This window comes from Tasmannia lanceolata, unplaced genomic scaffold (assembly GCF_043159265.1).
Source record: "Tasmannia lanceolata isolate RefF3 unplaced genomic scaffold, GAP_Taslan_0.1 ptg000044l, whole genome shotgun sequence".
Classification (NCBI taxonomy): domain Eukaryota; kingdom Viridiplantae; phylum Streptophyta; class Magnoliopsida; order Canellales; family Winteraceae; genus Tasmannia; species Tasmannia lanceolata.
The window spans coordinates 25,297,765-25,410,402 of record NW_027518721.1 but is presented as its reverse complement, the minus strand read 5'-3'; the positions used below and the strand labels follow the sequence as shown (position 1 = coordinate 25,410,402).

The window sequence follows — 112,638 nt, the reverse complement described above, 5'->3', positions numbered from 1 at the left end:
TCAATAGCTTCAAAACATCTTAATGTACATCTTTCTTCATTAACCGTGTTCACGAGACTAGGATCATCCAGTCGTGGTGGACCATTCTTATTGCTTTGTAGAGAAAAGCTCCTGGCTTTTTTAGGGTTCCATGTTTGTAAATAAAAGCTCTGTTTCTCCTAACATTCACACTCCTCCCTCTTTTTCCTTTCATATTACTCTTTAGCATCTGATTCCTCTGTGAGCTTTTAGGCATTTCTTGTTTTCCTTTGTCCTTTATCACTTGTCCTTGATTTGCAACATATTCTCCTCTCTTGGAAAAACCCTTGTGTTTTAGGGGATATAGAGAAGGTGCTGTGATGGTATTCTCGTTAATCCAACCCCTTTCATGGTTATATGAGGACACTCAAATCCATTCATATGAGACTGAGCATCTTCTTTCCCCCCATTTTTTTTCACATTTTTCACTTTTTTAACTTTTTTCCCAATTTTATTTTATAGCCCATATATTTTTGTATGGTACATATATGTAAATTCATACCTTTGTATGTATGCTTTTTTTTAAGAGGAAAGTTTTTCTAGTCGGCCGACTAGAGAAGCTTCTCTAGTCCGCCGACCAAAAACACAGTGGGCACATGTTGTTTGGATGATCCAAAGCATTCATTTGATGGGCCCTATCATAGATAGGGTGTGCCCAAAAAATCAGCTTTATAGGATAATCATCCTAGCCCTTCGATTTGTGGAGGTTAAAAACATAGTGACCCCACGTTGTTTTGATGATCCAAAGCATTCATTTGATGGGCTCTGACATAGATAGGATGTGCCTAAAAAATCATCTCCAATGGATCATCCTAAGCCTTCGATTTATGGAGGTTAAAATGGACGCGTATAAACTCCACAAATCTGTCCATTTTTAACCTCCACAAATCCAAGGTTTAGGATGATCCTATGTAGCTGATTTTTTGGGCACACCCGATCTATGCCAGGGCCTATCAAATGAATATTTTGGATTATCCAAATAATGTGGGCACACTATGTTTTTTGGTCGGCGGACTAGAGAAGCTTCTCTAGTCGGCCGACTAGAAAAACTTTCCTTATACTGTTATTGGTTTTCTTGAGTATTATTAAAGAATTGAGGGGTTTGCACGCTCTGTTTGGTTTCGAGTAAAATTTTTATCGGAGTCTTTAATCCAAACAGTAAAGTCAACGGGATTTGCTAGGTTTTTTTTCCTACAATTCCGAAAATTCCCGCCAAAATTTAGGGGTGTCATTACCAAATATGGGAAGGGAGGAGAGAGGGAAGAGAGAAAGATAAAGGATCATTCCCTATGAAACAAAAAGAGGGACGAGGAGTCAATGTCACCACAGAAGCAATCATTACAAGAGTGGGATTAAAAAATTTCTAGTGCTAAAAGGCAGCCAAACATAGGATGGGACAAGAATTTTACTGAAAACTTCCTAGGACAAAAATTTTACTGGCAACTAAACAGAGCGAAATCTCTTGTTTGGTTGCCAATGTAGTACCCAAATTCCCGTAGACTATCAGGAAAATTGCCTAGCTATTTAATATCTTATGCCTGTAGATTTCTTTATAGGTATTAAATATTTTATAAATGTAAATTTCTTTGGGTGACTGATACCGTGCTATTATAATTTCCAAATAGTCTGGTAAAGACATATGACATATGAGACAGATTCAAGCTGTCTTGTTATCAAACATTCTAGCACCCATGCCCTTGGCCTTTCTTTATAGCTATAAAAAAAACTTGCATTTTGAAGCTCAGTGACTGCTTTCATCTCATAGATATTTAGGCATAAAATCTATTTTTGGCATAATTAATGCATAAAAGTTGGTCTGCAATACATCAACTATTAAGAAAAATGATTAACAACCCACATTCAAGTTCTATGATCAAATAGTTTGACTATCATTCCCTCTAATTTCAATGAAGAAAATACTGTGGATTTAAATTGGTTAACTATCATTCCCACTTTTTTCAATCAAGAAATTACTGTGGATTTGTTACACACTAGTAATGCGATTAAAGTTGAGAGAACTACCTTGCTCAATTCCACCCAAAAAAGTGAATTGATTGAATGATTACCTTGAACCGAAAGCAATGAAAGTTTTGGAAAGTTGGAAACCATCTTGCAAACTCTCTTCTATCTTTCTGTGTGTATGTATGTCCTCTACCTTTTCTTGGGTCCAATCAGGAGCCAGATACAGAGAAAGAAAAGGGGAGTAACAAAGAAAAAGAAAAAGATGACCCATCTGTTTTCTTCTTTTAGATGTACCAATCTTCCTTACTTTCCACATCACATTGTTATGCAAAAAACAACGAGAGAGAGAGAGAGAGAGAGAGAGAGGAGCTAATCAATTAAATAGTGCCATCATCATGGGACATCACCATAAACCTGAAGCTCAGGAACCCATTAAAAATGCTCAATAACAATTGGAGAAAGCCTTGAATATGGGGCAAAGATCCGGACAGGCTTGATTTGTGATTAGGACTTCTTTCCTTAGGCTCTACAATTGCCAACAAATTATAAAAAAACAAATTAAAGAGAGGAGTGTCGATATCAAAATGATGGATTGTGGATAAAATCACCTTTCGAACCCATCCCCAAAAGCTATTAAAATCACCTATGAATAACAAGACAGAGCAATCTCTCTACCAGAGAGAGAGAGAGAGAGAGAGAGAGATGGCTGAATCTTCAAATCCCACTTTGACAGTCGATGCAGATGAATTCTACTTGGAATCTTCAAATCCCCCTTTGACAGTCGATGCGGATGAATTCTACTTGGAATCTTCAAATCCCACTTTGACAGTCGATGCAGATGAATTCTACTTGGCTCTATTTGGTGAAGAGGAGCCCTTCCAAATTTCAGATGAGAAATATGCAGAAGAACTACAGCTCCAAGAAGTCATCATGGCATCACTTATATCTTCTCTGCTCCAACCTCATGATGAAACTACAACAATTGTATCCTCAAAGAATGTTGTGATTCCGACAGATGCAGCGACATCGCTTACAACCGAAACGGGTGAGTCCTCTGAGACCTTCTGCCAGATTTGCACCGAAGGAAAATCACAGGAAGAAATGTTCAGAAATGAAAACTGCTCTCATGTTTTCTGTAACGACTGTATAAGCAAACACATAGCCGCAAAGATTCAACAAAACAAAACGATGGTGGAATGTCCTGATGTGGGGTGTCAAGGCTTGTTGGATCTCCAATTCTGCCAACCTATTGTTTCAGCGCAAGTGTTCGAGAGATGGGAAAATGCGGTTTGCGAGTCCATGGTTCTTGCTTCACAGAGATTTTACTGTCCTTTCAAGGACTGTTCGGCACTTTTGATTGATGATGGAGGTGAAGTTGTAACACAATCGGAGTGCCCGAATTGCCACAGATTGTTCTGTGCTCTTTGCATGGTTCCGTGGCATTCGGGTGCTGACTGTGAGGAATTTCAGAGTCTGAATGAAGGTGACAGAGGAAGAGATGATCTAATGGTGATGGAGCTTGCTAAGAGCCGCAAATGGAAGAGATGTCCGAGTTGCAACTTCTATGTGGAAAAGAAGGAAGGTTGTCAACATATTACATGCAGGTTAGTCTTTGCTCGTTATTTTTAAAAATTAATTGTCACAATTGCTTTCTTGTATTCAAATGTCTCTTAATTATTTCTAGAAGAAATGCTTTCATGTCTTTTCATTTTCATGAAAGGATGATTAGGGTCTCATTTGCATGAAGTTTCGAAACTGTGCAGAGCTGATCCTCTACCTTTGGATTGTCAGAATCAGGAGTCGGAATCAGCATCCTACTTGGATTTCCCCTCTAAATGGAATGGAAAAAAAAAATTAAAATAAATTGTAATAAATTTCATTCAGACCCTGGAGAAATGAGAATACCATCTTGGGGAAGAAAATAAATTCCGGAATTTTTCTAATAATAAAGAATTAATTCTACGCTGGAGTCATTTGACATTTCTGTCGCTCCTGATTCCACTAACCTTTTGAACCAATCGTTGGAATCGGGTGGAATCGGAATAGGATGCTGATTCCAGCAATCTAAATTCATCTAAGTCATGGACATGTGGTTTGATATTGGTTTTGAGGTGCAGTGTTTAAATGGCAGAAGGTGAATGGGCATTGCATCTTGTGGGCATTATCTCCATTTTTTTTTTATGACATAAGGTATCCCCACCCCAATTTTTGATAACATAATCTCCATGTTAGCCACGTTTAATATCAGGAAATAATGTTCCTTAAGACAGAGCCTTAAGTGGATTATCTTGCCCCAATTACTTGATTTATTGTCTGAGTTGTGGTTTTCATTTTATATGCACTCCATCCAATTTCCAATTACTTCACTTTGTGTTTGCTACTTCGATCATCTTTATTTTTGTCTTTTATTAACCACCATTCTAATTCTCCCCAACAGCTGTTTACCCCTGTCTCTCTCCATGTGTGTGTATAAGCTGTTAATTGAAGGTGCATTTGATGATTATTTGTGACATTTCTAAGGCAATTCAATCAGTTATTGCATTCATGCAACTATTTCAAGTGTTTATTTTGTACATTGGCTTTCAGGTGTGGATTTCAGTTTTGCTATGATTGCGGATCACTGTGGAATGACCATCGTAATTGTGCTTCAACATAGAGCGAGAAAAGGAAACGTGGAGATAGACGCTAATTGTTGCAGTCAATCAAAATGTTGGCTAATTTGGTTAGGGGATGGTGATGATATCAAATCAGTAAAGAGACATAACATAGTGAGTGTTCACGCGTTTAATCATTTGCTGATGGTGACCAATGGTCATCATCTCAAATCAATACAATATATTATATTACCGTTTTTGAACTCAGTCATCTGAGAGGGAACAATGGGTGAATGTCTTCAAATATCAGTCAAAACGAAAGATTTTAGTGGTGTTGATTAATTCAAGTGTTTGCTGTTGAAATTGTAGGAGGGTTGATGTATTTAGTCCCTGGATAATGGGACAATATGGAGGATTGATGTTTTCCAGAATATTTGAAAAGGGTTTTAATTTGTTGTGTGTAAATGTAACTCCAAATGCATTAAAAGTTAACAATTGGAGCTCACTTCCTTGTCTTCTTGTGCATGTGTCGCATTCCCTATTTCCTTTACAAAATGGATTTCCGTTTTATACCAGCAGTTCTCTTTTTCAAAATAAAAACAAACACCTTGTCCCACATTGAATCAGACCAAAAGAGAGAGAGAGAGAGAGAGAGAGAGAGAGAGAGATAGAGAGAGAGAGGAAATGTAAAATGTTTAGTCCAGTGGCGGAACTACGTATTGCATTGGGGGGCCACGGGCCCCCCCAAAGATTTGCAAAAAAATTAAATATCTATTATTTTATAGTTTCTCAAGGGGTGAAAATATCAATTCCAAGGGGTGAAAATATCAATTCCCCCATCTAAGCGATCTCCTTATCCTTATGTTACAAAAAGTAAAAAACTACCGTATAAACTTCCATCTTAGCCTTTTAGGAGAGTTCTCTGCTGAAACTTGGAAAGGGAAGTGAATAAGTGATCAAGTGAATATTCACCCCATTATTTTAAGGGGACCTCCATCCATATACTCTCTATTTCTAAACCCCCTTCAGCAAAAATGGTAAATCGAATCGATCTCTAAATCTTTCATTTCAATTGCTTTCTTTATTTTAGGTTTTAGGGTTTTGTCTTTGCCTCATATGGTTTTCCTTTTCTACATTTGCATTTTCTAATCTAGAGTCTTAGTTCTTCTAAGTTTTTTGGGTTTCTATGAATGTCATCTCTTCATGGATTCCTCATGTTCTGTTAGAATGTCAAAAGCTTGTGATGAAATTAAGTTACTTTTCATATGAAGAAATCAGAGTGCAGCATGTATTTGTTGAGCCAACTCATCACAAAGTGGGACTAGGGTGGAAATCATGTTGCAGTATGTAAAAACCTGATTCAATCAGAAAAACCATCTGGGGTAGCACTGGGTTTATAAGTCTATCCGGTTTTCCCATGAAAAATCTTGACTCATCCGACCCAAGTTACAACAGAAATGGTAAGATTGGGAATAAAGCGGTCGCCCACCGTATATCAGTTCTAATCAAAGTGTAGGAATTCCAATCCCAATTACATGACCAAGCACCAGTAGTGAGGGAAATATTAATAAGAGTAACTTATGGTTTAACTTTTTTATTCTATGAAAGTGTGTGTGTGTATCATGCATTTTTTTTACAACTAGTCCGGCCCCCCAGGTGTAAATTCCTGGTTCCGCCCCTGGTTTAGTCCCACATTGAAAAAGCCATAGAAAAAGTGGAGAGAAGGAAGGGAGGAGGAAATGTGACAAACACCTTGGGATGTTTAGTGGATGAATAGGTGGTCCTGCCTTCTGACATTATGTCTCCTTTTTTTCTTCTTATTTTCAATATGGGCGTTTAACCTACTGGGTCATATATTATCGTCCCAGCAGCCAGTAGAATAGATGCAAAAAAAGAAATAAATCTCGTGCAGTTATTATTTTTTGGTCATCGTGTAGATATCAATTCCCAGATTGGGAATCCGTGTGCGTTGTACCCCATGCATGGGAAATAACTAATAAACATAAATCTAATAACCCATTTCATCTGGAAAAGTCCAGATACTAAAAATGACCCTTCAGATTCCCTCATCGATCAGAACAGATAGAATCTCTTATAAATATGAACTCAGAGAAACATTTTTTAAAGAGATAGAGAGAGAGAGAGAGAGAGAGAGAGAGAGAGAGAGATGGCTGAGGAGAATGTTGTGATTCCGACACATGCAGCGATATCGCTTACAACCGAAACGGGTGAGGCCTCTGAGACCTTCTGCCAGATTTGCACCGAAGGAAAATCACAGGAAGAAATGTTCAGAAATGAAAACTGCTCTCATGTTTTCTGTAACGACTGTATAAGCAAACACATAGCCGCAAAGATTCAACAAAACATAACGATGGTGGAATGTCCTGATGTGGGGTGTCAAGGCTTGTTGGATCTTCAATTCTGCCAACCTATTGTTTCAGCGCAAGTGTTCGAGAGATGGGAAAATGCGGTTTGCGAGTCCATGGTTCTTGCTTCACAGAGATTTTACTGTCCTTTCAAGGACTGTTCGGCACTTTTGATTGATGATGGAGGTGAAGTTGTAACACAATCGGAGTGTCCGAATTGCCACAGATTGTTCTGTGCTCTTTGCATGGTTCCATGGCATTCGGGTGCTGACTGTGAGGAATTTCAGAGCCTGAATGAAGGTGACAGAGGAAGAGATGATCTAATGGTGATGGAGCTTGCTAAGAGCCGCAAATGGAAGAGATGTCCCAGTTGCAACTTCTATGTGGAAAAGAAGGAAGGTTGTCAACATATTACATGCAGGTTAGTCTTTGCTCGGTATTTTTTAAAATTAATTATCACAATTGCTTTCTTGTATTCAAATGTCACTTAATTATTTCTAGAAGAAATGCTTTCATGTCTTTTCATTTTCATGAAAGGATGATTAGGGTCTCATTTGCATCAAGTTTCGAAACTGTGCAGAGCTGATCCTCTACCTCTGGATTGTCAGAATCAGGAGTCGGAATCAGCATCCTACTTGGATTTCCCCTCTAAATGGAATGGGAAAAAAAATTAAAATAAATTCTAATAAAAATTTCATTCAGACCCTGGAGAAATGAGAATACCATATCTTGGGGAAGAAAATAAATTCCGGAATTTTTCTAATAATAAAGATTTAATTCTACGCTGGAGTCATTTGACATTTCTGTCCCTCCTGATTCCACTAATCTTTTGAACCAGTCGTTGGAATCGGGTGGAATCGGAATAGGATGCTGATTCCAGCAATCTAAATTCATCTAAGTCTTGGACATGTGGTTTGATATTGGTTTTGAGGTGCAGTGTTTAAATGGCAGAAGGTGAACGAGCATTGCATCTTGTGGGCATTATCTCCATTTTTTTGGTAACATAATCTCCTTGTTAGCCACGTTTAATATCAGGAAATAATGTTCCTTAAGACAGAGCCTCAAGTGGATTATCTTGCCCCAATTACTTGATTTATTGTTTGAGTTGTGGTTTTCATTTTATATGCACTCAATAACCCAATTTCCAATTACTTCACTTTGTGTTTGCTTCTTCGATCATCGTTATTTTTGTCTTTTATTAACCACCATTCTAATTCTCCCCAACAATTGTTTACCCCTGTCTCTCTCCATGTGTGTGTGTATGAGCTGTTAATTGAAGGTGCATTTGATGATTATTTGTGACATTTCTAGGGCAATTCAATCACTTATTGCATTCAAAATGAGAGACTCTGATTTTATTTCTGCAAGTTTCCTCTTTTCTCTGTAATATGCCCCTCAATACGATTTTCTGAGAGGAAATCATCATGGATTGAGAAGAACAAGCCATTGAAGATCACTACAAAAGATGGGTTTTAGGGGGTTAGGGAGTGGTGATAGGAGGGTGCTTAAAAAGGGGTGGAAATATCAATTTCAGTTCTCATTTTGTTCTGTTGAGTGATTTAGAAGGGAAGTGTGTCGGGGTTTCTGGGGAGATGCTCCTTCTCGATGCTCCATGGAGTGAAGATTAGAGTTCCTGGTTAATGAAATGGTAGCTTCTATCTGCATTTTGTGGTCTTCTCACCTTTGTTTCAAGTATTTTCTTATTGTAGTTTAGCTGTTAGGTTTAGTCAGAGTTTTAAATGCCACTCACTTTCACAGCATCTACTTCCTAGCATTTACCCCCTACTCCCATTCCATGAATCCACCGGCGCCTTCAATCAAGGATAATAGTAAATCTCCTGATTCTGGGCTTCTTGCGTCTGAGCAGTATGAGGATCTTTTCAACAAGGAAAAATCCTCCTTAAACTCTCAGAAAAAGGCCCATAAGCCTTTGCCTCGTTCTTCAGGGAGCCAAAAAAGTACAAAAAATGCTTCCACAAACAAGAAAGACCAGGGTTTGTCAACTGACCAGAGACCAAATCTCCCCCCCAAAGCCCCAACGTTGTGCGACTTCATCTCCTCTGCGTTTTCCCATGTTGGAAACGATGAGAGGTTGAAGACGATCCAATCTTCGAGAGAGCCCAATCCTAGAGTAAATGCATTGTACAAAAATAGTCAATCTAGATTACTAGACTCTAGCCATATGTATGAACTTTACCCAGGAAAAGGAAAAGTCAGCATTAGCTTGAAGAATCCCCTCAAAGCGATGGTTCAATCCTCGCTTGGTGCAAGCTGGAAAAGACGAATTTGTTAATGGTAAAATAGCGGGTCAATCCAGAAGTCCCCTACTTCCAGCCATTGATAGCTCCAATGAAAGATAGCTCACAATTAGCAGATAGCATATTAAATGCACTCTCAGAAAGTACAGGTAGCACATCGAATGCAAGCAGTACTTCGAAAGCAGATTCTTTGACCCTACTGACTCGTACCAAAGGAGGAATAGCCATAAACGAGACAGATCTTGGAAAAAACCTTCATATTTCAAGAGGGATATTTGCTGCTTAGTCCTTATATGGCAAAATAATTACTCATTAGTCCTTGAGAAAAGCAGCGTTTTTCCCTTCCATTATTTTTGAGAAAAAAACTAGGAACTAAGCCACAATAATATCTCTTCCAATATTGACTTTTCCTTTGACATTCCCCTTCTTCTTCTCCTAATATTAGAAGCCAAAACCTAAATTCCTACTCCCAAAACAAAAGTTCGGAAAGGAAAAAAATCTAAAATTTCTTATTTTATTTAAGGTAAACCAACCCTATCCAATTTTTTAGTCAGAGACCTTCGGTTTATGATGTTATCCCTCTAAATTAATCAGACATAATTCCTCAAAGAAAAAAAAAACTATAGAAATAATTTTCTATCAAAGATATTTTCTTGCAATCCAACCAAGATAGGAATTTCTTAGAAAAGTTAGCAACGCAAAATACTCCTAAAATTTCTTAATTTATTTATCTATAAAGAAAAGATAACTCAAACCAACCCTATTTAATTTATTTTAGAGGGATTTTTAATTTATTTAATTCCTAAAATAATTTTTTGTTGAAGGTTTTTTGACGAGATTATTTATCTATTGATTGGGCATTCCATCTTGTGGGCATTATCTCCAAAAATAAAATAAAATTTTCATGACTTCATGTATCCCCACCCTAATTTTTGATAACATAATCTCCATCTTAGTCACGTTTAATAGCAGGAAATAATGTTCCTTAAGACAGAGCCTTAAGTGGATTATCTTGCCCCAATTACTTGATTTATTGTTTGAATTGTGGTTTTCATTTTATATGCACTCCATAACCCAATTTCCAATTACTTCACTTTGTGTTTGCTACTTCGATCATCTTTATTTTTGTCTTTTATTAATTACCACCATTCTAATTCTCCCCAACAGTTGTTTACCCATCTCTCTCCATGTGTGTGTATAAGCTGTTAATTGAAGGTGCATTTGATGATTATTTGTGACATTTCTAGGGCAATTCAATCAGTTATTGCATTCATGCAACTATTTCAAGTGTTTATTTTGTACATTGGCTTTCAGGTGTGGATCTCAGTTTTGCTATAAATGCGGATCACTGTGGAATGACCATCGTAATTGTGCTTCAACATAGAGCGAGAAAAGGAAACGTGGAGATAGACGCTAATTGTTGCAGTCAATCAAAATGTTGGCTAATTTGGTTAGGGGATGGTGATGATATCAGATCAGTAAAGAGACATAACATAGTGAGTGTTCACGCGTTTAATCATTTGCTGATGGTGACCAATGGTCATCATCTCAAATCAATACAATATATTATATTACCGTTTTTGAACTCAGTCATCTGAGAGGGAACAATGGGTGAATGTCTTCAAATATCAGTCAAAACGAAAGATTTTAGTGGTGTTGATTAATTCAAGTGTTTGCTGTTGAAATTGTAGTAGGGTTGATGTATTTAGTCCCTGGATAATGGGACAATATGGAGGATTGATGTTTTCCAGAATATTTGAAAAGGGTTTTAATTTGTTGTGTGTAAATGTAACTCCAAATGCATTAAAAGTTAACAATTGGAGCTCACTTCCTTGTCTTCTTGTGCATGTGTCGCATTCCCTATTTCCTTTACAAAATGGATTTCCGTTTTATACCAGCAGTTCTCTTTTTCAAAATAAAATAAAATAAAAATAAAAACAAACACCTTGTCCCACATTGAATCAGACCAAAAAAAAAGAAAAAAAGAGGAAATGTAAAATGTTTAGTCCCACATTGAAAAAGCCATAGAAAAATTGGAGAGAAGGAAGGGAGGAGGAAATGTGACGAACACCTTGGGATGTTTAGTGGATGAATAGGTGGTTCTGCCTCTTCTAAATATGATGAGTTGAGGTTTTTCAGTAGTCGTCCTGCCTTCTGACATTATGTCTACTTTTTTCTTCTTATTTTCAATATGGGCGTTTAACCTACTGGGTCATATATTATCGTCCCAGCAGCCAGTAGAATAGATGCAAAAAAAGAAATAAATCTCGTGCAGTTATTATTTTTTGGTCATCGTGTAGGTATCAATTCCCAAGTTGGGAATCCGTGTGCGTTGTACCCCATGCATGGGAAATAACTTATAAACATAAATCTAATAACCCATTTCATCTGGAAAAGTCCAGATACTAAAAATGACCCTTCAGATCCCCTCATCAGAACAGATAGAATCTCTTAAAAATATGAACTCAGAGAAACATTTTTTAAAGAGAGAGAGAGATGGAAGGGTCATCGAATTCAAATTTTTTACAGTATGTAGATGATTTTTATTTCTCAGCTCTGTCAAATGAAGAAGATATTCCCAGTTTCGGATGATAAGTATGCTGACGAATTACAGCTACAAGAAGTTATCATGTCATCCGTTATGTCTTCCCTTCCAGTCCAACCTCACATCACAATCCGATCGTCAAAGAGTGCGATCAATCCCAAAAGAAACATTCAGCCAGTTTTAAATGCAACAGGTGAATCTTCTAAGAGCTTCTGTAAGATCTTTATTGAAGGAAAAGAATTTGGAGAAATGTTTAGAAATGTTAAGATATGTGGATCTAACCGTTGGATTGCGTAGTGGCAGATTAGGTAGTTGGTTTAGATTAGGATGATTAGATCAGGGAAGTTGATTTAAATTAGGAAGATCTTCATCTCTTGTTCTTATCTTTATCTCTTTTCTTATGTTTATCTTTATCTGTAATTGCTTATTTAAGCAATCTCTATTATTAATGAAAATACATCAGAGAATATAGTGAAGATCTAAATTTAACAAGAAACGATAACTGTGTAAGCAAACGTCGCAGCTAAGATTCAAGAGAACATAACCATGGTCAGATGTCCTGATGTCAATTGTAAGGGGTTGTTAGAACCGGAATCGTGCCAACAAATCCTTCCAGCTGAAGTGTTTGACAGATGGGGAGATGCTCCCTGTGAATCGATGATTCTTGGGTCACAGACAGTTTACTGTCCATATAAGGACTGTATAGCTTTTTTGGTAGGGGATGAAGAGGAATTTGTAACACAAACTGAATGCCCTAGTTGTAGAAGATTGTTCTGTGCCCGATGCAAGGTTCCTTTGCATTCGGGGGTTGGGTGTGAAGAATTTCAGAGGTTGAATAAAGAAGAGATTGGTAAATATGATCTGATGGTGATGGATCTTGCAAAGAGAAGCAAATGGAAGAGATGCCCGAGGTGCAAGTTCTATGTGGAGAAAATACAAGGTTGTCTACATATTACTTGCAGGTTAGATCCTCTCTCTCTCTCTCTCTCTCTCTCTCTCTCTCTCTCTCTCTCTCAGCCACAGTAAGCTGTTTGGCATAGGGATGGTTGCTGACATTTCATGACTATTTGTTTCTTTTGTAATAGAATATTATATCGTGGATTTTCCTCTTTAAGTACTTCAATAATTGATTTGGGTTTGTGGGTTTCAGGTGTGGGTTTCAGTTTTGCTATGGATGTGGATCAACATGGTCTGTGACTCATGCTTCTTGTCCGTCGATGTAGAAAATGGAGGATAGTGATGTATGGTGATCATCGTCTTCTGTATTGAAAGGGGGTTTTGCTATGGTCCCCTTCTTTTCTATCAGTATCATGGCTCTATACATGGACTTGGGTAGAGGGCGGTGCTCTCATTTTTTGGGAGTGACAAAGGGAAATGTATTAAGATTTCGTAGTTGTTGATGCCTTTGAAGTTTGTTTATCTAATGGACTTAAAAGTATATAAAAGTAGTTTATTTAATTTGTTGATGCGTTTAGTAGTTTATCAAATGGAAGAATTGAAATAGCATAGTAATTTTTTGGGGCTTGCTTACCATGCTCGATTGGCCTTGATGCTTTTATATTTGAAAAAGCCATGAACTATTATGAATTAGTTAACAGGAATGATAAAATGAAGGGCGTCCGTGCAAAAACAAGCTACAAGGGCGCCCCTATTGATGTGTTTCTACATTGTGCATTTATGATAGAGCAGAAAAATATGCAAACGGAACAAAATTAAAGGAATCATAAATGTACATTGCTGAAAGGCACCAACAGGGGCTCCCTTTGAGCTTGTTTTTGAAAGGGCACCCTTCATTCTATCATTCCTCATTAATTAAATTCGAAAGTGGAACGGTATTCTAGTTGTTTTAGACATGCCAGAAAATGTGCTATGCGATGCTAGGCTATGCCAAAAAAAAAAAAAAAAAATTTTGTGATTTCCTGATTTTACTTTTTATGAGGTATGGAAAGTAGGGGTGGCCAGAACCGAACCAGAACCGAAGAACCGAACCGGAACCGAAGAACCGAACCGGAACCGAACTGTAAAAAAATATTTTTGGTCCGGTTCGGTTTCACTGATGAAGAACCGGGTCTAATGTTCTCGGTTCGGTTCCGGAACCGAAGAACCGAACTTTGAATATATATATATATATATATATATATATATATATATATATATATATATATATATATATATATATAGTGATATAGGGCTTGAGGTTTCTGAGGTATCGCGCAGGGTGAGCAAGCCTCCATATAACACTACCTACATGTTGTTTGACTCATCCTACTTATTCATTCTATAGGACGTCACATAGATAGGGTGTCCCTAAGAAACCACCTCCATACCATAATCCTAACCATTCAATTTATAAGAGTTTAATTTGTAGCCATCCATTTGAAAACCTCCACTAATCATAACCATAACCATAACCCATAACCCTAACCCTAAGCATAACCATAATCCTCCCTATAACCTACAGAACCAATGGGTTGGATGACTCAACCAACTATGGGAGATGGGGTATTTAGAGGGCTGCTCAGGGTGAGCGATACCTCAGAAACCTTTTTTTGATATATATATATATATATATATATATATATATATATATATATATATATATATAATATTTTTATATTTCTATTATACATATACTTAATAATATAAATTACTTATAATATTAATAAGTAATAGCTAATACTATTCTTATAATAAGAAAGTAACTTATATTATAACTTTAATTAAAAGTTTTATAAATTATAATTAATAATTAATAATTAGCCATTAGAACCGAAGAACCGGACCGGACCGAACCGATTATGTTCGGTCCGGTTCGGTTCGGTCCTACTGTGTACTACGGTTCGGTTCGGTTCGGTTCTTACGGTTCATAGAACCGAGAACCGAGAACTGAAAAAAAAGGAACCGAGAACCGAACCGGTTGGCCACCCCTAATGGAAAGTGATGTGATTAAGCCTTTTTTCTCTTTTTGTAGACTTGTGATTTTGTTTTCAAAATGGTACCAATTTTATTACAAAAAAAGGATTTCAAGTGCACTTTGGCAGTAAAGATTGCTCGTATAAAATGAGACTCTAGAGGCTCTTCATTTAGCAAGGCGACCAGGCAAATTGCTGGCAATTATAAGAATGAGAGAGAATGTGAAAACACCCTACAAACACAAATTCGACTATATATGTGTAAAGTGGCTGAAAAATTAGGAAAACAAAATCTTATTTTTGAGTAGAGTTTTTCTTTTCCCTAATTTTCTGCTACTCGAGTGACAACCAATTGCTCCAAAAACTTACGGAGTTGGTGTTAGTTCATCGTTTGTAATTCAATACTCACCCTCACAAGTCACAAGTAGCCCCTCTTTTGGGTTGTCCATACACATGGATTTTTGAATATTAAGGAGTTGGGAAGTGAGACAACGAATTACTCCAAAAGTTTAAGAATATAGAGAAAGAAGTTGAATGTTGTTCAAGTACTGGTACCTTCGAAAAGGCGGATTGCATAAGTTTGACACCTTTCTTTTTTTTTTTGATGGGTAAGCTGGGATTTGGCGGGGACCCCTACCGGTTTATTAGTATATGAAAGATAATACATTCAGCAAACAAGAAAGTTTGACACCTTCAAAGTCCATATGTCAGCCTAAGAGAGCAAAAATGGGTGGGGATTCCTTTCCAAGGACCGGATGCATCGCGTTCATAATTTTTTGGTGGCATGGGCTGCTTTATAAGCTTGGCAAGCAAGGTGGCAAAGCATAGCCGTTTGAAGGTATAGACCCTCCCCTATTGTATTAGAGTGGCACAAGGGAAGGGTGGTGGATCCCAGGATCAAAATCTGGCTTTGATACCATGTGAAACAATCAATTGCTCCAAAAGCTTAAGCCATTAGAGTTGGTGTGATATTTAATCATTTATAATCCAATATCTCACCCGTTCCTCACTCATGCCCTCTCAACTCCCTCGCTGTCCTACTCTCATTTTCCCTCTCCCCCTACTTGATAAACTAATATTCCCTGGAAAATCTTTCATGACTACCAAACACGGCCTCACAGTTGGGACCACGAATTATTTTTTTATAGTTGCCAAACATGTCCTGATGGTCCTAAAATAAAAATAAATGCGTCTTTGGTCAATGAATGTGTGAAAGATTAAAAACAAAGAAGTGGTAACAATCCAAGTTCAAAAGAAGACACACATTTTTTTTCGAGTGTTGATGTATTTAGATTTCAGGATCTGATAATTTGAATAATTTCAGAAGTTATTTTATAAGTGAGGCTTCCAAATTTAGCTAAATTTTGTTTCTTATATGGTTGGATCTCGTTGTAATTAGCTAAATCTTATAAAAAATTTCCTTATTAAATTTAGGAGAATATTTTAAGATTTATGGTTTAATTATTAAAAAGCATTTTCCATCCGGTCCTCTTAATAATCTTATTCCTCTTAATAAATCTTATTGATCAGATATTCAGATGCAACATTTTTTAGAAGAAGAGGACCTTTGATTTCCCATTTTGAAACCTATTTAATCCTATCTTTACGTATGTATCTCTATGTGATGGAGTCATTTAATACGTAGGTATCTTAACTGAAAACTCTAAGAGTTATCTATTTGATGGAGTCACTATCTTTTCCTTATCTCCCTGTAAAATTAGGAGAAGATTTCACTAATTCTTGGATGATTTACAATAAAGCTCAAGGTGTGCTTATATTGAGCACATAAATGATAAACATAGAAAGAGATCAAGCAGACTATGGAAAGAGATAATGATGGAATATTCTAATCTAATCTACTTACTAATTAAATCTAGCTGCCTATTCTAGTGGGTTGCCTCATTAACCAACTTGCCTAATCTCCCACAAGAAGATCTAACAGTGAGATCTACACCTAATCCAACGGTGGATCTCACATATTCTAACACTCCCTTATGATTCAGGGGCCTGAATATCAAGAGGTTGTCAAAAAAATCATTTCTAGGGAGAGAGAGAGAGAGAGAGAGAGAGAGAGAGAGAGAGAGACTTTTGGAAGAAAGGGGAAGAATTCGATACTTGATAAAGTTTTGTGATTTATCTTCTTGGTAATTCTTCCTGTTTCGTTGCATAAGAGAGTGGATGGCAAGCCTAGCAAAAAATAGAGCGCTGTCTAACCATGAGGAGAAACGAACCATCAAATCTGCTGCCACCGTCTGCAAGATTTGCATGGAAAGAAAACAGGTGGGAAGAATGTTCAGGATTAAGAGTTGTTCTCATATTTTCTGCTCTGACTGTGTAAGCAAACATGTTGCCTCCAAAATTAAAGAGAAAGTGAGCCTGGTTATATGTCCTGATGACAAATGTAAAGAGGCATTAGAACCTGAATTCTGTAAAGCGATTCTCCAGGTGGAAGTGTTTGAGAGATGGGGAGAAGCTGTTTGTGAGTCGATGGTACCTGTATCGAAACGATTTTATTGTCCCTACAAGGAATGTTCGGCATTATTGGAGGACCTAGGGGTGCAGATTATTAGAGAATCGGAATGTCCAAATTGTCATAGATTGTTTTGTGCTCAGTGCAAAGTTCCTTGGCATTCGGAAATAAAGTGTGAGGATTTTCAGAAATTGAAGAAAGATGAGAGAGGTAACGATGATCATCGTTTGGTTGTGGAGATTGCTAACAGAGAGAAATGGAAGAGATGCCCGATGTGCAAGTTCTATGTCGAACGAATATCAGGTTGTACGCATATTGTTTGCAGGTTAGTTGTTTATTCTTTGACCTGCCAATCTCTCTCTAGCCCCCTTTGTAATTTTTTTTTTTCTCTGTCCATGAAGTCTCTTTTGTTCTCTCTCTCTCTCTCTCTCTCTCTCTCTCTCTCTCTCTCTCTCTCTCTCTCTCTCTCTCTATGCTCATATTTGTAGATTATTATTAACATTTTCTCATGAAATTCGTAATTTGATTCTCAGGTTTTGATTTGCATGTTCATCTAAGTACCTTACAGAAGGTTTTAATTGTTTGGTTCAGGTGCAAATTTTCGTTTTGCTATGGATGCGGATTGTCATGGGAGACTTGTCGTGGACAATGTTAATCAAAGTTTAGAGAGGGAGATGGTCAACACTAATGATCTCAATCAGTCGAAAGAGAAAATTTTAGGCCTGTAGTACATTCATCTGAGAATGTAGACCATCGAAGAGATTTTATAATAATCACAGCCAAAAATATTAGTTTTAGACATGTTCTTGAGATGAGTCAGTCAAGAAGGGTGAATGTTTAGATTTTTTTTTTTGAAATGGCAATAATTATATATAGCAAATTTAGGAGGCCGAGATGGACCACCCATATCTACAATAGGAAGCAAGAAAGAAACAGGAACGAAGAAAAAACAAAATACAGAGAAAACCCCTTATCAGGGAGGAAGGTGGTCGAACCACTTGAATGTTTAGATTTTAGGGGTCCATAAATTCAAGAAGGCTATAGGAGAATAGGTTTTTAGAGTGTTGATGTATTAAGATGGGAGGATCTGATAGTCTCAGTAATTTCAAAGTTTGTTTTTTTATGTGACTCTTCCAAGTGCAGGTTCAGTTTTCCCTACGGATGTGGAATCGCTTGGAGTGCTACCACGTTTCTAAAGATATGTTGATGGATGCTGTTGGGTACTCTCTTTTTGGTTTCTGATTTCCATTCCATTCCATAGTTGTATCCATGCTCTGTTTATTTCCTCCCCCAAAATACGTTGATTTTTTTAGGAAAAATCTCGGTGATTCCATTGTAGAAGCTAAAAAAAATCTTCTATTGCAATTTCCTGTGGATATCTGCCCCTTAATTGTTAACTTCATTAAGTCAATGGAATGTCCTTGTATTATTACTCTTTGTTCTGTTCCATTGTTCGTCTCTCGTAATGGAAACTGGAGGCACGAGCTTGCACCCTAGAGTGGTCAAAACCTAGGAAATATGGCTTCCTGGGCTGTAGCCTTGCATCCCAAGTACGGGTGAAATTTGGGTCGGGTAGTGGGTTGAGCTTTTGCTAAAAATGATTTTGGAATCAGCCCAAACCTGACCCAATTTAATGGTAAAAGCTCAACCAAATTTTCCCCAATTCAAACATGGCAGCATGCTTGTCTTTCTTAGAATGAACGGATGTAGGCAAGCATTTGATAAAACTAAAAAAGTAGGTTACAAAGTCCCATAGTTTCCAATTCAAATATAATCCATTTGATTTTTTTTATTTTGAGAAAGATAACAATTATTATTAATAACAAAAAATATTACAAGTGCACATATGGGGTAAAGAAGACCCACATAAAATTGAACACAAGAAGCCCCTAATTCGGCTAAACACTCAGCCATATCATTGGCACTTCTAGGAACAAGCGAAAAGGATTTAACTCTATCCATACTCAAATCTTTAATAGAGGGTGAGCCTTGGCGCAGCGGTAGGGTTTCTCCATTGTGTCCTAGTGGTCACGGCTTCAAGTTACGGAAATAGCCTCTCTGCAAATCAAGGGTAAGGCTGCATACATCTATCCCTCCCCAGACCCCGCACGTGCATTGGGCCGCCCATACTCAAATCTTTATTCTCATCAATAATCTTAGCTAATCTCCATGGACCGTCTCGAATCCCTTTTGCCCTTCTTAAGATTTGGAAGTCCTTCTCTACTTCTACATCTCCATAACGAAAAAACAGAAGCGGTGATGAAGAGCACATCCCTCAGCTTCAGATGAATCAATATAACCAATCCGTCCAGCAAAATCATAGATGATATCGCCGACAAAGTTCCTATAGAACACTTCTAATACCTGTAATATCAGGGTTGCTCGGTAACACTGGTATAACCAATTGGTCCAGCAACATTGAGTTTATAGATGTTCCTAGGAGGGGGTTTCCTCCTAGCTACAACTTTTGCTTTAGGGACGAAGTCAGTCAAAAAATGAATCCCAATTTCTAATGATGCCGTCCACCGAATAACCCATGATTATAGATGTTCCTAGGAGGGGGTTTCCTCCTAGCTACAACTTTTGCTTTAGGGACGAAGTCAGTCAAAAAATGAATCCCAATTTCTAATGATGCCGTCCACCGAATAACCCATGAAAAGCCGATGTTGAAAAGACCAAGATTCTAGTGCATGTGAATAAAATTTTATCTACCATCCATCTCAAGGTTGAAATTTTATTCGAAAAAATCCGAGAATTTCTCTCCATCTAAATGATCCATAAAAGTGCAGAAGATGTGAGTTGACAGAGTATCAAACTAAGGAAGCCCAAACTTAGCACTCAAGCTTCAAATCATATCTTGTATTGAGTTACGGAAAACCCAGTTGATCACAAACTATTTGAGCATCTAAATCCAAATATAAAAGTCACTTTGCAATGAATGAAGAGATTAGAAATGAAGAGATTAAAAAAAAAGAAATGGTTAATTTCTTCCTCCACTGTGCAAAGGTTACACCTATTTGCGAAATAAAATTTCTGTTCTTTGAGCCTGTAATGAGTATTAAGTTTGCTGAGAGTCGTCGTCCAATAGAAAGCATGAGCTCTAGGAGGAATTAGGGGTCTCCAAATTTTCTGCCAAGGAAATGGAGTAGCCATGGGGTGGCCTAAGAATCTGAAAAGTGATTTGACAGAGAAGATGACTGACAAACAAGGTTTCTATACAACTCTACCCCCTGATCACTCTATCCCCCCACGCATTGAAAGCACTCTAAAACTATTACATTTTTACTCTTTGCTATCCTTAATAAGCTCGGGAATTCGTGGGATAATGAGACAATAACTAACCATCTATTTCTCAAAACCCCAGTCCCTTCCCATCTCTTACCTGAAATCTAATTCCATGCTTAAAACTGTAATGAAGAATGAAAATGGACTTCCACACTCCCAAGCATTGATTCCTACCTTACTTGCCTACCTTCTGCGCATCCCTTGCTTCCCAGTACTGATCAGATTTTGGATTCCCAAACCACCTTCTTTCTATGCAACACACTTGTTCCCATTTTACCAAGTGCCTCAGCTTCTCGCATTCGTCCTTACCTTCCCATAGGAAGTTTCTTTGGATTTTCTCCAGCTTTCTAGTAACCGACGCTGGAATCCTGAATAGACATTTTTTTTTATAAAATCTTAAATAAAGACAAAAAGCTTTTTTATTTGCAATTGGTCTAAGCAGATCAGGGAAGATGTTCTGAGCATCATTTGTCACGCTAGAACTTGATTATGTCCCCATTATAGACCCTGGATCTACTACCTTCAAAGAAATTATGTTTCTGTCTCAAGATGTCCCTCCATACCGTCAAGGTTTGAAGTTTATGTTTATCATCTTAGATCCAGTTGTTTAGACAAGTACCATACTTCCTTCCAATTACCTTGGCCCATAAATGGGACATTCCTCATCTTACCTCCATAGTCATTTTTCAAGCACCGCTTTGTTGACATTTATCAATCTACGAATCCCTAGCACTCCAGCTTTTGATAGGTTTGCAAGACTCCTACCAATTGACTAAGGCCACGTTTGGATACTCACGAGATTTAGATTTGGATTTCTCACATTTTCAGTTAAGATTTGGAAGTGGATCAGATCCTTAGATTTCCAATCAGTGAAAAAAATCCGATTTACAAATCTGTTCTGCAAGACATTATTAAGAGCCTAAGGGCCTTAATAATGATCAGATCAATGAGGTTGGACACGCCAAGCCCAGAGTGCCTCTTAGAAACGAGCCTAAGGGCCTCCACCTTTTGCCATTAAGATTTTCTAAGAAATCATGAACGACTACTCGGAATGAAACTTTCATGATAAATTGTAAAAGGCAATTTTTGAATCACGCAGAGAGAGGGTTGGGGGGCATATATGTAGAATCAATAGCTTTGATCATGTAGTATATCATGAGGGAAACTACATGGTAATGGTCCCATCCGGAACAGACATCCCATGTGGTGTAGGACTTAACGGTTGCCAGTCAGTTGAAGAGAGGCCCAGTAAGTGTCTTTTAGGAAGGAGTGTAACAGTCATTTTGGCACTCCTAAAATAAGGCATCTGTCAATCTATTCCATGTGTGGAAAAGGTGAAAACATATCGATGAGATAAATGAGAAAAGAAGCAAATCAAAAACCCCTTTGTCCAAGTAGACCAAGATCACAGGCCTAAGTAACCCCAAGACTCCAACCAAAGCAAGAGCCTTTCTTATCAAAATGTTTGGGACCTCTTTGGGTACCCCTAAAGAAATAGCTGCATGCAAAGAATATTTATAATACTGGTATGTCTATCTTAATTAATGACTTCCAAAGTGGCCTTAATGTCTCATAGGCAAATAAGATTAATCTAAAGCAAAGGAAAAGCAATGAGGCCTTGATTCTGTAAAGACATCACACATAAAACCAACAGAAAATGACATCACGTAAAACCAACAGAAAATGACAGGTGATCCGTCCAGCCTTAAGAACGTCCGGTCCCATCTGTTAGTCTGATGGGAAAGTCAACAATTCTTAATGGGAAACCTAAGATGACCCAAACATCACTGAATTTGGTAAAAACAAGTTTGATAGCAACGGTTTAAGAATTTAAATGGTTTGAATTTTATCATATCATTCAAAGGAGACCACACTGAAAATAAAGAATAGCAGCAATACGGATGCGGCGGAAGCATGCGGGAAAAAACAGGAGATCACCCGTCTTCGGCCCGGTAGAAGAAGAACACTGTCTCCTTCAATAAAACCCTTGAATCCACAGGAAGAAGATAAGAATCCTTAAATCCACAAGAAAAAGAAAAAAGGAAACCGTAATTGAGTTAATTCCATTGAGAGATCTCCTTTTTACATACACATGTCCATATTTATAGAACATCTTATTTCCTAATTTCTCTCAACTAAAAATACTAACTAATACTAATCCATCAAGACTTCTAGAATTAGAAATTCTAATTAGAAAGAAACCAACAAAAAATTAGAAAGTGTCCTACATCAACCTTTCACTTTAGCTGTAATTAACGCTTACAATTACGACAGTAATGGTCCTTCAACTGAGCCCCACAATGGTAACAGAAAGAAAACCCACACCTGGAGAAAAAAGAAAATAAAATTAATCTTCATATTCACAAGAGAATATTGATGGACATGTAGTATATGCATGGCAGATGTTCAAAGTGACTGCAGCAAGCGTATCCTATCCCACCTATCGAAAAAAAAAAGAAGAGTATCCTATCCATGAGCTGCAGAATACTACAAAAGTATAACAATTCAGCTTCCCAAAAAGAGAACAGATAAAGAGCCATGAAGTACCTCTAGTTTGCAAGTCCAAATGTAATGATATGATAGGAAAAAAAAAAAAGGCATGATATTCTGAGTAAAAAATAGGAAGGGAGGATGTGAATAACAATAGAACAAAAGATTGTAGCTTTCCCTTAATGCCCAATACAGAAAAAACTTTCCAGTAAAAAAGACATACATGAAACTACCAACTCTAAGCAATTTTCACAAAAGATAACTACAACATAAAATAAAGGTATAAAATCAATAATATTAATAATAAATAACAATAATAATAATAATAAATAACAATAATATTGCACATCTTTTGATTTAGGTAGTGCTCCTTTTATTTCAAATGTCTCCCTAGCCCTTGACTATTGGTTGAGAAGTATGACAGCCAATTAGAAGTTTAAAATAAAGAAGCAGCAATAATGAAAAAAGGATACAAATATCAGCTCCCTAGAACCTCTCCTTTCCTCCTATCATACCAAAAAAAAAAAAAAACAATGTGCCCCATATCAATCAAGAACTCCAGTCCCCATAAACTAACGATAGAAAAAATGAAACCAAAGAAGTCTCCCGGCGATTGGTTTTAAACGAAGGAGGTTAGTTTTAGTTGAGAAAATTTACCTTGATTAGCTTGACCATCCCTAAGCTATATAAACGTAAGCTAAAAAAGGAGAAATTGGTGTGAATAAACACTGTAAAATTGGTCATCGACCAGGTCTGAAAGAACGGTATGATTGAAATAGATAAAGAAACCTTATTCGAAAAGATAGGTCCTAATCTAAGAATAATACACTAGGCACACACACACACACACACACACACACACACACACACATATATATATATATATATATATATATATATATATATATATATATACACCCTAACCAAGGGCACCAGCCCTAATCTAATCTAGCGAAGTCAAGAAAGTCTTGACTCAAGACTGTCGAGTGAGTGTACTAGAATCGCGTTGCAGCCACATAAGGTGAGCCACCCTAGTCTATAAATGGGACAAGGCTCCTAACTCTAGCCTCCACATGTGTAAGTAACACATGTTCGCCCTTATGAGAATGCAACATATATATATATATATATATGAGGAAACTGTTGGTGAGCCAAACTTATGGTGAGCTAGCTTGCCCAATCACATGGGGGCCCACTTTGTTAGGATGATCCAAACCATTCATTTGAAAGTCCCTTACATAGATGGCGGGTGTACCAAAAATCAGCTCCATAGGATCATCCTAACCCCTAATTTTCACAAAAGATAACTACAACATAAAATAAAGGTATAAAATCAATAATATTAATAATAAATAACAATAATAATAATAATAAATAACAATAATATTGCACATCTTTTGATTTAGGTAGTGCTCCTTTTATTTCAAATGTCTCCCTAGCCCTTGACTATTGGTTGAGAAGTATGACAGCCAATTAGAAGTTTAAAATAAAGAAGCAGCAATAATGAAAAAAGGATACACATATCAGCTCCCTAGAACCTCTCCTTTCCTCCTATCATACCAAAAAAAAAAAAAAAAACAATGTGCCCCATATCAATCAAGAACTCCAGTCCCCATAAACTAACGATAGAAAAAATGAAACCAAAGAAGTCTCCCAGCGATTGGTTTTAAACGAAGGAAGTTAGTTTTAGTTGAGAAAATTTACCTTGATTAGCTTGACCATCCCTAAGCTATATAAACGTAAGCTAAAAAAGGAGAAATTGGTGTGAATAAACACTGTAAAATTGGTCATCGACCAGGTCTGAAAGAACGGTATGATTGAAATAGATAAAGAAACCTTATTCGAAAAGATAGGTCATAATCTAAGAATAATACACTAGGCACACACACACACACACACACACACATATATATATATATATATACACCATAACCAGGGGCACACACACACACACACACATATATATATATATATATATATATACACCATAACCAGGGGCACCAGCCCTAATCTAATCTAGCGAAGTCAAGAAAGTCTTGACTCAAGACTGTCTAGTGAGTGTACTAGAATCGCGTTGCAGCCATATAAGGTGAGCCAGCCTAGTCTATAAATGGGACAAGGCTCATAACTCTAGGCTCCACATGTGTAAGTAACACATGTTCACCCTTATGAGAATGCAATATATATATATATATATATATATATATATGAGGAAACTGTTGGTGAGCTAGCTTGCCCAATCACATGGGGCCCACTTTGTTAGGATGATCCAAACCATTCATTTGAAAGTCCCTTACATAGATGGCGGGTGTACCAAAAAACAGCTCCATAGGATCATCCTAACCCCTCCATTTGTGGAGGACAAAAATGGACAGACACAAATCTGCCCCATTTTTGTCCTCCACAAATGGAGGGGTTAGGATGATCCTATGGAGCTGATTTTTGGTACACCCCATATCTATGATAAGGCCTTGCAAATGAATGGTTTGGATCACTCCCCAAAATGCGGGACCCATGTGATTGGGCAAGCTAGCTCACCAACAGTTTCCTCTATATATATATATATATATATATATATATATATATAGAGGAAAATGATTGTGAGCTTGAAGCTCATATAGCTTATATGAGCTTGAGGGCCCAAACACATGGGTCCCACATTGTTTGTGGTGATCTAAACCATTCATTTGCAAGGCCCCATCATAGATAGGGTGTGTACAAAAAATCAGCTCCATTAGATCATCCTAACCCCTCCAAAAGCGGAGGGCAAAAATGGGCAGATTTGTGGCAAACGGTGTCTGTCCATTTTGCCCTCCACTTTTGAATAGGTTAGGATGATCCTATGGAGCTGATTTTTTGTACACGCCCTATCTATGTAAGGGCCTTTCAAATGAATGCTTTGGATCATCTTAACAATGTGGGCCCACATGTGTTTGGGCCCTCAAGCTCATATAAGCTATATGAGCTTCAAGCTCACAATCATATTCCTCATATATATATATATATATATATATATATATATATATATATATATATATTGGGTTTCACTAAGTCAGCAAATATATTTATATACATAATATATTAAATAAAGTAGGGCTCCGGACTCAATCTATCAGGCACTATGCATATGATCCATATTTTAAATGTATAACACAAGTGCACCGAGTGTTATACATAGTATGCTTCATTGCTCATCGGCTGCTGTAAACACAAGTGCACCGAGTGTTTACGAGTGCAGCACCGGCGCATAGTTTGAAATAGATTCAACAGCACCATCAGGGTAATGACATCCCATCTGGCACGCATTGTATCTATCCCGTGGAGCCAATAATAATATTAAAAAAAAAGAATGAAAGAGAAAGAATATGATAATGCATGTTGTGCAGTGTGTGATTCCCTCGTTTTATTTACGCGCCTATCTGGTGCCCCTGGATTCTAAGCGAAAGAGTTCCCATTTAACTTGATCTTGGCCTAAATTTCTTCAAAATTAGTAAAAATGGCATACTTACAGGTCAAAACTTCTTTCTCTAGCATCTCTTGGACACTAAGAGGTCGTTACATGGTCAAAACTTGAACAATCAAGCTAGGGGTTCCAATACATCTTTACTTCATTCAAGCCAACCAAATTTCTATCAAATTTATATAACACTAATTTGCCTATACCGGTCCCCATCTTTATCACCCTTAGCTCCATACCCTACAACAAACATCTATTAAACATACAAAACACAACCCCTACCTTTCTTGGCATAGATAAGTATTTCACAATGAATTTGTGATTTCTTCGACAGGATAAAATACCTACATATGTCCAAGACAGCTAAGGGGTTGTGAATTGACTGTGTGGATGTATGGAGAGTAAGGGACTGAGTGTGATGAAGATGGGGCTGGTAAAAGCAAATAAGTGTAGAAACTATCAAATACGAAAGTAGGTTACAGGATATTCCATCCAGCCCATAGATTACCTAAGAGTCTGAGTTCCAAGCAAGGCATATAGGTCGTTACTAGATATTTTATCAAGCCCATCAATTACCTGAGGATCTGAATTGTTAGTGAGGCTTACAGGTAGTAATGAAATATTTTACCTAGCCCATGGATCACATTGAGAATATGCGTTATAACGAAGCTCAATAGGTCGTTACGTGATATTTCACTCATCTCGTCGATTACTTGAGGATCGTAATTCTTAGTAAGCTGATCAAAGACATGAAGATCGTTGTGAATGATTTAGACCGATTCATCTGATTTGATTGATATGAGTCGAGAAAGTCTCCCGGCGACTGGTTTCAAACGAAGGATATTAGTTTTAGTTGAGAAAATGTACCTTGATTAGCTTGACCATCCTTAAGCAATAAACGAGTAAGCTAAAAAAGGTGAAATTGGAGTGAATAAACACTCTAAAACTACTTTAAAATGTTGGAATTCCCCCCATTGTAAAAGGCCAGGCTTAGGTATCGTGGCGACTACTCAGTGTGTTGGGTCCACGTGCTCAGCCCAAACAAGTTTGATGGGCAATCAATTACCTAAGGATTTGAGTCACGAGCATAGCCGATAGGTCGTTACGGGATATTTCACCGAACCCATCGATTACCTAAGTATCTGAATTTTAGGGCAAATAAGTCGTTACGGGAAATTTCACCTAACCCATCGATTGGCTGAGTATCTAAGCTATGAGTAAGTCTGACGGGTCATTAAAAAATATTTCACCAGCCCATCGATTACGGGAGGATCAAAAATTATGAGTAAGGGCGATAGGTCCCTATGAAATAATTAGTCGAAAACCTTCTGAAATAATCTAGACCGATCGATCTTATTACATAGATAAGATAATAGAACATTTTCGAATGATCGGCCTACCACTGCCCTATCTCTAGCACCAAGTTTCCCAACGCTGGATCTTACAACCGCCTCATTTCTCTCCACCGTTTCTCATCTCAATCATCTCCTCATATTTGTTTCAATCGGTGCTACAATAACTTCTCACCTCCTTTCCCAATTTCCTCTACCAGATCCCTGGCTGAGAAGCTTGTTGTTCTCACGATTGTCACAGCAGTCCTTCGCCCCATTTTATTATCCTCTTACGCATCGAATTGCAGCCTCCACTTCTCCTCAATATTTCCCTTCGTCGCATAATCTTTTCCCTTAATTTCCTCACCTGAACTCTCTTGTGGCTGGAACAGTCTCTTTGCCAATCAGTGCTGCATTTCTTTCTCTAGCATCTCTTGGACACTCCTCGACCAAGAGGTCGTTACATGGTCAAAACTTGCAAGATCAAGCTAGGGGTTCCGATACATCTTTACTTCATTCAAGCCAACCCAATTTCTATCAAATTTATATTACACTAATTTGCCTATACCGGTCCCCATCTTTATCACCCTTAGCTCCATACCCTACAACAAACATCTATTAAACATACAAAACACAACCCCTACCTTTCTTGGCATAGATAAGTATTTCACAATGAATTTGTGATTTCTTCGACAGGATAAAATACCTACATATGTCCAAGAAAGCTAAAGGGTTGGGAATTGACTGTGTGGATGTATGGAGAGTAAGGGACTGAGTGTGATGAAAATGAGGCTAGCAAAAGCAAATAAGTGTAGAAACTATCAAATATGAAAATAGGTTTCCAAGAACGAAACAAAGATGAAAGGGAAACCCGTCCTTGATCGTGCAAGGCTTCGACCCTGGTCTTCTTCGTGAAGGAGTTTCAAAGAAATGTTAAAGAAATAGCTACACCAACGATTGGAAAAGGGACACTTCGACAACAAGAGAAAATTTTCAGATAGGGAAATTAGAGTGAGATTAGGGGAAAGATAAGCATTAAAGACAAGGAGACAAGGAAAATATTGGGCTAATGATCAAAGTTCTGAGCAAGGTCATTAGGTAGTTACGGGATATTCGATCCAGCCCATAGATTACCTAAGAGTCTGAGTTCCAAGCAAGGCATATAGGTCGTTACTAGATATTTTATCAAGCCCATCAATTACCTGAGGATCTAAATTGTCAGTGAGGCTTACAGGTAGTAATGAAATATTTTACCTAGCCCATGGATCACGTTGAGAATATGAGTTATAACGAAGCTCAATAGGTCGTTACGTGATATTTCACTCATCTCATCGATTACTTGAGGATCGTAATTCTTAGTAAGCTGATCAAAGACATGAAGATCGTTGTGAATGAATTAGACAGATTCATCTGATTTGATTGATAAGAGTCGAGAAAGCCTCCCGGCGATTGGTTTCAAACGAAGGATGTTAGTTTTAGTTGAGAAAATTTACCTTGATTAGCTTGACCATCCTTAAGCAATAAAAGAGTAAGCTAAAAAAGGAGAAATTGGTGTGAATAAACACTCTAAAACTACTTTAAAAGGTTGGAATTCCCCCCAATGTAAAAGGCCAGGCTTAGGAATCGTGGCGACTACTCAGTATGTTGGGTCCACGTGCTCAGCCCAAAGAAGTTGGATGGGCAATCGATTACCTAAGGATTTGAGTCACGAGCATAGCCGATAGGTCGTTACGGGATATTTCACCCAGCCCATCGATTACCTAAGTATCTGAATTCTAGGGCCAATAAGTCGTGACGGGATATTTCACCTAACCTATCGATTGGCTGAGTATCTGAGCTATGAGTAAGTATGACGGGTCATTAAAAAATATTTCACCAAGCCCATCGATTACGAGAGAATTGAAAATTATGAGCAAGGGCGATAGGTTCCTATGAGATAATTAGTCGAAAATCTTCTGAAATAATCTAGACCGATCGATCTTATTACATAGATAAGATAATAGAACATTTTCGAATGATCGGCCTACCACTGCCCTATCTCTAGCTCCAAGTTTCCCAACGCTGGATCTTACAACCGCCTCATTTCTCTCCACCGTTTCTCATCTCAATCATCTCCTCATATTTGTTTCAATCGGTGCTACAATAACTTCTCACCTCCTTTCCCAATTTCCTCTACCAGATCCCTGGCTGAGAAGCTTGTTGTTCTCACGATTGTCACAGCAGTCCTTCGCCCCATTTTATTATCCTCTTACGCATCGAATTGCAGCCTCCACTTCTCCTCAATATTTCCCTTTGTCGCATAATCTTTTCCCTTAATTTCCTCACTTGAACTCTCTCTTGTGGCTGGAACAGTCTCTTTGCCAATCAGTGCTGCATTTCTTTCTCTACCATCTCCTGAACACTCCTCGACCAAGAGGTCGTTACATGGTCAAAACTTGCACGATCAAGTTAGGGGTTCCAATACATCTTTACTTCATTCAAGCCAACCCAATTTCTATCAAATTTATATAACACTAATTTGCCTATACCGGTCCCCATCTTTATCACCCTTAGCTCCATACCCTACAACAAACATCTATTAAACATACAAAACACAACCCCTACCTTTCTTGGCATAGATAAGTATTTCAAAATGAATTTGTGATTTCTTCGACAGGATAAAATACCTACATGTGTCCAAGAAAGCTAAGGGGTTGTGAATTGACTGTGTGGATGTATGGAGAGTAAGGGACTGAGTGTGATGAAGATGGGGCTGGTAAAAGCAAATAAGTGTAGAAACTATCAAATATGAAAGTAGGTTTCCAAGAATGAAACAAATATGAAAGGGAAACCCATACCTTGATCTGGTCTTCTTCGTGAAGGAGTTTCAAAGAGATGTTAAAGAAATAGCTACAACAACGATTAGAAAAGGGACACTTCGACAACAAGAGAAAATTTTAAGATAGGGAAATTAGAGTGAGATTAGGGGAAAAGATGAGCATTAAAGACAAAGAGACAGAGGAAAAATATTGGGCTAATGATCAAAGTTCTGAGCAAGGTCATTAGGTAGTTACGGGATATTCCATCCAGCCCATAGATTACCTAAGAATCTGAGTTCCAAGCAAGGCATATTTTATCATGAGCAAGGTCATTAGGTCGTTACTAGATATTTTATCAAGCCCATCAATTACCTGAGGATCTGAATTGTTAGTGAGGCTTACAGGTAGTAATGAAATATTTTACCTAGCCCATGGATCACGTTGAGAATATGAGTTATAACTAAGCTCAATAGGTCGTTACGTGATATTTCACTCATCTCGTCGATTACTTGAGGATCGTAATTCTTAGTAAGCTGATCAAAGACATGACGATCGTTGTGAATGATTTAGACCGATTCATTTGATTTGATTGATATGAATAGAGGAAGTCTCCCAGCGATTGGTTTTAAACGAAGGAGCTTAGTTTTAGTTGAGAAAATTTACCTTGATTAGCTTGACCATCCTTAAGCTATAAACGAGTAAGGTAAAAAAGGAGAAATTTGTGTGAATAAACACTCTAAAACTACTTAAAAAGGTTGGAATTCCCCCCATGGTAAAAGTCCAGGCTTAGGTATCGTGGCGACTCCTCAGCATGTTGGGTTCACGTGCTCAGCCCAAAGAAGTTGGATAGGCAATCGATTATCTAAGGATTTGAGTCACGAGCATAGCCGATAGGTCGTTACGGGATATTTCACCCAGCCCATCGATTACCTAAGTATCTGAATTCTAAGGCCAATAAGTCGTTATGAGATATTTCACCTAACCCATCGATTGGCTGAGTATCTGAGCTATGAGTAAGTCTGACGGGTCATTAAAAAATATTTCACCAAGCCCATCGATTACAGGAGGATCGAAAATTATGAGTAAGGGCGATAGGTCCCTATGAGATAATTAGTCGAAAACCTTCTGAAATAATCTAGACCGATCGATCTTATTACATAGATAAGATAATAGAACATTTTCGAATGATCCACCTACCACTGCCCTATCTCTAGCTCCAAGTTTCCCAACGCTGGATCTTACAACCGCCTCATTTTTCTCCACCGTTCCTCATCTCAATCATCTCCTCATATTTGTTTCAATCGGTGCTACAATAACTTCTCACCTCCTTTCCCAATTTTCTCCACCAGATCCCTGGCTGAGAAGCTTGTTGTTCTCACTGTTGTCACAGCAGTCCTTCGCCCCATTTTATTATCCTCTTACACATCAAATCGCAGCCTCCACTTCTTCTCAATCTTTCCCTTCGTCGCATAATCTTTTCCCTTAATTTCCTCACCTGAACTCTCTCTTGTGGCTGGAATAGTCTCGTTGCCAATCAGTGCTGCATTTCTGTCTCTACCATCTCTTGAACACTCCTCGACCAAGAGGTCGTTACATGGTCAAAACTTGCACGATCAAGCTAGGGGTTCCAATACATCTTTACTTCATTCAAGCCAACCCAATTTCTTTCAAATTTATATAACACTAATTTTCCTATACCGGTCCCCATCTTTATCACCCTTAGCTCCATACCCTACAACAAGTATCTATTAAACATACAAAACACAACCCCTACCTTTCTTGGCATAGAGAAGTATTTCACAATGAATTTGTGATTTCTTCGACAGGATAAAATACCTACATATGTCCAAGAAAGCTAAGGGGTTGTGAATTGACTGTGTGGATGTATGGAGAGTAAGGGACTGAGTGTGATGAAGATGGGGCTGGTAAAAGCAAATAAGTGTAGAAACTATCAAATATGAAAGTAGGTTTCCAAGAATGAAACAAAGATGAAAGGGAAACCCTTACCTTGATCGTGCAAGGCTTCGACCCTGGTCTTCTTCGTGAAGGAGTTTCAAAGAGATGCTAAAGAAATAGGTACAACAACGATTGGAAAAGGGACACTTCGGCAACAAGAGAAAATTTTCAGATAGGGAAATTAGAGTGAGATTAGGGGAAATGATAAGCATTAAAGACAAGGAGAAAGAGGGAAAATATTGGGCTAATGATCAAAGTTCTGAGCAAGGTCATTAGGTAGTTACGGGATATTCCATCCAGCCCATAGATTACCTAAGAGTCTGAGTTCCAAGCAAGGCATATAGGTCGTTACTAGATATTTTATCAAGCCCATCAATTACCTGAGAATCTGAATTGTTAGTGAGGCTTACAGGTAGTAATGAAATATTTTACCTAGCCCATGGATCACATTGAGAATATGAGTTATAACAAAGCTCAATAGGTCGTTACGTGATATTTCACTCATCTCGTCGATTACTTGAGGATCATAATTCTTAATAAGCTGATCAAAGACATGAAGATCGTTGTGAATGATTTAGACCGATTCATCTGATTTGATTGATATGAGTCGAGGAAGTCTCCCGGCGATTGGTTTTAAACGAAAGAGGCTAGTTTTAGTTGAGAAAATTTACCTTGATTAGCTTGACCATCTTTAAGCTATAAACGAGTAAGCTAAAAAAGGAAAAATTTGTGTGAATGAACACTCTAAAACTACTCAAAAAGGTTGGAATTCCCCCCATGGTAAAAGGCCAGGCTTAAGTATCGTGGCGACTCCTCAGTGTGTTGGGTCCACGTGCTCAGCCCAAAGAAGTTGGATGGGCAATCGATTACGTAAGGATTTGAGTCACGAGCATAGCCGATAGGTCGTTATGGGATATTTCACCCAGCCTATCGATTACCTAAGTATCTGAATTCTAGGGCTAATAAGTCGTTACGGGATATTTCACCTTACTCATCGATTGGCTGGAGTATCTGAGCTATGAGTAAGTCTGACGGGAAATTCCCATACCCCCGTATCCGTGTCGTGCCGTACCCGCACGCCGTACCCGTACCCATGCTTTATAGGTTTATACCAATTATTACGTGGCTTGCAGCAGATCCTTCATGATTTTTTTATTAGGGATGATGTTTTCCTCTATTCCCAGCATTGTTAGAGCCAATCCTTCCAAGAAACTACATCTTCTAATTGGTTTGAACTCTTTCATCAAATGGTGTAACCAGTGCACAACATTGCATCTGATGTGAGTTACATTATCATAATGGTTTCCCATCCTTCGACTACACCTCTCCTTCCAAATTTCCCATAGCAATATGGAAAGAAGAATTCTAATAATAAACTCGAAAAGAGAATTAGTGTTCTTGGAAATTATGAATCATTGTAAGAGCCTACCTTCTAAAGATAGAAGATAAAAAAAAAAAAAAAAAAGGGAATGACAAGGACATTAGAAAAGTACCTCTATAGTTCACTTGCCAACTTGCTTTCCATAAAGAGATTATCTTCAATACTGCTTTCATCACAACAATTGAATTTAGATGCAAAAGCTATGTGTTTATATTGAACTCTGGCATCTACCGGAATAGCTTTATGCATCAACCTCCACATGAAGGTACTTATTTTGGCAGGGATGAATTCTCATATAGCCTTAGCCCAATCCTGTGGCTTTGAAGCATCCCTAATCAAGTTTCATGCCGTCTTAATGGAGAAAGATCCAAAACTATTATATCAAGAGTTGTAAAAATACAACTCTGACCGAAGAATTGTTTGCTCAAATACTTGGCATCCCCTATGAAATTTTTATTCAACAATCGCAAGCAAGAAATTCTTTTCTCCGAAAGCAACCCCCTGTTCTCAAAAAGGGATCCAAAACTATTACTGAGCACCTTCAAACTATCAAATCCATTTCTGACTCTTTGGCTGCCATTAATTTAAAGATATCGATCTTGTTACATACACTCTTAATGGATTAGAACCAGAATATGATCCGGTTGTCATTACCACTGACAGTAGATCAAATGCACTTAGCTTCAATGAACTGCATGCTCGTCTTTTGAGTCATGAACAATGATTCACCCACACGGCTCATCCGCACCTCTATTGCCATCCGAGACTTGGGTAACCAAATTCTAGATCTGGTTCTCATCAAATGGAATCTAGCCGCAACAATCCATCACAGAACTCCAACACCGACCAATCCAACCATAGATCTTTTGATGGTTTGGATCAGTGTCCAAGAAATTTGGTCATGAGGCAGATAAGTGTTATTTTCGTTATGGCTCTTCTCGCAATAATGGCTACCTCAAGCATTTGCAAGCTTACATCTTGGTTTTCAAAATCAAAGGCAGCTACCTCAGGCATTTAGAGGCTTACATCTTGGTCCTCAAAATCAAGGGCAACAACATACTCCTCGCAATTCATAATGGATTCCTGATCCAGAAGCGACCATCCATATGACTTTTGATCCGTCCCTCCTCCAGCAATCACAGAACGATGATGGATCTGACCAACTCTTTATTGGTGATGGTAAGGCACTGCCTATAAATAAAATTGGTCATTCATTTATTTTTGCTCCACTACTAGATTTTCTGTATTCCTTGGCACTAATCTTCTCTCAAGAGGCTCAAAGAAACAATCAAATGTTTCTCGCTCCAGTGCCTAAATTGAGTACAAGGCCCTTGCTATTCCTGTCTCAGATACATTATGGCTTACATACATCTTGTGTTATCACATCTCCCATGAGCTACCACTTACTCTCTATTGTGATAGCGTAAGTGCAACCAACATGGTTGCTATTATATTTCTCATGTTCACACTAAACACATTGAGATGGATTACCACTTTGTTCATGAGCTAGTTGCTAATGGCACTCTCCAAATTCGTTTTGTTCACAGTAAAAGGCAACTTGCTGACTTGTTCACCGAAGGTCTTCCTGGCCATGTCTTGTCTTAATGATGCATAAGCTCACACACCCGTTTGAGGGGGAGTGATAAAATATAGAAAGCACTTTTTCTTTCCATGATTAGTTTATAGAATCTTCCAATAGGATTTCTTATTTCATTGCTAATTTATTGGCTTTCCTCTAATATTAAATTGGTTGTTGTAGTTTCTTTTTTTGTTATGAGGGCTGTACAACAACCTCTTCTCTATTGTATTAAATAAAGACAAATCACTGAAATGAATAGAGACTTTTCTTCTCCAAAGCTTGGTTTCTTTATGGTATCAGAGCTATTGCCTCATGGCAGGTCTTGAGTTCAGAACCCAACAACTACTTGATATTAAAAATCCACGTGCTACAACCCAAAAAAGAAGGTCCACACGCTAGGGGGACTGTTGGAGTATAAATGATTAAATAACACCTTCTCTAACAGCTTAAGCTTTTTGGAGTAATTGACTGTTTCAAAAACCCATATGTTCTCAACTGTTTATCAGTATTGCACCTGCCCCTGTTGACCATAAATCGTGCTTGGAAGAACAACTGAAGCATTTTCTGCTGGGTGAGTTTACATTCATTGAAAAGAGAAACTAAAATATAATGATAAGTCTGAAACCTCAAAACAGAAAAAGGAGGAAAAGACCATAGAAAAGAGGACTACGCAGATTTAAGAAAATCTGAATTGCAGCCTATTGGAACCGTTGCCATCGAAGAAGGAATCAATCTCCCGAGGAGGAGAGTATGCTGATCTTCAGAGCACCCCTTTTTTGGACACAAGTCAGTGATCCTGTTAGGCTGTTACCTTCCTCCAGCCATTATTGTGCACAGTGGGAAGACAACAGAGAATCAATCTCCTGAGGGGGAGAGAGAGCATTGAGCACACTAATAGTGAGATGACCGCAGATCAGAACAACTGAAGTTCAGCTTCACCGATCCGTTTTGTGCATGTTTTGACGTTAAGAAAAAACACAATGCCTGCAGGAGAAACAGAATGACTGATTGCTCAGTGAAAGAATTGTGGCGCCGGTGTATGAATATGGTTAATGTTGAAGCCGAACATTTGGATATTTCTTTCCCACTACTACATTCCACAATGGAATAGAGAAGATAGCACAACATAGGGTTTTTCACTATTACAGTCCAAAATAGAATAGAGGATGTTGCAAAACATAGGGTTGCATTCTAGTGGTTTTAGGGGAGAATGTCATCCAAGATAGAGATTTTTCTTGATTAGGACTTAGATATGCCCAATGAATCTAGACATGACATGAGGCTGTCGAAATCTAAACAGATGAGAAAAGATGAACTAAGTGGAGTGTTGATTTGATGCTGGAGTTATAAAACGGCCAGTTCACATCAAGATGCAAGCATGATCCAATAACACCTTAGTGTGTAGCAAGCCTCCAAGCTGCCAGGAACAGGAACAGGAACAATTTTAGTTTAGGAGGCAATGGGTTCCCATATGGTTTGCAGTAAATGAGTTGAAGGAAATGGGTTTGGAATGGATGAAAGGTCGGGGTAAGAAGATCAGAGCAAATCAGTTTCTGATGCAATGGAAAAATGATCAACGAGATCAATCTACCCACATCGACAGGAGATTTAGAAAAAGGTTCACATCCACAAGCTCAAAGGGCCTCATTACCAGACTCAATTTGCCAATGCCGGCAAAGATAGTGTCTTGCATTTGGAGAAGCAATATTCCATGGATACGAGGCTGGGAGATTAAGTGAACAGTTATTGAAATCTAAATACGCAAACAGTAACAAATTCTCAATGTCAATAAGACGTTGTCCCAAGTCATACCCATAAACTAAATAAAAAGATGAGGAAAACTGTTATATATTTGAACTAAAAAATAACAAACATCATAAACTTTAACCTCCCCAAAGTACAGTGATTCCAGCCAGTAAAACACAGTCCCTGGGAAAAAAACAAATGCTTCAAGAAATACAACCAGAAAAGAAGCGATTATAATGACAAACAATAACCTCGAACAAAATAAAACGAAGAAAATGAGTCAAAAGAATGAATACATAACAGCAAGCACATAATACCCCAAGGCACAAAGAAACCAAAACAGTAAAACAATGCACCAAAACAACACTAGAAGTGTACAATCAATGTATCCAATTAAAAAGGAATAATAATAGCAGTACTAAGAAAGGGAAATGTTGCCACCCATATATTTATTTTTTCTTCATTAAAGAGATTGGGTGACAATGACCGAAAAAAATTGAGTGGCAATACAAAGCAAAAATTTTAAAGAAAATACAAGAAGGAAGGCAGGATAAGTAATCAAAAAAAAAAAGGGGGGGGGGGGGAGAAAACCTAACCTGCATTTCATAAACAAGCAACCATCCGATCTCTCAACATAAAACCTGCATTTAGGGCACCTCTGCCAATGATTTTTCTTGGCAAGGTCCATCAGCATAATATCTTCTCTCTCCCTCTCATCCTTTCCCAATTTCTGAAACTCGGCGCACCCAATCCCCGAATGCCATGAAACCATACATTGTGCACAGAATAATCTCCTACAATGTGGGCACTCAGATTCGTTTATAACAACCCTCCCTCCTCTTTCATCCAACAAAAGAGCCGAACAATCCTTATAAGGACAGTAAAATTTCATGGACCCAATAATCAAAGACTCGCATAGAACGTTCCCCCACCTCTCGAAAACCTCTTGTGGAAGGATCGACCGGCAAAACTCTGGCTCCAAAACCCAATTGCACCTCAAATCAGGGCACTGAATCCTCGCCGTGTTATCCTGAATCTTAGAAGCCACGTATTTGCTCATGCAATCCGAGCAGAAGACATGGGAGCAGCCATTTATGGTGAAAGACTCGTTTGGTGATTTGGGTTCCATGCAAATCGGACAAAAAATTGGTTCCTGGTGAGAATTTGAAGATTGCCCTGTTTCTGTAAAAGATTCCTTTTTCCGACGATTTCTGTGAAAGGGCTTGAAGGGCTTTTCTTCTTCTTCTTCTTCGTCCGATAGATTGATTATTTGTAGGGTTGTGGAAGAAGAGGAGATGAGAGAGGCTATGATGACTTTTTGGAGCTGTATATCGTCTGCGTATTCCTCGACTAAGATTGGGTTTTTTGGGTGTCCTCCACATGAGATTGGGGTATACAAGTCTTCTTCTTCTTCTTCTTCTACTACGTGAACAATTGGGGTTTTGAATGAGATCAGGGTACAAGAATCATCATCATCTTTTTCTACTTCTTGTATGATAATAACATCTGGGTCTTCCATTTTCTTCACTTTACAACCTCTCTCGTTTCTTTCTATGCCCTTTCTCCTCTTGATTTTAGGGGAGACCGTTGGGTTCTTCACACTCCCCGAAAATCACTTGTTTCGTTTAAACTTTGGAGTCTACAAGGCGCTAGGTGGAAAATCTCGATTTCCTAATCCCGAGCCCGCTTCAAGTGATGTGAGTAGGTTGACAGGTACAGTATGATACAACGTTGGCCATCACAATTTCTGATTTATTGCAGTGTTGGACGTTTCTAATATCAGTGGCCTTGCATAGGCCATTCTAAGATCGGCAAGGGCACCACCCCGTTTTAGGAACTCTTGGGCTCCAAGGAAACGAAAAGAGTGCTGCTATGGACACCGAGAGTGTAACCTAACAAATCCCCACTTGCCACATGGCATGGGAGGGGTATTTTTGCCATTTTTGTAGAGAAAGAAGCCAAAAATCGAGGGAAAGATCTCTAAAGTGTTAAGGGGCTATTTGTTAGTTAAGGTTGCTTTTAAAAGGCTTAAATGGGAGCTTTCTTTACTTGGAATAATGAAGTGGTAACCATTTAAAAAAATAATTAACCCTTGAGTACATTTTAGCAATCCAAAAATCATCTTATGTGAGATGAAGGGATGAGCCCTACAAACGATTGTGGCAGATATTAACCGCCCTAAGTTGGAGGAGAAACACAAGAGATGAATGAACTGGTCTCCTAGCTGTACTACAAAACACAAAAACGAGCTGTTGAAGAGCCAGAAACAAGCGATTGAAAACGAACAACTTGTTTTCAACTCTGTTCAACAATCGACATTGCTTAGCAGCTATTTTCATCAAAAATTCCAAATGCTGAAATGGATATTTGAACTGCTCCTTGGAACCAAAATTATACGGAAATGTAATGGAGGTATCTTGTTTTGTCGGACATAAAATCACTTCGACCTCAGCTCTGTTTGGTTGCTGGGTTTTTTTGTTTCCTAGGATTTATGTGGGAGAATATTTAGTGGTCACATCAGCTTTTTCTTGGTGACATCAGCAAAATCATGTCTTGAAAATAGTGGTCTCTCTTTCTTTCTCTACCCTCTCTCTCTACTCATCATAATATCTTTCTCTAATTAATGCTTGTCCCCTCCTCTGTCTCCTACCTTTACCCACATAAATCCTAGAAAGTCAAAAAATCAAAAGATGAAATAATTTTTAATTCAAATTTCTTTTAATTTAAAAAATCGTTGATGCTAATCAAGAGACGAGATTTTTTATTTTTATTTTTTTTGATGACGTAGGATGTCCCCACCCCCTTCGGGAGTAGGACTAGTCCCTACGGATACACGCAACGACCCACTCACCACATGGATCAGGTAAGTCGGGGGCGGGATTCGAACACTCGTCAACAGGGAGCAAACCCGTGACTTTATGCCGAAGAGCCAACGCTGGGTTGATGTCTCTAAAGAAGCCTTAGCTCTCTTTGACTCTCTTCCCCCTTAATCTCTCTTTTGTATTTCTTTTTGTTTTTGTTTTTGGCTCTTTGCATTTCGACCGTCTCAGTCTTTTTTTTCAATAAAATTGGCTACCGTTATTTTTTTTTAAAATCTTTTAATTTAAAAAATCATTGATAATCTTTTTTCATACCTATCAAAAGTTTTAGCCTGGTGGGACCCACGCGAAAGAATTGGAGATCATCTTAGCCATTGGATATGTTCTAGATCGTTGATCTTTATTATGTGATGATGTTCTTAGCATGGGTTAAATTGGCTTCAAGGGAGACGTAAATAATTAGAGAAGTTATGCGAGAAAAAACACAAATCAGGAACACTATAAACTCATGTTATTAGTAATATTTTGTCATTATATTTGTTGGAAAAGTAAACAAGGAAGAACTCCAAGACTTTACATATAATATCAATCCTAGATGAAAGTGTTCCTGAGGTACAGCTCAGGTAACCTTATCTGAGTTATATTTCAAAAACACATGTGCCCCACATTTTTTGGGGATCCAAAACATTCATTTTGAAGGCCCTTCCACGGATAGGGTGTGTACCAAAAATCAGCCCCATAGGATCATCCTAGCCCTACCATTTGTGGAGGGGAAAATGGGCAGAAACATGAACACACATTGTCTGTCCATTTTCCCCTCTACTTTTGATTGGGTTAGGATGATCCTATTAGGCTGATTTTTGGTACACACTCTATCCATGGAAGGGCCTTTCAAATGAATGCTTTGGATCTCCCAAAAATGTGGGGCCACATGTGTTTTTGAGCTATAGCTCAGATAAGCTTATCTGAGAGATGAGCTTATCTGAGCTATAGCTTAGGAACACTTTCCTCTAAACCCTAACCCTAATATAATAATTTCAAGCGAATGCAAATTCTATGTTTTGATTAGGAACGTGAAGTCAAGTATTTTACTATTTTTTCAAGAGTAATGTGGGGCCCATTTCCTAGGATGATACAAACCATTCATATGCTGGGCCACAATGTGAATTGGCTGCACCCCATAAATTATCTCCATAGGATGATCCTAACCCTCCAATCTATGGAGGTTTCTATAATGCGTAGAGGGTTAGGACCATCCTGCCCTTAATGATTGCGGGGTGAGGATCGTCTTTTGGAGATGATTTACAGAGTCTATTTATGGCGCAACAAATGAACGATTTGTATCATCTTATCAAGTGGGCCCACAGTACTTTTTAAAAAATATTGGACTAAATAAAATCTTGTAATTCCCTTATCACATACTTCTCCTTTCGGCTTTCGCCCATTAGTTTCTCCGGATTTCTTTTTGGTAGTTACACGAATTATCAAGGAGAGAGAGAGAGAGAGAGAGTTAATTGGGTTGCTTGTTGGATGAAGGAATTAGACGAGAAAAGCGTTTCTGCACTGTACCACGTTCATAACGCCGCTCCGTTTGGTTGCGAGAAAAAAATTTGTCCCAGGAAGTTTTAGGAAAATTTTGGTCCCATCCCATGTTTGGTTGCCTTTTAGCTCTAGAATTTTTTTACTTGTAATGATTGCCTTTTCATCCCATCCCAAAATAATCTCAGGAACCAAAAATAAGCTTGAAAAGATTTTTTTTCTTCCCAACAGTTCAAGCAACCAAACAAAGGTTTTTTTTTTCCCACCATAGTCCGGTCAACTAAACATGTGATTTTTATTTTACCGGGATACTTCATAGACTTTTTTTTTCCCACCAATCTCCTTGGATTTTTTTCTCCCACATAAATCCCAGGAACCAAACAGAGCGGGGTCCCACTTTGCGGGCCCACAAAATTCACCAATGGGAGGCATTATAATGCGCGCAGAAACACTTTTCTAGCTACACTATAGGTATTTTATCAAAAACACAGAAAATTCCAATTTTCAGGGTGGGGTGGGGGGGGGGGGGGGGGTGTATAGGGACTTGGCGGATATCCCCTAAATTCCAATTTTCAGGGGTGGAATTGCACGTCAGCTGGTTGTCCTCTCGTGATTAAACCTAAGGCATTCTGAACTGATCCACCTTAGGTTCCGATTGTAGTGATCCTGCTTGGTGCAATGTGGCCCCAGGTTGGATTAAAGGATCTGAACAGATCGATGAGGCAAAAGTGGAGCCCAGAGTGGCTCTCAGGAACGAACCTAAGGGCCCCCATCTGTTTTTGCATTTCTAATAAGAAGTCATGAACCACCACACGGAATGAGACTTCCACTGAAAGGCAATTTTTGGGTCAAACAGAGAGAAGGTGGGAGCATATATGTAAAATCAAGACCTTTGATCATGTAGGATATAATGAGGGAAACTACATGGTCATATGGTCCCATCCTGAGGTAGGACTTGCGGTTGCAATCAGTTGAAGTGGGGCCCAGTAAGTGTCTTTTAGGAAGGGGGGTGTAACAGCCCTTTTGACATTTTCCCTCATTAAAGCATAGCCCTTGCATTCACAATCCTAAAATAAGGCATCTCTAAATCTATTGGTAAAAGTATATCCATGAGATTAATGAGACACAAAGCAAATCAAAAACCTCATTGTGTCTACGTAGACCAAGATCACAGGCCTAAGTAACCCCAAGACCTCAACCAAAGCAATAGCTTTTCTTATAAAAATGTTTGGGACCTCTTTGGGTACGCCTAAAAAACTAGTTGCATGCAAAGAATAGTTATAAACTTGTAGGTCTATCTTAATTAATGACTTCCAAAGTGGCCTTAATATCCCATACGCAAATAAGATTAATCTAAAGCAAATAAAAAGCAATTTTGGTGGTATCCATAGAGGCCTTGATTCTGTAAAGACATCAAACATAAAACCAACAGAAAATGACAGGTGATCTGTGCAGCCTTAAGAACGCCCGGTCCCATCTGTTTGTCTGATGAAAAGGGCGATCAACAATTCTTACTGGGACTTCTAAATTAACCCAAACATCACTGAATTTGGTAAAACAAGTTTGATAGTAGCAGTTTAAGAATCTAAATGGTTTGCATATTATCATATCATTTAACGAGACCACATAAAAAGATACTCCAGTAAAACAAAAAAATAGCAATACTTTTCACATTAGCTGTAATTAACGCTTACATTTACGACAGTAATGGTCCTTCAACTTAGCCCCACAATGGTAACAGAAACCAATGCCACACCTGGAGAAACAGAAAATAAAATTAATCTTCATATTCACAAGAGAATTTACGACAGTATATGCATGGCAGATGTTCGAAGTGAGAGTGAAGCAAGACTATCCTATTCATAAGCTGCTAGAATACTACAAAAGTATAGCAATTCAGATTCGCAAAAAGAGAGCAGATATCAAAACAAAGAGCCATGAAGTACCTCTAGTTAGCTGGTCCAAATATAATGATAAGATAGAAAAACAAAGGATAATATTCTGAGTTAGAAATAGGATGGGGGAATGTGACAGAGAATAAAAATAGAAAAAAGATTGTAGCTTTCCCTTAACAATAGAAAAAAGATTGACACAGAAAGAACTTACCAGTAACAAGACATATGCATGAAACTACCAACTCAGAGCAATTGTCACAAAAGATAACTAAAACATAAAAATAAAGGTATAAAACCAATAATAATAATAAATAAATAAAAATAGTAATGCACATCTTCTTTTCATTTTGGCAGTGCACCTTTTATTTCAAACTTCTCCCTAGCCCTTGATTACTGGTTGAGAATTATGACAGCCAGTTAGAGAAGCTTAAAATAAAGAAACAATAATCAATCTCGCAACTCCAATCAATCAATCAATCTCGCAACTCCAACACCAACCGATCTAACCATAGATCTTTTGATGGTTTGGATCGCTGTCAAATATGCAAGAAATTTGGTCATGGGGCAAATAAGTGATATTTTCATAATGGTTCTTCTCGCAATAATGGGCTACCTCAGGCATTTGCAAGCTTACATCTTGGTCTTCAAAATCAAAGGCAGCTACCTCAGCCATTGACAGGCTTGCATCATGGTCCTCAAAATCAAGGGCAGCAACATAGTCCTTGCAATTCACAATGGATTCCTGATTCACAATCGACCATTTATATGGATTTTGATCCATCCCTCCTTCAACAATCATAGAACTATGATGGATCTGACCAAGTCTACATTGGTGATGATAAGGCACTGCCTATAAGTAAACTCGGTCATTCATTTACTTCCGCTCCACTACTAGATTTTGTGTATTCCTTGGCCCTAAGCTTCTCTCATGAGGCTCAAAGAAACAACCAACTGTTTCTTGCTCCTGTGCCGAAGCTGAGTACAAGTCACAACTCTCATGGGCTTCCACCTACTCTATTGCGATAATGTCAGTTCAACCAGCATGATTGCTAATCATAGTTCTCATGCTCGCACTAAATACATTGAGATGGTTTACCACTTTTTTTTGTGAGCTAGTTGTTAATGGCACTCTCCAAGTCCGTTTTGTTCGTAGTAAAAGGCAACTTACTGACATGTTCACCAAAGGTCTTCCTGGCCATGTCTTCGATATCTTACCTTCCAAATCAATGCATTTCTCACGCATCCGTTTGAGTGATAAAATATAGAAAGCACTTTTTCTTTTCTCACGCATCCGTTTGAGGGGGAGTGATAAAATATACAAAGCACTTTTATCTTCCCATGATTAGTTTATTGCATCTTCTTACTTATTTCATTGCTACTTTATTGTCTTTCCTTTTATATTAAATTGATTGTTGCAGATTATGTTTTTGTTACGAGGGCTTTACGACAACTTCTTCTCTATTGTATTAAATCAAGATTCAAATCAATGAAATGAATAGATACTTTTCTTCTCCAACCCAAAAAGATGGGTCACACGTGAGGGGGGATGTTGAAGTATAAATGATTTAAATAACACCATCACTAACTAACAGCTTAAGCTTTTGGAGTAATTGGTTGTTTAAAAAAACCCATATGTTCTCAGCTGTTTATCAGTACTGCACCTGCCCCTGCTGTCCAGAAATAGTCCTTGGAAAAATAACTGAAGCGTTTTTTTTGCTGGGTAAGTTTACATTCATTAAAAAGAGAAACTAAAATATAACAATAAGTCTGAAACCTCAAACAGAAAAGGAGGAAAAGACCATAGAAAAGAAAACTAGGCAGATTTAATAAAATCTGAATTGTGTCCTATTGGAACCATTGCCATCGAAGAAGGAATTGATCTCCCGAGGGGGAGAGAGTGTGCTGATCTTCAAAGATGCCACCCACCCCACCACCCCATAACCTTTTTTGGGACACCAGTCAGTTATCCTGTTACCTTCACCCAGCCATTAGTGTGCATGGTGAGAAGACCACAGAGAATCGATCTCCTGAGGGGGAGAGAGAGCATTGAGTACACTAATAGTGAGAAGACCGCATGTTAGAATAACTGAAGTTCCAGCTTCACCCATCCATTTTGTACATTTTTTGACATTAAGAGAAAACGCAATGCCCGCAAGAGAGACAGGATGACTGATTGCTCAGTGAAAGAATTCTGGCGCTGGTGTGTGAATATGGCTAATGTTGAAGCTGAAAATTTGCAAATTTCTTTCCCACTATAACAGTACACAATGGAATAGTGAAGATAGCACAACATAGGAATTCATTCTAGTGGTTTTAGATGACTCTTGTCCAAGAATGAGATGTTTCGGATGTAGAACTTGGATATGCTTAATGAATTCAAGACATGACATGAGGGTTGTCCAAATCTATTCAGAAGAGAAAAGATCAACTAAGTGGAGTGTTGATTCGGTGCTGGAGTTGTAAAATGGCCAGTTCTCATCAAGGTCAATAACACCTCCTAGTGTCTATCCAGCGTTGGAGCTGCCAGCAACAGGAAAATTTTCAGTTTAGGAGGTAACAGTTTCCCTTATGATGTGCGATAAATGGGATGGAAATGGGTTTAGAATGGATGAAAGGTAAAGGTAAGGAGATTAACAGAGATGAATCAAACATTCCATATGAGTTTCTGCTGCAATGGAAAAATGACCAATGAGATCAAGATACCCACATCGAGAGGAGATTTAGAATAGGTGTCATATCCTCAGGCTCAAAGGGCCTGATTACCAGACTCAATTTGCCAATGCCAGCAAAAGATAGTGTCTTTCATTCGGAGAGGCAATCTTCCATGAATAGGAAGCTGGGGAAATAAGTGAACAGTTATTGAATCCAAATATGTAAACAGTAACAAATTACCAATGTCAATAAGAAGTTCTCCCAAGTCATACCTATGAACAAAATAAAAGATGAGGAAAACTGATAAATATTTAAACTAAAAATTATTAAACATAATAAACTTTAACTTCCCCAAAGTACAGTGATTCCAGCCGGTAAAAAAACAAATGCTTCAAGAAATGCAACCAGAAAAGAAGCAATTACAATGACAAACAATATCATTCAACAAAATAAAACTAAGAAAATGAGTCAAAAATAAAAACAAATAACTGCAAGCAGCTAATATGCCAAGGAACAGAGAAACCAAAACAGTAAAACAATCTACCAAAACAACACTAGAACTGTACAACCAATGTATCCAATTAGAAAGGAATAACAATAGCAGTACTAAGAAAGGTAAATGCTGCCACCCATATAGTTTTTTTTTTTTTTCCTTTTTCCTCCATTAAAGAGATGGGGTGGCAATGACCAATAAAGTGAGTGATAATACGAAGCAAAAAAATTCAAAAGAAAAGACAACAAGAAGGCAGAATAAGTAATGAAATTAAAAAAGGGAGGAAACCCACCTGCATCTCATAAACGGGCAACCTTCCAATCTCTCGACATAAAACCTGCATTCGGGGCACCTCTGCCAGTTCCTATTCTTGGCAAGGTTCATCAGCATAATATCTTCTCTCTCCCTCTCACCCTTTCCCAATTTCTGAAACTGCGCGCAACCAATACCCGAATGCCATGGAACCTTACACTGTGCACAGAATAATCTCCTACAATGTGGGCACTCTGATTCCTTTATAACAACCCTCCCTCCCCTTTCATCCAACAAAAGACCTGAACAGTCCTTATAAGGGCAGTAAAATTTCATGGACCCACTGATCAAAGACTCGAATAGAACGTTCCCCCACCTCTCGAAAACCTCCGGTGGAAGGATCGACCGGCAAAACTCCGGCTCCAAAACCCCCTTGCACCTCAAATCTGGGCACTGGATCCTCGCCGTGTTATCCTGAATCTTAGAAGCCACGTATTTGATCATGCAATCCGAGCAGAAGACATGGGAGCAGCCTTTTATGGTGAAAGACTCATTTGGCGATTTGGGTTCCATGCAAATAGGACAAAAAATTGATTCCCAGTCAGAATTCGAAGATTGGCCTGTTTCGGTAACTGATTCCTTTTCCCGAAGAAGATTTCTGTGAGATAGGTTGAAGGCCGATAGATTGATTATAGAAGATGAAAAAGAAGAGATGAGAGAATAGACTGAGATTGAGTTGTTTTGGTGTTCAGGACTTGACACTGGGGTATAGAACTCTTCTTCTTCTTTCTCTTCTAAGTCTTGTATTGCATGAACAACATCTGGCCGAGATGAAGAATCACCTTTTTCTATGATAACAGCATCTGGGTCTTCTCTTTCTCTTACTGTGTTGAAACAAAACAGCATCATTTTGGGTTGGGTTCTTCAGACTTCTCCAAAATCACTTCTCTTCTCGTCTTCTATTCTACGCACCGGAGGAGGCGTTTGAACTCTCGACTCTACAAAGCGACTAAAGTGGAAAATCGGTGGGACGTTTCTAATTTAACTTTCTAGGGATTTGCTACTGTCCATCGTAAAAGGCAGTTCGCATATGGGCAGCCACATAGGCTCACTTTCAGTAGATTTTGTCTTCATTATACGTGGCACCCTCCTTCCGATTTTCCAAATACGCTAAGAAAACTATAGAAAGCGAATTGGTTTCCTATTCCGGTAAAGATTCCTTTTTTATTGCTGAACTTTATGAACAATCGGAAGTTTTCCTTCTTCTATGTTTCTCTCTTGGGCATCGATAATGAATTTAGGGCTGTTCATTCGGTTAAAACCGAACCGAATTAGCTAAAAATAACCGAACCGGGTTACTGAAAAAAGATAACGGAAACCGAACCGAATTATGTTCTAACCGAACTTGAACTGAAACCGAAAAAAAAATTGGTTCTTTGGTTAGTTCGGTTATAACCGAATTATGAGTAAGAAATACCAAAACCCTATTCAAAATCCAAAAAAAACTGAAGTATCATGGAATCAAATCACTCACTAAAAACTGAGAATCCATTGGCCCATACGAATATCAACATTGAAATAAAACGAGCAAACCCTTCTTGTTTCCAAAAAAATCCAAACCCTTCTTCCTTCTACAATCGAATCAATGGTAAGGAAAATTATGGGAATCGATGGATCTGTAATTGGTGGTGTGAGACTGAGGTTGAAACTTGACAGAATGAGGATTGATGGTTCAGATTCAAAGGGGACATTAAAACCCTCTTTGGGTCTTTGCTCTCAAATGCTAAAAGCCATACCCAAAAACTAAAGGATAAAAAAGTATAAATAGAAGAGAGATTTTGCACTGGGAGAGGAGGAGAGAGACTTCAGCTTTTTTAGAAGAGACGAATTCAACGTGGAATCCAATACAAGAGAAGAGAAGGGGAAGAGACTTCAGCCCTTGAACAATACAAGAACTCCCATGAATTGGCGGTGGAATCGAGAATTAGGAGGTAGTCTTTATCACCTTTTTGTTGGTGTGTGTAACGTGTAAGGCACTTCACATGATTCCGACCCACAAGCCAAAAGCATGAGGCATTTTTTGGACTTTTCTTTCCAGTCGTCAAAAGATGTGTCTTGTTTTTTATCAGCAAAGTGACCCACCAAATGTGGAACCCAAATCTCATATAATCCAACTCGCCACTTAGGTTTTTTCGGATAAACCGAATTTTTATAACACTAACCGAAGCCGAAACTTATACCCAAAATTTTGTCATTTTGATAATTAAAACCGAACCGAAACACTTAAAAACTGAACCGAAATAACCCTCGGTCGGCTATTTCGGTTTTAACCGAATAATGCACAGCCCTAATAATGATAGCAAGCAATCTCTCCCACTGAACAACATTTCCATATCGGCAAACTTCCACATTTATGAAAATGGTTACATTTAATGGGAGCTTTCTTTGCATAGACTTCCTTTATCTTAGGGCAGCTACAAACGGTCAGTCTCTCTCCAACATGAACGGCTGGTTATATAAATCCTTGAGCAAGGCATGTTTTTCAAAATGAAATGAACAGCCCACACCATAGGATGATCTAAACCATTCATTCGAAACAGCATATTATGAAAACCTCTATCGATTGGGGGTTGCAATCATCCTATAGAAATGATTTTTGGGGCACAACCTATTTACATTGTGGCCCATCAAATGGACGTTTTGGATCATCCTATGGTGTGGGTCATACAATCTATTTTGAAAAATACTTTGATGGGCCAAATAAAAAAGCCTTTTCCACAAAAATCATCTCTATATTGGAATATATACAGAAGTGCACCTATTCTTTTAAAATAAAGTGGCACCTTGTTCAAATATATAAACCATTCAATACCTCTCAACGTAGTCGTACCATGAAAATCATCTTCATTTGATGATCCTAACTCTTCATTCTATAACGATTTATATATGGTGTAGTTTATCTATAGATCAAAGGGTTGATCATCTGATGGAGCTGATTTTGGGTAGGGGTGCAACTCGGATCGGGTTGGATCGGGTTGAAGCCAACCCTAACCCAACCCAAGATAGCATTCCCTCAACCCTAACCTAACCCAACCCAACCCGAGCCTCGGGTTGAAGATGGTCAACCCTAACCCAACCTGCCTCTAAATTTCTCAACCCTAACCTAACCCATCTACCCGAGATCGGGACAGGTTGAGTCGGGTTGGTTTAGGTTCACCTTGGGCAAAATAGAAAAAAACAATAACTCAAAGAAAATTAAGATAAAATTAGAGGACGGAGGTCGGGTCGGGTTGCCAAGGCCTCAACCCTAACCCAACCCGAAATTAAATCGGGTTGGCTATTGCCAACCCAACCCAAGGAAATGCCTACCCAACCAAAGCCAAAATCAGGTTGAACCCAACCCAAGTTGCACCCCTAATTTTGGGGGCCTAGCAACAAAGGCCCAATTGTAGGCTCCACGCATAATTTTCAAAATGAAGTGTTCGATCCACACCATAGGATGATCCAAGTTGTCCATTTGATGGGCCCCAACATAAATAGCTTGTGCCCTCAAAATCATTTCCATAGGATGATTGCAATCCTTCGATCTATAGAGGTTTCCAAAATATGTAGTTTCTCTTTAGATCTCTTTAGATCAGATTGGAGGGCTATGATCAACCTATGGAAATAATTTTTTGGGACACAACCTATTTACGACGTGGCCTATCAAATGGACAGTTTGGATCATCCTATGGTATGGGCTCTACAATTCATCTTGAAAGACATGGTGGGCTTACCTTGCTAAAGGATTTAAATAAATAAATTGTAGGGCCCACCAACAGTTGATGTTGGAGATGGAGATAGACGAGGCCTCTAGCTCAATGGTCAAGGCTTTATTCTTCAAACCAGAGGTAGGAGGTTCAATCCCAGCTTACCTACCAAAAAAGGAAAGTGATATATCCGCCCCTTTTGATTACTTGGGACACCCAGCAGCAGCAATGTATCAATGACTGCGGAGGGGTTGATGTACTTCACATCAGAAGCTTTCAATGGTTTGATTACTTGAGACACCCAGCAGCAGTGTATATTGTCTATTGAAACCTTCTGATGTGAAGTACATCAGCCCCTCCGCCCCTCATTGATACACTGTTGCTGGGTGTCCCAAGTAATCAAAAGGGGAGGATATATCACTTCCCCCGGAAAAAGCAACTCCTACAAGATAAATGGTTTTGGTTAATTTTTTAATTTACTTTCATAAAATAATTTGGATCTTTAAAAAATAGCTTTACTTGTAATTTTTCCCCCTCACTTTGAGAGATGATTTTTCCGGTGGCATGGTCAATCCACCTACCAATAATAGGAATTATGCTGCTCTGATACCAATCCGGCACAGGCAGACCGCGAGAGAGAAATAAACGAGCAAAACACACTTCTCTAATTGTCACTTACAACCAAATCGTGAAGCTAGAATTTTTATTTACTCTCTAAAATTCAATTGAGCAAAACTCAATTGTCCATTCATTCTCCAAAAGCGAAGTTTAAAAGCTAAACTCCTACAAAATAGGAAATGGCTAACAATTATTAGCGTACAAAGTAGGAAAGACCACCAAACTAGAAAAAAGGCTAACAATGAGCTTCTACTAAGGGTGTCAATTTTCGCTCGGGCTCGGAAGCTCGCTCGAGCTCGGCTCGAATCCTTAACGAGCCGAGCCCGAGTTAGGCTAGGCTCGGCTCGGCTCGTTAAGGCTCGTTAAGAATTTAATATATTTAAATATATATATTATATATTAATATATACATTAAAAGGGTTGTCCATGGAGTGAAAAGGGGGGGCAAAATATGTCACTTCATTTTTGGAACCCCATTTGTTACTAGGACCACCCCCCATAGTGTAAAAAAAGTAGTCAAATTACACTAGTAGGGCTGTCCAGGGAAGATGACGGGTGTGAACATAATATAACCCGAGCTCGGTAAGGCTCGCGAGCCACTTGTGAGCCTGACCGAGCCGAGCCCGAGCCCGAGCCGAGCCTCACTTGTGAGCTTAACAAGCCGAGCCGAGCCTGGCCAAGCTCGGCTCGGCTCAGCTCGTTTACACCCCTAGCTTCTACCAAGTATGAAAGGCTATTACCTATCAAAAAAAAAAAGTATGAAAGGCTATCAAGTTACCAAAACTAGGAAATTGCTAAATAGTAGGAAAAGAAACTATACTTTAGGAAACAAATAACTTTTATGAAAAAGTGTTTCCCAATCTTCTAAATTTCTATCTTTTCATATTCTCCATGATTTCAACTTGCTATCTCTATGGAGTTGTTTATGTAGGAGTGTAGAGTCACTAATAACATCTCTCCTCACGAAAGCAGGTTGGTTTCTGTATTTTTCATTTGTGTATCTTGCCATAATATTCACCCTCAAAATCTACGGCTAACTTTGGGTTTGCAACAGTTTCACCTATGGGTTTTGATCCCATGAATTGGTGTTCAAATAATAAGATTCTCAACAGAAGCCGAGGTCCTTACACTTCACCAAAGAAAGACTGACAGTTTCATTAAACAGATGGAGGTAGATTGGAAGTTAAAAGGGACTCTTCTAACACAGTCTTGTGGGCTAAAGGATTTAGTTTGCAATAAAGGATGTGTGTTAGTTTGGTTTTTGCTATTTTTCCTTTATTCCTAGAAGTGCAAATGATTTGGTTGATCGTTTAGCCCAATCATGAGCTTCTACCAAATGAATCAAATCTTTTAGCATTTTAGTGGCTTCATTTATAATGGATCAATTGAGTAATACTTAAGAAGAATTAACGAAGATTAGCTTTGCAAGAAAGTTAGTAATCATCAAGCTTAGAAGTCTTCTCCTTCATTATAATGCTTTAAAAGGTTGTGAGGTGCTTTTAAGAAAGGAATAAGGAAAAGCTAGTTTCATAGAGCTTACCTGGAAGGAAAGGTGAAATTCCTCTTCCTTGACATACAAGTACCTCCATGATGCCCAAAAAAGTACAAACAAATCATTGCCTGCTCATGCCTGGTATAGGCCAACCTAGAATTAAATTGATGAGAAAGTAATTCAATGGATCTTCAAGCACAAGACACATTTAACAGTAGAAGTTCACAGATTTTACGTTGTACAGAGGAAGAATTAGGCTTTTCTTTTGAGAGATGTTGTTTCTTCCTCTGTCTATACCTTCTTCTCGGCGTAGCAGCAGTTGGGGCTCTTGCGTTCTCCGTTGTCTTCATCCTGAGGCCCAGAAAGCCCATTTTCTCTCTGCAGGCTCTAAGATTAGATTCTTTCAATCTCGACTCTTCATCAGGCTCACATGTTTATGTTTCGTCTGTAGTTTCTCTGGTGCTCAATGCTCAGAACCCAAATAAAGTGGGATTAAGTTATAGTTCATCACACCTTGAAGTTATATACAAGGGGCTCAAAGTAGGAGACGTTGAGGTCCCCAAGTTTTACCAGCCGGCTCATAGCAAGAACGTGAGTTTGCAGACCCAGGTTGTCCTCGAACGTGTGAATCTCAGTCAGATCGACGTGAGTTTGCAGACCCAGGGCTCATCTTCTGATAAGAGTACAATCGGGATTCGAATTGTAGGTGATATCAAAGCTCGAATCCACATGTTGCATCTCACCCTGCCAAAGATTAAGGTTCACTCCCTTCACTGTACATAGATTAAAAAAACACATGCAAAAGTGCCCATCAGTCCCAGGATCCAAACCTGGCGCTCTGATACCATTTAAAATTAAGAGATTTTCACTAAATCTTGATTGGATTACAAAGAGCTCTATCTAGTTTATGCATATAGAACACTTGGAAAGATCTTTACGTATAAAGATAAGTAAATAAAGACTATACTAATCTAGACTAGTATCCTAACCGGTCCTAGTTGCTTAATCTAGCACTGAACCATCTAACGGTCAGATCTCAGAGCATATGATATATTCTAACGAGAATTTATATGATGCCCGACTGTCAAAATCAGACGGGCTAGGTGGCAAACTACCTGGCCCTTGGATTTTGATCGGGTCAAAACAATAAGGTGTTTTGACCAAGGCAGGTGGTTTGCCACTTAGCCCTCGAGATTTTGACGGTCGGGCACCATATAAAAACTCTATTCTAACATGGTTTGGATGGCTGATTTCACTGCAACGGATTAGAAACATCTATTCTGGTTAGGTATTAATGACTTATCCCAAAAATGCTATACACAGCAAATCAAACAAGGTGTTTAATAAGGTAAGGAGTGTCGTTATGAAAATAGTAAGTGCTCATATCAATTGTTGCCTTTTGTAGGTTGCATTGGACTGCGAGATAAATGTTGATTATCGAGGGTTTATATTTAACGAAGGAAATAATTTCATGAGAGAATATGTGGTATGCAATATGCCTATCTTGTCTTTCATGCTTATATTTGTGGCGCATTATTTAGTTTTCTACTGTGAGAATCCTTGACTGCATTAGAAGCCTAGTACGTCACGATTCTCATAGTATTATTTTCCTTAGCAAAATGTGTCTTACCACTATGTTTCTGTTACCTTGTTTATGTCATGCAGGCACTTCATTCTAGTTCTCAACCTTCATCAAAGGAGTGCACGCTGGCTGTTTACATCTGACTAAATGTTTTTACTCAACTGTATGGCTCATTTATTAAGAAATTATTGTATTGTCTTCAAGACTGATCATAGACATTAGAGCCATAATTTTTTTCGTGTTCATCAGGATAAGCTTTTACATTATTTCGGGTCAGCTTCCGGTTGCATCGAATTCATTTTTTCGCAGAAGACCAATCCAACTCGACCCAAATTGCAGCCTCAACAATGCTTCAGGATGTTGTTTTGTGCAACACTCATCATGCCAGCAGGTAGATTAACCATGACCCGGAAGTAAAATGTCGAAAGACAAAAACACTTTGCTCAACAATGCGTCTCTTGTGGAAGAGAGGACAAGCGTTTTCCTATCTCGAGTATAGAAAAGGGGTATGCAATTTAACAAAACTGTGGCACAAATTCATTACGAGTAATAATGGGAATCAGTATTAGACAAACAGCCATTTTCGGATTACATGCAATTAAAAAGAGGAGAAAAACAATGGCTTCCTATTACAACATCAAACAATTCCATACAATACCCCACCAGGTGGCAGTTATTCAGATAAGATACACCAAACAGGCAAACACGCGTATGGCTGCACCTATCTACCTGTGACCTCTCCATAGTGAGAGGAACAAAACTTCCCTTTGTGATCTACTCATCAATAGACAGAGGAACAGACTTGGCCTGAAATACAAGAAGTCATTGCTTTAGTCATAGGAAAGCTATTAACTGGGCAATTGGACTCAAATGCAGAACAATTATGAAAGAAATATTTGCCAAATTTTTATTCAGAATTCTTGCAAAGCTTCAGAAAAGCTGAGGAGCTTACCAGGTTACGGTATTTGAGGGCATAAAACATCTCCAGATAACGACGGGTTTCACGCCTCTCGAGATTGGAGACATATTTCCAGAAGCCATAAACACCAGCCAATGTCATCAATCTCTCTGAATAGATCTGCCATGTATACCTGCAACGCGAATTGTACAAGAAATGAGACTTCTTCTAGTCCAATAAATGGAAAAAATGCAATTATTAAGCTGCGCAGAAAAGGAAAACATCACTTACTTTTCCTCGATGCGCTTAAGTCCATCTTGCGAGATTCTAGTCCAGTACGATGGATCTTCCTTACACTTTTCAAAGAAATCAACAATAAGCTCAGCAGCTTTATCACCTTGATAGGGATCAATGTGAAAACCTGAAGTCCCATGTACTATAATCTCAGCAGGCCCTCCTTTACTAGTTGCAAATGTGGGCAGACCACACGTCATGGCTTCAACAACTGTAAGTCCAAAAGCTTCATACAAGGCAGGCTGGAACCAGAGAGAAAAAATGTGTTGCATTATATAAACAGTAATTCACAGCACAGAACTACTAAATGAAGAAAATTTTGATGAAGAATAAAAATTAAAAGCACTCTATCATGACATATTTACTGAAAAAGTGAAGGGATTATTGACTCAGATATAGGTGAATTTGACTCAATTTTGGCTAAAGCTCATATAACTAAGTCCAAACTATGATTTCAAAAATAAAATCTACTAAGTCAATTTTGACTCATCGGGTTTCGATAACCAGGGATCTTTTGTTATAATCAGGGTTTTTTTAATTTATTTCACTGAGTTACACGGGAAAACAAAGAAAGGTTCTTCCAAGTCGAGACAAAGTTTTTGGGCTAATCAAGTGCACATGAAATATAGTCACCAAAAAATCTATAAGGAAAGAGCAGCACAGTCATATACCTGTATAAAAGCTCCCTTTGTGTCTGCTATATAGCGGTAGAGCTCGCCATTGCGTACCCGGTTCATTTGGGAAGAAATCCACCGGAATTGGCCATTTAAGTTGTATGTGTCAATAAGGTACTTCATTTTCTTCATCTCGTCTTGCTCCTCTCGATCCTTTGACTCCTTCCCATGGTCTCCAGCCACAATGACAAGGTTTACGAGTTCCCTGAGCCGCTTATTCTTGCCAAACCACTCAACCAATCCAGTCATGTTCTTAACACGGTCTAGTCTTGCCATGGAAAATATAATCGGTTTCGTCCGGTCATTCAACTTGCAACTGAAAGAACAACAAAGAACAATCACAGTAATTTAGTCAGAAACACATATTTCAGTGTCAGACTTAAGACGTCAGACACGGTGACCCAAGAAATTGTAAAATGCTGATAGTTGACAATTATATAATAACATTGAAAGATACTAATTTACTAATTTCACATTAAGAATAAAAGAATTTGTTAAGGTAAATCAAAGTAAATATGGAGGGTCCTAAAAATGGTGTCAAAGCATGTCAAGCATGTGCCCGACGCAGCTGAAATAGAGTCCGTGTTACATTAAAAAAATATAGGGGTAAAATGAACATAAAGGGGGTCAAAATGAAGCAATTACATGTGTTCTGTGTTCTGAACAGGACTATAAAGTAGTTCTTCAATCTCTGGATGGAGAGAAGTGAGTCGTTTCTGCTTCTCTGAAAATGGAAAGTAGATATCCATATCTGCTCCAGGTGATACAATGTTGAACTTGGGATCAAAGACATCAATCCCATGAACCACTCGGTAGAGCCCAGGAAGAGTAAAGGCAGTGTGGCTTTCATACTGTCCAACAGTGTCCTTGCTGGAACAATGGAAAACATGATTAAACCACTCCAGGCAAAGCCATGTGTCTAGAAAAAATAGCAAATTAAACCACTCCACTCAAAGCAGAATGGAATATAGAATACCTTCCCGCAATTTCTTGGAATGTACTGGTGATTATAAAATCTGTATGATTCATGGCAATTAGATCAGCTGTAAATTGGCAGGAGAAATGGTACTTTTCATCGAATTTTTTCCAATAAATATCAGAATCAGGATACTTCGTTTTCTCTAATGCATGAGCAATGGTGCACTGCATAAGCCAACAAGCAGGGGTCAAGGAGAATATTTCAAGACAGTTACCAGTTTTAGCAGTATCTACTCTGTAGAAATCCAATAGTAAATAATGTTTATCATACAAACCTGTGTAACTCCTAACCGATATGCAAGCAAGGATGCCACAAGGTTCCCATCACTATAGTTGCCAATGATGAGATCTGGTGAGCCTTGCATCTCTCCAGCAATTTCATGTGCAACATCCTACAAAGAGAGGAGCAGAAAAAATATGTGAAGAGACGAGAGAGAGAGAGAGAGAGAGAGAGAGAGAGAGAGAGAGAGAGAGATAAGAACCATTCGTAATCAATAATCTGCTAAACATTTGATCCCAGAAATTTCATACGTGAGAGAATTTCCAATTAATACTTTATGCATTTGCAATTTTGAGTGAACAGGTTGAGAAACAAATAAATCATAGGAACAAAGATGGGGGCATTGGCTGATAAAAAATTATTCATATTGGGGCACACACTTTTCGGATATACAATACAAAACAATGCCACTAGAAGACTGATATGATAAATCCATAGGAAATAATAAGACCTATAACAAAATAATGGCGAAATTTTCTAAAAATATAAGAAAGAGAAGGAAACATAATCATTACAAAAGATTAGCTTGGCAGGCAAACAAAAGTACAGCATATTAGGTTAGAAGGCAAAGAAAAATCAATAAATTGATTTGAATTTTACCTCTGCAAAAGTCTCCAAGTAAGGCCATACATCGAACCGCGAGATCCATTTTCGAAGTATTCCCTTCTCAGTTCTGAAAGGTACACGCAGAATGCTTGTATGGTCTGTTCCAAGGACTTTCTCAAGACGCTGATTGCAAGTAGTCCCCGTTGCATCAGGGAGTAACCTAGTCACCTGGGTTTGATGGCAAAATGAGCATCAGAAGTAATGCCAAAATGTTGTCACGGAAGTTGTAACAAGACAATAAATTTGGAAGAAAAATTTTAGTTTTCTTTAGGTAATCATAATTTTCAAATTTAAGGGAAAAAGGAGATCTCTGTAGGGTTTGTAACAAGGAAATAACCAATGGATAACAAAATAAGATCTGCACAAAACTTACAATAAGAATTCGGGGGGTGATATCAAGGCCCTGTTGCTTTATTCTGAGAAGCATCTCGTTCTCCAAGGCACGGACTTGATCCAAAATATAAACAATCTGCAAATAGAATTTTAATTGGTAGAAGAAAAGTAACTCATGAAAGTGATATTAGAAATGGAACTGGAATAGTGGAACTATTCTTTAACATGATACATACCTGGCCTCCAGTGTCGGGCAACCCAAGAACATTAGCTTGGGCAAAGTACCCATGGGGAGAAAGGATGACAACATTAAATACCATTGGAATCCTTCCAAGAAATTTTTCTAGGGTGCCTGGATCAGGTGCCTCAAGAAGTTCCAAGAGTAGAAGAACCATCTCCAGTACACGCCAAGCTCTATCACCCCACCCTCTCTCCAACCCCATCTCTTGAAATCTGAACACCCAAAATGTAAAAAACATACTGAGCTCTTCAACTGTCACAACTTTCAGAACCTATGGTTTCGGTCTAGCATCTACACAGGTTATTGATGATTACACTTGGATTGTAATGTTAAATTAGTCACTTAACACAAATGAACAGACAAAGGCAAAAAATGTACAGTAAACTACCTGTGATGAAACTCTGAATACTCTGTCTCTGGAGGGAGCATTGACAAATACTCCTCTGCCTTCCTCAGAACAGATTCGAGAGCATTAAGGCTGCGTATTCTATCATTCAGCATCATTGTCTGCGTACCAGTACCAGAATTAAACAACTTTTTTAGCAGTAACTTCAATTACAATATAAATAGTCCCATTGGAAGATTTATGATAATCCTTTGCACCTCACTTAGTACACTGAAACTTGAGAAGGGGGGGCATGCTGAAGAGATTACATGTGGCAATTTGGAAATCTCACTCTTCTAGCTCATCTGGGGTCAATGATTGACCACAATACACTACCACTCTATATCATACAATAAAGCTGAAATGTGTGATTGTGGAGCAAGATGAGATACAAGTAGCATTTTGGAATTCGCCCTCTCTTCTTCATTCCCCTTCCTAAAAGAACCTTACAAATTTCTTACTACACCACTACCTCATGACCCTAGCAAATATCGTGAAGAAACAAAGATGTTTGAAGAGATCAAATACGCTCAAAGCAAAAACTCAGGTTCTCTAAAATACCATGGTTTAGCATTAAACTCAAAGAACATGGTCAAATATATCAGTTACACAATGAACGTCCATAGCCTTCTCAAATACATGTTTCCACTGTTCCTCCTATTCACTATAGAATTGTGTTTTTGCTAAAAATATTTGCTAATATTCAAGCAAATCAGTAACATCCCTATTTATCTAAATATTTCTAGGATTGGCATCAATATTATGATTTTTATCAGTATAAATGTTGGTGATTCACAGAACTTCTGCAATTTTCATGATGCTTGTCATGTTAAGTTTCCCTTCAAAATAAGCTATGTACATGAATCATGTATGTGAAGTTGGCATTGTTTAAAGTGGTACATGAAGCCCTTGGATCATTGCCGATCACACTACGAGGATTTACAACAAGCAGGATAACCAAAGCTGTAAATGATATGATTCAAAATAGGTACGAATTCAAGAAGCCAGATAACGAATGGAAGCACTAAAGAGCAGAGGCAGAGAATTGACCTTCCCCTTGTAGCTATGCACACGAAGGAAATCTAGTACTGGTTTCAGGCTTTCTTTGTTATGAAACATTTTTGATGAAAGGTGCCGATTGAGGAACTGCACACCATTACCGATGGATTTTGATAGGGTAGGACGAGGAAAATGATCTGTGAAGGGCTCAAAGTCCAATTCAAGAACGAAATTATCTTTGACGCTGCATCAGAGAAACAGGATTTGGCAACAAAGTTCAAAGCGAAATAAATAAATAGAAGACATGAATATTGATGATTATATCCTTCTTCAATGGAAATATTCTCTTTAAATAATGGCAATTACCTTTCATCCACCAGCTCTTCTTTGAACTTCAAATACTCAGGAACACTCAACTCCTCCACGGCAAGTTCATTCACATTCACACGTATGTATTCCCACACCCCAGGCCTTGGACGAACAGCTAGGGCAACCCATGGAGGCATAACTATTGCTTCCTGTACCGTGTCAACATAATCAATTATTATAAAAGTAATAACATGATTGAGAAACCTAAATAAATTTTTGAGTGTCATGTATCTTACCTGCGTTTCTCTCAGAACATCTCCAAATCCACCATCCTTTAGTTTTTGTCTCTCCCCTTCAGGTATAACAGCTTCAAATTCGGCCAACAACTGGTGGGGTTGTAAGATTCCCTTTCCTTGGTTTACATACCTGTGAAGGAAATTAAGGCATGAATACACATGTATAAGATGCCTGAATGATACAACTCTTCCATAAATTTTAGAATATTTTGTCCTTAAGCTTTCTTTATGATCACAGAGCCACAAATGCAATGAGAATGTCGCAGATTAATCATCACAACCCAGAAATAGAAGATATGTGCAACCAGAAGACGGACTAGCTATACATAGCATTTGCAAAACATTACAGGACCCAACCAAACCCATTGTCCTTGGAATATGTAAGTTCTAAGACCATGTGGCCTAGTTGCAACAGGTGAAGAAACTCTAAAAAAAAAGCCCAAGCATTTTTTTTTATTTTTTTTTTGTTGATAGTTAAGCTGGGGTTAGGCAAGACCCCTACCAGTGCATTAATATATAAAGAAAAAAAAGATACTAACCCACAAAAAAGTAGGGTATCAGGAGCAACAATTATACAGGTAGAGATGGAAACAACCACGGTGATATGTTAAGGATCTGATGGTAAAGGAACTTATTTGGCAATATCAATTCATTGGAGAATTTAAGCAGAAAAATTAAACTAAAATATGATATCACCACCATTTTCAATACATATTTTAGCAGTGAAAATAAAAAGTAAAGAGCAATAATTGTAATACAAGAACAGAAGAACCAAAACCTGGACAGAAGGCAAGACAGTTCGTTCCGATGGGCAGACAGTGTGTCGCTTAAACGCTCTCGAAAGCTATGAACACGAGTAAGCCTGCGATCGGCCATGGCTTTTCTTCTCTCTCTGTTTAAAACCTCAAAAGGCGTGAGACTTCAACACAAAAAAAAAAAAGATGGTTAAGTAACAGAACTTGAAATTCTATGAAACAAAAGCTCCATTAAAAGGAGATGGGAATTGAGTGGAAAGTCAAACCAGACCTAACCAAACTTCTAGAAGAAGAGAAGTTGTAAAGAAGGTAATAAAAAAATGTAATGTAAAAAGAAAAAAAGAGTGACATAGAAAGAAAGAAAAATCATTGAGAGGGTTGGATTTAATTGAAATTACCTTGATAGAAAGAAAAAGGAAATAGAAGATCTACCGATCTACTAGAGCAGAAGCTCTACCTCGGACAAGTGCAACCTGAAAGCACAAATTCCACTTTCAATACAGAGACATTTAAAGAAAGATGAAGCTCAGAAGTTTGATTCCAACATAAAATTTAAAATGTGATACCAGAAGTGAAAAGTATTCTAGAGGAGAAGAAAGTTTAATCAAAAACAGGAAAAAAAGGAGAAAAAAAACGTCGAGACTTGCTGAAAATAATTTTACAAGAAATTGAAGAAGCTGAGAAGTCACATCTAACAGAAGAGATTTTGCTATAAATGGAGTGGATAAATGAGCTTTTACCACAGTTGTGAAAATCGTCTCATGTGTAAGAGAATAGTAAATGAAAATTAAAAACTTTACGAATAAAATCCAATACTTAGAAGAAAGTCGAAGAGACTTCAACATGGGAAAAGAAAAATCTTTTGAAGATTACTCCAAATATAACTCCGAATTCCAAAATCGAAAGGTTAGAATGGGGAAAAAGGAAATTGTAAATAAGCCCTACATAACAGAGGAATTTATAGATCGTATAAAGGCGAATAGCAGAGAGAGAGAGAAAACGAGAATCTTCAAAAACATGTGGTCTAAAGAGCAGCTTTTCCGAATCTAAAAAAGCAGATTTGTAAACCAGACGAGAAACATAGAGGCGCTTAACACTAAATTACAGTTTTTTTAGGAGAAACGAGAACCCTTTTACCAGAAACCTGGAAATCAGGAATTTCTCAACAACAATGTCCAATCGAAAGCACATGACCACATGAGGAAGGAAACTCAAATCTTCAGGAAAAAATGTATCTATTTTACCTCTTGAAAAGAACAAACACGGATAGAAAGAAACAATGAAAAAGAAAAAACGAGAAGAGATCGAATGCACTTGAGAATGGAGTGAAGAGGTCTGTATATTTATATATCCTAAGATCCCTTCCTTTATTAAACAGGTAGTATTACAGATGTTAATCGTTGTTATAGATTGGATAAGAGAAAGAGGCCTCTATTTCCTTGAAGCTCTCTTCGCTTCCTGTTTCCGAATCACAAAACCACTTTTCGCTATTATGACCGGATTCGCTCTTGAAGAACCGCTGCGCCATTTTTTCTTTTTTTATACAATTTTCTCTTCGTCTTCTTCGAGGTGTTTGTACGTCGAGCGTGGAAAAATCCTTTTCACACTTCCTTTTTTTTTCCTACGCTGTTGTTTTATTATTATTATTATTTGAGTTTAGGTTGGGAGGACCTTGCTGGAATTTTGTTGGTCCGGGCAATTTTGGAAAGCAGCCAGGCTCACGGATTGCCGAAGATTTTTGTACAATTCCTCGCCGAGTTTGTCGTCTACAACTTGGTTATAATTGCAAGACATCCCACGGCAATTCAAAATATCTAAAATAGTGACATGGACCCTTGAATTTCAAACCATTTCTCTTTTCGTGACAAGGTTTTTGACCCAAAAAAGGGATAAAAAAGTATTCCTTCTTTTTCTACCAACCATTCACCTTCCCCAATCCAATTAACTCCTGGAACAAAAAATAAAAAAAATGTGAGTTTTATTTTTGTCCTAGGGTTTGTGCTTGTAACACCTGATATCTAATTTAATGTGTTTGATAACTCGTCTTTTTATGATGGTGTATAAGGATTTATAAGGGTTCATAAGTGTTATTAATGTTTGATGGCCCTACCATTTAGTTGAACCCTTGCTATGTATTTCATAACTGTCGTGATTAGGGTTGTTTAAGGCTTCATAAGTGTTATTGATGTTTGATGGCCCTACCATTGAGTTGAACCCTTGCTATGTATTTCATAACTGCCGTGATTAGGGTTGTTTAAGGCTTCATAAGTGTTATTGATGTTTGATGGCCCTACCATTGAGTTGAACCATTGCTAGGTATTTCATAACTAACGTGATTAGGGTTGTCTAAGGAATTATCCAAAACATAATTCCTTATTTTTTTGCTTTAATAATCCCATAGAAAATTTTCCAGGTGTGATAACCCCATTTCATCTCTTGGTCACCCAATTTTCATATGTGATACCCCCATTTTTCTTGAGCTGGTAACCCCTTACAGGCCCAACAGATAAGAACCGAAATTTTTTCAGGTGTGATAACCCCAGTTTCATATGTGAGAATCCCATTTTCATATGTGATACCCCCATTTTCCTTGACCTGGTAACCCCTTCCAGGCCCAACAGACATGAACCAAAAATTTTCCAGGTGTGATAACCCCATTTCATCTTTGGATCACCCGATTTTCATACGTGATACCCCCATTTTCCTTGACTTGGTAACCCCTTCCAGGTCTCTCCGCTATAAAAAACAATCGTAAAAGAGGGTTGTAAGCCTGTAAATAAACAAAACAGCATGAGGGGTATTTAAGTAAAAAAACATGTCAGAAAAAGTAAAATGTACCCATTTCACAATTTGAAATGTGGGGGTACCGTTTCACTATTTCTGCTATTTTTTGGACCCTTTTAACCAAATTTCCAAAAAAAAAAGACAATCAAGCTTTTTTTATACGGTGTCCGCACGTATGTAACGCGCATATTTTTTTAAAATACGATCATCTACATGGGTTAGAAACTTAGAATGGCTTGGATCTTCGAACAAGGTGGGGCCAATCATTTTTTTAAAATATGCACACCTTGGTAAGGACACCATATAAAAACTCCTGGTTTGATACCATGACAAGCCATAATAAGTAAGGCCCTTACGCCCATGACATTAGCATGATCTTGACCCTCCATTTCAGTAGATCTTTTTCTTCAGTTAAGCTAACATAATGCTTAGCTTAGCATTCAAGTTCTGTGTTCGGAGTGTTAGATATGCCCGAAATGATTCTCTCTTTCGATCTACCACACTAGAGTCCTTGGATAAAGAGTATGGATCATTTTGATAGGCCCAAGTTGAGCTTCTCATATTGACTTTTCTCTTAATAAATATGGATCCTTTCGTCATCTTTTTAGCCATCCATTCATCTTTCCTCAACCCCTCAAATCAAATGTTAAGTTCATCTGATACATGTGATTTATATTATGGCCCAGTAGATGAAAGTGATCAAGACAATCTATTTAATAATCTATAGTCTAAATCACTCATCTACTAAGCCACACCATAGATGGCCATTTCCTTGATCATCTTTCATCAAATTACTATAGAACATATCTAAGTTTATGGAAAATCATTGGTCCCGATTTCATATTTAAGCCTAAGTTAACAACATCTATAAGTTATTATTTAATAGAGAAAAGTTTTTCTAGTCGGCCAACTAGATAAGCTTCTCTAGTCTGCCGACCAAAAACACAGTGGGCCCATGTTGTTTGAATGATCCAAAGCATTCATTTGATGGGCCCTATCATAGATAGGGTGTGCCCAAAAAATCAGCTCCATAGGAACATCCTAGCCCTTCGTTTTGTGGAGGTTAAAAATGGACAGTGGAGGTTAAAAACACAGTGGACCCACGTTGTTTTGATGATGCAAAGCATTCATTTGATGGGTCCTGACATAGATAGGATGTGCCTAAAAAATCATCTCCATAGGATCATCCTAACCCTTCGATTTATGGAGGTTAAAATGGACGCGTATAAACTCCACAAATCTGTCCATTTTTAACCTCCACAAATCAATGGTTTAGGATTATCCTATGGAGTTGATTTTTTGGGCACACCCTATCTATGATAGGGCCCATCAAATGAATGCTTTGGATCATTCAAACAACATGGGCCCACTTTGTTTTTTGGTCGGCGGACTAGAGAAGCTTCTCTAGTCGGCCGACTAGAAAAACTTTCCTCTATTTAATAATACTTTTCGAATATTTGACTATCACTATGTTTTCATACATTAATAAAATAGAATTTACTTAAGAGAATTACTATTTAATAGCCATGGTTAGAGTATTTTTTTCAGCCAGGGATTTTATCTAGGAACCTGTGGCGGCATCTGAAATTTTATTGATAGAAAAAATCATCCATAGATTGCTTCGTTTAATTGAAAATCTAACTATTATATATAAAGGCGGAATCGTGGGTTAAGTTCTTCCACCCTCTGCTGTTATTTCCGCTTGTGTCGCACTGCCATAATTCCAATTGTATCCCACATATAAGGGCATTTGCGTCATTTGCTATATTAAAATATCTATATTACTACTGCCTCATCGATCTTTGGGTATTAACGTAGACAGGTTTTAATTAATGAAAAGTTTTTCAATGGATGTGAATACTTAATTTTTATTTTCTAGTAGTCTATTTAAAGATCCCTAGTTTATTTAAAGAGCACAAATCAAAGGGCTGCAATTATTTGATATGTGGCCTTTCCGGACCCATCATATCTATGGTATGGATCATCACGCAAGTGGCCCATATAGGACAATCCCTGTCCAAATCAATTTGGTTTGGACAGGTAGGGTCACTTGTACAGATGTAGCAGGCGATCTGGTTCATTGATCTAGTCGGCAGCAAGATCCAATACACTCCCATTCAGTATGAGACAAACCAACAGTTCCATCTCAGGGTGGCCCACAAGTTCAAGGGTTCCGATCAAGTCTCACCGTGGTCGATCGCTACATGTCCGTGGAGTCAACGAGGACAGCAAAAATCGTGGGGTAGAGAGAATAATTGCACTTGCACATGAGTCACATGACACAGAAAAGCAGGGCCCACATTGCTTTAGTTTATTGCTAGGTAATCAGTGGGGCCCAGAAATATCCTTTAGTTGGGTTGTCTGCCCTACCATAGAGTCTGACCACGCTTTTCATATGGAACGAAAACTATTGGCTGGTTGTGTCACGATGCATTTGGATCTGCCCGATCGTTTCATCGTACAGGGATTTTCGCTGATTAGTCTCTACATGCGGTAAAGCCTGCCTATAATTCACGGAAAAGGGGGGGTGCACCATCCTACAGCGGGGGTGAAAATATCATCTCCCTAATAAAATTGTGGGTGAAAATTTTAGAGCAGCAGACGCTTAAAGGCGTGGTCGCAAGGCTTCCCTTTCTCGTCTAAATAATTGGGCAGATTGGATTGATGAGAATCTACGGAAGCGACTCATTTAGTCACGTGAGGAGGAACATGAAAACATGAATTGCGGGTCGTAGCTTCCGAACATCTTTTTTAAGTTTCTTTTACTTTTCTCACTGCCGGAGCAAAAGAATTAATTTATAGGACTTCCACCCTTGATATTTGATCCAACAGCAACCTACTATTTCAACTTTTCAAGGGGTTCTGCTGTTGGATCAAATATCAACTAGTGTAATTTCTACTTTTCTAATTGGCATAAGAGAGCTACTTAAATTTCTGTAAAGAAAAAGAGCCTTTAGTTATCGATAGGCTGTCCAAAATGGTTGCGGCATAGACCTTGCAAAGGGCCGGGCCGGGTTTGACCAGGCCCATACGGGTCCGGCTCAAAATTACCCGGAAAATTTTACGGGGCATTGAGCTCGGACCCACACCCGGCCCGCGGGTCACCCGGATTTTTGACGTATTTTTTTTTAAGGTTTTTTTTTGTTTAGGGATTCACTAGCCACCTTCGCTGAGGCTACTTTTCGGCTTGTCGCCCATCCTTTGCTGCAAAGATAGACAGAAGTACGGTTTGCACAAAGGGCTAGCAATAAATAATAGCAATTTATAATATTCCCGCGGGTACTAAGTTTTAAATGAAAAATTACAAAAAAATGGAAGCAAAGTAGAAAAATTAACAATAAAAATACCAAAAGAATGAATTAAAAATATGACAATTACCAAAAAACCTATAAAGAAAAGTAAAAAATTATGACAATTACGGAAAAAAAAAAGCCAAAATAAAACTTTTGAACTTCTCTACGGGTACCCGCGGGTCCACCCGGCCCGGGCCAGTTTTGACGGGCCGGGTGGACCCGTGGGTCAATTTTAAACGCGTTAGAGATTGGTGACCCGGACCCGGAATTTATGGGAGGGGACCCGCGGGTCCGGGTCACTTTTTGCCAGGTCTACTGCGGCACTTCCTACAAAAGCAATTGATGAGAAGCGCTACCCCACAACTGGATATCATCATTGTTGCACCATGTTGGAAGACAGCATATTAACCTTTTCCCCTCTACAGATGTGAATCATGTGATCGAGAAGGCATTTCTCATATTGCGCTCTCTGATACGAATATTCACTGCATCGTCCTCAGATTCGCCTCCACTGAAGCGCACCGTCATTTTCAACATGGGATTTATAGGCTTCGGTCAAGAGCATGGTTTTAAATATCGGGGTCTGCCCATTTCATGCTTAATTATCTGCACATCCTCCATTCTTCTAGTTGGTTACCATCCACCTCCCCTCGATTAGCATCTGCAGTGCTACTTCTTTGACCCAGTTCATCCAGATAATAACTTAGTAATTCGGTCCCACTTGACCAATTATGATTAGAAATAAATATAATTAGAAGGGAAGTCTCGATGACTGTTTGATTCTCTAGGTTCAAGTACTTGCATGTTCCCTCACATTTTCATCAAATCCCAACCTGGCATGTAACTCTATTGACTTGCTTCAAACAAGTCGTCATCTAATAACTCGGTCTCTTATGAACATACATCCCAAAAATGAGTGTAAACAATCGCAAGAGGAATGACAGATGGAAGTTCCCACGTCATTAAGTGCAAGCGAATTCAGTTTCTTAACCGACTTTAAAAATGACGCGGATCTATTTAGGGCCCTTCTCCGGCCCTTGCATAAAGAGGGACCTTGGATGATCCAAACCATTCATCTGTTGTGTCATGAACTGAATTTGAACAGGCGGTGGGCGTGAACCCTTACAATCCTGACATCCTTCCCGATCTCGACAACTACGTCCACCGACAGGTAGGCTCCACATTCCCTCAATCCTTTGTTTCTAGTCTTTTTCTTCCAATTATTCGATTAACTCTCCGTTCAAGAGTTGAATGGTCATGAACTGAATTTGACGGTAGTAGTTTCTTGCTAATTGGGCCTATCAGTGGTATTATGAGGTTTATTTGTGGATGAAAGTCATCTCTAGAATTACTTTTGTGGATAGTAATTAGAACTAAAGGTTCAAATGAAGTAATTTCAGTAAAGATGTTTCAATTTTCAATATCCAATATCCATTTTAAGGAAGAAAAGAAATTAAGTAAGCATAAAAAAATATCTATGGAGTAGCATGGAACAATAGCTATGGAGCCTCAATTAAAATATAGGTTTATGTTGTATGCTTGCTTATGCACACACTCTATTGTAATTTTGAGACTTTCCCTGGCGAGTTATTGAGTTGAAACTTGAAAGTTCCTAGTAATGTTTAGTCGTGATTGAGCGATGGAGTTCTGTTAATTAGGATTTAGCCTGAATAAGTTGCACTCCCAAGTCTGAATTCCAGGTTCTTGTATTAAAATATAGGACAATAGCGACAAATTCTTTGATAACATATCATGGGGACATTTTGAGGAATGTGCAATTTCTACCATATCTTCACCCAATTTTCAATAGCCAATCCCAATTTGTTGTTGCCCATGACGAAGAAAAAATATCTTCCACATCCACGGATAGTGATGGCTCTGATCTAAAAGTCATTTGACTATAGATGTGACAGATATAGATAAGAATTCATTCTGTGATGAAGTGGGGAGGAGATTCATGGTTTAAAGAGGAGTTTGTCTGGTGTTCTCAGCTATGCCAAGTTGGGGTGCAACTCGGGTCGGATCGGGTTGGGTCGGATTGAGGCCAACCCGAGGAACCCATTTTTCCAACCCAACCTGATTTCTAACCCGGCTTGGCTCAACCTGACCCAACCCGATTTGCAACCCGACCCAATCCGATTTCTAATTCATGCACATGTTTTTTGTGGGCCCCACTGTGTGTTTTTTTCTCACATTCCTACACAGGCATCCACTATATAAAAACTCTTTGTAACTGAACTGGAGGATAAATTTATGTCGAAATTTAAGCACATCTCTAGCTCCAATGGGAAATGTGTTAAGTCGAATTTGGCTTTTAAGCACATATCGGAATTTGAAATCGGGTTTCGAGTCGGGTAAGATTGCCCGACCCAACCCGATTTCCAATTCGGGTTGATTTTCCCCAACCCAACCCAACCCAAATTCAGGTTCAACTCGTCGGGTTCGGTTTCAACCCGACCCGAGTTGCACCCCTTAATGCCAACACCCTATTGGTAGGATACTGGTGAGGCATATTAGGGGTGGAAACTAATACCTAGTCATGAAGTGTGTCTGGAACTGAAGATCACACTTTATTGTTGTTTCCACTTTTCAACTTTCGAGCCTTTACAAGGGATTTTCAGATCTTTATATTTTTTTCTTTCTATTTATAACTCAGGAATTTCCCTTACCCATTTCATGATGTAGGTTTCATCGCAAACGTACAGCTTGGATGCAAATCTTTGCCTTCTTCGTCTCTACCATGTTGGTGATCTTAACTGCAATTATGATCCTTATATCATGGTTAATAATTTCTATTAGCAGAAATACTTCCATACTGGCATTCTCTCTCACAACTTTCACATCATTTATATAATTGATTTTTTTTCTTATTCCATCTGAAAAATACTGGAGAAATGAGTTAGAGTGAAACAATGGAAAACCCAAATTGTTTTTCTATGCTTAGTCTTACCCTGATTTTCTTTCTTTACAGTTTGAACCAGAGCGAATGAGTGTCCAAATTGTTGCTCGCATTTTGGTCAAGGTCCAGCAATCTTCTGTCTCAATGATATTTTTCGTTTCTTGTTTGAACAGGGTCTCATGGCAATGCCAGCTCCAGATTTTAACCTTTGCCTCTTCTTAATCCCAGAACGAGTGGTATTTCCTTTCTTTCTCATCACTTTTAGACATGTCAATGAGTGTCATGCATGGTGGTCACTAGAGTTGGTGTGTGCAAAATGTGCTTTTAGGCATTCATGAATGGATTAGGTGCTCAAAAGGTGGAAAAAATGAATATGGGCTGCCTTGAAGCTTTTAATTTGTTTGACACTTGTTTATATTAGGCTGCTCAATTTCCATCATCATTTTTTTTAAATAGATCGACTCACCTCAATTTAATCACCAAATTTTTCCAATTTACATAAACAACAAGCTTTTTTTAAATATAAATTGTTCTGCCTGTTGTTATCAGCAAATGGAGGAGCAGTTCAAGACACTTACTGTCCTTTCACACTATCTGGAGGTACAAATCTCCTTTTATTTCTTTGATGAATCTTTTTTTTTTTTGAAGATTAACAGTAAATTTATTGAAAAAAAATTGTTGGGGGGGGGGGGGGGGGGGGGGGGACAAGATGTCCCGGTACAAGTGCGAGTATGGCTGTACAGCAGGACTATGCCTGCGTAGATGCCATAGATTCAGAATAGATTACATTGATGGAGGGGAGATGGACACCCTCTTTAGCCAAAGTGTCGGCTGAGGAATCTGCGGTTCTCCTTCGATGCGTAAGATGAGGGCGCACACTCCTCACCAAGTCCCGAATTTCATCTAAGATATTGTGTAGTCTCCATGGCCCTCCACCTTGATTAACCGCCCAGGCTATGACTTTGGAGGAGTCCCCTTCTACGATAAGAGGTCCCAAGTTGTGAGAGGCATACCACCTGAGCCCGAATAGAAGACCCCTGGCCTCAGCCTCATTCGAGTCGCAAATGCCCGCCGGTCCAGAATAGGACATAATTATCCGACTCGCAGAGTCTCGTATCAGTCCCCCAAAACCAGCGGGACCTGGGTTTCCTAAAGAGCTTCCATTGAAATTAAGTTTCACCCATCCCTCTCCCGACGGCACCCATATCGGTTTTATTTCATTCTGAGGCAGTCTTTCGTGCACTATAGCGCTCCAATTTTTCATAGCCAGTCCCGTTGAGTAAGAGATTTTGCCGTTCGCCTTAGCCCAGGAAATAAGTGCTAGTCTTTTTTCTTTGATGAATCTGGGGGCATGAATTTGCGGTAGCTCTGACATATACATATGCCTGAAACTGACTTGGAATGCTATTGCTATTTTCCACCACAGACAGCAAGGTTCTGCCAGTTCTGGGACGAGGCTGTAACGAATCGCAGTATAGTTGAAGTTGTACCAGGTAATAACATATCTGTTTCGATGTGTTTATATGCCATATTATATCTCACATATTGGGTTGAGTATAAAAGCATTATTGCTAAAAAGATATTATGGATACTCCAGAATTTATTTCCATTTTTTATAAAAAGGTTTCCTAAGCAATTCATGGTGGAAAAGAACAGTTTCGAAAAAAAATCCTTGTGGAAAAGAACAAAAATGGGGATAGGACCACCATAAGTACTTGTGGTGATTTTGGTAATTTACCTGTCACATATTTTCTATGGTTGTAAGAGGTTTATGCTCTATGGTGGTAGTTATCTTTAGAATTCGGCATGTACTTTTTGGCAAGTCCTCCAAATACATGATTCACTCTGTCAATCTATAGGAGTGCAAAGGTTATACTTATGGTACTCCTCTTGCTCCATAATCTTATATTTCCTAATGCCTTAGGTCATAAAATGGCTTATTTTCTATATTTTGTTTCCCTTTAGATTGTAAGCCTGCATCCCCTTGCCACTAATGGCAAGCAATGTGCAAGTTGTTTCTAAAAATATAGTGATTCAATTATCTATGATAAATCAAGTATATGTTTTGTTGTTGCCTTGCCCATTATTCTGGCTTACAAGAAGTGTAAATGCATGTTTTGAGCAAGCAATCCAAGCTTATGCCATCCATGTCCTTTCCCAACCTTACCAAAAAGTGCCCAGACCTATGCTCTCTCTCTCTCTCTCTCTCTCTCTCTCTCTCTCTCTCTCTCTCTCTCTCTCTCTCTCTCTCTCTCTCACACACACAGACACACACAAAACTCAACTCAACTCAACTCAACTAAGCCTTTGTCCCAAACTAGTTGGGGACACACACACACACATATATATACATTTTTTAAAATTTGTCCGGATGTGGTCAATGAATACCAATTCCTTAATGCTTTTCAACTCAAATCAAATGCATGACTGAAATTTATATCAGAATATTTATCAAACTGTTATGCTTGTCATTTATATGTCCACGGGCATAAAATATAAACCCATTTGTAATATAGGGAAGTGTTATTCCCATTCCCACCTCCTTTTCTAGCCATTCCTCCACCCCCTGATGTTTTTCCTTATTTACACATATTTTCATCTTGAATGCCCCAAATACCCCAACTAAGGAAGTTAACTACTCAAATTTCCACTTTTTCTTGGTTTTCTTCACCTAAAAGGGTTATTGAATTTGAAGTGTGATGGCACGGATAATCAGTTGAAATCCATCACCACGGAAGCCAACAACCACTGTTAAGCATTATATACGAAGCTCTATCTAGGCATTTTTTTTCGAGCATATTGGATGAAAATCTACGATGCAAAGAAGATAGAAGCAACAAAAAGATATCAGATGAAAACAAGATGAAAAGGTTGAGTAAAATTGTAAAATCTTCACAGTAACTTGTCAAAAATATAGGGTGGAGAGATACAAACCTACACCAATTATCTTCGTTAGTGAGTATTGAAATCGTTGCTGATGAGATTAACACTGTTGGGTTCGAGGTGCAATGAGGCAATTAGATTCACTGGTCGTTAGCATCCCCTTCCCACTTTTCTCTATTCTACTTCTTCAAAAGCCTACTATGCAAATAGAGTACCAAAGCCAATCAAGATAGGAAAAACAATAACTCACAACTACCCTATTTTCAAACAGGGACCATCAGAAGCAGATGAAAAGAAAGCGTAACTAACAACGTTTCAGATAATTCTGCAGAGATAGCAGCAGCAACAACAATAGAGAACTTAGAAATTGGCGTGAAAAAATGATTGATCAAACATGACTACATGAGGTATCTTATGAGGGGGCATAAGTACAGACGTCCCTGCATCGGCACAGACCATAACATGCTATTTATTTTTCAAGAGCAATGGCGACACACACATTTCTCTTCAAGCTGATGTTTTCCTTGCTCCTCTCGGTTCTGTTTAAGGTTTTAACGAACGTGCTTGCATTGTTGTAACAGGCCATCAACATAGAAGGACTCTCTTTGGACAAGTTTCTGGAACATCAGGTTGCAAACTGTGGGTGGGTTCTTGAGAAGGGCCATGGCCGAGGCCAGCTCATCCTTCTCCCCCGCAACGAGTTCAATCAGCCTCAACTGAAGAAGAACACGGCAGACAGCATTCCACTAGATCACATCACCCGGATCTTCCCCGTTCTCAGCTGATTTTTTCACTCAGCTGGGGGGTACTCTTTCACCTGATTTTCTTTCTCTTTCAGCCTAGCACAAAACAATTAAGATCTTGGTGCAACCCTGTGTATTGCATTTTCAAGTTCATAGGATTCTTCAAGGTATTTAGTCCTTGGCTAGATATTTCACACCCCAGCTTGTTATCTTCACTAGTTGACTTGTTTGAGATTCGCATGGTGGATGAATGCGCACTCCCTGTAAGTATCGCACAGGGCTTGGATGTGAAGCAGTGCTCACATTTTTGTAACTGCTCATTTGATAGCCACCGTTAGGATTTTTATTTTTTTTCTTGGTGTTCATTTGGAGAATTATGTTTTTGCCATGCCATCTCCACAATGGGACCTACCAAATGTAGGGTTCGGATAATGCTTATTTGAGTGGCGTGGATCAGTCTTCTCAATGTTACCAGTAGCGTTATCCTCTTCAACATTGACTAGCAAAACGATCTAATCTTGATGAATGAAAATGACCATGACTCAATGCAAAAGTAGCATTTGTGCTTTGCTTTTTCATTTCCCAAATCTTGGTCATCTTGCTCAAGATGTTGTTGGAATCTGAGATGGTTCTTCAGTTATTTGTGCCTGGTTCCTCTGTTTATTTGGCAGTAAGATTTCATTAATGGAAGAAGATCAAGAACAGAATAATCCTTCTGATTTGAGCTTTTATAATAGTTGCTTTGTCGAGTTTCCTAAGACAAAAATACTGCTATAGGTTCGGCAACAAGAAGTTCATTGATCATGAATTTGTTTAAAACATATGAGAAGCTTTACAGGGGAAAAGGAAAAGCTCAAGAATGGTGGGAGCAACATTAATAGCTAATTGGTTTTGAGGCTAATTGTCACAAGCATGGTTAGAATCTGAGTTTCAATCAGAATGTGGTTGTTGTTCAGTATGATACAATCATGGCACTGTACATGATCAAAGAGGATACCAGAAATGGAGCTCTGAATTGACGATTACTCATCACTCACCATTCTTCTCCAGTAATTTCCATACCCTCTCAAAGACTCCAAATCATGAATCCAAAAGCCACTGTTTTCATGCCTCAAACTCCCGAAAGCAATATTTTTACAGGCAGCAATCCGGCCTATTTTGCCATCAGTCCATTCTACGTTACTAGTCGCTTTGCAGCTTGGTGCATTTGTTCACCATTCCATTTGCGAGCTTGGATTTGACAAAGGCATACAACTACTGGAATACAAGCTTTTTAAAGGTGAGACTGATTTCAAATCCAGTTACCACCCTAGCCTTTAAGCTAAAAGAGTTGATGCCATTTCTTTTCATTTACCAGCTCAGATACATGCATGGTTATAAATTTCGGTTTCGGTACCAATTGGGCCTAGGCCAAAACCGAAATCTGAAAAGCTTGGCTGAAATCAGGTACACCAAAAAATTAAAGCAATATTGTAATATTTACCAAATTTCAGCCGAAATTTGGTAGTCTGAAATTTCGGTTTCTGAAATTTCGGTTTCGGTCCGACTGAAATCTGAAATTACTTAAAACCATGGATGGATATAGGTTGAAGTGGAGGCAGCATTCTCAGCTCCCTCCAACAAAGGAGATGATATTTTCACTCCCCCTGCATTACGCATGCGCCCCCCTTATAATGTGATTTGACGTGAACAGTGGGCAACTTTAACACTTTTTGACATCAAATCACCTTATAAGGGGGGACGCATGCGTAATGGAGGGGGAGGGTGAAAATATCATCACCCTAAAATTTGTACCAGAAAGGTTCATATTACAGCAATGGTCATAATAATTCGGTAATTCCAGTTGTACATCCTCTCGCCTGAATAAAATAAATCGACCATGAAATAATACACTAGGGGAAAAGAAAGAAAAAAATAAAACAAGAAATAGCCCTAACGCTATCTACAGTAGCATCATCACTCAAAACACACCTTTCCAGCTACTGTGAATTGGATTGATTCTACATTGACTTTTCAATTTTTCCCGAAGTAAGGCCTTTCTGAACCGAATACAACCATTTTACTTTAGATGATATCGTTGATGCTTCTCAAAATAAAAATATGAAAACAAGATCAGAACATACACATACAAATCTGAAATCATTCGAAAATGAAAGATGAGGGATCCCACAATCCTCCATGAGCAAGAGATTCAAGAGGAAAGCTGAAACCTGCCAGTTGGTTTTCGCTTTCTCCATCCCTGAACAAAAAGGTTGGTTAAAGTCCAGATAAGGAGACGATCATTTGAACCCCTATCAAAACTGTTATATGGAAGTAAAGAGAATCATAGAACTTACAAATATTGCATAGTAAACAAACGTGAGTCCTGCTAAGACAACAAATGCAATCTGAAACACATTATACCTGTATACACCAAAGTAAATCAGTAGCAAATACATTATCTGGAAGCTAATGGGGTGATATCATTCTGTCACATTGTTCTTTTTTCTCAATCTTTTGTGGAGAGTGGGGGGTGTAGTATTTGAGCACAAAGATTTTGTGAACAAAAGAAAGATTAATCATCAATAAATAACTATAAAGTATTGATTGTATGGTAATGTGCTAGCTTATCAAAGTGACGGAGGGAAAAATTGTATCGAACAGTGTATCAATCAATTGGGTATCCATGATTCATGGATTATGAAGGCCGGTTGTAACTTACTTGTACAGATACTTTATTCCACGAAGAGACTGCAATGTATGGCCAAATATTTCTTGAGCTGCTGTTGCTTGTGCATAGTAAGCAAATGCTGTAGCACAGAACTGAATCACACTGCAAATTGGAACAAAAATTATAACCACATTGATACGGAAAAAAGGTTTTTAAGTGTTAAAAACACATGATGAAATGCTTGCAGAAACAATGTGATGCGCCTAAAATTTTGAACAATTATTGCCTCCACTTAACAGTTTAAAAAAAACGATTGCCTCTACTAATATTTTCTCTTCCAAATTTTGAAAGCAATGTAAAATAGGAATAATTTATTTTCGGGTCATACTTTAGCTCCACCCATAGCCATATGAATGGTTGAGGTTAATTCACCACTAATAATAGTTGCTTACAATTCTACCACATCCATCATATTCTGATATTTTATTGGATAATCCATCAGCTATCTTCTGAAATCATGTTGCAATTTTTTTTTTGAAGGGTAAAATCATGTTACAAATGATAGTGGATAAATCCCTGACTATTACTACTGGCAATCTACTGTCAATCCTTCACGTAATGAATGAAAGAATGAGCTAGTCCAGTGTCAAATGTTGAAAGCCTAACGTAGTCTAACAATTCGGAAAAAAAAGTACGTAATCAAACGTAAATACCTGATGGAGCAAAGAAGAATGAGTCCCACATTGAAAAGGAAAGAGTTCATGAGAGTTCCTCCCCACCTGGAACCAATTTGGTTATGTTTACAAACAATCACAACAGATGTCAGTCATTCATCACATCATCCATAAGAAAAAAGGATATTGTCATCAAGAAATTGGAAAATTCAGAAAAGTAAATGTGGCAAGGTTCAGAACTTCATTGGATGAATAGTTATGAAAACTAATCTCAGACCGAGCATCATCGCCCCTGCAATCACTGCAAGAAGAAGGTAGAAGCAGAAAAAGGCAAATGCGGCGGTACCTAGAAGGCCTGTTCAAGTAACAAAATATTCAAGTCAGATACAGAACTCATTAGGTAAACGAAAAGGAAAAAGAAAGGAGTTTTTCTCATTACGTACCCCATACGTGATCCAATTTGATGAAAACCTCATTCAGAAAAGGGGAAAGAGGAGGATCAATCAACAAATATATAATAATATGTGCAACCCAAGCCACTGAAACAATCAACCTGGAAAGCATATACGGAACCACGACTTGATTACACTTGCTCATCTTCCATGGGACAATAACAAAATAATCAGCCTCAGATATTCATTTAAACCACTCAGAAATCGCCCAAAAAAGCACGATGGCAAAATAGATAAAGTTACTAGAAGCTAGTCCTGAAAGTAGAACATTGGAAAGAAAACATAGAGATACCACCGGCATAAATACATTAAAAAAATTGAATTCATAAAAAATGGAGAGAGCTCCAACTGATACTAAAATAATTCTACTAGTTTCTCTTTCAAATAAAACAATTCTACTATAATAACCCTCTTTCAAATGGAAAGTGATGCAAGTTATTGTGATAGGAGAAAAAAGGCATAAAACAGCATTCACCAAGAATTACCGGAAACCTTTTATAGATTAACTTAGAAAAAGGTAGTAGAGTTGATAAAAGCGTGGTTTATGAGACCCTTTTTTAATGGTTAAGAATTGAAAGAAAAGCAAAGGGAACAACAAATGACCGAGCTGGTCAATAAAAGGCAAAAGAATAATAAAGCAGCAGAGAGAAAATGGAGGGTCTTTTTTTTAAACGAAAACAATTTTATTAATAAGAAAAAGAAACCGAGATTGTCAGAAACAAGCCAAAAAAACAACAAAAGACGCAATCAAAGGGGAAGAGAATCAAAGATCTCCAACGCAGTCGTGTCCACCTGGCTCTGACTAGCCCGTCCGCCTCACTATTAGCTGATTTCTAAACGTGATGGACATTGATCGCATGACTTCCAATTCGGTCCAAAATCTCTTATATAGTGTCCGCACATCTCCGCAGATAGGATATACTTGATCTGATCCAATGAATCATGTTTAGGGAGTCTCCCTCCACAATGAGATGTTCCAGCTCCGCCTCCTACACCAAACGCAATCCAGTAAAGAGAGTGTGCACTTCCTCATTAGTCGAATCTGAACAAGCCAAAGGACAGGAAAAGGCTAAATTGATACCATCATTATGACTCATGCAGAAGACCCGCCAAAACCGGATGCCTTTGGGTTCCCCAAACTCGACCCATCAAAGTTGAGCTTTACAAAACTTAAGGGCGGGGTCAACATGCGGGTAACCTTATTCTGAGGGATTTTGGTAGTGCAAATAGCGTCCCACAATCTTCTGAGAGCATGGCTATTAATGCCTCGGAACTCTTGGAGGACACTGGCCCATTGCATAACCAGTGAGAAAACTTGCTAGTGCAATCTGTGGCAGCTCTTGGCTACCCCTTCGAAGATTTGTTTGTTCCTTTCCTTCCAAATAACCCACATGGTCCCAAGCACGGATAGACTTCAGAGTTTCCAGCCCCTTCCGAGCCAAGGGGCGAAAGCCCATCCCTCAAACAAGTCTTCGATATGAGTGAAGACCCAGATTGTATAAAAAATTTGGAACACAAAAGCCAGATTGCCCTAGTCAACCTGCAATGCATAAAGATATGATTTACCGACTCGCAAACGTAACACATAAGGCACAGTGATCCACTTAGATAATTTTGTGGCTCCGAATATGACCCACCATCAGAATTTTTGTTAAGGCACGCCACCCCCAGCAAAGGCACGAACTCCAGGAGGAGATAGAGTTCTCCAAGCTCTAAATGTTGGCGAGGGTGTGGTTGCTGGTGTGAGACGACGATACAGAGAATGAACAGAGAAAACTCCATCAAAGTTGCAGGTCCAAATTATCCAAATCGATAATGGTCACGAACTATGAGATCCTCTCTAGCCGGCCTATCGTTGTATCGAAAGCAAGGTGTATGGCCCTGAGGTTGAGCCTCTAACTCAATGGTAAAGACTACGTTCTTTGGCCATGAGGTCCGGGGTTCAATCCCAGCTTACCTACCCAAAAAAGCATAGCCCACAATAACATCTAAACTCTCCTCCACTGCATTAACAAATCTCCAAGGAGAACCTCGCCCTCTGTTACCCAATAGATGGCATTAAGTGAGTGACTTCAACAATCAGCTTGTGAGGGCAACACGATCTACAAGCATGATGCCTTTCCTAAGCGTGAGCTGTTCAACCGTATCAAAATCCGCCACACCAATGGGACCCAAAAAATGCACATCTCTCCAAGTGGTCAATACCTCTAAGAATCCCAAAATCCTAATGAGCCAGTGTTACTTAAGCCAGACCATCAAAGTTCAGCTCAAGGAAACCCAGAGAGAGAGAGAGAGAGAGAGCACCGTCCCCTCAATGCTCTAGAAATACCCATTGCACCTCAAACAATGATGAGACAAACCACCAGATCTCACCCACAAAGTCGCGATGGATGGAGATATGGCATGTCGTCTCATCAATCCTGCCACACAAACTACATCTACCCGATTTCGACTCCGCAGATGATCCACCGTGAGGATCTTGTCAAGGCAAGCCATTAACTGAGGGATTGCTGAAATTTGCCACTCCCTCAAGCAATGACATAAGGTTCGGCATACATGTCGAACTGGCAAAAGATCACACAAGAGAACCCACTTGGGCATACCTTTTAGATCCTTTGGTCCTAACCGGCAACTGACTCTAATCTACTCATAAACTCAGTCAAGATGTGCAGAACTCAACAAGGCACATTGAAAAATGATAGCCTAGACCACCATACCGACCTCCCATCTCAAAGATTCCGCAAAACTCACATCGCAAGAAGCAACACTGAGGAGGATAGGGAAGTCCTCCCTAAGAGACCAATCACCACATCAATATCCAATCCACAAAAGGACAGTCACTAACCTCGCAAAAAAATATACTCTCATTGGGATAAAGCTGACTTTATGATACTTTTATGACTTTGACTTTGTAGGGACTCCGAGAACATTTCATGATTTTTATTTTTTTTATAAAGCTGACTTTATTAAGTAAAAACAACCGTACATTGGGATGGAGGGGACGAGGTGTCCCCCCCATCACTCAAATAACAATCCAATAAGAGATTGTAAAAGATACAATAGTACTCTAAAAACCATCCAACTGCGCCTGTGCACCTGTAGAAAAAAACTCTACTGTATGACGAATATTCACTCCATCCCAATGTACCAAATGACCAATAAGAGTCCCTACAAAGTCATCCTCCCCAGTCAAGGTCATACTGCTCCACAATCACAACTGGTAGGACTGCTCTTAACAAGATGCCAAACCCACTTGCCGAGCAACAATGAGTTCATCACTCTGAGACTCTTGATTCACAAACTTCTTGCCTTCTTAGGCTTGCATAACACGTCCCAATGGTCATGATAATACTTCCTACATTCCTCCTTGTCATTCCATAAGGAAGTTCTACTGCAACCTCTCTAACCAGTCAAAGAAAAAACTCTCTAGCCAGTCAATCATGCTCATAGGAAAGGGAAAGAGGGACATAAGATACATTGGTATACTAATGAGAACAGACTTTGTAAGTTTGATTCTACCCCAAAGAAATGAGACGCTTCTTACAAAGAGTCAACTTCTCAACACACTCAAACATAGGATCCCAAAGACTCACGTGAGGCCACCCCACACGTAACAGAAGACCTAAATAAGAGTTTGGGATAATCCTTGACATGAGCCCCATAATACAAGCAAGGCACTCCACCTCCTTTCTTTCCAACTTGACTACCATAACCGATATCTTTGAGAACTTCTCTCCAGCATGCCACCGCTTCATAACATCAGAGCACCACCTTGAGGTTCCTCACCTTCTCCTCACTAGCAGCGCTGAAAAGAAGGGTGTCATCCGCATATTGAATGTGCATCATTTCCAATCCCAGGGAATTCTAAACAAATAATGGATAAGCCAACCACAGTGGGCCTTATCAAGCATATGACTCAATGGTTTTGCCTCGATTGTGAATAAGTCCTTAGGAGAGGGGATCTATTTGGCGAAGGTTCCTTGCTCTCTTGAAGAAGTCCTTAGAAGATCCATTCACCAACACAGAGAACTAGGCAGAAGAGAAAGGAAGGTGGATCCACCTCCTCCAATGAGCGCAAAAACCCATCCGATCCCATCTAATAGTTGAGGCTCCACTACTCCACCCTGTCAAAGGCTTTATCCCTATCGATTTTGCAAAGCACCCCATTGAAGCCGCTCTTCTGTTATTAGTCCAAGCACTCATTGGTAATGATCGTCTTGTCAAGAATTTGACTCCCATGGATAAAAACACTCTATTGTTTTAGAAATAACTCTCCCAATAACAAGGCTCAACCAATAAGCCAACACCTTGGCCATGATCTAGTACACGCGCCCCACCAAACTAATGGGACAAAAATATGCTAATTGATCTGCTCTATCTCGCTTAGGAATGAGGATAATGAAAGAGGCCACCACACTTGTATCAAGCTGCATCCCGTCAAAAAATTCCTCAAGCATCTTCATAGTATAATTTTTTTTGAATGGCTACATCTTCATAATATTGGCTTGAAAATTTCTCAAAACACTTACAAGAATGCCAAGAAAACATCATCATGCCCAAAAGCACAGCCTACTTTCATTGATAAGACCGTCTTTTTAACATCCACAACAAAAAAAGGGGGTCTCTCAATGTCCTCCCTACCAGTAGCCTCAAGAGAATCAAAATACACCCCTTCTGACTTTGGAAGTGACCACCTTCAACGTATAGAGGGACTCATAGAAACTAAGAATCTCATTGGCGATGGCGGTAGGACAATCGCACAGGATAACAACAATCATCAAATTTTTAATCCAATTGAATCACCTTCCAACACTTGTGATGCTGTGGAAATACGCTGTGTCTTATGCTAGTAATTGTGCCAATATTTATAAACGAATATAGGTCTTTAACTCTAGAAGTAGTCCTATAATTTATTTAATAACCTTCTAAAACAACAAAATGGAAAAAAACAAGATGCTTCAATAAATGTAGTACTTTAAATCTCAACCAGCATAGCATACTTATAGAAGCAGCAAAAATGAAAAAACCAAAGCTTAATGCCATCAAGATATAAGTCAAATTTAGGTGTTATTCACAAATATTGTGGTTGAGCTCTTACCCTACAACCCCCAGCACTAGTTTCGCCAAGTATCCAAGAACAGTGAAAGCCCAAGAAGCCTCTGCCTGGATAAATTATGTAGTGTGAAAAAACAGAAGAAATAATAAGCAAACATGAATGAGTGCCACTAAGGGCAGCATGTCATACATAATAAAGCAATCACCTTTTCTCCTTGCGGATACATCTCCTCCAAAGCATTCACATCTTCTTCCAAGAGAAGCAATTCCTGCAGGGTTAAGCTAGCATGAAATAAAGTTGTACACAAACATTGCCAAAACACTATTTCTACACAACATTGCCCAAACACTAACCAGGTATACAGAGAACACGTGCCTACCAATTGGCAACGAAAACCTCCAATGAACCAAATAAGGTTTGATACATGTGAAATGCTCCTAAAATACTACCATTCATCCAAATAATGACTGCAGAACTCATTAAGACCGTATGCTGGTATATTCCTGTACGGATGAAGGACCGGTGTCGAGCACATGTTAGACTTGACAATCCATGGGTATGAGTGACACCTCTAGGTTTTTGTTATCTATTTGCTTTTTCTGAACTCAACTGCCACAAATTTACATTTACCGAGTTGTATTCATCCATAGTATCCATAATCCTAAATGGAGGATCACACAAGATGACATAAAGAATCAAGAGGTTAAGAAGATGGGGTCATTCCTTCATTTTAATTGTTTTATTTAGTTTTTATAATGTTATTTAAGTCTTTTTTAGTCATAGAGGTAGTAGAGTCTTTTTCCATCAAACTTTGAACAAGCTATGTAGCTAAACTATAGGTGAATGCAGCTAAAAATATTGTAAAAAATGCATAGGACAAACCTAATATTCAAGAAACACATACTTGAGATATTTGAAATGATTTTTTTGTTTTTGAATGGTTGAGATATTTGAATTGATAATGGAAAAGACCAATGAAGTTTTTCCTGAAATAATTAGAGTGCATAATTTGCAAACCAGCCACATGGAACGAGATCTTGTTGAAGAAACAAGTACTTTAACAATAAATGGCACTCAAGCTTTGTCCAAAGATGGGCAACCATTCAAGAGCATTCCATAAGGATCCAAACTAAATACTAATGAAAGCATCAGCACTAGAAGCTTCAAGTCATAAAGGTTTCTAGAAGTATATTCGAGTTGAAAAGCAAACAAAATTATTTTACTTAACATGATAAACCTCAAGGCAGCAAGTAGTAGAAAGCTGTATTTAAAGATGAGCCAAATGGCACTACCTTCGCAAACCAAAGAAGACATAGGCACAATCGTTACAAGCTATACAGAAGTGACATAAAAAACATAACCATTGAACGAGACTGTTATAGGTTTGCAGATGCATGCACCCAGATATGGATGTCTAAATTCTGAACAGCCAGATGTTAAAGTGTACCTTTTCGACTGCCTTAACATTTTTGCGCCACTTTCTCCCCTTAGAACCACTTCTCTCTTCTTGATGAAGTGCATCAGCTGCCTTCTTCAATTCTTTAGCTTTCTTCCCCAGTTCAGTTGCCTCCTGCAGGATTCCATTGCCAGATCTCCATAAGCAAGCACGGCCCAGTATAACTATCAGTAAATATGAGAGGGAGAGGAGTGAGGAATTTAAAGCATTTATACAGCGGATGCATGCAAGGAGCACCTTGATATACTGTGAACGAGTAATGACGGCCTTTGGACGCCGAATAAATGAAAATATAAGTCCCAAAGGCAGGCAAGCAATCCCAACACCTCCAAATATCTAAATGAAAAATAAAAAAAGGCAGCTGCTGAGAATTTCATATTCGCATAGCAAGTAAAATACAAACAAAAAACATCTAGGATAGAAGCTTGAGGTTCCATGGCAAAAGAACATACAGAGAAAAGAACTGATCCAACAATCGTAGCAAGAGCAACCACGTATTCTGGAAAGGTGGCGCGCATAGTCCAAGTCGTTTCTGACGAAGCACTCGCTGCGTATGCAGAACACTGAAACCACACAGCAATGGTCAAAGACATAGATCAATTGGGAATGTGAATCATGACTGGTAATCATACTGTTTTGAGAAAGCAATCGATAAAAAAAGGGGAAATACGCAATATTATATAAATTGTTTTATCAAAAATTTAGCCACATGAAAGAAAAGTCGTGCTTAAAATGTTACCAGAGGAATCAGAAACACCCATAAAAAATATAAGCACTAGTCCATGAAAGAAAATAAAGATATAGAACCTGATGGTTGGATGCACCGAGACATGGCTGAGCACTTGACAATCCAGTCCAACTACTTGGGAAGTTTGCTGCTGTTGAAGAAAGATGTCTAACTGTGAAGTCCACCTTTCCAACAAGCCCTGATACCTCCAAACAGAAACCAATAAGCAACACATCGGGTGACATAAAATAGAAAAAAAAAATTATTGATTGATGTGCTCTATTGTCCATGTAAAAACTCATAGTTGAAGGCACTTGGTTCACTTTTCTAAGAAATTGGAAAATCAATGAGGAGAAGCAAAATTATACAACGCAGAGACGCACAGTTTTCCAAAAGCACAAATATGAAAACCAAGGAGTCTGAATAGCAGCCATTACAATCAGCATATCACATTAGCTAGAGTGCCTCAAAATCCAGTATAAGCATTTGAATGAAACCATCATGAAATATTTTTTAACTGAGAATGAGATGATCCAATGGCAAATGAAACGAACATTCCTGCAAGAGAAAATTGCAATGAACTAACCGTATAGGATCCCAAGAAGAAGAGCGCAAACGATGGCAGTCATCACGACCCAGAGCAACGCACTCTTTATCCTATTCCCAACGCTCCTGTCCACAATTAGGGTTTCATTTCATTGAAAATTGATAGAAAGCAGAAACCCTAAGTAGAGAGATAATAAGGAAAATAGAGGGTTTTACTTGTCCTGATCGCCTTCGTAGTAGAACATGGCGAAAGGGATGAAGAAGAAGACGAGGATAGCATCGACGATGTAGATTGCGAGCCAGAGATCCTTCATGGGTAGGGTTAGGGTGCAGGCTCCGTTGTAGATTGCGTTGTGGCAGGCCTGCCGGTTAGCGACATCGGCCGGCAGCATTAGGATGGATATGGCGGCAATGGAAAGGCCAAAAACAACGACCACCTTCGGGAAATAGGCCTGATTCACATCATCAGGATGCTGGTAGTTTATTAGGAGATACACGTTGAAGATCAATACTAGAACGCACATCACTATTGCCACGATTACTAGCGCTAGATTGAAATCCCCCATTGTTTTTTTTTTTTTTTTCTCTCTATCTCGGTCTCAATTCTAAGGCCGAGATCTCTCTATCACTGTCTAGATTTCTCTTCTCATCGAGGATTTCTATCAACCTGTGTTTTTTCTGTTATTATCGGAGATCGGAAAGGGAAACGAGGGAGAAAGAAGAAGAAAGGGATTTTTCACCTCTCTATCTATCGCTATTTTCTGTCTGAAGAAGACAGAGGGGTCTCTGGGTTTGGTTTTTGCGATGAAACTGAGTCGCGTGCTTTAGATGTGATTAAAGCAATGACCCTCGGAGGAGTAGTAATAACGAATGTGACATTTCACATTTGGGTCGCTAGTTGCTGTTGTTCAGTCGGATTATGATTTGTGTTATAAGAGGAATGATAGAGTGGTGTTTTTGTCAGTCTATAAACATTCTAACATGATTTTTAGACAACCTGTCAAGGGAGAGGTGTTTTCTGCTTTGACTTATATGAACCCTTGTTTTGATATTCGCACTCCCTCGTCTAAATTTCAAATGGACACGCGTTATAGACGAGTGTTTCAAAACTCAGCCAGCCAAATCTGAGTCCACTCGCCTCGGCTCGTCTGCCCACGAACTGGATTGATTTGGCTACAATAATCCTTGTTGGCTGTTGCTTTATTTTAGACCTGGCAAACGGGCGGGTTGGGTTGGGTTACCCGCGACACGCGGGTGCAGGTCAAACGGGTTGGGTAAAAAATGCACCGTAATTTTTTGCCAATAAAAGTGTTTTTTTTTTTTTTTTTTTTTTTTTTCAGTGATAAATTCACCCCCTAATTTTCAAAATGGATGATACAGCCTACACCATAGGATGATCCAAACCGTCCATTTGATGGGCCACAACGTAAATAGGTTGTGCCCCAAAAATTATTTCCATAGGATGATCCCAACCATCTGACCTATAGAAGTTTCCATAATGTGAGTTCCTCTTTAGATCGGAGGGTTAGAATCATCTCCGGTAATGATTTTTTGAGCGCAGCCTATTTACATTGTGGCCCATCAAATGGACAGTTTGGATCATCCTATGGTGTGGGCTGTACCATCCATTTTGGAAAATAAGGGGTGTATTCATACATAGAAGAGACTTAGAAAAAACAAATAATCCAATCTCAACCATTGGTTCTTTTCTAATTTTAATTCCACTATTCCAGCCACTTGATGACTTGAACCCAAACAAAAAAAAAACAAAAAAAGGGAAGAAATAAATAAATGGGGGGGTTCACCCGCCCAACTCTTGTTTTTGCGGGTTGGGTGGCCCGTAGGTCAATTTTGAAAGGTCACTCAAATGTCAACCTGTACCCGCAAATTTCCCTCCAAAGATTTCATTAGGCCAAAAATGGATGGTCAGGATTATACAGTAGATGGGATTGCTTTTTTATATGGTGAGTGGCCATATGGTCTAGTATTTTTTTCAAGTAGTAATGTATGGTCCAAACTCCAAACCGTTCATTTCTTGGGGCCACAACGTGAATAGGTTGTGCCCCAAAAATCATTTCCATAGAATAAATGAGAGCTTGGTTACGACCATCCTATGCAGCTGATTTCTTGAACACAACATATTCAAGTTGTGGTTGTGGCTCAGCAAATGAACGGCTTGGATCAATTCATCAAATGAACACTTAGGGTTTATGTATTGTACAGGCTTTATTCGTTATTGTACCTGCCTATTTAAAGGATATGAAGGAGAAGAGTAGGGTGGATAGAAACCCTAACAGGCGTGCCGTTGTTGGAGAGGAGAGAGAAGGAGAGAGGTGCTAGGGTTTGAACATTCTCCCAAGAAGCAGTAAATAAATAGGCATGGCGATGAAGGGATTATCACAAAAGGAGGCGGACATGACAGCAACCAAGTCATGGGCAATTATGAGTTAAGGGAAGCTTGTTTTGAAGGTCAGTAGAGTGAAGATGAGGTTGAATTTGAAGTCCAAAATAAATCCAACCTTACCGCTAGTGGGAGCCAAGCTCTTTCTCGCTCTAAAGTTAAAAGGGGTAGAACTTCAATTGTTTGGTCTACCTTCACTCGTGAAGACATAAGACGTCCCGATGGGAAAGTAGAAATTAGAGCAGTTTGTAAACATTGTAAAAGGGATCTTAGTTGTAATGTTTCGAGTGAAACGGGCCACTTAAAAAGGCATGCCGACGCTTGTAGAAAAAGCATTGCCCATTATACCCTAAGCAAACTCAACTAAGTCACACGTCTAGTTCAGTAGGAACATTTTCCTACTCTATTGATAATAATAGAAGAGAACTAGCCGCATACGTTATACACTCCGAACAACCAGTTGTTTTTGGAGAAAATAAATGTTTTGAAAAATATGCTAAACAAGCTTTAAATCCTGCTTTTAAAATGGTACATAGAAATACTCTAAAATCAGACAGTTGTAAACTTTTTAATGAACGTAAACAACAACGGATTTCATATTTTGAAGGATTTAATGGGAAAATTACACTTACTTCCAATAATTTGAGTACCAAAAATGGTTATTCATATATTTGTGTAACCGCACACTATATCAACTCTAATTGGCTTTTACAAAAAGAATTATTAGCTTTAGTCTTTTTGATTACCCACATACTGAAAATGTTATATCAACACATATTTTAAATACTGCTCGTGGATATAATATTATAAAAAAAAAATTATAACTCTAGATAATGCTAGTAATAATACTTCCGCAGTAGAGTTATTAAAAACTGAATTGAAACCTATTTTAAGTGGGAAATTTTTTCATATTAGATGTGCATGCCATATTTTAAATTTGGCTGTGCAAGATAGTTTGACTCTTTTTGACCCACAAATAGAAAATATTAAAACTTATATTACATTTATCAATTCTTCAATGTCTAGAAGATAAGAATTTGCAAAATTATGCAACACCTATGGAAAAGGATTTTCTAAATTCAAATTAGATGTTAGACATAGGTGGAATTCAACTTAAATGTTGAAACATTGCCTCCTATATAAAAATTTAATTCAATCATTTGGTAATAAAAATATACCTCAACCTCTCCGTTACACTGTAGGTCTCCCAGGTTGGAACACTTGTGAGGGTTTCATGAGTTTTCTTGAAGTTTTTTATACTGCAACTAATGCTATTTCTGCTGTTTATAAACCAACCTCAAACATAATTATAAGTAACTTATATAACATCACGCTTACTTTTAAAAAAAAATAGAACTGAAAGACATGAACAAATAATTGAAGTCATGGAGGCAAAATTTTAAAAATATTTTAATGAAATTATACTTTTATATTCCTTCACTACAGTAATAGACCCTAAGTTTAAGTTACAAGGTTTAGATGTCTTATTAGAAGAGTGCAATAATAACTTCGGTAATGATCCTGAAGATTCAGGGAATAATATAAATGAAATTAAATCATTATTAAGGTCTATGTATCATATATATGAGGTGGAACATGGACAAAGAAGACTCAGTTATTCTACGAGCTCGGAGCCTAAAAATAATCCAAATTTTACTTTAATAAGCCTAAAAATAGCAAAACCTAGTAGTGTTGGTGAAGCATCTTGCAATAAATTATCATTGTATGGGGAAAATGAACATTATATCAATCCCGAAGAATGAGAAACTTTTGAAATTTTGCCTTGGTGGAAAGCAAATGAAAAAACATATTCAGTGCTATCCGTCATGGCACGTGATCTACTAACCCCCCGGTGTCTACAGTAGCATCAGAGTTCGCTTTTAGTGCAGGTAATAGGGTTTTAGAAGACAAAAGAACCAAAATGTCATAAAAAAACATTGGAGATATGTGTGTGCTTGAAGGACTGGCTTGATGCAGATGCTAGGATACAAGGACCGGAAGGCTCAAGCTCATCATCTGAAGATTGCTGAAGACTTTTAATTTAGAAGTTATTGTAATTTCAAAGTTGTATTTTTTTTTTCTCTTTTTTTTCCTTTAAAGGGTTAGAGGCAATGTTCTATGTTCTCCTCAACTCCTATTTTCTTGTTATAATATTTGATATTAATAAAATTTAAAGGTACCGCCCGGGTTCATGAATAAATATTCCGGGCACAATCGATCTTTGTTTTTAAATTACTATTGTAAATGAAATTGACAAAAGGGGGACCAAGAACAATTCTCGGAACTCCGTGGGATCCTCACGGAGTTCCGAGAAATGTTCTGTTTAAAAAAAAAACTTTCTCAGAACTCCGTGGGAATCCCACGGAGTTCCAAAAAATGTTCTGTTTCAAAAAAATTTCTCCGAATTCTGTGGGGATCCCACGGAGTTCCGAGAAATGTTTTAATTCAAAAATAAAAAATAAAAAACCCAGCACGGCCCATGAACCCTTCCGTGCCTGGCCCGGCTCGCGGGGCTATCCGAGCCTCATTTGGTCGTGCCGTGCCAGGCTGTTTGCCATCTTGACGGGTACCCGTGGGTTCACCCGACGCAACCCCTGTTTTTGCGGATTGGGTTACCCGCGGGTCAATTTTGACGGGTCACTCAAATGTCAACCCGTACCCATAAAATTCCCTCCAAAGATTTCATTAGGCCAAAAATGGATGGTCAAGATTATCCAGTAGATGGGATTGCTTTTGTATATGGTGAGAGGCCATATGGTCTAGTATTTTTCAAGTACTAATGTATGGTCTACTCAATGATCCAAACCGTTCATTTCTTGGGGCCACAACGTGAATATGGTTGTGCCCCAAAAATCATTTCCATAGAATAGATGAGAGCGAGGTTAGGACTTAGGACCATCCTATGCAGCTGATTTCTGGAACACAACATATTGACGTTGTGGTTGTGGCCCAGCGAATGAACGGCTTGGATCAATTCATCAAATGAACACTTAGGGTTAGATAGAAACCCTAACAGGCGTTTATGTATTGTATAGGCTTTATTCGTCATTGTACCTCCCTATTTAAAGGATAGGAAGGAGAAGAGTGGGGTGGATAGAAACCCTAACAGGCGTGGCGTTGTTGGAGAGGAGAGAGAAGGAGAGGTGCTAGGGTTTGAACATTCTCCCAAGAAGCAGTAAATAAATAGGCATGGCGACGAAGGGATTAACGCAAAAGGAGGCCGACATTCAGATGATGCTCGCCGCCGATGTTCATCTCGGCACCAAGAACTGCGATTTCCAGATGGAGCGCTACGTTTTCAAACGTAGAACAGACGGTAAACATCTTATTTCTTAATTCACTCTCTTTATCTTTTTATTTATAATTCCTCGCTATCTTCTTTCTTTCTCGTCAATCTGGGCTTTCTTTGATTTATTTTCTGTCTATAGATAGTAGTAGATTAGATCTGTTGGTAAATTGTAAAATTAAAGTATTGAGAGCAGAAAACGTGCTCACGTTGCTGATGCCGAAATTCTAACGACCTTTGTAGATTGTGAGATTAGGAAGAAGGGAATTTGAGATGATAACTAGTAATAATGAGATTGTTTATGGGCAATACAGATATGATTCACTTCAGATCTTGAAGGCCCTGTAGAAATTTTATGTGCTTATGCCTCATGGGGATATCGAGGGTAATAAGACGAAAGGTGAAAGACTTAATGCTTTTCAAAGGGAGAATCAGACCTTTCGCTCTTTATCCATTTCATGCCGATAAACATGATTTTGTGTTGAAGTTGTGGAACTTAGACTTTAACTGAGAAAGTCATTTTTTAAATTTACTTTGCATTACTAACAAGCGTATATGTGAAAATGTTTTAGGGTGTGTGAAGTTGATTAATTAAACTTTAAATCTGGGTATCAGGTTATGCTATTTATACCATTCAAAAAAAAAAAAAAAGTTGTGCTATTTATAGCACTGAAATTGGAGAATTCATTTTGACCCATGATTGTTTTGACATTGTTCAAATTGTGACTGCCCAAAAGAAATATAAGAAATGCTCAAAGAAATATAAGAAATGTGGAATGAAGCCCAAAAGATGCACCTTTGATTTTTTTGTCTTCCATTAACTACCCACTTTCTGGGAATTCGGTGCTCAGCTTTAATCTAAACTTGTTATCTTGTCCAATTTCCATGTCCATGTGTTGTTGCGTTGTACACAATTGAGGAGAATTGGGATTTAGTTCTTGTTGTGGCAATCATCAGTTCATTATATTGTTCTGGTTGTAACAGGGGTTTCTTAAAACAACCTGTGAAGACTAAATATACATAATCGTAGTTAGTAATAACATGTGATATATATTGTAAGTTTTCCATACAGTATATAAATATGCTGTAATATGTGTTGTTTATTGATGGTATCTATTATACTATGCACGCGTTAATCTCTATAATGTTGGTTAGGAGTAATGTTTGTTGTCCATCTCTCTCTCTCTCTCTCTCTCTCTGAAATGATAGATAGCAATGCATGTAGCATATTAAGTTATGGAACTTAATATCTACTGTATATATAGACTGAAGAATTTGTTGCATATTAATGGGATTTTATTCATTTATCCTAAAAAATATTTGCATGCATCCTCACTATTGCATATGAAGCTACTTCTGTAAAGTGCTAACGTTTGTATCAAATGCCCATTTTATTGTACCAGTAGATTTGACAAATAAAGAATATAATGTATATTCAAAACCAGTTAATACTTTGTTCTGCGAAATAAAGAACATAATGAATATTCATTAACCAGTTAAAACTTTGTTCTGCGACAATTTGGAGAGATTATTCCTAACTCTGTTTGCAATTCATCATTGGCTTTTGATGATCAGGTATCTACATCATAAACCTTGGTAAAACATGGGAGAAACTACAGTTGGCTGCCAGGGTTATAGTTGCTATTGAAAACCCTCAGGACATAATTGTTCAATCTGCAAGACCTTATGGTCAGAGGGCTGTTCTTAAGTTTGCACAGTATACCGGTGCACATCCAATTGCTGGCCGTCACACACCTGGAACCTTTACGAATCAGCTTCAGACATCATTCAGTGAGCCTCGCCTTCTCATCCTCACTGACCCTAGAACTGATCACCAGGTAAACCACTGTAGTATAATCTTCTTCCTTTTTTTTGTTTTTTTGAATGGTTCCACTATAGTATAATCTCAATGTGTTACATTGACAATCTCATGTGTTCTTTGAATCTTATGTTAGCTTTAAATTTCCTGCAGCCTATTAAGGAAGCTGCACTTGGAAACATTCCTACCATTGCTTTTTGCGACACAGATTCTCCTATGCGGTATGTTGACGTTGGCATTCCAGCCAACAACAAGGGGAAGCACAGCATTGGGTGTCTATTCTGGTTGTTAGCCAGGATGGTTTTGCAGATGCGTGGTACTATTCTTCCGGGACATAAATGGGATGTGATGGTAAGAATCAGGGGAGAATTACAACTTCTTTTTACCTTTTATTTTTAGTTTATTGTTTACATAGAAAAGAAGTTCTTTGGTGTCGAGTGAAGTTTAGTTTAGCCGGTGGGTCAATTGATGTTACTTCATTGCAACATTGAATTCATGGGTGTTTTCCCAGTTTGCAAAAAAAAAGGAAAGGAAGGAAAAATATTGATTAAGATTCCCTTTCTGCCTTGTAAACCTTTAATCTCCGTTTGGTTGAAAATACGTTGATGCTGGGCAAGTTATCTGTCAAATTTCGATTGACAATGCATTTGGTAGGCATCCTCTTGCCACATTGGCTTTCAACTTACTTCCCTTTTGGATCACATAGACCCAAAAACATCTCTTGCTGTTTCTGTCTCAAACGAGCAGAAACTTGGATGAAATTTGGAAAAAAAAAATTTCTTTTTGGCCTCCTGCTCATAGTTACCGGATTCACCATCCGCCCTCCGATCCGTGATCCGGGGTCGCACGATCCTAAATGTGGTTCGCTAGCGACCCGGATCACAAAAAATAACTAACTGCGGCGACCCGCGAGAGAGAAAGAGAGAGATGCATATAGACTAAGAGAGAGATAGAGAGAGAGCTACAAATTTTATATATTTTGGGATGAATTGGAACTAGAGCTTTATTTTTGAAAAAAATATGTAGGGCATACATGAGGTTTTTTTATTTTTTTATTAAATGGATATGGTATGGACTATGGAAGGATATTCATATATTCCAACGGGAACTTTCTTTTTGAAAAAATATGTATGACATACATGAGTTTTTTATATTTTGTGTATTAAATGTATGTAGTGTGTACAATGGAATGACATCTTGTAAAAATATATGAAATTATATATATATACCCTCATCGTACCGCGTACCGGGCTACCATCGTACCACATTCCCGTACCACGTACCGGAACGAACCGCTTTCCAGGTAACATTGCCTGCTCAATGTTCATCGTTTTTTTAGTTAGTAATAAAATGATCTGTTATTTATTGGTACTGTTTGATATCCCTGCCATTCTGGTGATTAAATAGTTGAAATCTTTCAGCAGTAGAAGGCATCCATGTTTTTTAAATTGGGTGCAAAATAAGCCTGTGTGACCATACTGATCGTATTCCCCCCCCATGATACCTTAAGTTTAAGAATAGTGTCCAGGCTCCAGCACCCTTTATGGTTTGCATAATGACTAAATATCCCCTTGACAGATCTATTCTGATTTGAATTAGATTCTTAGGGGACGTTTGGATTCTCGGATTTTAGAATCTTGGTTTTTAGTTTGAAAATAGTGTAAAAGATGGTTCATGAGCAAGCTGCTGGATGCTGTCGTGTCAGCGTTTCTTGGATTTTAAGTAAGAAAACCACATTTTAGAAACCTCTCCCCCATCTTGAGATTTCTAAAATGTGGTTTTCTTACTTAAAATCCAAGAAACGCTGCCAAGACAGCATACAGCAGCCAGATCATGAACCCTCTTTTACACTGTTTTCAAACTAAAAACCTTGATTTTAAAATCCGCGTCTCAAACGGCCCCTTAATGAATCCATGTGAAATATGTCATTCTTTTCACTAATTGTGGAATTTAGTTTTAAAACCTCTTCCTTTTCTTGACTCCACTTTTTTCTATGTTTTTTTAATCCTTGTGCTCGTACCTCTTACTGATTTGTTTTTGAGAACAGATTGATTTTGATTCTGCTGCTGCTGGTGTGTATACAGGTTGATCTGTTTTTCTATCGAGAGCCAGAAGAGGCCAAAGAACAAGATGAAGAGGATGTTGTTGCGGCCCCTGATTACGGTGTCCCTGAATTTTCAGCAGCTGCTCTTGCAGGAGATCAATGGCCAACCCAAATGGGTGACACTCAGTGGGGTGCGGATGTGGCTGCTCCTCCTGCCATTCCTTCTGTTCCTGGGGTTGACTGGACCGCACCTCCAGGTCAGAATAATTGCTGCCTTACTCTGATCTCTTTAAATTTCTAAAGATGAAGGGTTTAATTTTGTAGATTTCAATGGTTTATTCTTCGGGCCTGTTCGTTTCAGATTGTGACAACCGATTGTGAGCCCCAAACCTATTATTGGACTCAAAATTACATTTAAATTTGAGTCTGATAATAGGTTTGTGGCTAACAATCGGTTGCCATAATCTTAAACGAACAGAGCCTTAGAAGATTAATATGAGAAGGCCATAGAATGGACAAGGCAAGCATATATAGTGGGAGGAAGATTCTCCTTGGGTGGTGCCCCTTCTGCTTTGGAATTTCGTGGTTCCTAGAAACTTTGGGTTCTAAAATATAGGTTATTTATTACTCTTGGTTGCGGACCACTTCAGAATCTACTGATTCCTGGAATAACCCTTGTAACAATTTATTTTTATTTCTTATGTTTGGGAGAATATTGTTTATATTCTTGATCCCTTCCATATCATCATGACTGTTTAGTATTTATTAACTATACTAACACAACTCTGTCATGGACGACAGTGGTAGCAGGTGACGGATGGGATACAGCTGCTGCGCCGCCACCGATGGTCTCTCCTGTGTTAGATGTTCCTCCTGTCACTGGGGCCACAAGCTGGGAGTGAAGAAATTTATATTGAATTTTGGTTTTTAATTGAACCCTGCAGCAGATGCCCTTGTTTGGAATTTTGTTATTTAGATCTGTTTTGTAGTTTTATGGGAAGCTCTTATGAATTCTTAGTTTTTAAGCATTCTCTTTTCTGAGCAATGTATTTTCTTTTGATAGACATACAGGTAAGTTGGATGTTTTGGTTTTATTACTTTTTTCAATGGTAATAAGAAACTGAGGATTTGCTTGCTTTTATCTGATGGCATAGGCTTCTATTGGAATGATTTAGTAGTATTTCTTGTGTGTCATAGGGCACAGGAAGTGAAAATGTACTTTTTCTATACTCTGGTGAGAGTGATAAAGTGAAATCCGAGAAATAAGGGTAAAAAGGTCTACTGCCCACACTGGACTTTCATCTTTTGGTCCTGTTCTGTTTGGATTTGGGGACTGAAACTGATTGTGCGACTCGAAACCAATATTTGTAAGATTAAAGTAGTACAGAGCTTTCCTTAGTTATAGATCAAGGGCCTAAGAAGGTTTTAATGGGATTTGATTTGGGCATGGTTATGCCTGGGGTTGGGTTCTCACCTGGATGAACACGGTCTTCTGTTGGATGCTATGATCCAGAAATTACACTGATCGGACCTTGTCAGGTACTGCAAGTGTGGATGAACGATTTACATTCACCCATTCGGTCATATCATGGGTTCCCAGATACATCTTAGTTCTGCATACCTCAACAAACCCAGCCAGTGAAAACTCAGCAGTAATGGCTGTTAAAGCCTTTCCAAAGTTCCCCCCTGCATCCCTAGCTTTTTCGCCGTCTGAGCTTCATCCCAGATGGTTTTATATTTGCTTTTTGCCCCATAAATAAAATGAAACATCAATAAAAAATAATAATAATTCTACTGTTGAGTGCGGACGGAGCTCAAGCGAGCAAATATATATCTTATATATTTACATTATGACAATTCTCAGTTCAGACTACAGCGAAGTGTAGTTGTTGAGCTCCAAAAGAATTAAAGCTATTTTCTCATATACTGACTCCAACCTAGGATTTCATGGTGGAAGCAATTGTACATGACCGAGCATAAGAAGGATATTAGATAATGGATATCTTACAAAAGAATGATGGTACCACTGCTGTTGGGGGCTTGCTTTCTCTCTTCTCTGTATTTCTTTATTTTTCTCTTTTCTTTCGGGTTTGGCATCCTTGGGTGGTGAGGTCAGATGAAGGTTGGAAATAAATATGGACTGAAAAATTGAACCATTTCAATGGCATATGGTCTCTCCATATGTCACCCAATGCACGAAGCTTTCAGAAAATTCACCGAGATTTTCAGAATTCTGGACGGTGTCATATGACAGATCTGTTTCTGTCTGCTCTCTTCTCTGCAAAACAATTGAGCTTCCCTGCAAAACAAAAGTTCAGCAGACAATGAAAGAATTAATACCTAGTTACTTCTAAGTTTTAGTATGCATACAATTCAAAGAACCATTTTTAGTTAGTTTTAATTATAGCCAGTTTTGTTCATTACACAGCTGGTTATATTTTTTATTTTTTTTTTTGAAAATTAAAGAAGATCTATTGGTTATAATTATTAATTATATAGCAACATTACTTTTGCATACCAAAAAACACATCACTATTTAAAATTAAAAGTAGCTGTTGATATTAACAGATAACATTAATAACTGGATCCTCGAGCGTCATCAGAGATCAATCATACTTATTCCGCTGTTTTTATTATTTATCTTTGATGTTTTCTTAATAAGTTTCCATTCGGATAAAAAGTAGATATCTACCTTGCAGTGTTTGGAAACTCTATCAGGTACTCGAAAGAAAAGTTCAATTGTGTAAGAAAAACTTGAAAACATGACCAAGTACTTGTAGAACAGCCATTCGAGAAGAAAAAAAATACTTGTAGACCAAAAAATGCATCGAAAGTGAAAGACAAGAACACTGACCTTAGTGCTAGATCCATTTTCACTTTGAAATGGGGTTGTTTGAACACTTGTGCCATTGTCGACATTTTCTGATGACATGCTGGCAACGGGAGAATTGATGAGTGTGAACCTGCACAGCATGAAAATTGTTGGAAATTTTCTAACTTCTATACACACAATATATACAAACCATAAATCTAAATTAGTTGCAGAGTTTGTATTTAACAATATAATACACAAATTGATCGGCATTTGGAGCAATGTAACATGTAAAAGTACCAATCACAGAAAATACCTCTCATATGTTTCTTCCTCACATGAGTTCCCAGAAGAAGAAAGCGAATCGAGGTCAAGGAAATTTGAACAGTTTGACGCATCTCCTGCCGCATGTTCATTGAAATAAATATGATCACTTTCAAGGCACCGATCTCTCTGCATTTCTACAAACAGCTGCCTCCCAGTCATCGAGGGGTCATACCTAGAAAGGATAGTAAATGAGCCAAATAAAGTAACAAAAAAGATTATGTTCAACATTTGAAAAAGAGCGACCCTTTTGATTTATTTTCCAGCTTTCTCCCTCTTCATCTATTTTTGCTTCTTGTCTTGATGGTGGTGAAAGCAAGCGATAGTTAGAGGGATACATAAGAAAAAGCTGCCAACAATGGCTATGTAGAAAACCATGTACCAAAAATACAGGAATACTTGTAGAAAACCATGTACCAAAAATAAAAGAATACTACTATATCACAACCAGTGATTTCGTAGAAGTGTGAAAAAAGAAAATGCTTTGATTAGAACTTAATGCAAGAATAAAGGAGAAGAGTGGAGAAGTATGCCAACCTCGAATATGATATATCACTTTCACAAGTTGAGATTTCCGGGGTGGAATCAGATATACCCTTGCTAGCTCCTCCTGGAAGTGTTCTTTCAGGCAAAGCCGAGTGAGGAAGTTTCTTCTGTTCACCATTTGTGCCTGAAACAGGTGTGTTGCTTTCACGTAGAATGTTCCCAGCAGATAGGGATCTTTTGAAAAATGACCTATAAAACACAGAACATGGGTAGATTAAAAATAAATAAATCACAAATATAATGAAAAAATTCGCCAGAGCCGGATACAAGCACGTAAAACCATAAAAAAGACCTGAACACATTGAACCATCGCCATGAAAGAAGTGGTTCACATGTTTACATAGAATATTGCCCGGAAAATGAGTGGACTGCATTTCAAAATATAACTGCAACTAACAGAACCAATGCAAAGTCCACAGTAAAATCAATTGTGGAGAATACTCCAGCGCTGAAAGCCAAAAACCCACACTCACAACGATGCACAACACAAGAAATGAGATTTAGAAATAAGATAAGCTGACCTTAATCAACTTTGGAAATAATCCTAGATGAAAAAAGAAAGCACAATGCATGACAAGATGCCTACAATTGAAAGGTAGATTTTAGTAAGCACAAATATTTGGGCTAGTTATGTCTTTCACAAAGTAACCAGAAAACCTAGGGACCAAATCACCCTAAAACATTGCACAAGTTTCAAGCAGGATATAGAATAATGTAAGTTTCCTTTTGACATTGAAGGAGGTTTTTATCATGGGTTTAAACCTAAAGAGAGTAGCTTCTGTGATTCTCAAGGTGTTAGTAGCAGCACATCACATACATGATATCTAATGATCACAACATAATCATTTTTTGGGAGTTCCAATTAACATTGTCAATGGTAAGATAAACATATATATGACAGTCTGCATCAAGACATAATTTCAGCTGAAGTCCTCCTAGGTAATAACACCTATAACACTCACTTCCATTGCATTTTCCAACAAAATGCACCATTTTATGTTATTTGCATTTCTTCAACCATGATGGGTTCTATGTTGATCAACAAAAACAAAAGAATTTGATGAACCCGATATTAGTACCTTGCATTTTCATCGGCATAGGAATGGGCACGTCTACCAACATTGTAATTCTGGTCCGAATCCAGCTCCCAGAGTGCTGGTTTACTGTTTTGGGGTAGGAAGTGGCCCAGGAACCTGCTCGTCCAACGAACCAAATTTATGGAATGATACAGATGTTACATAGTTTGGAAGTGAAGGCAGGTGAGACCAAGTTCACCTATCAAACTACAACATGGGAGCACAAAAAACTTTATAAACTTACACATTTATAGCGTCTTGTTTTTCAGCATCCACGTACGCATTGCTGTAGAATCGCTGAAGCGTCCTAAAGAACTCCTGCGACTGCGTTGCTGCTTTCCATTGACCTCTCCTTTCAGAGAAAATCTAGGTAAACATCACAAATAACAACAATTAACAGATAACTCACAGTACTCTTCGTAAAGAAAAAAGGGAAATGTTAGCCAGTAGGAAAATAGAAGAAAAAAATGAACCTTACCAGAAAGCAAAGAAAATTCATGACATTTAACGCAAAAAACAAGAGCGGGAGTTAGAAGTATTTAGAACTGTTGTATACACAAACATCAGCTCTTTCCTGAATTTATCAAGATGACTAAGAAACAATTGATGAGAAACTAAATAGAAAACATTACAAAATTGGCAGCAATTGCACCAGGGGGCTTCCCCCCCACCCTGGGAGATTTGCTCATTGGATTGATGAGATCAAGGACCGTTGGGGCATGGTAGATTTAATCACCCACTCTCTCATAACAATAAAAAATATAGATGCTGTTCTCAGGCACTAGCCTATAGAAACTCGAGTAAGCATGGCACAAAGGAGTAAGACAGTAAGACCTGACCCACCCCCAAATATTTTCCCAAAATCTAACCTCTCCCCTTCTGATTTTCTAAAACTAATAAAGAACAAAACCCTTTTTGGACACCACAGAATGGCTGCCATGCATTTGTTCCCTTACATATATTGATAGAGCACCGCAAATCCACTCTTTCCTCTCCTGTTCTCCGAATCAACTTCCCTAGAAGGGCATTATTTCATAAACACGCCATACATATCACCAACCCCCCATGAGTTTTTGGCTTCCAAAAATCCTTCCATTTCATACGATTTTTTATCTCTTTCTTCCCTCGCCTTCCTACAGGAAGTCCCTTCGAACTATCCGATTTTTTTCCAACGACATTTGGTGTTTCAAAGAGTGATATATCCTTTTTCTCTCACAAATTAACACTTCCAGAGCATAAGCTTAGTTCCATTGGACCCATACTGCACAGAGATCTATTAAATGGCTATGCATGAAACTGATGTTTCATAAAGCAGAATGCAGTATTTATGGATATGAAGCAAGCATGGTTATTAAAGGGGTATCAATAACTGATGCTTATAGAATCATTTTGAGCATAATTAAATGCCTCCTCACGCAATTATATAAGGTAGGCCCCAATGTGAAATGCAGGTTCAAACTTCAAATACATTGTATTGGTTTGTGATCTGTGATCAAATAAATGATAAAATGACAAAAACTTTAAAAAGACAAAATCATTGTCTGGCTCTTACCAATAACGTAATACAAGTGTGGCTGTAGAAATACTCTGCTAACTATAAAAATATAAGCAAGATTTCGAGTATGTTCATTCAGACCATCAGCAGGAAACTTTGTAAATGGTCAAATTAGTACATGATCTGTCAATCAAAAATATATGACCTACAAAACTTTGTAAAATACCCATATCTCCACATACAAGGTCGTCCTTGATCTATACTATTCAAAGGATGGTAATAACATTAGCACCCACAACACTCAAATCCACAGATATTATTTGGAAATTAAGATTTTGAAAATAATTATTAGAGAACGAGAAAGCAGTGTGAAAAGGGGCATCTAGTGGCAACTACACTTCGAGACTCCAAAAATAAGTAAAAAATTAGTCACCCCCTCTTAACAAATCTTTCATCATTCAAAAAACAAAAAAAAAGAACGAAAGAAATTAGTCACCCCAATAGGTAAATATTCTATTCCGTCACCCATGAAATTACTATGCTTTCAAGAAGAGTAAAAAATTACTGTTCGAGTATACCTTGTTGTGGGCAGCAGAACCACCGTACTGGAGTGCAAGTGTGTCACCCATTCTCTCATAAAACTCCATCAAATCATCAGCCAAAGGGGCATCCAGATCAATTTTTGGAACATCTATGAAGCCAAGGGCATGAAGCTGATGACCCAGAGCAGCCAAACCATAGGCATATTGTGCAACATTTGTGCGATCCAAGCAGTCTATACAATTGGTCCTGAGGACACCTTTTTGGAACATAGGTGGATTGTCTAAGCAGTAGTTGTTAAGGTCAATATTATCTTGTTGTGTTCCATTTTCTGATATATCAGCATCCACTGTATTATTGTTGTAAAGGGTATGAGAATAATTGCCAGCATCATCCTTCCTGTAACATATTGTTCAGTGTAAAAAATATAAGCAATAAAGTCAACTACAAGCATGTAGAGAAGCTGTAATGTGATCCCAAGTATCATTTCTGAGCAACTACAGTAAAGTCTCTGGGCTAAAAACAAGATTGACTAGAACAAGATAAAAATTGAAGAATACACAACAAAAGTATCCAGAAATAACAGAGTCGGTTACAGTTTTCAAGAGTGACACGAGTTAAAACTAAGATATGTCACACCAGGAAAGAAGAAGTAGAAGAAGAAATGGTGTCGGCAGGATGGAAATAAAAGAATAAGAAAGTGAGAAATGTAATCATTCAAAAAAAAAATGAGAAATGTAGAGAATTTGGAGATTCATTTTCTTTTTCTTCTGTTTTTTTTTTTTCACTAGAATCAGAGACAAGACAAGTTGTACAATAAAGAGCATAAGGTATCGACTGTATGGTCAACATGGAATATCAAACTAATTCCACATAAGTACTCACTCAAAGAACTGCCATTTTAGAGCTTCGCCATGTCTCAATGCTGGTGTCACTTGACAATAAAAGAAGCCGGTTAAGTTCAATGCATATGTAGCCACTTTGCCCAATAATGCCAACACATTCGTAGCTTTCCTGAATACATTTAATTCAAGTTAGAAAGATATCTCCAAGCAGCAGCATAAGCATTCAAGTATATACTAGAGACCGCAAGCCAAATACCTTCTAGAGTGTTTGTGTAGATCCCAATGTAGGAACTTCAAGTGGTTTTCCTCAGGTAGATCCATATTAATATAATCAATTGCATTTGCAAATTCAACACGGAGTATCGATTCTCGAGGTCTCTTCTCATGCGTCTGTTTAGAAGTAAGTCGTGATGACAAAGAGGGTTAGGGAAGAACACTGATATTTATGAAATCCAGATAACAATGCATATAAATCAAACTTAAATGAATATCAGGAAGTCCTGTATACTGTTCTGTACACTTTTCTAACTAGAAGGTAGAAGCAGTTAGCTCAGACATCACAGACAGAAAGAGGAACTTCTCAGAATTTCTTGCCACAATCAAGTTGGAGAAAATACCTTAATCAAATTCAAAATAATTATCGGATTTCCGTATCTCTTGACAAGGTTCTCAAAATGAAGTCTTGTAGCTTCATAATTTATGTCCTTCTTCTTCACTGGAAGGAGACAACCATATGTCAGTAAATAGAACATTCAAACATCAAGAGGACTACATTCTACACTAGTATGCCTTGAACTTACAAATGATATCGGGCTTAATATTCAGGCGTGAAGTCTCTTGGGACCAAAAAAGGGGAATTGAACCCCTATTCTGCACAACAGAACTTATTTGTGCATGACATCCTTCAGGAACATCTTCGAACACGATCTGTTCTGTCTCGACATCATTAGCTACTCTACCCTTTTCATTTACACCCCGTTTCAGATACCTAGATGAGAAAAGAAAGGAATAACAACTAAGGAGGAGGGAAAGTAGTTCAACTTTTAAAAGTTAGCAGAAATACTTTGATTGTTAATAATAGATACTGTGAAACTACCAATTACTCCAAAGCTGAATCTGTTGGAGTTGGTTTTATTTAATCGTTTATACTTCAACACTCCCCCTCACGTGTGGCCCCTCTTTCTTTGGGTTGGCCTACACGTGGCACATGTGGCCCCACTTTTGGGTTTACCATTGTATGTGGATTTTTTACATCAAGGAGGTTTGAACTCAGGACCTTTGCTCTGATACCACGTGAAACTACTAATTACTCCAAAAGCTTAAGCTGTTGGAGTTGGTGTTATTTAATTGTTTATGCTTCAACAGATACATCTCATAAAGCAACACTGCATCAAATATGTAAAGTCTGATGAAGTTATAGAAAGCCAAAATACTATACAAGGCCAAATTTTTTCCAACCTGGTGCCAGCAAAATGACGTGAGCGCCTAGCAATGAGTGTCAGCTTAAAGTCCTTCCCCGATATTGAAAGTTTATCCTGAATTTACAAAACATAAACCATCATTAACCCTTTCACTATAGATACCTGAATAGTACACAAAGCAATTCATAAAGACAAGTAAATTACATACCAACAGCTATTATGACACAAAAGTCACCTCTAAATCACCAACAGCTATTATGACACAAAAATCACCTCTAAATCACTACCAGGCAATGATATAAACCTGGATAAAAACTTCAATAATCCATAAAAGGACAATCTTCCCGGTAAACTAATTTAACAAATAAGATCTCCATGGTCCCACAAAAAGGTTTAACATATTACAAACACAAGAAACTCGGAAAGACAGAATAAGCAGTAAAAGGCCTGTTAAGTTTGAAATGTAAGTATTAAAATGATAGAGAAAGAACTTGGATACGACAAGAAGCAACATCAGAATATAACATCAAACTAAACGAACTGATAATATGTTTTTTGTTAGAGGACTCGTGCTTGAGAGAAGAGAAACCAATATGTAGCTAGGTTCTAGAAGGATCCAACACTGGATACTGATCTCTCTCACAGAGAAGTCTTAACACTAAGTAGAAATGAAAGAATAGCATAAGCACTACATTCAATTAAAGCTTCTCAAATGCTGGAATTTGAAAGGCATGAGAAGGAATTCTTTGTGACTACTTCCAATGCTAGTCTAGACCAAACATAGATCAAACTGTCTAATCAGAAGCACAGTGCAATTATCAGGCACACGCTCTAACCCATGAGATAGTAATAGAACCCCCCCACCACAACCACCACCACACACGTGTGCACGCGTTCCAAGCTTAAACAATTGACCATTCAGAAAATGGCCAACACCAAAAGACAAGAGATGTTCATTTTTTATATTTTATTTTATTTTTCTTAAAAAAAAATTCTCTCATTATCCCCCACGCTGAATGAAAGTGATGTTCATATTCGGGAAATGGCTATATGTGATAGTTCATGTTTCCTCATACTGCATGCTACAATAAGTGGCATGGAGAAGGATGTATTAAGTATTACTCTCTTTATATATTTACCTAGCAGCAGTAGGGGAAGGGTAAGTTTCACCAACAAGATGCAAAGATTTGCGTAAATGACAGAAATAAAATCTAAAAGAGCAACCAACCATTGTCCTATAATTTCTTGATGAAGGCCGCTCATTCACCTTCAGAACATTACCTGTTTAAAGAAACCATACACCAATGCAACTGTCCAGAGAGTGTTCTTGAGGTGATTCCGGATTCCACGCGTTAAAAATTCGTTCCAGACAAACATTGTCTCATAGAGAACTTGCCCTGTCTCATCATCACATAAGTTCTTCTGAAGACTACGCATAACATGGTATGAGTAGCTGAAAAAGAAGTCCTTGGTAAGATCCATTGTGCATAAGAGCTTCTTGTATCTATGCCCACCAATAAAAACACAAAACACCGACTGAAATGAGAAAACATGTACAACATAGGAGATAATACTTCAACTAGTGACTCTAAGAAAATGACATGATACTTCAACTCCCAATACCTTGTTTCATCTAATTTTATATGTGCATCATTACTTCATGAAGCATGCTTCAGTAGATTTGCATTTAACTGATTTGGTGAACACGCTCTATGAAATTGAATAACTTAGAAGTAAAAAAAATTTGCAGCAACTGGAATCTTCTATGTTTACAAATTCAACTCCTAATTTTACCATTAATAACATACCCGAAATTACTATATAACATTTAATGTGCACTTGGAATAAATTTACGATAAATGAGCTCATCTCAATCATTTAAACAGAATGGCTTATCACACAAACACGATATGGAGTTTTGAATTCTTCATGCCACTATTGAAATAAGTTACCTCCATAATGCGTAGGACTTGCTCATTAGTGACAAAGTCCTCCAAAGTTCGGATAAACAAAATATTTAAATAAAAATAAAAAATAAAAAATCACATCAGAACTCATTTCCCTTCTACAATACAAAGGGGCAGTGAAAGATTTTGAAAACTAATTTCTACGGTCTCCTTTAGAAGTACCATGGACATTATACATTTACACATAAAATGGACAAAAGACCTGTTCTCATTCTTAGAATAAGCCATATTGGATTGCACAGTTGAATTTGGAATTGGAATCATCTGGCTCTTGGTGACAGCATATATTGTATGGCCACAAATGGCTCCAATCTGTCTTCTTTTTGTGATAAGCAGCATGTAATAAGGCCCCAAAAATTTAATGAACCCTGAAAGGCAGAAATTAAACATATGAGTCTTGTAACTGCAATGATGGTGATGAATCTCTTAAAGCAATTGATGAGATTTAGCACTTGATTTGTACATTACCAATGATTCCGTAACAAGTGGTGACAAATTTCAGTCCACCAGTAGACCTGTTTCCTTCATGTATCCGCTTCAACAGGTCGTAACATTCATTTTCTGAGTATGTGGTAGAATCTTCACGGATGTTTAACTCAGAAGGATCCAATCTGTCGATCTTTAACACTCTCCATAGTGTCCGACTCTTGTCTCTCCCTATCATATAAAATTTCTGTTGCATAACAAAAACATAGATGGATTATATAACTTTTCGTTTATAACAGGCAAAGCATGGACTGCTAAGCAGCCAAATCCAAATAATTGTGACAGCATATATACATAATTCATGAAGACACCGAATCGAGGCACAAATGAAGGACACTGAGCAACAATTAGGGGTAAACGCATGTCACGACAAAAGGAAGACAATATCATCAATTTCACCAAGCACAGTCAAATTTCTTATCAGTGGAAATGTGAAAGCTACATTGGGAAAATTACAAAACATCAAAGATCCAGGAAAATCATTCCAACCGGTAATTCACTCAAGAGTCAAGAGTTGTGTCTACTTGTAATTTCCCAAAAATATAAAAAACCAAAACCAAAACTTAGCAGGCATAAAAAACCTTAATAATAAGATCAATTTTTCATAAAGTATAAAGTTCCCACAACATGGTAGAATTGACAGATACCACTATATGACATACCAGCCCAAGAAGGATAAGAAAAGATGCAACATGTTTACAGGAGGTCATAAACTTTAGGGTGGATAACTGTCTGACAACACAGAAAACAAATAAAATGACGTCCTAATCGCATAGAGAAGGCCAGCAGGTAGTAGTTACATAAAGGAAGAAAGACACATGCATATGCCATCCTAAAGAACATAACGGAAATCTATAATTCTAGAACCATTTGAATGCCATAGGTCTATATATAGTCAACAAACCATCGCATAGTAGTCAAATGCTAACCCATTAAGTGAGGAAATATCAGGCTTCTAAAAGAACATTAGCAGAACAGTCGGAAAGTGGTAATTAATCGAATACACAATTGTTGTAACAAAAGTAATAACTATACAAAAGCAAGCACGACCATTTGTCTACAATCAATAACTAAACTTGCTTTGTTGCCTATAGTCAAATCCCACTGCGCAGAATTTGATGATAAACAACAATTGTAAATCACAAGTAATGAGCTCAAAACTCAAAACACAGTGTTACAATCACATAGGTCATAAAGAAAAATATGTTTTGGATAAAAAAACAAAGATATCATAGATAAAGAGTTTGACAGAAGGTCTGAAATTCTAACTTCTGATCCCCAACTCTGAACAATCCCTCTTAAAGAAGAATTAAACCAGTAGACAAAAGGCAGAAAGACAAGATAGAGATATTCAAGTCATGTGACCAGAAAATTGTCAGAGTCCATCACAAAGGCCTTCAAATCAAAGCCTATAAGAAATTGGACTGCAGAAGCAGCTTACCACGAGAGCTGATTGGATAGCGCACAAGATGATGTTAATATAATCCTACCTACAAAATCAACCATAAAACTAGAAAATTCACATTTGCATAAAATAAAAGATAGCAGAGAGGGAAAATTCAACAGCAGTGATCATAAGAAATTCATCCGAAGAAGCAAGGACATAACTTGAACATAAAAAAAAGAAAAAACAGATTTAAGCACAAAAACAAATGAAGTTGGAAGATTTCGCCAACAGATCAAGTATAAGAAACAAAATCAACAATACAAACACATAACTTCATAAAAAATAAATGAGAAGAAGAAGAAAAAAAAGACATCATAAATCGCAAATAGAAAGATCTCTGACGAGTTCACCTCATCTACAGACTACAGATCTGAACCAAACGAAAACGAAAAAACTAAAAATCATACATTCATTGAAAAATCACATCTGAGCGGATAAACAGAGAGAGAGAGAGAGAGAGAGAGAGAGAGAGAGAGAGAGAGAGAGAGAGAGAGAGGCTTGGCTCACCGATCGAGTCTCGTAGAGCCTGAATTTCTGCAGATAGGAGGTCCTCCGGTCAGGAACCTCCTCGATCCGAGCCTGTGGCTCATTCTCTGTAGCCATGATTCGGATCCCGAGCCTCACGCTCGGGGAAAATCACACGGACATTTGAGACAGAGAGATCACCACAAACCTAAAATGGCGTTTGTTTGGTTGCTTCAGATATAGCATTTTCCTCTAACAATCCTTCGCTACTTCTGTAACTCCTCTTCCATTCACAACCTCTTCGTTTTTTTTTTTACTCTTTTTCAGAGACAAGAGCTTGTGATCTTCAAAAAGGCTCTCTCAGAAACACGGGCACGGAAAAGGTAGAAAAAGTTTTGAAATCCGAGAGAAAGAAAATGAGCGGAAAGAAGACAAAAACAACAGGTCGAGATATGGAGAAAGAAAATCACAGCTTAGACGACGATCAAATCCACACAAAAGCCAAAGGGGGCAAAAACCGATTTCTCCTCGCCCCTTTATGGCCAAAACATTTTCTAATACCGATGAGATGGGTTTTTATTTCTACAGCGGGGGGGGGAGTCCACGGAAAGCCGGCACGAGACTGGAAAAGGCAAGTAAGGCGAAAAATCGAAGGATAAGCAAAGAAGGAAGAAAAACAAAAACGTGTTAAAAGCGTGTAAAATGCTTCGAGGTTTGTGGGGTTGTTCATTGGATAGAGAAGGTCCCGAAATCATGACTCGGCGTTGACTAGGTTGCTACTGGGTGAGTTTCATTTGCGACTCGGAACGGGTTTTGTCCTTAAAAATATGCTAATAGCAACTGAAAAGAGGAATGCATTATTAGGAAATTCTCCGTTTGGATGCCAAAAAAATCTTGTAAAGAAAAGTAGACGTTTATAAATTTGTTTTTCCATTAAACAGTGTTTACTCTTTAAATTTTCCGCCAAAATTCGCCTCTCTACCTCTCACACCCTCAATTTAGTAGTAATTTTCTTCCAAATGCAAAACTGCTTCAGCTTCCACATTGTAATGGCGAAATCGAATTTTAACAACACTATACCCTCTCGCAAATGCAGGCATGGCTCTGTTTGGTTGCCGGGTTTTTTTTTTTCCTCGGAGTTTTGTGGGAGAGTAAGTTAAATTTTTGTCCCATCCCATGTTTGGTTGCCTTTTAGCACTAGGTTTATTTTAATCCCACTCTTGTCATGATTACTTGTGGGGTGAATTTTTTAATCCCACTTTTGCAGGAACCAAAAATAAGCTTGAGAAGAATTTTTTTCTACCCAACAGTTCAAGCAACCAAACAGAGTTTTTTTTTTCCCACCATATCTCCCAGGGTATTTTTTTCTCCCACATAACCAAACATAGGATTTTTATTTTACCAGGATACTTCCAGGACTTTTTTTTTCCCACCTATCTCCCAGGGTATTTTTTTCTCCCACATAACTCCTGGGAACAAAAAAAACCTAGCAACCATACAGAGCAGGTGCTCTATTTTCTGCCTAGGTACAGGCTTTCATGGCAAAAACTATGCCCACAATGGCGACATTCAAGTGTTCTATTTTCAAGACATGGGTGCAGACGTTCATAGTGAAAACTACAAGCCACAGACACTCTTTCTCGATGCAAGCATTCGTGGTTGACCGAGATTTCTTCACTAAGTTGAGATTTCTTCACCCGTTTTATCGAAACCAGTGTTTAAACACTCATTGACTCGACAAGGAACTCGCCCAAGTCAACTCCTTTTTTCATTGGCCGCGTTCCACATCGCACCACATCTGCATTCTGCATTTTGCCCTACAGAGTCATTAAACTCCATTGACTCTCCCGAGTTATGACCGCATCAACCGCGTTCTTGGCCACGTCCGCACAGAGTCGACAAGGATTTTTCTTAGCCGCGTTCCGCGTCACATCCGCATTTTTAAACACTGATTGAAATCACAAAATCCTAGCGTAAAACAACCCCATGCAAAGATTTCATCATAGGCATTTTCCAGATTTCTTTCCAATTTTGTATCAACCTATAGACTGCTTTCCGATTTTGTTCCACCCCTTTCCCAGTTTTCCAAACAGCTCCTGGAAACGAAATTTTTTCTGATTCCCATTTCTCTCCCGCCTTCCGAACGGACCCTTAAGCCCTTCTCGTTTTAGATTTTGACAACTCAAATCTAAAACGAACAGGGCTAAAACATGATTTTGATCCAATAATCGGTTTTGGACTCACAATTGATTGTCAAAATCTAAAATGAATAGGCCTTACAGATGAAAGATTAATTGTTTTCTAAGGGTGTGTTGGCAAGGCTTCACATTCTCTGTTGAAATAATAGTCCGGAGAATCAAAATCTTCAAAAGCTGACTCCAAATAGCTTCAGAAAATATATTTTTTCACAGCCATTTAGGCATCACTTTTTAGAAATGTATTGCTTGTTTGGGCAAGCATCAGAAGAATGGCTAAAGCTGTGGCAGCTCTGGCACAAGAATGGTCGCATCTGTACTCGACTCTTTGATTGATTATTCTTCTTGGATTTTAAATGGAAACGAACTCTAGGAGGTGGTAACCTGCTTCCACTTCTATGCACAAACGGGCGTAGCACAATCTTAGAACTTCTGCATTTTGTTTGTCTGTGTATAGGGGATTGCCTAGACCACTGGCAATATTACGAAGGCTTTTTTGGTTCCAGAATTGCAGGGAGTCCTGATAATCGAATCCAAATTGGGATAGATGTGAAGTTTGATTTTTCCATTGGCATATCCAGCGACCATTTTCGCAAGATGAGCGGCCTGCCACCATACGAGTTATTTGTTTAAAGGACTAGGATACAATCTTCTGTACAGCTGAGTTCGGACAGAAAGAAGCTATTACTCATGGTGAACAATTGAAGTTCTCCCCTGAGAATTCATTTCTTAGAGAGATTTTATAGTAAGGTGAAGAAGTATGGATGCCTAGCAAAGAAAATAACCAACTAGACAATTGCTCCATTTGTTTTTCAGCCTCACTGATCTCTTCCTCCTCGAACCGTATGATTATGTTTCCTTCTGTCCTTGCGAGGTTCTACGAAGTTCGAAGTTGAGTTTGCTTTTGGGTTGCTAAAAAATAATGATCTTATTCAAAACATTGAAGCACTACTAAGGCAATGCTTGTTCCAGACTTACTTGGAGAAATAATTTTGAGTCCAAAACGAAATTAGCTTTTCACTTTTACGTGGAAGGCCGAGATTAATTTCACTGCAAAATGATTTTTTTTCACAGCCTTAACAAAAAGGCAAGCGGCCGATTTCTGGATGGTGCACTTAACAACCTCTATCCTTGTAATATTTGATAAATAATTATACGATGCACCATTAATCATTGACTCAGTCAACCTTTACTAGCCAGCGAGTCATGATGGGGCAAAGTGGGCAAACCATGAGTTGACCCAGTAAAATTTCAAACCTTGCCCTGAACGCTCCAAAGAGTTGCTTCACGTACGAATATTACGTATCTATTGGTTTCTTACTTTCTTTGAAGTATTGAACTTTGAAACCCCTTTTTTATTTCTAAACAAAACTCACATAAAAAGGAAGAAAAATTTTAGATGATCTCCCGCCGAACACGAATATACCGATATACCTTTCTCACATATTCTTCAAAAAAATAGTCAATATTTCAAACTTAAGTGGAAAGGACCAAAATGTCCTTGCTTCTTGACTACGTGTAGATCAACCATGTTTTAAAAATTGCACTAAGGCAGCTTATCATTTATTTTTGGGAAAAATACACTTAGACCCCTGTGGTTTCGGCCCACACTACCAAAAACACAGTGGGCCCACATTGTTTGGATGATCCAAAGCGTTCATTTGATGGGCCTTGACATAGATAGGGTGTGCCCAAAATATCAGCTCCATAGGATCATCCGTCAACTGAAGGGGTCTACCTTATAGAAATTGAAACCACAGGTAACTTTTTAAACATTAGGGGTTAAGATGAATGTGCCAGAAACCACAGGGGGTCTAAGTGTATTTTTCCCTTTATTTTTTAACCGGTTGACAGGCCCTGCCCCAAAAATCTTCTGTACAGGATGAACATAACCCTCCGATGTATGGATTTTTATATAGGGTGCCATCAATTTTAAACCGGCTGGCCCAACTTTTGAATGGTTAGATCATCCAACAATGTGGGCTCCACTATTTTTTTATTTCTACACTTCCCAAGTAG

At 38.3% G+C, this 112,638-nt stretch overlaps 12 protein-coding genes and 1 non-coding gene across 23 annotated transcripts; 8 read left to right on the top strand and 5 right to left on the bottom strand.

Moving 5' to 3' along the window:
• Positions 1-2,382: 2,382 nt before the first annotated feature.
• LOC143863613 (E3 ubiquitin-protein ligase RSL1-like) lies at positions 2,383-5,152 on the top strand. Its single transcript, XM_077374333.1, has 2 exons — positions 2,383-3,584; positions 4,567-5,152. The coding sequence occupies exons 1-2, from the start codon at positions 2,626-2,628 to the stop codon at positions 4,634-4,636; spliced, it is 1,029 nt and encodes a 342-aa protein (XP_077230448.1). The 5' UTR covers positions 2,383-2,625; the 3' UTR covers positions 4,637-5,152.
• A 1,579-nt stretch (positions 5,153-6,731) lies between these two features.
• LOC143863648 (E3 ubiquitin-protein ligase RSL1-like) lies at positions 6,732-11,025 on the top strand. Its single transcript, XM_077374377.1, has 2 exons — positions 6,732-7,361; positions 10,513-11,025. The coding sequence occupies exons 1-2, from the start codon at positions 6,742-6,744 to the stop codon at positions 10,580-10,582; spliced, it is 690 nt and encodes a 229-aa protein (XP_077230492.1). The 5' UTR covers positions 6,732-6,741; the 3' UTR covers positions 10,583-11,025.
• A 736-nt stretch (positions 11,026-11,761) lies between these two features.
• Positions 11,762-13,141, top strand: LOC143863462 (E3 ubiquitin-protein ligase RSL1-like). Its single transcript, XM_077374126.1, has 3 exons — positions 11,762-11,936; positions 12,255-12,705; positions 12,894-13,141. Exons 1-3 carry the CDS (start codon positions 11,762-11,764, stop codon positions 12,964-12,966), a joined length of 699 nt encoding a protein of 232 aa, XP_077230241.1. The 3' UTR covers positions 12,967-13,141.
• Positions 13,142-16,833: 3,692 nt separating this feature from the next.
• On the top strand, positions 16,834-18,332 carry LOC143863461 (E3 ubiquitin-protein ligase RSL1-like). Its single transcript, XM_077374125.1, has 2 exons — positions 16,834-17,450; positions 18,269-18,332. The coding sequence occupies exons 1-2, from the start codon at positions 16,834-16,836 to the stop codon at positions 18,330-18,332; spliced, it is 681 nt and encodes a 226-aa protein (XP_077230240.1).
• A 4,052-nt stretch (positions 18,333-22,384) lies between these two features.
• On the bottom strand, positions 22,385-38,972 carry LOC143863676 (E3 ubiquitin-protein ligase RSL1-like). The gene is made up of 2 exons (XM_077374425.1): positions 37,745-38,972; positions 22,385-22,735 (listed from the first exon to the last, which is right to left on the bottom strand). The coding sequence occupies exons 1-2, from the start codon at positions 38,665-38,667 to the stop codon at positions 22,663-22,665; spliced, it is 996 nt and encodes a 331-aa protein (XP_077230540.1). The 5' UTR covers positions 38,668-38,972; the 3' UTR covers positions 22,385-22,662.
• On the top strand, positions 34,404-34,542 carry LOC143864083 (small nucleolar RNA Z247). Its single transcript, XR_013241083.1, has one exon. It is a non-coding gene; the product is annotated as a small nucleolar RNA Z247 (small nucleolar RNA).
• Positions 38,973-42,825: 3,853 nt separating the features above from the next.
• LOC143863701 (E3 ubiquitin-protein ligase RSL1-like) lies at positions 42,826-48,763 on the bottom strand. 2 transcript variants are annotated; one of them, XM_077374456.1, is made up of 2 exons: positions 46,839-48,763; positions 42,826-43,262 (listed from the first exon to the last, which is right to left on the bottom strand). In XM_077374456.1, the coding sequence occupies exons 1-2, from the start codon at positions 47,705-47,707 to the stop codon at positions 43,190-43,192; spliced, it is 942 nt and encodes a 313-aa protein (XP_077230571.1). In that variant the 5' UTR covers positions 47,708-48,763; the 3' UTR covers positions 42,826-43,189. The 2 variants fall into 2 exon arrangements, with proteins under 2 accessions (XP_077230571.1, XP_077230572.1); XM_077374457.1 differs by lacking the exon at positions 42,826-43,262 and adding an exon at positions 45,215-45,921.
• A 4,046-nt stretch (positions 48,764-52,809) lies between these two features.
• On the top strand, positions 52,810-54,382 carry LOC143863460 (uncharacterized). Its single transcript, XM_077374123.1, has 3 exons — positions 52,810-53,416; positions 54,063-54,143; positions 54,323-54,382. The coding sequence occupies exons 1-3, from the start codon at positions 52,841-52,843 to the stop codon at positions 54,380-54,382; spliced, it is 717 nt and encodes a 238-aa protein (XP_077230238.1). The 5' UTR covers positions 52,810-52,840.
• A 371-nt stretch (positions 54,383-54,753) lies between these two features.
• Positions 54,754-62,855, bottom strand: LOC143863952 (sucrose synthase 1-like). Of its 7 annotated transcripts, none has more exons than XM_077374753.1 (17): positions 62,717-62,855; positions 61,686-61,760; positions 61,311-61,424; positions 60,533-60,662; positions 60,294-60,445; positions 59,979-60,171; positions 58,932-59,050; positions 58,539-58,755; positions 58,343-58,438; positions 57,964-58,137; positions 57,359-57,475; positions 57,082-57,248; positions 56,751-56,975; positions 56,103-56,421; positions 55,429-55,673; positions 55,192-55,330; positions 54,754-55,046 (listed from the first exon to the last, which is right to left on the bottom strand). In XM_077374753.1, exons 3-17 carry the CDS (start codon positions 61,406-61,408, stop codon positions 55,014-55,016), a joined length of 2,424 nt encoding a protein of 807 aa, XP_077230868.1. In that variant the 5' UTR covers positions 61,409-61,424; positions 61,686-61,760; positions 62,717-62,855; the 3' UTR covers positions 54,754-55,013. The 7 variants fall into 7 exon arrangements, with proteins under 7 accessions (XP_077230868.1, XP_077230871.1, XP_077230873.1 ...); XM_077374756.1 differs by having other exon boundaries at positions 62,676-62,823; XM_077374758.1 differs by having other exon boundaries at positions 61,686-61,762; positions 62,728-62,789.
• Positions 62,856-69,325: 6,470 nt separating this feature from the next.
• LOC143863700 (eukaryotic translation initiation factor 3 subunit K-like) lies at positions 69,326-73,865 on the top strand. Of its 3 annotated transcripts, XR_013240948.1 has the most exons (6): positions 69,326-70,106; positions 70,437-70,499; positions 70,813-70,863; positions 71,690-71,756; positions 73,418-73,553; positions 73,728-73,865. XR_013240948.1 is itself a non-coding variant. In XM_077374455.1 (5 exons), exons 2-5 carry the CDS (start codon positions 70,443-70,445, stop codon positions 73,799-73,801), a joined length of 249 nt encoding a protein of 82 aa, XP_077230570.1. In that variant the 5' UTR covers positions 69,332-70,106; positions 70,336-70,442; the 3' UTR covers positions 73,802-73,864. The 3 variants fall into 3 exon arrangements, 2 of the variants coding, with proteins under 2 accessions (XP_077230570.1, XP_077230569.1); XM_077374455.1 differs by lacking the exon at positions 73,418-73,553 and having other exon boundaries at positions 69,332-70,106; positions 70,336-70,499; positions 73,728-73,864; XM_077374454.1 differs by lacking the exon at positions 73,418-73,553 and having other exon boundaries at positions 69,336-70,106; positions 73,728-73,864.
• A 1,980-nt stretch (positions 73,866-75,845) lies between these two features.
• LOC143863502 (LIMR family protein At5g01460-like) lies at positions 75,846-86,243 on the bottom strand. Its single transcript, XM_077374181.1, has 14 exons — positions 85,667-86,243; positions 85,491-85,576; positions 84,985-85,103; positions 84,630-84,740; positions 84,415-84,513; positions 84,169-84,291; positions 82,927-82,989; positions 82,764-82,828; positions 77,657-77,766; positions 77,454-77,568; positions 77,253-77,318; positions 76,591-76,701; positions 76,226-76,292; positions 75,846-76,128 (listed from the first exon to the last, which is right to left on the bottom strand). The coding sequence occupies exons 1-14, from the start codon at positions 86,014-86,016 to the stop codon at positions 76,081-76,083; spliced, it is 1,533 nt and encodes a 510-aa protein (XP_077230296.1). The 5' UTR covers positions 86,017-86,243; the 3' UTR covers positions 75,846-76,080.
• Positions 86,244-90,915: 4,672 nt separating this feature from the next.
• On the top strand, positions 90,916-96,141 carry LOC143863557 (small ribosomal subunit protein uS2-like). Its single transcript, XM_077374266.1, has 5 exons — positions 90,916-91,167; positions 92,713-92,975; positions 93,110-93,307; positions 95,041-95,257; positions 95,802-96,141. The coding sequence occupies exons 1-5, from the start codon at positions 91,041-91,043 to the stop codon at positions 95,900-95,902; spliced, it is 906 nt and encodes a 301-aa protein (XP_077230381.1). The 5' UTR covers positions 90,916-91,040; the 3' UTR covers positions 95,903-96,141.
• Positions 96,142-96,755: 614 nt separating this feature from the next.
• On the bottom strand, positions 96,756-109,118 carry LOC143863556 (phosphoinositide phosphatase SAC2-like). 2 transcript variants are annotated; one of them, XM_077374264.1, is made up of 16 exons: positions 108,467-109,118; positions 106,495-106,699; positions 106,229-106,394; positions 105,341-105,563; positions 104,097-104,173; positions 103,439-103,626; positions 103,256-103,353; positions 102,895-103,028; positions 102,679-102,807; positions 101,832-102,192; positions 100,003-100,124; positions 99,762-99,875; positions 98,674-98,871; positions 98,129-98,311; positions 97,855-97,963; positions 96,756-97,299 (listed from the first exon to the last, which is right to left on the bottom strand). In XM_077374264.1, exons 1-16 carry the CDS (start codon positions 108,560-108,562, stop codon positions 97,159-97,161), a joined length of 2,544 nt encoding a protein of 847 aa, XP_077230379.1. In that variant the 5' UTR covers positions 108,563-109,118; the 3' UTR covers positions 96,756-97,158. The 2 variants fall into 2 exon arrangements, with proteins under 2 accessions (XP_077230379.1, XP_077230380.1); XM_077374265.1 differs by lacking the exon at positions 108,467-109,118 and adding an exon at positions 107,954-107,973.
• Positions 109,119-112,638: the final 3,520 nt, after the last annotated feature.

Bases quoted from the DNA above. Each gene is read 5' to 3' on its own strand.
- LOC143863613 (XM_077374333.1), top strand. From the start codon at position 2,626: ATGAATAACAAGACAGAGCAATCTCTCTACCAGAGAGAGAGAGAGAGA. The intron at 3,585-4,566 runs GTTAGTCTTTGC...ATTGGCTTTCAG, and splicing joins TGTCAACATATTACATGCAG to GTGTGGATTTCAGTTTTGCT.
- LOC143863648 (XM_077374377.1), top strand. From the start codon at position 6,742: ATGGCTGAGGAGAATGTTGTGATTCCGACACATGCAGCGATATCGCTT. The intron at 7,362-10,512 runs GTTAGTCTTTGC...ATTGGCTTTCAG, and splicing joins TGTCAACATATTACATGCAG to GTGTGGATCTCAGTTTTGCT.
- LOC143863462 (XM_077374126.1), top strand. From the start codon at position 11,762: ATGAAGAAGATATTCCCAGTTTCGGATGATAAGTATGCTGACGAATTA. The intron at 11,937-12,254 runs GTGAATCTTCTA...TAACTGTGTAAG, and splicing joins GCCAGTTTTAAATGCAACAG to CAAACGTCGCAGCTAAGATT. The intron at 12,706-12,893 runs GTTAGATCCTCT...TGTGGGTTTCAG, and splicing joins TGTCTACATATTACTTGCAG to GTGTGGGTTTCAGTTTTGCT.
- LOC143863461 (XM_077374125.1), top strand. From the start codon at position 16,834: ATGGCAAGCCTAGCAAAAAATAGAGCGCTGTCTAACCATGAGGAGAAA. The intron at 17,451-18,268 runs GTTAGTTGTTTA...TTCCAAGTGCAG, and splicing joins TGTACGCATATTGTTTGCAG to GTTCAGTTTTCCCTACGGAT.
- LOC143863676 (XM_077374425.1), bottom strand. From the start codon at position 38,667: ATGGAAGACCCAGATGTTATTATCATACAAGAAGTAGAAAAAGATGAT. The intron at 22,736-37,744 runs GTTAGGTTTTCT...TTTTTTCTCCAG, and splicing joins TGCTTGTTTATGAAATGCAG to GTGTGGGTTTTCTTTCTGTT.
- LOC143863701 (XM_077374456.1), bottom strand. From the start codon at position 47,707: ATGATGCTGTTTTGTTTCAACACAGTAAGAGAAAGAGAAGACCCAGAT. The intron at 43,263-46,838 runs GTGGGTTTCCTC...CTGTTTCTCCAG, and splicing joins TGCCCGTTTATGAGATGCAG to GTGTGGCATTGGTTTCTGTT.
- LOC143863460 (XM_077374123.1), top strand. From the start codon at position 52,841: ATGGATCTTCAAGCACAAGACACATTTAACAGTAGAAGTTCACAGATT. The intron at 53,417-54,062 runs GTTCACTCCCTT...TGCCTTTTGTAG, and splicing joins TCACCCTGCCAAAGATTAAG to GTTGCATTGGACTGCGAGAT. The intron at 54,144-54,322 runs GTATGCAATATG...TATGTCATGCAG, and splicing joins ATTTCATGAGAGAATATGTG to GCACTTCATTCTAGTTCTCA.
- LOC143863952 (XM_077374753.1), bottom strand. From the start codon at position 61,408: ATGGCCGATCGCAGGCTTACTCGTGTTCATAGCTTTCGAGAGCGTTTA. The intron at 59,051-59,978 runs GTCAATTCTCTG...ACTGGTACGCAG, and splicing joins TGCATAGCTACAAGGGGAAG to ACAATGATGCTGAATGATAG. The intron at 58,756-58,931 runs GTAGTTTACTGT...TTGGGTGTTCAG, and splicing joins TATTCAGAGTTTCATCACAG to ATTTCAAGAGATGGGGTTGG.
- LOC143863700 (XM_077374455.1), top strand. From the start codon at position 70,443: ATGGCAATGCCAGCTCCAGATTTTAACCTTTGCCTCTTCTTAATCCCA. The intron at 70,864-71,689 runs GTACAAATCTCC...TTTCCACCACAG, and splicing joins TCCTTTCACACTATCTGGAG to ACAGCAAGGTTCTGCCAGTT. The intron at 71,757-73,727 runs GTAATAACATAT...TTGTTGTAACAG, and splicing joins TATAGTTGAAGTTGTACCAG to GCCATCAACATAGAAGGACT.
- LOC143863502 (XM_077374181.1), bottom strand. From the start codon at position 86,016: ATGGGGGATTTCAATCTAGCGCTAGTAATCGTGGCAATAGTGATGTGC. The intron at 82,990-84,168 runs GTACACTTTAAC...TTAACCCTGCAG, and splicing joins ATGTTAAGGCAGTCGAAAAG to GAATTGCTTCTCTTGGAAGA. The intron at 76,129-76,225 runs GTAAGTTCTATG...CTTTTTGTTCAG, and splicing joins TTGTTTACTATGCAATATTT to GGATGGAGAAAGCGAAAACC.
- LOC143863557 (XM_077374266.1), top strand. From the start codon at position 91,041: ATGGCGACGAAGGGATTAACGCAAAAGGAGGCCGACATTCAGATGATG. The intron at 92,976-93,109 runs GTAAACCACTGT...AATTTCCTGCAG, and splicing joins ACCCTAGAACTGATCACCAG to CCTATTAAGGAAGCTGCACT. The intron at 93,308-95,040 runs GTAAGAATCAGG...GTGTGTATACAG, and splicing joins GACATAAATGGGATGTGATG to GTTGATCTGTTTTTCTATCG.
- LOC143863556 (XM_077374264.1), bottom strand. From the start codon at position 108,562: ATGGCTACAGAGAATGAGCCACAGGCTCGGATCGAGGAGGTTCCTGAC. The intron at 100,125-101,831 runs GTATACTCGAAC...ATGTTTACCTAG, and splicing joins GTTCTGCTGCCCACAACAAG to ATTTTCTCTGAAAGGAGAGG. The intron at 98,872-99,761 runs GTACTAATATCG...TGTGTTTTATAG, and splicing joins TATGCCGATGAAAATGCAAG to GTCATTTTTCAAAAGATCCC.